The sequence below is a fragment of the Drosophila melanogaster genome, chromosome 4, assembly GCF_000001215.4.
Source record: "Drosophila melanogaster chromosome 4".
Taxonomy (NCBI): Eukaryota; Metazoa; Arthropoda; class Insecta; order Diptera; family Drosophilidae; genus Drosophila; species Drosophila melanogaster.
In genome coordinates, this window is record NC_004353.4 from 724,124 (window position 1) to 868,302 (window position 144,179).

General features: G+C 36.8%; 6 protein-coding genes, 2 long non-coding RNA genes, 1 other non-coding gene and 1 pseudogene across 20 annotated transcripts in view, besides 47 other annotated features; 4 read left to right on the forward strand and 6 right to left on the reverse strand.

The window, feature by feature from the left end:
- The first annotated feature begins 276 nt into the window (after positions 1 to 276).
- On the forward strand, positions 277 to 52,351 carry bt (bent). 5 transcript variants are annotated; one of them, NM_001169354.2, is made up of 46 exons: positions 277 to 368; positions 1,546 to 1,906; positions 2,539 to 2,560; positions 3,338 to 3,500; positions 3,981 to 4,122; positions 4,550 to 4,691; positions 4,879 to 5,079; positions 5,151 to 5,452; positions 6,654 to 6,877; positions 6,940 to 7,342; positions 7,437 to 8,110; positions 9,094 to 9,441; positions 9,797 to 9,841; positions 10,156 to 10,278; positions 10,355 to 10,414; positions 10,591 to 10,689; positions 11,392 to 11,700; positions 11,782 to 11,907; positions 12,026 to 12,064; positions 12,216 to 12,392; positions 12,696 to 12,923; positions 13,613 to 13,786; positions 14,830 to 14,865; positions 15,826 to 15,858; positions 18,280 to 18,427; positions 18,665 to 19,038; positions 21,043 to 21,168; positions 21,249 to 21,948; positions 22,353 to 22,706; positions 23,184 to 24,896; positions 26,447 to 27,346; positions 28,054 to 28,817; positions 28,902 to 29,037; positions 29,215 to 30,105; positions 30,164 to 32,836; positions 33,398 to 33,679; positions 33,742 to 34,041; positions 34,097 to 43,567; positions 43,639 to 44,617; positions 44,681 to 45,022; positions 46,430 to 47,472; positions 48,280 to 48,336; positions 49,894 to 49,994; positions 50,062 to 50,188; positions 50,254 to 50,556; positions 50,792 to 51,958. In NM_001169354.2, exons 2-46 carry the CDS (start codon positions 1,594 to 1,596, stop codon positions 51,424 to 51,426), a joined length of 26,802 nt encoding a protein of 8,933 aa, NP_001162825.1. In that variant the 5' UTR covers positions 277 to 368; positions 1,546 to 1,593; the 3' UTR covers positions 51,427 to 51,958. The 5 variants fall into 5 exon arrangements, with proteins under 5 accessions (NP_001162825.1, NP_001259072.1, NP_995598.1 ...); NM_001272143.2 differs by lacking the exons at positions 2,539 to 2,560; positions 12,216 to 12,392; positions 15,826 to 15,858 and adding an exon at positions 2,809 to 2,839 and having other exon boundaries at positions 50,792 to 52,351; NM_001297787.1 differs by lacking the exons at positions 277 to 368; positions 4,550 to 4,691; positions 4,879 to 5,079; positions 5,151 to 5,452; positions 9,094 to 9,441 and adding an exon at positions 1,233 to 1,264.
- Positions 3,715 to 3,782: a mobile genetic element.
- Positions 5,696 to 6,133: a mobile genetic element.
- Positions 25,198 to 25,519: a mobile genetic element.
- Positions 25,733 to 25,812: a mobile genetic element.
- Positions 25,849 to 26,067: a mobile genetic element.
- Positions 27,393 to 27,512: a mobile genetic element.
- Positions 33,068 to 33,340: a mobile genetic element.
- Positions 45,670 to 45,716: a mobile genetic element.
- Positions 49,085 to 49,682: a mobile genetic element.
- On the reverse strand, positions 52,352 to 53,023 carry lncRNA:CR45200 (long non-coding RNA:CR45200). The gene has a single exon (NR_123748.1). It is a non-coding gene; the product is annotated as a long non-coding RNA:CR45200 (long non-coding RNA).
- A 1,369-nt stretch (positions 53,024 to 54,392) lies between these two features.
- Positions 54,393 to 64,855, reverse strand: MED26 (Mediator complex subunit 26). 2 transcript variants are annotated; one of them, NM_166791.2, is made up of 6 exons: positions 64,772 to 64,855; positions 62,958 to 63,086; positions 62,069 to 62,903; positions 59,179 to 59,814; positions 59,051 to 59,122; positions 54,393 to 57,546 (listed from the first exon to the last, which is right to left on the reverse strand). In NM_166791.2, the coding sequence occupies exons 2-6, from the start codon at positions 63,021 to 63,023 to the stop codon at positions 54,704 to 54,706; spliced, it is 4,452 nt and encodes a 1,483-aa protein (NP_726610.1). In that variant the 5' UTR covers positions 63,024 to 63,086; positions 64,772 to 64,855; the 3' UTR covers positions 54,393 to 54,703. The 2 variants fall into 2 exon arrangements, with proteins under 2 accessions (NP_726610.1, NP_651936.1); NM_143679.4 differs by lacking the exon at positions 64,772 to 64,855 and adding an exon at positions 63,329 to 63,491.
- Positions 57,581 to 57,993: a mobile genetic element.
- Positions 58,002 to 58,433: a mobile genetic element.
- Positions 58,434 to 58,585: a mobile genetic element.
- Positions 60,034 to 61,343: a mobile genetic element.
- Positions 61,565 to 62,026: a mobile genetic element.
- Positions 64,816 to 72,669: a mobile genetic element.
- A 204-nt stretch (positions 72,670 to 72,873) lies between these two features.
- Positions 72,874 to 73,263: a mobile genetic element.
- Positions 73,264 to 74,060: 797 nt separating this feature from the next.
- Positions 74,061 to 74,173: a mobile genetic element.
- A 2,139-nt stretch (positions 74,174 to 76,312) lies between these two features.
- Positions 76,313 to 110,270, reverse strand: Sox102F. 4 transcript variants are annotated; one of them, NM_001014695.2, is made up of 5 exons: positions 109,256 to 110,270; positions 103,736 to 103,801; positions 99,378 to 99,495; positions 78,275 to 79,204; positions 76,313 to 77,987 (listed from the first exon to the last, which is right to left on the reverse strand). In NM_001014695.2, the coding sequence occupies exons 3-5, from the start codon at positions 99,474 to 99,476 to the stop codon at positions 77,160 to 77,162; spliced, it is 1,857 nt and encodes a 618-aa protein (NP_001014695.1). In that variant the 5' UTR covers positions 99,477 to 99,495; positions 103,736 to 103,801; positions 109,256 to 110,270; the 3' UTR covers positions 76,313 to 77,159. The 4 variants fall into 4 exon arrangements, with proteins under 4 accessions (NP_001014695.1, NP_001259074.1, NP_726612.1 ...); NM_001272145.1 differs by lacking the exons at positions 99,378 to 99,495; positions 103,736 to 103,801; positions 109,256 to 110,270 and adding exons at positions 82,699 to 82,833; positions 83,063 to 83,224; NM_166792.2 differs by lacking the exons at positions 99,378 to 99,495; positions 103,736 to 103,801; positions 109,256 to 110,270 and adding an exon at positions 83,063 to 83,224.
- Positions 79,377 to 79,552: a mobile genetic element.
- Positions 79,574 to 81,193: a mobile genetic element.
- Positions 85,094 to 85,254: a mobile genetic element.
- Positions 86,909 to 87,217: a mobile genetic element.
- Positions 90,898 to 92,365: a mobile genetic element.
- Positions 92,411 to 92,862: a mobile genetic element.
- Positions 95,891 to 96,073: a mobile genetic element.
- Positions 96,119 to 96,182: a mobile genetic element.
- Positions 98,588 to 99,054: a mobile genetic element.
- Positions 99,260 to 99,316: a mobile genetic element.
- Positions 104,929 to 104,987: a mobile genetic element.
- A 1,750-nt stretch (positions 110,271 to 112,020) lies between the features above and the next one.
- Positions 112,021 to 112,505: a mobile genetic element.
- Positions 112,506 to 112,553: 48 nt separating this feature from the next.
- Positions 112,554 to 112,623: a mobile genetic element.
- Positions 112,624 to 112,862: 239 nt separating this feature from the next.
- fd102C (forkhead domain 102C) lies at positions 112,863 to 120,406 on the reverse strand. Its single transcript, NM_143694.3, has 2 exons — positions 120,169 to 120,406; positions 112,863 to 114,948 (listed from the first exon to the last, which is right to left on the reverse strand). The coding sequence occupies exon 2, from the start codon at positions 114,883 to 114,885 to the stop codon at positions 113,086 to 113,088; it is 1,800 nt and encodes a 599-aa protein (NP_651951.1). The 5' UTR covers positions 114,886 to 114,948; positions 120,169 to 120,406; the 3' UTR covers positions 112,863 to 113,085.
- Positions 115,338 to 115,428: a mobile genetic element.
- Positions 115,503 to 115,792: a mobile genetic element.
- Positions 115,875 to 117,602: a mobile genetic element.
- Positions 117,619 to 118,572: a mobile genetic element.
- Positions 118,713 to 118,845: a mobile genetic element.
- CR33797 lies at positions 119,151 to 119,850 on the forward strand (annotated as a pseudogene).
- A 732-nt stretch (positions 120,407 to 121,138) lies between the features above and the next one.
- Positions 121,139 to 121,489: a mobile genetic element.
- A 1,047-nt stretch (positions 121,490 to 122,536) lies between these two features.
- Positions 122,537 to 122,825: a mobile genetic element.
- A 658-nt stretch (positions 122,826 to 123,483) lies between these two features.
- Positions 123,484 to 123,552: a mobile genetic element.
- Positions 123,553 to 124,951: a mobile genetic element.
- Positions 124,952 to 125,474: 523 nt separating this feature from the next.
- Positions 125,475 to 125,551: a mobile genetic element.
- A 1,499-nt stretch (positions 125,552 to 127,050) lies between these two features.
- On the forward strand, positions 127,051 to 127,501 carry lncRNA:CR45123 (long non-coding RNA:CR45123). Its single transcript, NR_123749.1, has one exon. It is a non-coding gene; the product is annotated as a long non-coding RNA:CR45123 (long non-coding RNA).
- A 1,932-nt stretch (positions 127,502 to 129,433) lies between these two features.
- On the reverse strand, positions 129,434 to 142,902 carry Gyf (Gigyf). 4 transcript variants are annotated; one of them, NM_001169357.4, is made up of 10 exons: positions 142,853 to 142,902; positions 141,808 to 142,171; positions 141,579 to 141,749; positions 141,225 to 141,519; positions 137,670 to 140,288; positions 136,317 to 137,264; positions 136,184 to 136,258; positions 131,563 to 131,717; positions 131,133 to 131,512; positions 129,434 to 129,644 (listed from the first exon to the last, which is right to left on the reverse strand). In NM_001169357.4, the coding sequence occupies exons 2-9, from the start codon at positions 142,141 to 142,143 to the stop codon at positions 131,387 to 131,389; spliced, it is 4,725 nt and encodes a 1,574-aa protein (NP_001162828.1). In that variant the 5' UTR covers positions 142,144 to 142,171; positions 142,853 to 142,902; the 3' UTR covers positions 129,434 to 129,644; positions 131,133 to 131,386. The 4 variants fall into 4 exon arrangements, with proteins under 4 accessions (NP_001162828.1, NP_651950.3, NP_995600.2 ...); NM_143693.4 differs by lacking the exon at positions 129,434 to 129,644 and having other exon boundaries at positions 131,277 to 131,512; positions 141,579 to 141,728; NM_205878.3 differs by lacking the exon at positions 129,434 to 129,644 and having other exon boundaries at positions 131,277 to 131,512; positions 141,579 to 141,728; positions 142,847 to 142,902.
- Positions 130,062 to 130,156: a mobile genetic element.
- Positions 132,138 to 132,448: a mobile genetic element.
- Positions 133,108 to 133,264: a mobile genetic element.
- Positions 133,265 to 135,984: a mobile genetic element.
- Positions 133,621 to 134,731: a mobile genetic element.
- Positions 135,986 to 136,126: a mobile genetic element.
- Positions 142,903 to 143,085: 183 nt separating the features above from the next.
- Positions 143,086 to 143,139: a mobile genetic element.
- Positions 143,140 to 143,700: 561 nt separating this feature from the next.
- The window catches only part of unc-13, a 44,508-nt gene continuing 44,029 nt past the window's right edge, over positions 143,701 to 144,179 (reverse strand). Inside the window, exon 23 of the mRNA NM_001258497.2 lies at positions 143,701 to 144,179. This exon is cut by the window's right edge and continues 3,352 nt beyond it. The gene's annotated coding sequence lies outside the window, so the exon portion shown is untranslated.
- asRNA:CR43425 (antisense RNA:CR43425) overlaps positions 143,701 to 144,179 on the forward strand; it is a 3,603-nt gene continuing 3,124 nt past the window's right edge. Inside the window, exons 1-2 of the transcript NR_047711.2 lie at positions 143,701 to 143,903; positions 143,979 to 144,179. The exon at positions 143,979 to 144,179 is cut by the window's right edge and continues 3,124 nt beyond it. This is a non-coding gene — a non-coding RNA (antisense RNA:CR43425). The remainder of the gene's footprint in view (positions 143,904 to 143,978) is intronic.

A 144,179-nucleotide genomic window follows, 5' to 3' on the forward strand; every position in this document is an offset into this window, starting at 1 on the left:
GCAATCAGCTGTTAGACACTCCTGCTAACGATTTTTTAAATTATGATTTTTTTAAATTAGCAATCAATTGCAAAAGGTTACAACATTGTAAAAGAAGTTTAAGCTGATTGTACTGGCCTGCCCGCAAAACCTAACAAACAGTGGCTACATAAATACTTCTTCTGTATATAGACTGTAGAAATTAGGTGTTGTTGTCAAAAACAAATCGCGCCTGCGCTGTCTGCTACAAAAGCAGTGCATATGCTTCGCTGATCAAGAGCACCTATTCTTTGGACCTGCCAGTAATAGACTAAAGCTCGTGGAGTACGCTTCGTTTTCGCAGAAGAATTAATTTCGTTCTGTGTTCAATCTGTGTTACTTGTAGCCCAGTACGTACCAAGTGAAAAAAATTTTTAAACACACCTCAAAATAAATATTTAATTAATGAATATATGTTTATATTCTACGGCTGACCACAGCTATAGTTGCAGTATTTTTTATTTAAATTCCCTTCTGTCGACCACTTTGTTATTTTAAGGGCGATGGCTCATTCTACATATGCACACTAAATATAAATGGCTACGAATAATTTAAGTTTTTATGTGTTCTTATTTCTAAAGTGAAGTGAAACTAAACCTAAAATGATAATTATTCTAGAATTGTTATAATTCCATAATTAAGAAAAAGGATATCGAAGTGTTTTACGCTTGTAGCATATTGTAAAGAAATTGAGTTCGTTTTATTCTACACAGATATTTCACATCTGTTCATGGCGTTGTGTAACACGTTGTTGTTGATAAAAATAGACTTTGAAACAACCAAAAAAACTGATATGAGAAATTCGCAAACTTAACTCAGCTCTTTAAAACTGTTGTATTTTTATTAATAGGAGGCAAGCACGTTTTAGATAATAAGCGGATATCCTCTTTGTCTGATTTTCCCTTATACCGTTTCCTTTTGTTTAAATAATCTATGTTGTATCCGGATATTTATATATTGCCACGAATCTATCTACGAATATATACATATTTGTGTGAGTTTAGTATTCGAATGTTCAGGTTTATTTCTCAGCCGGTGACTGCGAACGGCTAAAAATAGACATGCAATACATGAATTTTCGTTTATTCAGTAAAATGTTTTCCATCAACAATATCTATGCTGAATGAAGAAAAGGCGATCGAATTTCCGAATTCCAAAACTTAGTGGGTCGTGTGCAACTCTAAATACATAAATACGTGTGTATCGTTCTAGTTTATTGTGATTCGGTTTATTTTTTAGTTACATTGTTAGATAACGGAAAATAGCCAATCATAGAGTATTTAAATTTAATATATTGGGATAATTTCTAAACGCCAAAAAAACCCTTTTATTTTTAAATAAAACTTACTATGCCCTGCCCTGAACTAATAGGGCCGTTGGAGATTAAAATCCAAAGAATATTTACTTGTTTGATCTTGGTTAAAAATACACATTGAATAATCTTTACAACATGAAATTTGTATTTGTTTGTCTATTGTTCCAAAACGGTATTTCAGTGTCCTGAGCAATTTTTTCTGTTTCATTCAGCCATAGACTCACAGCCGTTGAAGACGAAGCTTAAGGAAAACCCTCAGCATGGGGGTGGCTGAAGATTTCGCTCCCAGCTTTGTTAAAAAGCCACAACTGCATCAAGAAGATGATGGCAATCGATTGATATTTGAGTGCCAGCTATTGTCATCCCCGAAACCGGACATTGAATGGTTTCGAAGTGACAATAAAGTAGTAGAAGATGTCCGAACCAAATTTAAAATTCAACCCGTCGGAGAAAATAAGTATACGGTTGTATTGGAGCTTGACGATGTAGTTGAAACGGATGCCGGACTTTATAAAGTCAAAGCAAAGAACAAGTCGGGCGAAGTCTCTGCGTCTATTAATTTAAATTTCACACGTAAGTCGGCCAGTTTTAAATACCTTTGCAAATGAATTAGTGTTCCAGAAAAAAAGATTGATAAATAGCGAAGAATTCATTTCCGGTTTTATAAAGAAACGTTCTGCTCGAACCAAATCCATTTATTAGATTGAGTTTGGTTTCTATATATATTCGGATAGCCGGTACACGTTTTTATGATTGTTGCTTAATATTAATATGAACTTAATTTAACCTTACAGAGGGTATATTGATTTTAGCCATATGCAATGCAGCCTTTTTCGATATTCGCTTCCTGCGGTTGAAAGTAGACTTTTGTGATAGTTTCATGCTGAAAGTTTTATATTTTATAGATAAATTTTAGCTGTTTGGGTATTTACATATATATCAGCGTTGCAAACTTCTGAATGAAATCAATATACCCTCTGCTATTATTTCGTGTACCTGTAATTTTTTAATTTGCAATTATTCCAAGGATATACATTTAATAGACTCGACTTGCAGAAACGAACTTCTTATTTTATTTATTTTGATGGTTAATGATTCGTTGACAATATTAGATGATTTTTAAAAATTAATATTCATAACATTTGCGTCTACAAAAATATTAAAATAATTTTAAAATTTTACTCTACCGTCGTAAAAAACTCTAGCTGCTGACGAACCAAAAGAAAAGTAAGCCATTTCTATTGCTTCACTGCTTTATTTTTAACGAAACATGAGCCTTAACAATGATATTTTTAATTGATCTTCTATTATATATCAAATGCCTAAAATAACGATATTTAGTTGCATTACGCATAAATTATTTAAGCAATTAAGCAGAGCTGCATGATAATATCGGCAATATATTTTAAAAAATTGCTTTAGTTTTTCTTTATAAACTACTCTTTTTACTAATGGGGGTTTTAAATTCAATACAGATGGTAAGTTTTCACTTCTGGAAAACGAGGGGTAAGTAAAATAATATAAATTATTATGATATTTAATGTGTTTAGTAAAGTACATACAGTCCACTTAAAAATTTATAAATGTCCTTAAAAGAGTCGGACTTCTATAGTTTTTTAAATACTCATTTGGGAAACGTTAAGTTTGTAAAAATTTTCCAGACTATCTCAACAATATTGGTATACCATAAGCTAATTTTTACATAATAATTATGTCTACTAAGCATAAATCGCGTGGTAATTGTATGGTAAACATTTTCTTTAAGTAATGGTTATATTTTTCCCCGTTTCATAACATTTTTTGTTCATTTTTTATTTTATTTTACATTTGAGTAGTTTTTGTTTGTAGCACAGGCAATAACACCATATACAATATTATATAATCATTTTTTTAACATTTTTGTGCAATGTAGAATGCTAATTTTAATGCTTGACTTCTTACGATATGATTAATGTAATAAGCTAACCAGATTAAAATATCGATTGATATATGCGTATGTTGCAGACAAATCGACGGATTCGCGCCGACATTCGCGAAAAAACCCGCCATACGACAGGAAGAAGATGGAAAACGATTATTATTCGAGTGCCGCGTTAACGCTGATCCGATACCCGCCATTATTTGGTTCCATAATGGAGCTGCTGTCAAGGAATCAGAACGCCATAAGGTATACATACTTAAATATATGAATATTCGAATGAAGGCAACGCCATAAATAACGCGTTAGTTTTTATCTAAGATTAATGGAACACTATAGCACACATTTTCATATTTTCATATCTTGTTAGGCATAATCAATCTATAAACAGTTATAAACAGTCTCTGTAAATTACCTTATTCGCTGAATATAAAATACTTACAGACCACTTGATAGTAAAGACAAGAGAGAACACCATACTCGAGTTTTTCGACTATCAAAAACCAGTTAGTCAGCTAGTGTGAGTGCGAAGAAAAAGTTTCAATGTTGCCTACTTTTCAATTTTCAATTCAATGTGTAGAAAAAGTTAGATCATTGAGATCATTCATTTAAACTGAATTGTTAGAAAAAATCTTTATCTTATAAAGATTGTAAGATTATCTTATAAACATACATTCTTTGTGTTGCCGAGAAGATGTAAAGGCTTTTTCTATATTGTCATTTTTACAGATTACTGTGGACAAAGACGTTCATTCATATTTTGCAACACTTGAAATACTAAATGTAACAGTTGAGGATGCTGGAAAATACAAAGTGAATGCAAAAAACGAATTGGGCGAAAGCAACGCTACAATAAGCCTAAACTTCGACAGTAAGTCTTAATAAGAATGCTTGATATGAACATTAATATCTCATTCGATTTTTATTAACAATCAATATTTACATTTATTGTTTTGCAAGAAAGCCGCAGAAATAACTTAATCATGTTTAATCAACAATGCTTAAAATGTGACAAACTTTGAGATCAATCAATTATGGGGTATCTATATTTTTTACGTTTTAATGTAACCGCAATGCAAATATATGACCGTATTGGTAATTTTGAGGAAGTATTTAAAATGTTTGAGTCATTAAGTGCAAAGCAAAGCACTGATTTTGTAACTTAAATCTGCCATTGATGAATTTATATAGTTATGTAGGAATAGTAAAGGTAATTTAACATATTTAACGCTCAGACCTTGTTATTGGAGCATACAGTCATTTTCAAATTGCGCTATATGGATATTTCAACTCTATAGGCGACGAAGCCCCCGTGCCGGAAAGCGCAGAAGGCATTAAGCCAACTTTTACCGAACGCCCGGTAATTCGTCAAAGCGAAGATGGTGGAAATGTAACGTTCGAGTGTAGATGCGTTGGAGATCCCACGCCAACAGTCACATGGTACGAAAATAACTTTATCGATATATACATTCAGAGAGACTCAAATAAATTCGGATATATATGGTAGCAAAAAAAAAACAGCATAAGTGACACCTTGTTGTGAATTGAGAAATAAACGGATTCGACTAAAATTTAATTTACTTCACTTCTACACTTTCTACAAATACTTTTCTTCATGTGCACAAAGGTCCCATGGCGAGACTGAACTAAACGAATCAAATCGCTACAAAATGTCTTTGACAATGGATCAAAAACTATATCACATTGCGTGTCTTGAGATTAGCAGTGTGGTATCATCTGACCAGGGTGAATATCGCGCGCAAGCGAAAAACAAGCACGGTTCTGGCGTCGCAACTATTAATCTTAATTTCGAAAGCGGCTCGAAAAAGTAAGGCAGCAAAAACGCACTAAGAGATAATAAACAATACCGAAAGTTATACCTTTTCCAACTCAATACAGAATTCCGGATGGAAAGTCGCCGCGCTTTCCGAAAAAACCAACGATCCGCCAAGAAGAAGACTTACTCATCATGGAATGCGTTTTGGAAGCGCATCCGGTTCCGGATATAGTCTGGTATTGCTCAGAAAAGGAAATCTGTAACAATCAAAGAACGAAAATGACTCGCAAGGCAATAACTAAAGACAGCTACATTCTAACTCTGGAAATCCAAAATCCCACCAAAGAAGATGGCGGAAACTATCGTTGTAACGCAATAAATATGTATGGCGAAAGTAATGCAAACATTGCGCTTAACTTTCAAGGTACTATATTTTTTCTTTCCTGTATTGTGATTTATATAATTATATTATATAAATGTAAGCCTGAAGGCAGATTCTGATTTATCAGAGGAAAAATTGAGAAAGGCAATCTGGGACGGCGCACTCTTATTGACGGGTCCTCATCGACCTCGACCTTTTTTATGCTATACGTGATTCCAAATTTGGAGTAATTTTTATTTAAGCGCATTATTATAATACCCGTTACTCGTAGAGTGAAATCTGGTATACTAGATTCGTTTAAAATTATGAAGCAGACAGAAGGAAGCGTTTCCGACCATATGATCAGGAGATCAGCTGAGTCGATCTGGCCATGTCCGTCTGTCTGTAAAGGATAGAAAGTTGTGGAAGCATTCAGTTTCCACATCGCCCACTCTAACGAGCACAAGCCGCCCAAAACTGCCACGCCCACACATTTGAAAAATGTTTCTTTTTTCTTTCTTTTTATTGCTTGACTTGCCAATTTTCCACACACCCTTCCTCCCCTCCACACCCATCCACACCACTACAAAACGTCCAAAACAGTCACGCCCAAAGAAAATTTCGTCATTTATTCCCCAATATCTTTCGATTTCCCGAAAGATTATGAAATTTCGTATTTCGACTAACTGAGTAACGGGTATCTGATAGTTGGGGAACTCGACTATAGTATTCTCTCTTGTTAAACCTTTACATTGACCATTTTATTGGGTTACCCCGTGATTTAACATATGGGTTATATACTATATGAAAATTATGCAGTTTATTTTTTATAGCTTTATTATTTTATTCAAAAGGTTACTCTGACAACTAACAGCTATACATAGGTATAGCTATACCTCTTGCGAGTTAATTATTTGGAAAACAAATATTTTTTCAAAACGATGCACTACACCAAAGCGAATGTATCGGAATTCTAGCCGTCAAATAGGTCTTCGGATATAGTATCTTTCTTAACGCTTTAATGTTTGAGCAACAATTTAGTGAGCAAACCTTTTGTTTGTATTAAGCATGCAATTATGTCGGCCGAGACGGCTTAATGTCTGCCCGATATATAAACAAACTTTTTTCAACTGCTTTGATTTTGGTCATATCTATCCGCAATACATTTCAAACCGTGTCCTAAACTAATAGACTTGCTTCCACATTTTTTCTTCGGTAGCTTTTTCAGCATTTTTCTTAACTTTGTATTTTTTTTGTTTACAAGGTGCGAGCGATGCTAACGGGTTTGCGCCGTCTTTTATCGAAAAGCCGAGAATCATCCCAAATGAATCAGGCACATTGATCACCATGAAGTGCAAGTGCAAGGCCAAGCCCGAACCCACAGTAACTTGGTACAGGGGTCAAGACTTGGTGGAGAAGAGTAAGAAGATAAAAATTAACACAACAGTTATTGCAGAAGACACGTATGAGCTGACACTTGAAATTAAGGTGAAGTGCATTGTGGATAGCATAACAGCAACCGATAATTTACTTCATTTAATCTCTTTTAGGATCCGGGAGCAACCGATGGTGGGACCTACAGATGCAATGTCAAAAACGAATACGGTGAATCAAACGCAAATCTAAACCTTAACATTGAAGCGGAACCGGAGCCCGAAGGAGAGGGGCCAACATTCATAGAAAAGCCACGCATTGTTTCTGAGAACAACGGCAAATTGGTTATAATGGAGTGCAAGGTCAAGGCAGATCCGAAACCAGATGTCATTTGGTTTCGCAACGGAGAAGTCATCAAGGAAAGTAACAAAATTAAGACGTTTATTGAACAGCGTGGCGACCAATACTACATCAAGCTGGAGCTATTAGATCCGCAACTAGAGGACTCCGGCCTTTACAAGTGTAACATTAAGAACACGCTGGGCGAACTTAATGCCAACCTTACCCTGAATATAGAGAGTGCGTATATGCCCACCGGAAGCAAACACGATCTTATGAAACTGATTATAATTAATATATATTTTTGAATTCCTCTTTTCTTGTTCTCCACCAGTCGTTCCTGTTATAAAGGATAAGCCAAAAATTATAAAGATTATAAAAAAACGTACTGTAGTCATAGAGTGCACAGTAGCATCAAAATTCGAACCCAAGTGTACCTGGTACAAGGAAACCAGCACTGTAAAAGAGAGCAAGAGACACGTTTACCAGGTAGAGCAAACAAAGGAAGGAGAGTTCGCCGTCAAGCTGGAAATCAACGATGTCGAAGAGAGTGACAAGGGCGCCTACAAGCTGGTGGCCAGTAACGAAAAAGGAGAGGCAGTATCCCAAATTGTCAACCTCGTTGACATTCCAGAGGAAGAGCGAAAGCCGTGCAAACCGGAAATCTCGAGAAAGCTAGCAGATCAGAAGGTCGCGGAGTCGAAGACCTTTGAGCTCTTAGTCAGCCTGTCCCAAACAGACCGCAAGTGTAAGGTTGAGTGGTATAAGGGAAGCACCGTTATACGTGAAACCAAGGACATAACCACCACGTTTGATGGAACAACAGCAAGATTAACTTTTAGCTCAGCAAGGACAGAACACACATCGAACTATAAGGTTATTGTGACCAATGAAGTCGGCAAGGACGAATCATCTTGCAAAATAACGGTGGAAAAGGTTGCCAAAAAGAAGGAAGAAAAGCCGAAAGAAAAGGAGAAGACCAAGAATGAAAAAGAAGTGGAGCAAAAGGTAAATAAAAAATCGAAGATAAGTAAAATCAGAAATGGTAGAAAACCCGCATTAGAAATTAGAGCCTGCATCAGCAAAAGAAGAACAGATTAATGAAGACCAGGACATTAATGCAAATCAGATTTTCGTTGAAAAAGAGAAAAAAGTACTCTAAGTGACACAATTATCGATTAATCACTAGGTTCAGAGGTTAATGAAGAAATTTCACAGAATACAACTAAGCAGTACTCTTGAATTTTACAGTTTCACATATAGTGTATAATGTTTGTATATTGATCAGGCTTATAAGTGCTAACATATAATTGATATTGCATGCCTAGTAAAACAAAAGTAGTAAAGTTTCATGTACAACTTGTAGGCCAAACCATTAAGATACTTTTTTCTAGCACGTTCCTGCACTTCTTCGGGTGCAATCAATAATTTTGTAAAATTTAGAAATGTAATGCCACAAATCACGTCGTTTTTTAAAGCAGCAACCGATAAAAAGTAATTTTTTACTATACAGAGTGGAGTCACTACATATAAATTACCGATATTTAAAAGGAGAATCGCAACGAATACTCCTCTGGACACTTCACAGTCAAATTCATCAAAGGACATATTTGGTGTAACATTAAAGCCTATTGGTCAACTTCTTAGTGAAGAGGTTTGCACTTAAATAATTGTTTACGGTTGCAAAATAAAATTTATAGTATAACTTTCCATCGAATTTCTCCAAGTCTTTCCGCTAAAATTTTCTTCTTTGACGACACTTTTATATTCTTGATCTGCTACGCACACAGGAGTGTTTTTCTTAATCCAGTTCATGTGAATTTTAGAGTTAAATAAAAGCTGTATATGAATAGTCTTTGAGTCTTTTAATAATTATATTCTTCTTCTATGTTTTAATCTGTTACTTATCTCTTAAATATCTACTAATTTTCGTTTTGGTCAATAACAATACACTTCAATACACTGCAAAACAAAACACTCACCACACAAAGGAGATGGAAGAAGATAAAAATGAATCCGGTCAATCTGTTGCACAAACAGAAGGGCGAATTAATATAGAGCAGATAAGCGAGGGCGACCCAAAAGAAGAACTCACCGTAAAGGAAGAAATTCTGGATAAAAGAGACACGCAGGAAGTAAAAGAAAGTTCGGTTGAACTGCAAGATAGCGCAGGCCATGAAGTTCCAGAGCCAAAGAAAGCTACATCTGACTCAAAGCTTGACCAATCAAACCAAAAGAACCTTGACAAAAAGCACAAGACAGATCAGTCAGAGTCTAAGACTAATAAAAATGTATCTTTGGCAGAACCTATTAAAAGCAATAAACAAGAGTCCGAAGAGGTAAATTTAAAGGCGTATCAGCTGCTCTTCCGCCAAATACCCCGCTTGCATATTTTGCCAACAACCTAAACTGATTTTTAAACAAGCACTCCAAAATCTACAGCATGTTACGAGGGTGGTCCACTTTTAAAACATTATACTCCTTTTTTTGTTGCATGTACATATGAAGAAGGCCTGCAATTGAGGGCATTTATTGTATTGCCTTAATGAGCGATTTAGAGTATATTACGTTTGTACATTTTCTTAAAATCTGGACCACACTTAAGTTCTTACTGATTTATTTTTTATTATTTGATGTATACAAATTATATTTAAATAAGGAATAATCAAACACTTTTATACATTTTTTACACAGCAACAAGCAACGGAACAAATTGGTCTCAAAAAAGTTGATCGAAAGGTAAGAAAACCATATTAAGGCTGTGTTAAAAAAGAGAATATAACAATAACATAGAAAATTAAGCTTACACTTAAGAAATCTTTTTAGAAAATCATATTGTAACAGTACATCTAGGCAATACACAACATATAACACAACATATACCATTTAGTATTATAGATTCTGATGCATTCGCATTCATATTTTATTTCTGCCTTAGCTCCTTTGGTATCAAAAATATCAAAATTATTGTTTTTGTGTGTTCTTTAAAGCTTTTATGACATTCCTTTTACATATACGTAATTTTATAGTTGTATGTTTTGTTGTTGGGTTAGGCAAGTATTGTGTCCGTTAAAGAGGAGATCTCGTCTGACGTTCGTCGCAAATCAACAATTAAGGCTAAGGAGGAAATAACGGTCGATGATAAGAAGGCATCATCTAGAAGGTCATCCCTGGCGGTAAGTCGTTTCAAGCCATTTGTTGTTCAGAGTAGCATTAACCGTGGAATATGTCAATTTTGTACTTAACCATAAGGTTGAGGAATCTAACACAGAGTCCCGAAGGTCATCTATTATAGATAAAAAGCCATTGGAGGTAAGTAGCCAAAAAGATAAATATATTTAGGCTATTCCAAAAGTGTCATGGAAGTGACGCAGACTCAAGGTGACAAACCGGATCTTGTCAATGATTTTTGGGCTCTATATAAATTAAATCCCTTAAAATCCCAATACATACACATATATGAAACCATTTCCCCATTTCCCCTGAAGCAGGTTGATAATAAACCAATTGACGCTAACAAAAATCCGCAACCATTAAAAGAAGAGATTCCCAGGCTAAAACCTGCTGAAAAACGACGAACTTCAAAGGTGAGAGGCTTAAACGAGAACCAGTTTAATCTTCTTTTCTTAATTTAATTTAATTTTATTTTCTCTTGTTCTTTTTTTAAATTTTATGTGTGAATAACTAGAAAATTGTATTACCCAAAAAATGCTTCAAATTTATTTATAATAATTTCTCTATTCGGGCATTTCCCGTTAAAAATAAACCAATGCTTATTTACATTCTCAATCTATACTGGTTTTAGTTTAAAAACAAACATTGGTATGCCTGTTATTCGGTAATAAATGGATGAATATATAATCGTTATCATAAGCTGGGAGTCGCAAATCCATTTCTAGTTTATTTAAATATTAAATACGCTCATTTCAGCGTTCATAACACAAACTGTTATTGATTTGCTAAATCACAAAGTTTTATGGAATGAAGTTTAAATTGATATGACCCCTTACTTGTAACATGTTGTATGAGTGGGCGTTTTCAAATCCTACAAGGAATATTTATTATTAATTAGGATTCCCGTCTGTCCGTCTTTATGACCTTATAGATCTAGGACACTCTTGTTTCTTTTCCATATTATCATTTGTTTTCCGAATTTCTACCGCTTCAAAAAACAAAAACATGTATTTCGAGTATAGTGGTCTCTTTTGTTGTATTTGTATGTAAGTCTATACGTCTACTACTCACGTGTTTATTTGTTACTGTATTTGTCTATTTAATGTGCGGTATAGGTCATAGAGGAGCCAAAGCCTGACGAGGGTCTGCCAAAGCTGCGCAAGGCATCGATCGCCCAAGTTAAAGAGGAGGCAAAGCCTGCGGCTCCCAAACTTAAGGCCAAAGCAAAAGCAAAACCGAAATACGAAGAGCTACCAGAAATTCCGGACTATGAACGTCCACAGCTTGAAAAGTATGAAAAATCCGATTTTACACCATCCGACTTTGCTCGTGATCTGGAAATACCAAACAAGATGGAAAAACCCATAATAGACAGCGGAAAGAAAGAACCTGCGGTTCTTGCACAGAAAAATGGAATTCCCAAAGTATGTTTTGTTTTTTCTATTTTGTTTAAAATGTACTTTAAAGTTGAAAAGCCTAATAACTGACAACATGACCGTATACAGAAGACGGACATTATTGAACAGTACGCAGACGAACCTAAGGGCTTGAAAGTCGGCAAAGGTAAACTTCCTGATGAAGGAGACGGTCGAGATGGCGCTGTGCTCAAACCAGTCATCATTGAACCCGAGGTAATTATATATTGTATTTGTAAAATATTTAACTATATACGCTGCAAAGGATTTTTTTTTACATTTTGTTAAAATTGTTTCCCCACACCAAACCAATATTTTTTGCAACAATTTTCAGAAGGAAATATTGGATCTCGGAAATAAAAAAAATAATCAGGTAAGTTAAGCTCAAAAACAAAATGATCAAACAGAAAGGATATGTTTATAATGTATAGCGGAGACTATATTTTTGAGAGAAATGTTTCCATTTTGCGTAGCATAGTTCCCTTATCCGCACTAATTGTAAAAATCCCTTGACAAATGCATAGCACGCCGACAAACCAACTGTACTAGACATTATAAAGCAGCGACGTCGATCCTCTATCAGAAATCTGATGACTAAGGAGCCAATTCAAAATGAATCATTCCTTGGGGTAGTTTTAAAGCCCGTGATAAAGGATACAAGAGAGCAAGCTGCTCCCCAGCAAGCTATACAATTAACAAAGGTAACAGCTTTGAAAACCTCCTTGCGAACAATGCTCTTCTTTAATGTCTCTATTTTATGGACAACAATATTTTCTAGTTGTCGAAATCTGTCTGTCACACTTTCAATCTTTGGGTAACTCTACGCCCCATTTTTCACTGAAAATGTTATATATATATTGGCTCACTCTCTGTTTTAGTCTGTCTCTGTATTTTTCCCTTTCAATTTCTGCCTCTCTCTCCTCTCTTTCCTTATCTGTGACTTTTTTGTCCTACTACAATAACTGTATGCAATCATCCTAACCTATACAATCCATCCACCGAAGGCAAATGCAACGGAGCAGTTCTCTCCCACAAAAGCAGTCAAGGCACAAGTCGCTGACTTGAAGAAGCCTGAAACTTTAGCAACCCTTGAGGATAACTATGAGCGGCCCGTTTTAGAAAAATATGATCCTTTTAGCATTGATAAGACCAAATCAGAGAAATCCACACCATCCATTATCACCCCGGACATTAGAGGTCCCGAAGTAAAGTTGCCTGTGCAAGAAACTAAGGTAAGCAAACACTTACAATACTCAACTTGATACGCCATTAACCAATCCTCTCCGCTGAGTGTATACGCTTTGAACAATTCCGTCTATAAAAATTTTTGTGTATGCAATTGCTTGTGAATACGCAAATAGTATATAAAACCTATACCAATACGCAATTTAGTTAGAATGTAATATATGTTTCCACACATTTAATATGTCATATATATACATATTTATTATTATACATATATAATATATACTTAGTATATAAATAGCTTATAAAATATATGTAAAATGAAATGTTATTATTTAATGTGTTGAAATATCTGTTGTCATAAATATGCAACACTCGCTCATAATCCGTTTAATGTCTGTCTGTTTTTGTCGCTGCGTATTCGCGGTTAAAAAAATTTTTAGTTTATTTAGTTTTAATTTTTAATAAAAACATTATTGCACTGCGCTCTTTTGACATCTCCTTCAAAGCGGTCCAATAGCTTTGTAATTAAAATGCCAGCCTTCAATTTTACAATTACGGTGGGTATTTTATTAGATTCGCAGTTACACACTCTATTAATGTACCAACAACACGTTATTATAAAATTACCGAAACGGCTTCTTAATGAGTTGAGCTTGCTCAGCTGACGGCTTATTAGTATAAAAAAAGCCTTCTTCCATACTCTGAACTAATAATTATTATATTGTTTCAACAGGAGGAGAAGCAAAAGGTCCCTAAAATGCAACCACCTGCTCCAGGTGACCCACCCAAGATCGAAGTGATTCGGGAGAAGCGACCATCACTGGCACCAGAGCCCCCAAGTCGCCGCGGATCTCTTATACCCCCCGCTGATACTGGTCGACGACCATCTCTGATCATCAATGATGAGGTAAGTAGTGGAGCTAAGTTCGGATCGCTCATTCTCTTTGGGATCATAGGAGAAGTTGCTCCTATTAAAAACCTAGTCGTAAAAAAAGATTCGTCAAAAGTTTATTTTGAATTTTATGCAATAAGTATTTGGGGAAATAGTTTCATAATAAATATAATTCCAAGAAAAGAAAAATTATATATTTTACCATTCATTTGTAAAAAACAATTATGCATTTATATCAATTAAAGCAAATCCTATCTTCAAAAATTAATGTTATTTCTAACATAATTTTGCTATGAACTAAAACTAATTTTTTGTATTCAAATATTTTTAAAAATTTGTAGTTTGTTAGAAATGTTGAAAACGACAAATGTTTGGTTAAAAATTATTCAAATGTGGCACGTCATGCATTCAAAGTAAACACGTTTAAAAGAAGACATTTGAACGTGGCACAATTAATTTTCTTTTCAAACTTTTTATATGTCTGCATGCCCTTACACGTGTATATTCATATCAATATAACATATTTTGTGTCCTTTTATTCATGACGCTTCAATAAAATTGTCGAAAAGCTGTCAGTTTGAAAAAGAACCGAATGTGTGTATTATTAATTAAAAATATTCAATCCTACGTTTTGAATACTTTTATACTTATGCTTAGTGGGTACCCTTAACTATTTTGTAAGTAGTTTAGTTGTCTTAATTATACAGGAGAAAAATGTATTTAATGTTATTGCTTCTTAGTCATTTACCTATGGTAATCTCTCATTAAGTTTTGCCCTGAGAAAAAGTAAATTACTGCAATGTACCTAATAAATATACGTATTTCCTGTGTTCCCTTTTATGTACCTACCTTATATGCAAAACGCCCTTCAAACTAAACAACAACCCGCCAACCAACAATCTGTCAATACTACTTCATTTTTATAACAAACCAACAAAAAATGTTCTTGAAATCTCAACAACAAAACATTAAATACTCCAACGCACACCCTTTGCATTCAACAACACCATTTGTACACCCACTCCGCAAATCCTCCACCAATCAACAACGAAAAACAGAAGAAACTTCGTCCTGGGGAAGTAATGGACACGCGGGTAAGAAATCTAATTACTTTTGGTTTCATTTGAAGTTTTGCAGTCTACTAAGAATATCCGTAAGCAGAATTTATTTTAGAGCAAAACAGTTAGCTTGCAAAGGCACTTGGGATAAACAATTTTGAAATCGGTTCGTACAGCTTTGTTGGGTCAAGAATAACCGCAGAGTTGTCTGTTACATATGTATATATGAAAAACATCTAAAAATGACATAAAATCAAAAAGTTCAAAAATAGTCTGCCTGAGCCCAGATATACGTGAAACTATTATTAGTTATTTCTTGTTGACAAACGAAACCTAAAAATATATCGAACAAGCGGCTGAACATTTTGCTAGGCTTTAAAATACATTATTTCTTCTCAGATACAGTTGATTGCTTTAAGATATCTAACCATGACTGCCAAAGAGTACATAATCATAATCGCGGCCTTTGTGAAACGGAAATTCACATGTGTTGCGATATACATACATCGTATAATATTGGATATATTTTCGAAATATTTCATAATTTTGTTCTGATTCCATTTCAATGAATGGTGGCCTCTCGAAAAGTAGTTTTAATTCGAATCGGTAATTTCAACATTAAAAACTTATTCTCAAATAAATTATTGCCAGTGCGCAGACAATACCTAGTTCTCTATACGTCAGAAACAGAGATTCGGAATAACATGAGCATTCGTTTCGGTATAATGTAACGATAAGTATTTACTCTTAATAGCGACATTTTTTTGTAGTACGTGAACTAAAAAATAGTAAATACTCTAACAATAAAAAATCACATCAAGTACACAATCTTTTCAAAATATACTCTCCCGAAAAGCTTTCAAATACCAAACAAAGCCAATATCTACACAGACTGAACAACAATTTACCCACTTACAAGTTTTAATTATATGACGTATGCTATGCTAGTGTCAAACACATTGTTCAGCATTATAATACGATTCAATAATATTACAGTTATTGAGGCCAGGCGAGGTCGGTGAAGGACAGGTGAGAGTTAGCTGCACATGGTTGTTACATAATACGTTTTGTAGTAGAAATTTTCTATAACTTGGTGATTTGCATTCCATCTCAAGACAAGAGAGCAAAGAGCCAAACCCCGGAGAAAGTAGTCCTTTGGCTTGAAACACATTTCAAACTACACTATTCATATTTAATGCCAAACCCTAACATATTTACCTGTAGAAGTGCAAGAGGTTTAATAATTTGACTACCGAAACTTAAAGAAGAATAATTTATATTTATCAAAGGCATTCACTAATCTCTTTGCACCCAATATCTTTTACTGCAATTATATATAAATCTTTGTTTGAAATTTATGAACTTGATTGCTGTAGTACTAAGCCAGCATGAATATATTCAATTTTACATAAGAAGAAAACCTTTCACTAAAAGGGAAATATATCATTTTCGCGACTTATATCAAGGCGCAAGATATCAGACCTTGGAAATAAAACTAATCCACTAACCAATACTCTCGAAAACCCTGTTAAGAAATCAGGTTATAACGGTAGTGTACAATTTCATTGAGAATAGAGCCACACCTTACATTGTTTTTACAACAAAATTAAGACCATGGGAAAGTCGAATGACCTAACTGTTTTCTCACTTTCTATTTTTTTTTTGAATACGTTAGCAAAAGCAACAACGACCAGGAGAAATGGGAGACGCGAAACAGGTCTTTGAAATTGTAGTCGAGTTTTTCGTTCATTTCTGCTATTACCTAGTGTTCGCTTGCCTTTTATTGATTATGAAAATGATTCAAAGTTATATTACATAAAAACAGTAGGAGTATGTACATATATAACAATAGGAGCAACTATGTAAATACCCATATTTTTAATTCAATCACATTCAAAAATAATGTAGAAATGTCAAAATTGATTTGGGAAATTTATTTTTATAGATTTCGGTTATCCATATGGGAAAATATGGAAGCTAGGCAGAAAGTACGGAATGCTGACTATTGTAGAATTTACATAATTGTTTACGGTTAGCACACTTAACGGACTAGGTTTCTGCAGCTTTTTTTAAATCAGTCATAGAACCAAACGAATTTTTCTCTTAGATAACTGGTAGAAGCTTAAAAACTTTTTCGAATTAAAAATCTTAAAAAAGCTTAAACTATAGCTTAGGGGTATATCACTATAACATATTTTATTAATAGGAAAGTAATAAAGATAATAAATATGATTTACCAATTCGAGTAAAGAAATTTTTGTTGGGCTGTAGTTAATAGCTTCGAGTTTTGGATAAAAATGGTAACAATCGGGCGAGTAGAAGAATGGTTATATTTTATAATGGTGAAGCGCTTTAAGCCTCCAACAATCCACTTCATCTTACGTGTATATTTCGAATTATACCGTTATTCTTAACCCATATAACTGACTTTAGCGGCTTATTGTTAGGCTAATCAATAAAATAATTTCCATCCTTTCTTATTTTATTTAAAAAAAGGTTTTTTATGTGTACGCCTTTGCGTCTCACATTTGACGTACAGCTACATACTTAGAACGATGCATCTTTGTACTTAGCACAGCTGCATACTTGAACTTTCCACTTTCTTAGAATATAGATTGATATAAACTTCTAAAATACAAAACATAGTTTTAAACTTTAAATTATAAACGGAAATGTATATTAGGGTTTTTGAAGAAATAGTATGATTTTTAGTTTTGTGATGGTCTAGTAATTTACTTCTATTAACAGAATTCATTCATACATATGTCTAACCTTCAACACATAGAATTTGATTGTAGTATTCATTAAACGGTAATTTGAAAGTTATTATACATTATTAGCGGAATGCCTTTAAGTTTTAATTTTTAAAAATTATTTTGTCTTTACTTTTTTGAATATTAACAACGGATAGATACTTCTTATTCAGGCCTTTTCCGATTCACAAAAAAAAAAAAAAAAACAGAATAGCTGGTGTTACTTTTTTTTACCCGTTACTCATAGAATAAAAGTGTTTAAAACATTATTTGAAATGTATGTAACAGGCAGAAGAAAGTTGTTACTCTAAAAAGTGATCTAGTCATGCCTGTCCGTCTATCCGTATTACGATTAAGATTAAAAAAACGACATCTATTTTACAATCTCTTTTTTCCTTTCTATACCTTTCTTGCCAATTTCTACCTACATTTTGCAATTTCTACATGACATTCCTTGTGCTGAGTAACGGGTATAGTTCGGCGAAGGAAGTCCACTAAAATTTTCTCTCTTCATTTTCCTCGGAACATGCCTGATTATTTTTTAAGCCTCATTATTTGTGATGTAATACATCTTGAATGATTTTTAGGCGTTGCAAAGAATCTTCCATTTATTAATATGCTTAATATATGTTTATCTGTTTATATTTTCCCTGTTTTTATCGCCAACTGTGTCAATGTATACGTTTGTGGTCTATAGCGGCGCAGACCGTCGATTGATGTACGCCGCCCAAGCGTGCAAGATCTAGAAGATCTTATTAACAAGCCATCCACACCCTTACGCGATGTCGGCGATGGCGGTCCTCCTTCTATCGTTGATGTCCAAGAGTCTTACTCTGTTGTGGAAGGTATGTATATGTGTTAATGAAATAATTTTTTCATAACGAAATAACATACATTTTCCAGGTATGTACCAAGTATCATAAATAACCCCATTGTTTTACGTGAATCAGTTAAAGCAACTGCGTTGGTTTTTATTTTCCTTTAAGCACATATATATGTATATGTTATATCGTAACTCAATTCTTCGGAATCTAACAAAATTGTAGTTGTTAACATGAGCATGCTTTGTACTTGTTTTCTAGACTCGACTGCTTACCTCACTGTTGGCGTCGAAGGTAGTCCAGCACCTACGTTCAAGTTCTACAAGGGAGTTAGCGAGATTCTTGAGGGCGGTCGGTTTAAGTTCCTCACAGATGGGCAAACAAACACAATTACATTGTGTATGCGTAAGTGCAAGCCCAATGATGAAAGCAAGTACAAGATAGTTGTTTCGAACATTCACGGTGAGGATTCAGCCGAAATGCAACTCTATGTATCTGATTCAAGTGGTATGGACTTCCGTGCCATGCTCAAAAAACGTCGTTATCAAAAATGGGACAAAGACGAACAGGACCCCAATTGGGGCGACCTTAAAGAAACAGAAAAACCGTTGCCGGCCCTTAAAAAAGTTGAAAGGGTAAGAACTAAGTTATTCGCTTTTATCAGACTTGCCGATGACAGGGTGGAATTCTCTATAATTTGTTGGCACTTTGATTCAGTTAAAGCTTGACTACATTTTTATTAAATGCGTGAATTTCGTTCTTAGCGTAGCCCTATACATATTTTAAAACCAAGTAAACTGCATCAATCAATAAGGCATCCAAGTGTTTGCCCCATCTTAAGTTTCATTTAGATATATCTAATAAATCCAATTTGTAAATCGCACCCGTATTGGTTAAATTTTATTTCTTTTAAGGAATTTTTAGGCAGGTTATGGTTTTAAACTTTTTAAAGAAATATTTTCCAATAAACATTTTCGATTGATATACCTGAAATTTAGGGTCCAGGATCGCGTAGACCATCTTTGGCAGAGCTGATTCCCGATTGGCCGACATTACATCCATTTCGGCGTGAGGAGGTGCGCTCCCTCTCTCTCTAAATATATATATATATATAAATATATATATATATATACATATAAAAGCATAAATAATTCATTACCGAATTAATACTCAGTATTATTACCTATACTTTTCAGTGGTGTAACCGACTATTGATTTTTGGTAATTTTGTATAGCTACTGTTCGGATATCAAATTACTTGTAGCCAAATTTGACTAATGATCTCGAATTAACTCACAAAAAGGTTTTCTACAATTATTAAGTAATTATTTTGAATTATAATTATTTGAATTTTGTTATCTGTTTCTTGAGCTATGTGTCATTTCACAAAGAGTTTTCCACTCAAAAACATCGCACATACGGCTAAATGTTTTTACCTGCATAAATTATAAGCGAAGTTTATGCAAAAAAAAGCTTGAAATAAAAGTACCAACAAAATAACAAATGAGCACATCAGATTTACTTAAAGTACACCCAGAAGAAATTCCACAATATTATGGATAATAGCTCATATGATATAGGTATACATACTTTGAAAAAATAACCCTAACCCTATAAATCAGCATAAATGGACGTTTTACCCTTTAATAATAATTTTTTCACAATACCTAAATCCTGTGAGTTATCATAGAATATTCTGGATGTTTATGTTTGCGTTTGGACTAATTATATTATATAAATGTGTGTAAGCCCTTTGATTTTCTTTTGTGGAAGTAACAAAGGCAATGCAATTTTTGACAAAGTTGGAAGTACATTTTTCATAGCTTAAACGTATACAAAATAAAAACACAATAAGCTTGTAGTTTAAATTCGATATACGATAAATAATAATAACGAGAATAAATATATAAATATAGACTGCCTCGACTATTGGTATTAGAAAGTGGTTTCTTGTTTCAAAATATTTTATTAAATAAATAAAAATTTGTCAAGATTCTATCAGCTTGATCATTATTTGTAAGTCCAATAATTTAACTCACAATTGCTCATAATCATAATCTTCAAGCTTGTTACCGGCAGACTATTAAGTCAAGAACTTTCAACCCAGAAAATAAAAAAATTAAATTTCTATATATTCTATAAGATGCGAAATCGATGGTACGGCTATCATTTGAGTATGGCCGACCGCTTGTCTGTACCTTCGGTTTACCAAGGCGATTTTTAAATGCCCTTTGAAACAAATAAGTTGTTGCCGCGCCTGTAATTGGCACATGGCATACTTAAGCAGAAAAATGATTATACCTGATTAAAGCCATTTGACTTATGCTAAAAGATTATGTGTTACGTATGTATGTACATTATTTTGTTTAAATATTAATACGTGTCAAAGAAAGGAAAGAACAACTTTGTTTTTTGGGCTCGAATCTATAATAATTAGAAATATAACAAAAGTAAACTATCTTATCAATATACATCACACATATAGATGATTTTGTATTTCATTACATCCATATATATGTGAGAACTATCTTGGTAAGATTATCTTTAAGATAATAACAAAACATTTAGTAATCGTATATCAAATTTACACACCTTTACCCATTTTTGACAACGTATCAACTTAAAATATGTGAGCACAGAAGGTTGAGTCGTTCCTCAGTCCACTTATCGATCAATTTGCAAAAGAGGGAAAGGACAAAAAGGTTGTTTTTGAAGCCAGATTCAGCAAACCCAATTGCAAGCCCAAGTGGCTGTTTCGAAAAGACGTAAGTTCCCTAATATAGCTCAACTCACTAAGAGCCTTTAAAGAAGAATTTTCCCACTTCTAATACTTAATTAAATACAGGAGGTGTTTACCGGCAGTAAATTTAAATTTAAACAAGAAAATGATACTTATCAGTTGATTATTACGACACCGAAAGTCGAGGACACCGGCAAGTACACGATTGAAATCGGCGGTGTTTCAAGTACAGCATTTTTGAATGTCGAAGAAGCCGATCCCACCTACACTTTTACGAAACCCCTTAAAAAGAAACTTGAGGGATTCACTCAGCATGAGACCACTCTTGAGTGCTCCGTCAGCAGCAGCATGGCTAATGTGCATTGGTTTAAGAATAACACCAAATTGGAGTCCGATGATCCTCGCTATCTTATCTCCAAAGATATAAACGGTAACCTCAAGCTTATTATTAAGGATTCTGTGCTCGATGATGCGGGGCTCTACAGATGTCAACTGGATAAGCAACCTGATAAGACTGAGTGTAACCTTAAGGTCACAGAGTACCCGTACAAGTTCGTCAAGGTTCTGAAATCACAACAGTGTATTGAGAAAGACACAGTGACGCTCGCCTGCGAAATCGATGATGCTATGGGTGAAGTGCAGTGGTTACGTAACGGCGAAGAAATCAAGCCCGATAAACGTATTCAAATTGTAAAAGATGGTCGAAAGCGAAAGCTAGTCATCAAGGACTGCAAGGTTACCGATGCCGGCCAATTCAAATGTACAACGAATGCCGACACCACAGAGTCGGAAATTATTATTAACTGTAAGTTTGTCTCTTCTTATGCGATCAGTGCAACGAATACTAGACTGACTGGTTGCCTTTTTTGGCATAAAATAAAGTATTTAAGCTAGCGAGATTAATTTGTTTAGTATAAACCACATTTACAATTATACAAATCGATTTATTTATAGATTTCATTTACTTGAGGTTCCCCACATAACGGGTATTTGCTCAATTTACAATATTTCGAAATATCTACTTTCATTTTATGCCAAAATAATGAAAATGTACCCGTTCATTAATTTTCCGTTCATATAATTTTAATAATTTAATATATATATATTATTATATATTATGTATAATACATAATATGTATATAAAATATATAATTTTATTTGAATAATACAATGTCGGTGGTATTCCCTTTTTAAATATATTTTTTATAGATCAAAACCGATTTAATAAAAAACTCAAGGATACTGAAGCTGTTGAGAGAGAAAAATTGATTCTGGACATCGAGCTTCAGGATCAAACAGCACCGTGTGACTGGAAATTTAACGGAGAGCCCATAGTACCGAGTGAAAGTATTGAAATCAAGAACATGGGTGGCGGCAAGCATCAACTCATATTTAGCAGCCTGGATATGTCTAATGAGGGCGAAATAACTTGCGAGTCTGGACAGCTAAGTTCGAAATGCAAGCTTTCTATTCGCAAGGGAGAAAGTAGACCAAACATAGACTGTCCTGATAAATTTTCTGGTCCTATCAGTGCCCCTGTGCTTCTAGAAGTGCCATTTAAAGGTAAAAAAAAAAAACAAAAAAAAACTGAACATACCAAGGAAAAGAAGTTGTATCGTTTTAAGAATTGTTTTAAAAAAAATAGGTAAAATATATTATTAAATTTAAATGTACCAATATTTATAATAACTCGACTTTTGTATTTTGAGATTTTTCCGTATCACAACTTATAAATTTACACTGAAGAATATTTTGTTAAAGAGGTATTACGAAATCGATCGGTACGCATCAAAAGTAATTTATGATATTATATACCATGACTTGCCAAACTGGGCTCGTTCTTCCAAACAATTTATTGGTTCATAGTTATATCAAGTGGTTGTATTCGTATTCCGTATTCTGGTCCCTTTTTATAATCTGAAAATATATGTCATGGTTGATTAAGGTATCAGACGTCTTCGTTCAATCATACACACAACAACTTCTTTTTTGATGTTCCCTATCAATGCGCAACAAAATTTTTAAACCTTGTTTATTTAGTTTCCGGTACAAAGCAAACACCAGTAGAGGCTAAACTCTTCAAGGACGGAAAGCCATTGCCCGTGAAGGATGTGGAGGTTGCAGTTACCGATGACAAGGTCACATTTAAAATAAAAAAGCCGTCAAGAGATTTATCTGGGCCATATCAAATAAAAATATCCAATGGACAAGGTGAAGATACCAAAGATGTACAGATTATTTGTCAAGATGTTCCACAGCCCCCTCAGGATGTGGACATTACAGACGTCTATCAAACATCCTGTGTAGTAAGCTTCAATCCCCCGTCTGACGATGGTGGTACACCTATAACGAAATATGTGATCGAACGGCAGGACTTAAGCAAAAAACATGGTTGGGAGTCTGTCGCTGAGGTTTTACCTAGTGAACCGTGTCTAAAAAAAATTGATGACTTAATCCCAAAAAAGCAGTACAGATTCCGCATTCGTGCTGTCAACGCAATCGGCCAATCAGATCCAGCCACATTCAAAAATACCATTCTTGCAAAAGACCCATGGGATGAGCCTGGAAAACCGAAGGCAGTCGATCTTACCGACTGGGATAAAGACCATGCAGATCTGAAGTGGGAAGCCCCCGAGACTGATGGCGGGGATCCTATAACTGCATATATTGTAGAATACAAAGAAAAGTTCTCTAACGACTGGGTTTCCGGCAAGGAAGTTGACGGCGATGCTAGAACTGCTACCGTTGACGGTCTAAAAGAGGGGCAACAGTATGAATTCCGAGTCCGTGCTGTTAATAGGGCAGGCCCAGGTGAACCCAGCGACAAGACTAAATCCATTATTGCAAAATGCCGTTTTGTTAAGCCCTTCATTGTTGGAGAAGGTCTTAAAAATGTAACCGTTAAAAAGGGGCAAACTATTCGGTTCGACATTAAATATGACGGTGAGCCAGAGCCAGCAGCAACATGGGTAAAGGGAACAGACAATTTAAAGTTTGACAACCAGCGCATTTGCTTAGACCAGTTGGAAAGGAACTCATCCATTACTATTAAAAAATCCGTGCGCAAGGACACAGGCAAATACAAATTAGTACTGTCGAACAGCTCAGGGACAATCGAGTCCGAGGCTCAAGTTGTGGTTCTTGACAGGCCACTTCCTCCTGGTGGACCATTTGAGCCGGAAGAGATTCGCGCCAGCCATATAAAAATGAAATGGAAACGTCCAGATGATGACGGTGGTTGTGAAATTAGTGGATATGCATTAGAGCGCATGGACGAAGAGACGGGCCGCTGGATTCCAGCTGGAGAAGTGGGTCCGAATGAGACTTCATTCGATTTTAAGGGACTAACCCCAAATAAGAAATACAAGTTTCGCGTCAAGGCTATTAATAAAGAGGGCGAGTCAGAGCCACTTGAGACATTCGACGCAATCGTGGCAAGAAATCCATACGATCCTCCAAGTCCTCCCAGCCAGCCAGTTATCGATGATTACGATAACAAGAGTGTCCTTTTAAAATGGAAGCGTCCTCCGTCAGATGGCGGACGCCCAATTACCCATTATATCGTTGAAATAAAAGACAAATTCGCACCTTCCTGGAGTGAGGTGGCAAAGACCGATGATCCCAACCCTGAGTGCAACGTAGAGGGTCTTAAAGAAAAAATGGTGTACCAATTCCGAGTTAGAGCCGTTAACAAAGCAGGCCCCTCCGAGCCTTCCCAACCAACTGACAATCACTTGTGCAAACACAAAAATCGTAAGTATTCACATTATCAGTTCAGTCCAGCTATAAACCTGCTTTGGCTTAACATTTAAACACATTTGGCAAACAATATTAAGATTAATTAACTAATATTGCTTTCAGATATTAATTATACGTGTTGCCTACATAACTTTTCACACACAGCACAATCAACCATATCGGACCATCCATTTTTGCTTCGTTCGCGGATTTTTTTTCGAATTTATACAAGTTACTCGTTCCTTGAAAAGTATGTAGCAGGTAGAAGAAACCGTTTTTGACCATGTAAGGTATATATATTCCTAATCATGATCACTCTGTCCGTATAAACGTCTTGATCTTATTAACTATGTAAGCTAGAAAGTTGAGATTTATTTATCTATTAGAGACATGCATATTCCAGAGACATAGACGGAGCGCAAGCTTGCTTCCAAATATTGCCACACTTTTGAAAAATGTTTTGATTTTTTTCCTTTTTGTTCTTTGACCACCCGTGACCACTCACAAGCCGCGCGCACTTTTGAAAAAATGTTAAATTTCTTTTTCATTCTATTATTGTTATTTTATCGATTAGGCAAAAAAAATCTGAAATTTCTCGTTCGCTCGTCCACTAGCTAAGTAGCGGGCATCTGATAGTCTTCTTTAAACTTATTTTTAATAAAATAACAATAATTTATTTATTTGTAATGTTTAAAAAGGTTTTATTTGACCAGAAATAGTCCAAACTTGGCTAACGAGATTTCTGTAGCCAGCACCTAAATAAAACTTCTTTTCTAAGGCTGAGGGAAGCGTTTCCGGACATATAATGTATATATACTCCCGATCAGCATCAATAGCCTAGACGATCTGACCAAAGACACTAGAATAACAAGATGCGTAACGGCCATACATTGGCTTGGCACTATGCAGCCACTTTTTTAGTGACGGCCAATTCTATTGTTCTAGTATTCTAGTGTCTTTGATCTGACCACGTCTGTCTGTCCATCTATCCGTATAAACGCCTTGATCCCAGGAACTATAAAAGCTAGAGAGTTGAAATTGAGCTTGCAGCTAGCTTGCAGAGACACTGACGCAAGTTTGTTTCCAAATTTTGCCATGTCCAAAACTGAAACGCCCAATCTTTTGGAAAATGTTTCGATATTTTTTATTTTTTTATTAGTTTTAAATTTCTATAGTTTGCCCAAAACAGTAACAGGTATCTGATATTCGGGGAACTGGACAATTCTATCTTATTTTATTCTGAAAAAAATTAATTTTGTGGTATTGGTATTTTCAAATAATCTTTTCTTTTCGCTCTACTGAGAGTCGACATTATGGTTCATTCAACAGTACACAATTTCCCTAATCGTGGATGCACGAGATATATTATAAAATAGTTTAATATAGTATATTTTAATATTATGCATGAATCATTTTGATTTACATCAGCGCTGACAGTCGGAAATTGCTTAGAAAAACTCGCATCAGCTTAACTGCCAACGCACTTACTGTGTATGTACTGCAAGACGCTTGGATCCCCAAAGAAAAAAATATAATGTTTTAATTAATGTTTATTCAACTTTTAGTTAAGCCGCAAATCGATCGGTCTACTTTTAAACGAGTAACAATAAAGAGCGGCCGAACTCACAAATGGTCGGTTGATGTCCTTGGGGAACCAATACCAGAGCTGCATTGGAGCTGGAGGGATGATATCCCATTAACCAACGGAGACAGAATAAAGATAGAAAATGTCGACTATCATACTGATTTTAGCATTACAAATGTTTTGCGTAAGGATAGTGGCTTTTATACATTAAAAGCAGAGAACCGCAATGGCATTGACCGAGAGACCGTTGAATTAGTTGTTCTAGGAAAGCCAAGCTCGCCAAAAGGACCCCTTGCTGTAAGCGATGTAACTGCAAGTGGATGCAAACTTCAATGGAAGAAGCCTGAAGATGACGGTGGAGTGCCAATAAAGGAATACGTTGTTGAAAAAATGGACACAGCAACTGGAAAATGGGTCCGAGTTGGAAGATCTCCTGGTGAAAAAGAGCCCCCTAGCTTTGACGTTACTGGCTTAAGTCTGGGATCAGAGTACATGTTCCGTGTATCTGCTGTTAACGAGGAAGGAGAGTCGGAACCTCTTACTACTTTGGTAGGGGTCGTGGCTAAAGATCCATTTGATGAGCCAAATAAACCAGGAACTCCAGAAGTTACTGATTATGATAATCAAAGTATAAGCTTAAAATGGGCTGCACCTAATAATGACGGAGGAGCCCCAATTCAAAAGTACATAATAGAAAAAAAGAATAAAAATAAGACAGAATGGGAAAAAGCTCTAGAAATACCGGGAGACCAACTGGAAGCCACAGTTGCCGGACTTCAGGAATATGGAGAATATCAATTTCGAGTAATAGCAGTAAACAAAGCCGGACTTTCGCCCCCATCAGATGCTAGTGTTCCCCAAATAGTGAAGTACAAAAAATGTAAGTGTTAAGCGCTTATGCAGGCCCTTCTCGGGCACTTATAGATTTACTAGATTATTTCAATGTAACAAGTAGAAGGAAGAGTTATATCGTTACAAAGTATTATTATATTCTTACACTATCGATAAGGATCACTAACTAAGTCGATGTAGCCCTTTCCGCCTGTGAATTAAATCAACATAAAAAGTACAATTGTGCTCTCTGAATTTATTGTCGCCTAGTTTCTGAAAGTTTTATTAAACCAAAATTCCCACACCTACCCAAACGCCCAAGACGTTTGCAAAATATTGTGATATTTGTTCATATTTTTATTAGTTTTCTTAATTACTATAGATTTGCCAAAACCACTCTTACGCCGACAAATCAAAATAAATTCCCACCCCCACACTTATTATGAAATTTCGCGTTCGCATACACACTAACTGACTACGAGTATCTAAAAATCGTATATAAAGCTTTTAATAAAATAATAATATTTAATAATTTTTTATAATTTTCCTTCCTATCGATGTCTCTAGCGAGACACCAAAAAATTGTCAAAATCCCACCAATACTTTGGGTTCTTAGTTTTAAAAGTATTTAATAAGACGTTAATTAGATTATGTTATTATATTAGACAGTAATAATTAATATAACTGCTAGGTGACTTTATCGAGTTGCAGCACAGAACTAGAGCGTTCTCTATTGTTTTTATTTGCGTTTTACAGTGAAGCCCCGTATTGACCGATCAAACTTAAAGCCGTTGCTCATTCGAGCCGGCAAGCCAATAAGGTACGATGTTAATGTTCGTGGTGAACCTGCACCCGTAATAACGTGGTATCAAAATGATAAAGAGCTCAAGCCAGAAGAACTTCCTAGCAGTAGCGAAATCAAGAACATCCCATATAATACAAAGATTTCAATCATTGAAACTGTTCGTAAGCATACTGGAATATACAAGATAATAGCTGTTAACGAACACGGGCAGGATGAAGCCACAGTTGAGGTTAATATTCTAGCTCCTCCAAGCAAACCAAGGGGTCCCTTGGATGTTAAAGATGTTACTAAAGACAGCTGTAAGCTCAAATGGAAAAAACCAGAAGATGATGGAGGAAAACCTATTTCAGCATATCAGGTTGAAAAGTTTGATAAAAAACAAGGTCGTTGGGTCCCTCTTGGTCGAACGTCTGCCAATGATACCGAATTTGATGTAAAGGGCCTCCAGGAAGGCCATGAGTATCAGTTTCGCGTCAAGGCAATTAATGAAGAGGGGGAATCCGATCCCCTGGACTCCGATGATAGCATCATAGCTAAAAATCCCTATGATGCTGCTAGTAAGCCAGGTACACCTAACATTGTGGATTATAATGAGCATATGGTAAAATTGAAGTGGGAAGCACCCAGGTCTGACGGGGGCGCCCCAATATCAGGTTACATCATTGAAAAAAAAGATAAGTTCTCTCCTATTTGGGATGAAATCCTCAGCACCAATGTAAGTATTGCGAGTTATATTCAGCTTTTATTTTTTATAAGATGTTTATCAAAGCGATTCCATTAAAAAAATTTATTTTTGAAGACATCCGTTCCCGAAGCAACCGTTGAAGGTCTTGTTGAAGGCAATATCTACCAGTTTCGTGTTCGGGCAGTTAATAAGGCCGGTTTCAGCGATCCAAGTGATGCAACAGAGCCTCATTTGGCCAAGCCAAGAAATCGTAAGACCGTATATATTTTTTATGAATTAATAAATAACAAATATTAATATAGTGGTTATATAGATTACGACATCAATTCGAGTGTTAAGCCAAAGCAAAACACGAACATATCACATTATTCAATCTATCATTAAGTTTAAAAGTATTTAATTCCCTTATTGATATTTTCAATTTTAGTAAAGCCATACATAAACAGAGACAAAATGAAGCCTATTAAGGTTCGCGCTGGTCAACCCGTTAAATTTGATGTCGATGTCAAGGGAGAACCGGCGCCTTCTTTAACATGGTTCCTAAAAGAAACCGAGTTAACGTCTACGGGTCAAGTACGTCTAGAAAACATAGATTACAATACCAAACTTACATTGCTTGATACGGATCGCAAGCAAAGTGGCCAGTATAAGTTACGTGCTGAAAATATAAATGGTGTTGACGAAGCTGTAGTTGAAGTCATTATATTAGATAAGCCTTCAAAACCTGAAGGACCGATTGAAGTCTCCGACATTCATAAAGAGGGGTGCAAGCTTAAATGGAGGAAACCTAAAGATGATGGAGGTATACCTATTACTGGCTATGTAATAGAAAAAATGGATACCGCCACTGGTAAATGGGTTCCTGCTGGTTCCGTAGATCCAGAAAAATATGATATTGAGATAAAGGGCTTGGATCCAAATCATCGCTACCAATTTAGAGTGAAGGCTGTCAACGAGGAGGGTGAATCAGAACCTCTTGAAACTGAATCGGCTATTACTGCCAAGAATCCATTCGACGTGTCTGCTCCCCCTGGTCTCCCAGAGCTTGAAGATTGGGATGAGCATCATGTCAAACTAAAATGGGAACCACCCATTCGGGATGGGGGCTCTCCTATTACCAATTATATAATCGAAGTAATGGATAAAGATTCAGGGGAATTTGTAAAGGCAGTTGAAACTGATAGTCCAGTTTGTAAGGGCGTCGTAAAGAAACTTGAAGAAGGACAGCAATACAAATTTAGAGTTCGAGCCGTAAACAAGGCTGGTCCATCGGACCCATCTGAACAAACGAATTGGCATGTGGCCAAGCCTCGATTCCGTAAGTTGCCTACAAAAATCTTTTTTAAGTTTTTAACATTAAGATATATACTTTTTAGTGAAACCTCATATTGATCGAGTCAATTTAAAACCCGTGATTGTAAAAACTGGTTTATCAATTAGCTTGGATATTAACATAAGAGGAGAGCCAGCTCCGAAAGTTGAATGGTTCTTCAATAATTCATCTGTTACAAGCGACGAACATAGTGTAAAAATTGATAATGTTGATTACAATACGAAATTCTTTGTTATGCGTGCACAGAGATCTCAAAGTGGGAAATACATTATCAAAGCAACAAACGAAGTTGGTGAAGACGAAGCAGAACTGGAAGTCACAGTTTTGGGCAAGCCAGGAAAACCAAAAGGTCCCCTGCAAGTCAATGACATAACAAAACACAGTTGCAAGCTTAAGTGGGAAAAGCCAGATGATGATGGTGGTTCACCCATCGACTACTATGAAATTGAAAAACTTGATCCTCACACGGGTCAGTGGTTACCATGTGGAAAAAGTACCGAGCCGGAGGCCAAGGTAATTGGTCTTCATGAAGGAAAGGCATATAAATTCCGAGTAAGGGCTGTAAACAAGGAAGGAGAATCTGAGGACTTGGAAACCGAAAAACCAATTATAGCGAAAAATCCATATGATGAACCAGATAGACCAGGGAAGCCTGAACCAACTAATTGGGATAAAGATTTCGTCGACTTAGCCTGGGATCCGCCGAAAAACGATGGTGGTGCACCAATTCAAAAATATGTTATTCAAATGCGAGATAAGTCTGGACGCGCATGGGTGGACTCTGCAACCGTGCCTGGGGATAAGTGTAATGGTACCGTAACTGGCGTAGAAGAGGGCCATGAATACGAGTTCCGTATTGTTGCTGTTAATAAGGCGGGACCTAGTGATCCAAGCGATGTTTCAAAATCAGTGATAGCGAAACCTCGTTTTCTTAAACCTCACATTGACCGCAAGAACCTACAAAAGAAAATTATGCGCAGCGGTCAAATGCTTCATATTGACGCTTTAATAAAGGCGGAACCTCCAGCTAAAGTAACATGGACCTACAATAAAACAGAAATTAAAACTTCAGATCACATAAAAATTGAAAACGAGGACTATAAAACGACATTCATTATGCCGAAAGTGAAACGCGCTGATCGAGGCATTTACATCGTCACTGCCAAAAACGACTCAGGTTCCGACACCGTAGAAGTTGAGCTGGAAGTACTGTGCAAGCCAAGTAAACCGAAAGGGCCTCTAGCTGTTTCTAACGTAACAGCCGAAACCTTACACCTAAAATGGGAAAAGCCCGAAGATGATGGCGGTGACCCTATTGAACAATATTTAGTCGAACGCATGGATACGGAAACAGGTCGATGGGTACCTGTACTTACAACTAAAACACCGGAAGCCGATGTTACAGGTCTTACGGAAGGAAAGGAATATCTGTTTAGAGTAAAAGCAGTCAATTCCGAAGGCGAATCAGAGCCTTTGGTGACCGATATTCCAACAAAGGCCAAAAATCCTTTCGATGCGGCCGACACCCCAGGTAAGCCGCAAATTGTTGATTGGTCAGGTAACCACTGTGATCTAAAGTGGAGGGCACCCGAAGACGATGGGGGGGCATCCATCACTGGCTATATTGTAGAAAGAAAGGATCCCAATACAGGAAAGTGGCAAAAGGCACTTGAAACAAGTACACCTGACTGTAAGGCACGCGTAAATGACTTAATCGCAGGAAACAAATATCAGTTCAGAATAATGGCTGTCAACAAGGCAGGAAAGAGCAAGCCATCCGAGCCGTCCGACCAGATGACCGCAAAGGACCGATTTGCTCCACCCAAAATTGATAGAACAAACATTAAGGACATAACCATCAAGGCTGGACAACACATTCGTTTCGACATTAAGGTCTCTGGAGAGCCCCCGGCTACAAAAGTTTGGCTTCACAACAAAGCCCGACTTGAAAATGACGATAGTAACTACAATATTGATATGGAATCATATCGCACAAAACTGACCGTGCCAATTTCAAAGCGATTCCATTCAGGAAAATATACTCTTAAGGCAGAGAATGAATCTGGACGGGATGAGGCTTCATTTGAAGTCATAGTCTTAGACAAACCGGGCCCCCCAGAGGGTCCCTTACGAGTCACAGATGTGCACAAAGAAGGGTGCAAGCTGAAATGGAACGCTCCCTTGGACGATGGAGGTTTGCCAATCGACCATTACATTATTGAGAAAATGGACGTTGAGAGTGGGCGTTGGTTGCCATCTGGTCGCTTTAAGGAATCTTTCGCAGAGTTGAATAATTTGGAGCCTAGTCATGAGTACAAATTCCGAGTGCTTGCCGTAAATACTGAAGGTGAATCTGAACCATTAACTGGAGAACAGTCTGTTATTGCCAAGAATCCTTTTGATGAGCCCGGAAAGCCCGGAACTCCGGAAGCAGTGGACTGGGATAAAGATCATGTCGATTTGGTTTGGAGGCCACCAATTAACGATGGTGGATCGCCTATCACTGGCTATGTAGTTGAAAAACGTGAGAAAGGTACTGACAAGTGGATAAAGGGAACAGAAATTACTATCCCGTGCCTTGGCGAAGAGTGCAAAGCTACTGTGCCAACCCTAAATGAAAATTGTGAATACGAATTCCGAGTCAAAGCAATTAATGCTGCTGGGCCTGGTGAACCATCTGACGCAAGCAAGCCTATCATTACAAAGCCAAGAAAGTGTAAGTAACCATGTCCGCCATCTTTTTCGCGATTCCTTTTTAGACGCATGAATGTTTTTTGTTTCCCCAGTAGTAAAACAATAGGCGTATGTCATAAAATCACTGGAAAACTCACTATAAAACATATATATTAAAATTAAGTAATAACAATGTAAAACTTATAAGAATCGGTCAACTTATGACAAAGTTTAGTTTGGAGATTATACCTGTTACTCGTAGAGTAAACGGATATACTAGAATTGTTGAAATGTATGCAACAGGTAGAAGGACCGTTTCCGACCATTTAAAGTATCAGGATCCTGATCAGGATTAATAGCTAGTCGATTTGGCCCTGTCCTTCTGTCAGTCCGTCCGTATGAACATCTCTCTCAGGAACTATAAGAACTAGAAGTTTGAGATTCTACAGACATTGACGTAGCGAGAGTTTGTTGACCCATGTTGCCACGCCCATTCTTACGCCCACAAAACACAAAAAACGGCCACGCCCACACTTTTGAAAAATGTTTTCATATTTGACCATAATAAATAATGTTTTTATTTTTAACTTTCATAATAAAATAGTGGCCCCCAAAATTGACCGCAAAAATATTCGTACCTATAACTTCAAGTCTGGAGAGCCGATATTTTTGGACATCAATATTAGTGGAGAGCCCGCACCGGATGTTACTTGGAATCAAAACAACAAGTCTGTTCAAACCACATCATTTAGTCATATTGAGAACCTTCCGTATAACACCAAATACATAAATAACAACCCCGAACGGAAAGATACGGGACTCTACAAGATCTCAGCTCATAACTTTTACGGGCAGGATCAAGTCGAGTTTCAAATTAATATTATTAGTAAGTTAACAATTATTGTAATATTTAGAAAAACAAGATCCATTTCCCATTTGTTTAATTAGCGAAACCAGGCAAGCCTGAAGGTCCATTAGAAGTATCAGAAGTACACAAGGATGGTTGTAAGCTGAAATGGAAAAAACCCAAGGACGATGGAGGTGAACCTGTTGAAAGCTATTTGGTTGAGAAATTCGACCCAGATACGGGTATTTGGTTACCTGTTGGCAGGTCTGACGGACCTGAGTACAACGTTGATGGCTTAGTCCCAGGTCATGATTACAAGTTCCGGGTAAAAGCTGTAAACAAGGAAGGGGAATCGGAGCCACTGGAAACGTTGGGTTCAATAATTGCCAAGGATCCATTTAGTAAGTTCAAAAATTCTAGAAATATAAAACTTTATACATCATTACATTTGCTTAGGCGTTCCAACAAAGCCTGGAGTTCCAGAACCTACCGATTGGACTGCAAATAAGGTAGAACTTGCTTGGCCAGAACCAGCAAGTGATGGTGGATCTCCGATACAAGGCTATATAGTTGAGGTAAAAGACAAATACAGCCCTCTTTGGGAAAAGGCTTTGGAAACCAATTCCCCAACTCCAACTGCAACGGTTCAAGGTCTCATTGAAGGAAATGAATACCAGTTCCGAGTAGTTGCCTTGAATAAGGGTGGCCTATCGGAGCCTTCAGACCCAAGCAAAATATTTACAGCTAAGCCGCGCTATCTTGCCCCCAAGATAGACCGTAGAAATCTACGTAATATTACTCTGTCGTCCGGAACCGCTCTGAAATTAGATGCAAATATAACAGGTGAACCCGCTCCAAAAGTAGAGTGGAAACTTTCCAATTACCATTTGCAATCAGGGAAAAATGTTACAATCGAAACTCCTGACTACTATACAAAATTAGTTATTAGACCAACGCAGCGAAGTGATTCTGGAGAATATTTGGTCACGGCGACTAACACTTCTGGAAAAGATAGTGTGCTTGTAAATGTAGTTATCACAGATAAACCCTCACCTCCTAACGGACCACTTCAAATATCAGATGTGCATAAAGAGGGTTGCCACCTTAAATGGAAACGTCCGAGCGATGATGGGGGAACGCCAATTGAGTATTTCCAAATTGACAAATTAGAGCCCGAAACTGGTTGCTGGATTCCTTCTTGTCGATCTACAGAACCCCAAGTTGATGTTACAGGTCTTTCTCCGGGAAATGAATATAAGTTCCGAGTATCAGCTGTGAATGCCGAAGGTGAATCACAGCCCTTGGTAGGCGATGAATCTATAGTTGCAAGAAATCCTTTCGATGAACCTGGTAAGCCCGAGAACCTTAAAGCAACTGATTGGGATAAGGATCACGTGGACTTGGCGTGGACCCCACCTCTAATTGATGGCGGATCACCAATTTCTTGCTATATTATCGAAAAGCAGGATAAATATGGAAAGTGGGAGCGGGCCCTTGACGTCCCTGCTGATCAATGCAAAGCGACTATTCCAGATCTTGTTGAGGGCCAAACCTACAAATTCCGAGTTTCCGCGGTCAACGCAGCTGGGACTGGAGAGCCATCTGATTCTACTCCGCCAATAATTGCGAAGGCTCGCAATAAACCACCCATTATAGATAGATCCAGCCTAGTAGAAGTGCGTATTAAAGCTGGACAGTCCTTTACATTTGATTGTAAGGTATCTGGGGAGCCAGCGCCTCAGACAAAATGGCTACTTAAGAAAAAGGAAGTTTATTCAAAGGACAACGTTAAGGTAACTAATGTTGACTACAATACCAAACTAAAAGTAAATAGTGCAACCAGATCTGATTCCGGTATATACACAGTGTTTGCAGAAAACGCAAACGGAGAAGACAGTGCAGATGTTAAGGTAACTGTCATTGACAAACCTGCACCGCCAAACGGACCGCTTAAGGTTGATGAAATAAATTCCGAGTCTTGTACTCTGCACTGGAATCCACCAGACGACGATGGAGGACAACCAATAGATAATTATGTCGTTGAAAAATTAGATGAAACAACAGGACGTTGGATACCTGCCGGGGAAACTGACGGGCCAGTCACCGCACTTAAAGTCGGTGGCCTTACCCCTGGCCATAAATACAAATTCCGAGTACGTGCCAAAAATCGTCAGGGAACTTCAGAACCACTTACAACAGCACAAGCCATTATTGCGAAAAATCCATTCGATGTACCTACAAAACCAGGAACACCAACCATAAAAGACTTTGACAAAGAATTTGTTGATCTGGAATGGACTAGACCAGAGGCTGATGGTGGATCTCCAATAACCGGGTATGTAGTTGAGAAGCGGGACAAATTTTCTCCTGATTGGGAAAAATGCGCTGAAATCAGTGATGACATCACCAATGCTCACGTTCCTGACTTGATTGAAGGCCTTAAATATGAATTCCGTGTCAGAGCAGTAAACAAAGCCGGTCCAGGCTCACCAAGTGATGCAACTGAAACACATGTGGCTCGCCCCAAAAACACACCCCCAAAAATAGATCGAAACTTCATGTCCGATATTAAAATTAAAGCTGGAAATGTATTTGAATTTGATGTACCAGTAACTGGGGAGCCTTTGCCAAGCAAAGATTGGACCCACGAAGGCAATATGATCATAAACACAGACCGAGTAAAAATTTCCAATTTTGATGACCGCACTAAGATAAGAATACTTGATGCGAAGCGATCCGACACAGGCGTCTATACATTAACAGCACGTAACATAAACGGTACAGATAGGCACAATGTAAAAGTAACAATCCTGGATGCTCCAAGTGTGCCGGAAGGCCCATTACGTAATGGCGATGTTAGCAAAAACTCTATAGTACTTCGATGGAGGCCACCCAAGGATGATGGTGGCTCGGAGATTACTCATTATGTTGTGGAAAAAATGGATAATGAGGCCATGCGCTGGGTTCCCGTTGGTGATTGCACTGATACTGAAATCAGAGCGGACAATCTAATTGAAAATCATGATTATAGTTTTAGGGTAAGGGCTGTTAATAAGCAAGGACAATCACAACCACTCACAACTTCTCAGCCTATAACAGCAAAAGATCCTTATTCACATCCAGATAAGCCTGGCCAACCGCAAGCTACAGATTGGGGTAAACATTTTGTGGACTTGGAGTGGTCCACTCCAAAGAGAGATGGAGGAGCACCCATTTCTTCGTATATTATAGAAAAAAGACCAAAGTTTGGTCAATGGGAACGAGCTGCTGTTGTGCTAGGTGATAATTGTAAGGCTCATGTACCGGAACTTACAAATGGTGGAGAATACGAGTTTCGGGTGATCGCCGTCAATCGGGGAGGTCCTAGCGATCCATCTGATCCGTCTAGCACCATTATATGCAAGCCACGTTTCCTTGCTCCATTCTTTGACAAGTCACTTCTAAACGACATCACGGTCCATGCTGGAAAGCGATTAGGGTGGACATTACCAATCGAGGCGTCTCCAAGACCATTAATCACTTGGCTATATAATGGAAAAGAAATCGGTTCAAATTCACGAGGCGAGTCCGGTCTTTTCCAAAACGAACTAACATTTGAAATTGTATCCTCACTTAGAAGCGACGAAGGTCGTTATACTTTAATATTAAAGAATGAGCATGGATCATTTGATGCGTCTGCTCATGCAACTGTATTAGATCGACCATCGCCACCCAAAGGTCCTCTGGATATAACAAAGATAACAAGGGATGGCTGCCACCTAACCTGGAATGTTCCGGATGATGACGGTGGTTCGCCTATATTGCATTATATTATCGAAAAAATGGATTTATCTCGAAGCACATGGTCCGATGCTGGCATGAGCACACATATAGTCCACGATGTCACTCGTCTTGTCCACCGCAAGGAGTACTTGTTCCGTGTTAAAGCAGTCAATGCAATTGGGGAATCCGATCCCTTAGAAGCAGTAAATACTATAATTGCTAAAAACGAATTTGACGAGCCTGATGCGCCTGGAAAACCAATTATTACTGATTGGGATCGTGACCATATAGACTTGCAATGGGCTGTCCCAAAAAGTGACGGGGGAGCTCCAATTAGTGAATACATCATACAGAAAAAGGAAAAGGGCAGCCCTTACTGGACTAATGTACGACATGTTCCATCAAATAAGAACACAACCACAATTCCAGAACTAACTGAGGGTCAAGAGTATGAATTTAGAGTTATTGCTGTTAATCAAGCAGGCCAATCTGAACCTTCAGAGCCGTCTGATATGATTATGGCAAAGCCGCGCTACCTGCCACCAAAAATAATAACTCCACTAAATGAAGTGCGCATTAAATGCGGGCTCATATTTCACACAGATATACATTTTATCGGTGAGCCAGCACCAGAAGCGACGTGGACACTTAATAGCAATCCACTATTGTCGAATGACAGATCAACAATTACATCAATCGGTCACCACTCTGTAGTACATACTGTTAACTGTCAAAGGTCTGACTCCGGAATCTACCACCTATTACTTCGTAATAGTTCTGGAATCGATGAAGGCAGCTTCGAACTTGTAGTACTCGACCGCCCGGGGCCGCCAGAGGGTCCAATGGAATATGAAGAAATAACTGCGAACTCTGTGACTATATCATGGAAACCACCAAAAGATAATGGAGGATCTGAAATATCTTCTTATGTTATAGAAAAGCGTGATCTTACCCATGGCGGTGGGTGGGTACCAGCAGTAAATTATGTAAGTGCAAAATACAACCATGCCGTGGTTCCCAGACTGCTGGAAGGAACAATGTACGAGCTTAGAGTTATGGCCGAAAACCTACAAGGGCGCTCCGATCCACTTACTTCCGACCAACCGGTTGTTGCAAAATCTCAGTACACGGTGCCAGGAGCTCCTGGAAAGCCAGAACTAACTGATAGCGACAAGAATCATATTACAATTAAATGGAAGCAACCAATTAGTAATGGAGGATCCCCCATTATTGGTTACGACATTGAACGTCGCGACGTAAACACAGGACGATGGATAAAGATAAATGGACAACCAGTACCTACTGCTGAATATCAAGACGACAGAGTAACATCGAACCATCAATATCAATACAGAATATCGGCGGTTAATGCTGCCGGCAACGGGAAGACTTCCGAACCTTCGGCCATATTCAATGCTCGACCACTGCGTGAAAAGCCAAGATTTTATTTTGATGGCTTAATAGGAAAGCGCATTAAAGTTCGTGCAGGTGAACCAGTAAATTTAAATATTCCCATATCTGGGGCACCTACTCCGACAATTGAATGGAAGCGAGGGGATCTCAAATTAGAGGAAGGCAAGCGAATATCTTATGAGACTAACTCGGAGCGTACTCTATTTCGCATTGATGATTCAAACAGACGGGACTCTGGAAAATACACTGTTACCGCTGCTAATGAGTTTGGTAAGGATACCGCTGACATTGAAGTTATTGTCGTAGATAAGCCATCGCCACCTGAAGGACCTTTGAGTTATACGGAGACAGCACCAGATCACATTTCTTTGCATTGGTATTCCCCCAAGGACGATGGTGGCAGCGACATTACGGGGTACATAATCGAGTTCACTGAGTTTGGTGTAGATGATTGGAAGCCAGTGCCAGGCACTTGTCCCAACACCAACTTTACAGTAAAGAATCTAGTAGAGGGAAAAAAATATGTTTTTCGTATTAGAGCTGAAAATATCTACGGAGCTTCCGAAGCTCTCGAGGGTAAGCCGGTGTTGGCTAAGTCGCCTTTTGATCCACCCGGTGCACCATCTCAGCCAACAATTTCTGCATATACACCAAACTCTGCTAATTTGGAGTGGCATCCTCCAGACGATTGTGGTGGTAAGCCTATTACGGGGTACATCGTAGAGCGACGCGAACGCGGGGGTGAGTGGATTAAGTGCAACAATTACCCAACACCGAATACATCCTATACAGTATCCAATCTTCGGGATGGAGCTCGTTATGAGTTCCGGGTCCTCGCAGTAAATGAGGCTGGGCCTGGCCACCCGTCAAAGCCTTCTGATCCAATGACTGCTGAACATCAGCGCTATCGTCCAGATCCGCCGGAGCCACCAAAACCGGATCGTATTACTAGGAATGGTGTCACATTATCTTGGCGTCCGCCTCGGACGGATGGCAAGTCCAGAATAAAAGGGTATTATGTCGAAATGCGTCCCAAAAACGGGAAGGATTGGAAAACTGTTAACGATATACCTATTAATTCCACTGTATACACAGTACCAAGTCTTAAGGAAGGAGAAGAGTACTCATTCCGTGTTGTTGCTGAAAACGAAGTTGGTCGTTCAGATCCATCTAAGCCATCGCAGCCCATTACAATTGAGGAGCAACCAAATAAGCCTTGCATGGAACTCGGAAAGGTCCGAGATATAGTGTGTAGGGCTGGTGATGATTTTAGCATTCACGTACCCTACCTAGCTTTCCCCAAGCCCAACGCATTTTGGTATTCTAATGACAATATGCTGGATGACAATAACCGTGTGCACAAACATTTGACTGATGATGCAGCATCTGTTGTGGTAAAAAACTCGAAACGTGCAGACTCAGGTCAATATAGACTCCAATTAAAGAATACGTCAGGATTCGATACGGCCACCATTAATGTTAGGGTTCTGGATAGACCATCTCCACCGACACGCCTACGTGCTGATGAGTTTTCTGGAGATTCTCTAACATTGTATTGGAATCCACCAAACGATGACGGTGGTTCCGCTATTCAAAATTATATTATTGAAAAAAAAGAAGCTCGTTCGTCCACATGGTCTAAGGTCAGCAGCTTTTGCACAGTTCCTTTTGTTAGAATTCGAAACCTTGTACTCAATAAAGAGTACGATTTCCGTGTGATAGCTGAAAATAAATATGGTCAATCCGATCCGGCCAATACATCTGAGCCTATACTTGCAAGACATCCCTTTGATATCCCCAATACTCCCGGTATTCCCCATGGTATTGACTCGACAGAAGATAGTATAACAATAGCATGGACGAAGCCTAAACATGATGGTGGATCTCCCATAACTGGATATATTATTGAAAAACGATTATTGAGTGATGACAAATGGACCAAGGCAGTTCATGCACTTTGTCCAGACCTTTCTTGTAAAATTCCAAATCTTATTGAAAATGCTGAATACGAATTTAGGGTGGCCGCAGTAAATGCAGCCGGACAGTCGGCCTATAGCGGTTCCAGCGATCTCATCTTTTGCCGCCGACCACCTCATGCGCCAAAGATTACTTCAGATTTGTCAATTCGGGATATGACAGTAATTGCAGGAGATGAATTCCGTATAACAGTACCTTATCACGCCAGTCCTCGCCCAACTGCATCATGGAGTTTAAATGGCTTAGAAGTAATTCCCGGCGAGCGTATTAAATTTGATTCTAACGATTATGCTTCAATGTATTACAACAAATCAGCTAAACGAGATGAAACTGGATCGTACACCATTACACTTACCAATAACAAAGGTTCAGATACTGCTTCATGTCACGTCACGGTGGTAGATAGGCCATTACCACCTCAGGGTCCATTGAATGCCTACGACATTACCCCCGACACTTGCACCTTGGCCTGGAAGACGCCTTTGGATGATGGAGGTTCACCGATTACAAATTATGTCGTTGAAAAATTAGATAACAGTGGTTCATGGGTAAAGATTAGCAGTTTTGTTCGTAACACTCACTACGATGTCATGGGCCTGGAACCTCACTACAAATATAACTTCCGCGTAAGAGCAGAAAACCAATATGGTTTGTCTGATCCTTTGGATATTATTGAACCTATTGTTGCCAAACATCAATTTACAGTCCCAGATGAGCCTGGTCAGCCAAAGGTTATTGACTGGGACTCTGGAAATGTAACTTTGATTTGGACCCGACCATTAAGTGATGGAGGGTCCCGCATACAAGGCTATCAAATTGAATATCGGGATATTTTAAACGATTCGTCTTGGAATGCGTATGACTACATTATAAAGGACACTAAGTATCAACTTTACAACTTAATTAACGGCAGTGAATACGAATTCCGTATAAAGGCCAAGAACGCTGCAGGCTTAAGTAAGCCATCTTCACCATCACTTAGATTTAAGCTGAAAGGAAAATTCACCGTGCCATCACCTCCTGGAGCCCCACAAGTAACCAGAGTCGGCAAAAACTATGTCGACCTAAAGTGGGAGAAACCCTTAAGAGATGGTGGCTCCCGCATTACGGGTTACATTATTGAAAGAAGGGACATCGGTGGAGCCGTATGGGTAAAGTGTAATGATTACAATGTTTTGGATACTGAATACACCGTTATGAACCTCATCGAGATGGGTGATTACGAATTTCGAGTATTTGCTGTCAATTCCGCTGGACGTTCAGAACCAAGCTTATGTACTATGCCAATCAAGGTTTGCGAGGTACTAGGTGGAAAGAAGCCTGATTGGATTACACGACTGCAAGACAAGGTAGCACCCTTTGGCAAGGATTATACTTTACAATGCGCCGCCTCGGGTAAGCCAAGTCCAACCGCAAGGTGGCTTCGCAATGGAAAAGAAATTCAAATGAATGGGGGCCGAATGACATGCGACAGTAAAGATGGGGTCTTCCGACTGCACATATCTAACGTGCAAACTGGAGACGATGGTGACTACACATGTGAGGCAATGAATTCTCTCGGATTTGTTAACACATCAGGTTATCTAAAAATTGGATCACCACCAATTATTAACAGGTGCCCAAGCGAACTAAAATTACCAGAAGGAGACAATTCGAAGATCAAGATTTTCTACTCTGGCGACCAGCCACTAACTGTGATATTAAAGAAAAATAATGAAGTCATATGTGACAGTAATGATGATACGCATGTTAAGGTAAACATATTTGACGACTATGTAGCGATTTACATTCGTAATATCGTAAAAAGTGATGGTGGTCCATATCAAATAGAATTCACGAATGAATCTGGTAGTGCCACAGGGGAGTTTTATGTACACATCACTGGCATGCCTTCAGCACCCACTGGACCTATGGGTATCTCTTACATTAACAAAAACTCCTGTATGTTAAACTGGCGTCCCCCTTCTTACGATGGTGGTCTTAAAGTTAGTCACTACGTCATCGAGAGAAAAGATGTGTCATCTCCACACTGGATAACTGTTTCTAGTACCTGCAAAGATACCGCCTTCAATGTACAAGGTCTTATTGAAAACCAAGAATACATTTTCCGAGTGATGGCTGTAAATGAGAACGGAATGGGTCCACCACTAGAGGGGTTAAATCCAATTCGAGCTAAAGACCCAATTGACCCACCATCGCCACCGGGCAGTCCTCAAATCACTGAGATCGGAGGAGACTTTGTGCATTTGGAATGGGAAAAACCGGAATCGGATGGCGGTGCTCACATTCAAGGCTATTGGATCGATAAGCGTGAAGTAGGCAGCAACACATGGCAGCGTGTAAACGCTACCATCTGTGCTGCCAATCAAATAAACTGTATCAATCTCATTGAAGGTCGACAGTACGAGTTTCGAATTTTTGCTCAGAATGTAGCAGGCCTTTCAACAGAATCGTCCGCTTCACAAGCAGTCAAGATAATAGATCCACAGGCGGCTTCGCCTCCATTGATTGTGAAACCGCTACGCGATGCCAATTGCATTCAAAACCACAATGCCCAATTCACATGCACCATAAATGGCGTTCCTAAACCAACGATATCTTGGTATAAAGGAGCTCGCGAAATTAGTAATGGCGCCCGGTATCACATGTACTCAGAAGGTGACAATCACTTCCTAAATATTAATGACGTATTCGGCGAAGACGCTGATGAATATGTTTGTCGCGCTGTAAACAAGGCTGGAGCAAAATCAACACGCGCCACTCTGGCCATTATGAGTAAGTAAATATATATACATATTGTGCGTTTTTGGTATAATAAATATTTTGAATTTTTGAAAAATTCTTAGCTGCTCCAAAATTAAACGTTCCTCCAAGATTTAGAGACACTGCTTACTTCGATAAGGGTGAAAATGTTGTAATCAAAATTCCCTTCACTGGCTTCCCAAAACCACGTATACACTGGGTTAGGGACGGTGAGAATATTGAATCCGGTGGTCATTACACTGTTGAGGTTAAAGAAAGACATGCCGTTCTTATCATTCGTGATGGATCGCACTTGGACTCGGGACCTTATAGGATAACAGCGGAGAATGAACTTGGTTCGGATACAGCTATAATACAAGTGCAAATTAGTGATCGTCCAGATCCCCCACGATTCCCTTTAATAGAAAGTATTGGCACAGAGTCATTGTCTCTTAGTTGGAAAGCACCTGTATGGGACGGTTGCAGCGACATAACGAATTACTACGTAGAGCGGCGGGAGCACCCATTATCTTCGTGGATACGAGTCGGAAATACTAGGTTTACGTCTATGGCAGTCAGCGGCTTGACTCCAGGAAAGGAGTACGATTTCCGCATATTTGCTGATAATGTATATGGACGGTCTGATGCTTCAGACACAAGTACTCTAATCAAGACTAAGGAGTCTGTTAAAAAGAAACCAATTGAACGTAAATGGGAAATTGATGCAAATGGACGAAAACTGCGCGGAAAAGCAGATGGACCAGTTAAAGACTACGATTCATATGTGTTTGATATTTACTCCAAGTTCGTTCCGCAACCCGTGGAAATATCCCAGCAAAGTGTATATGATAGGTATGATATCCTTGAGGAAATCGGAACAGGGGCATTTGGAGTAGTACATCGCTGTCGTGAGAGAAGCACAGGAAATATTTTTGCTGCCAAGTTCATTCCAGTATCACACTCAGTTGAGAAAGACTTGATACGTCGTGAAATAGATATAATGAATCAACTGCATCATCAGAAGCTTATCAACTTACACGATGCTTTCGAAGACGACGATGAAATGATCCTAATACTGGAATTGTAAGCAACAACCAAAATATACTTCTAATATTCTTATTATTGTTACTTGATTTTTTATTTTAGTTTATCTGGTGGTGAATTATTTGAACGCATTACTGCTGAAGGTTACGTAATGACGGAAGCTGAAGTTATAAACTATATGAGGCAAATTTGCGAGGGCATCAGACACATGCACGAACAAAATATTATCCATTTGGACATAAAACCAGAGAATATAATGTGTCAAACTCGTTCTAGCACAAATGTTAAACTTATCGACTTTGGACTAGCGACGCGCCTCGATCCAAATGAAGTTGTTAAAATAACAACAGGCACGGCTGAGTTCGCTGCACCAGAGATCGTCAACAGAGAGCCAGTCGGCTTTTACACTGATATGTGGGCTACTGGAGTACTCTCCTATGTTCTGTAAGTTTTTATATGTTTCCTTTTTATTAATTTACTTTATGCAATATACATGCCAGGTATCTATGTGCTTCAGGCTATTTTATTTTAATCTTGGTAAAAAATATATATTTGCAAGCAAACGTGCGCTGCGTTTATGTCTCTGGATGTCTAATCTCAACTTACGGACAGGGAAATATAGCCAGATAGATCCTAATCAAGAATACATATAATTTACACACATCCTTTCAACAAATCTAGTATATCCTTCTAGTCTACGAGTAAAGGGCATTGTTCTTTTTTCGTATACTTCTTTGCTTAGCGGAAAAATCGGCAAAATTTGAGATTTAACAGCATAGAGGACGACCTTAGCAATTATACTTTAGATATCGCAAATAACAAGTACAAGTAACGTCAAACACGTTCTAGTTAACTGTCCTCTCCTTTCCCTACAGTTCCCTTTCAATCAATCAACCTAACCCAACGAACGATAACATCAAGAAAACTATAACCTTTTTTCTAAAGTCCAACCTAATTCATAAGTTTATCATGTAGAACTATATTTTTTCTCCCTCCGTATAAACCATCGTCACCCTAGAGGAGCCTTATTATTTTATACTTTATGTTAGTTTTAAATAAATAAATAAGTCCAAACGTCTTTCAAAAGTGTGGACGTGCCTTCCTTCTACTTGTTACATAATTTTCAACGAATCTAGTATACCCTTTTTCTCTACAAGGGTTTATAATTATTATATTATATATAATATCATTCTCCTGTTCTTTAAAATAGATCTAAAATGCCTCTATGGCAGCTGCAGAATATAGACAATTTTTTGGATGTAATTTGTACGCCCGCATACCCAACACTCGTGAAGTAAATGGGTTTTTTAGATTTGTTATAAATTCCTATCAGGGAAAGGTAGAAATTTCTTCCGATATATACCGTTTATATATTCTAGATCAGAACGACCACCAGAGTCACTAGAACCATTTTCGTATGTCTGTCAGTCCGTATGAACTCTTAGACCTCGTAAACTATATGACCTAAGACTATAAGTGATGCCTGCGCAAGTTTGATCACATTTCCAAGCACACTAGTACCCCCATACCCTCTGTTTAGCTTGGTGTCTCTGTCTAGCATGGTGTATTAAAAACCTATAAAACTAATAGTTCTTTGGAAAATGGATGCTTAAGCATTTAATGTCACTTGCTTTGCTGCCTGCGGAATACCATATTTCATGTACTTTCATTTGCTAAGTTCCGGGTACATAAGAGTCCCGCGACTCCCGCGACATCAACTACAGCGTTTTCCTGATCTTCGGAACTGAGAAATGTTTTACGAACTCTAACCAGTATCCAAGCATAGTTATTTTACCACTTGCTGGTTCGAGCAAGTTTAATACAACAAAATTAAAAAATCTTTTTTTTTAGGTTAAGCGGATTATCGCCCTTTGCTGGTGATAATGATGTTCAAACTCTCAAAAACGTAAAGGCTTGCGATTGGGACTTCGACGTAGAATCCTTTAAATACATTTCTGAAGAAGCTAAAGATTTTATAAGAAAATTGCTCGTTAGAAACAAAGAAAAGCGTATGACGGCTCACGAATGTCTTCTGCATCCTTGGCTGACTGGAGACCATAGTGCTATGAAACAGGAAATCAACCGTGATCGTTATCTAGCCTATCGAGAAAAATTGAGAAGAAAATATGAAGACTTCGAGAGGTTCCTGCTGCCGATTGGCCGGCTTTCTGAATACTCATCCTTAAGAAAATTGCTGATGGAGAAATATAAGATCCATGATGCTGTTTTCGATAGGCGTCAAGCAGCGCCACGTTTTGTAATTCGACCATCTTCACAATTTTGCTATGAGGGCCAAAGCGTAAAGTTCTACTGCAGATGCATTGCAATAGCCACACCTACTCTCACTTGGTCACATAATAATATCGAGTTGCGACAGAGTGTCAAGTTTATGAAACGATACGTTGGAGATGATTACTACTTCATCATTAACCGAGTTAAGTTGGACGATCGAGGAGAATATATTATACGCGCAGAAAATCACTATGGCTCTAGAGAAGAAGTCGTTTTCCTAAATGTTCAGCCCTTACCAAAAGAACAGCCGAGGTACCGAACGGAATCAACTCCGGTGCGCAGACGTGAACCCTTGCCGTACACATTCTGGCAGGAAGAGTCAGAGACGGCGCCCAGTTTCACATTCCTTTTGCGGCCACGCGTCATGCAAGCCCGCGATACATGCAAACTACTGTGTTGCTTAAGTGGCAAGCCAGTACCTAATGTAAGGTGGTACAAGGACGGCCGAGAACTTAGCAAATACGAGTATGCGATGACTCACTCAGATGGAGTTGTCACCATGGAAATAATTGACTGCAAGCCATCCGATTCAGGAAAATACAGCTGTAAGGCAACAAACTGTCACGGAACAGACGAAACAGATTGTGTTGTGATTGTTGAAGGTAAACTAAAAGAACACTAGCTTTGTAAGTTCTAAAAAACCCGAAAATGCAGAGAAAGGTTTAGTGAAAGAATAAATTTATTTTTCAGATAGGTAAATGATTAAATTTATTTTATTTAGCAAATTACATATCTTCAGACTTATAATGCTTATAGTAGTAGTAGTAGATGGACTTAATATTTATTTATTTTTAATCGGATATATAAAAAACGCATTAAAGACTATTTGTATAATGCCTGACTATATAAAATGTTAGTATTTAACATATTAATCAGTAAATTAATTATCTTCAGAATTCAGCTTTTGCTGAAAAAGGCTCAATTTCCATTTATTTATTCACCAATTTAAAAAAAGACAAAAACTCTTACTGTACTGCATGCAGCAGAGTATTTAGTAAATTTCTTATCTTCTAAATGTTGTCTTGTATGCATTACTGGTAGAGGGGTTGAACTTTCATTTATTTTTACTCCGACGTATGTAGTAATGGAATTTAAGATACTTGTGGATTATGCTTTTCTAATATATCATGTTTTTAATTATCGCTTGGATTTAATTAGAAATATATTTTCATTTTCTTTATTTGTTGTGAGGACTTTAAGTTGCGTTTTAGGATTAAAGATTAATTACGAGTATAAAATCATTACTCATTATGGTTAAAAGATTTAACCATTTTTTGAATAAAATCTGGAATCGACTTAAGATTAAATTTTAAGGCGTATGAATATTATAAACAGGCGTGTCTGTCTACATGTATATTGATGGGTTCGTACTATTTGCTATAATACATTTTTAAATTCAATTTTCCCAGGAGAATGGGTTACGCCTGAGCAGGCTCAACTCGCCCACAATTTTCTTTACTCAGGAGGTAAATGCTAATAATGAATCAAATCCAAACTAGAAATACACATTTATCGTCAGCATGCTTCTTTATATACTTAAAATATATACTTACTCAATCAAACGTTCTAAAACAGTGAAAGTGATTAAGTCGACGACAAAAATTGTATAGCCGTTACAATTATCTTTGATTTTGCGATGATGTTCACGGCTTCACATCCTGTTATACCAAAATTATACTGTAATATAAAAGAATAACATTGGAGGTTCCGAAAAAATTTAGTTCATTGCGACGCTCAAAATACAAATCCGGTCACAAATTGAACATGTTTGAACGCCAACAAAAAACATTTTAGCTAATAAATAAATAATTATGTGCAGAAAAGAGGCATATACTATATGTGCATATATGGACATATCGTTTCATGTGTGTATCCAAAAAATACTAAAATGTTAAATAAGTTGAAAACACGTCTTTGCAAAAAGTTTCACATGCCAAAGGCCTTTATTTAGTATTGGCAGATAATACTTTCGCATGATAATACCTAAAATGGCATTAAACTACAATTTTTAAATCCAAGAACCAAGAAATTTTCTATAGAAGTTTATACCCCGCAACCAAGCACATTTTTTTTTGACCCATCAATGTAATTTAATAAAGGTCTTACTTTGTAACACAGATATATTAGTGATTTTAAACGACTCCCAAACGTATTGTTTGACCACGATTTAAACCAAATTTGAACGTGATGCTATTTTGGTATTGCATTTATATATATAGCTGCGGTTAAAATAATAGCACTACTGCAGGTGGAAAGTTGATTTTCTAAAAAAAATTATTAAATGTTTATATTTTTTAAAGTCAGATTGCATGAATAATAAATACCATATGTTGGCTCTCTGAGCAAGCAAGCCAAACCCATAAATAACGATGATCTTTGGGGTCTGGTCAAGGATCCATGGAGCAAAATTCCTCAATAACGGTGCCAGGACTTGGTGGACTCCATGCCAGGACGATGCGCGGCTGTCATTGCCAACAAAGGTCACGCAACCAAATATTAAGATTCTTTAAACATAGTTCTTAAGATATAATCCGTTTGATGAATTATTTTTTTATTTTTTTGGTTAGTTTTAGCAAACTACGAGAAACAGTGCTATTTTTGTTACCGCCTAAATTTGAAGTTTTTTATTTTTGTTTTACCAATTATTTTTAAAATATCCATTAGATCTGTTACTATTTTTTTTATTTCGATTGAAAATCATTGTAGTATTTAAGTTTAGTGAGTAAAATGATGAAAAAGTGTCAGAAAATAGAGAAACGCTGGGACAAACACAAAATGTGCTTATGGTGCTATTATTGTTACCGCAACTGTATATATTTAGACTCTCAATGAAGTGACATTTCATTGTCGTTCGAGTCAAGAGTAGGTGTTACACGGAACTATACATATTGTTTATTATAAAAATACGCTCGACTTAACGAAATATTAACACACCGTTTTCTCAAATCATGAAAACTGTAGTTACAGTTCATCCTTTTAAACATTTAAATTTTGAAATGAATTGTCTCTACTTAACTAAACAGATAGGAAATACATAGAGCAGCCAATTAAGCCAGCTCCCCTCCCAATAGTGACATCCCGGCAGTATACATCATCTTCAGTCCAAAACACATCTGAACCACAGGTAAGTAAAAAATTTAAATTTTAAATTTAAAAAAATTTTATGATATTTTTTTATTATTCTGTTATAGGGTGACAAAGTAAATGTGTCCAACTCAAACTCATCAGGCATTTCAAACAAGAAGAAGTATGCATCAAATAGTTTACAGGCCCCAGGAAGCCCGTCAAGATCACGAAGCGCTACCAAAGAGCTTATACGTACGTATTTATTAAATATTTGTCGATAAAAGATTTCGTATTCATATATATGTATGTCGTCTTAGTTCCACCAGATGATTCATTAATGTGCAAACCGGAATTTACGAAGCCCCTTCACGATTTAACAATTCACGATGGAGAACAGTTAATATTAACTTGCTATGTAAAAGGAGATCCAGAGCCTCAAATCTCTTGGTCGAAAAATGGAAAGTCCCTATCATCTTCTGATATTTTGGACTTAAGGTATAAAAATGGTATTGCAACTTTAACCATCAACGAAGTGTTTCCTGAAGACGAGGGAGTTATCACTTGCACGGCCACAAATTCTGTTGGAGCCGTGGAAACTAAATGCAAACTAACAATACAGCGTAAGTAGATAATAATTAAATAAATAAATACTTTGCCAAGTAATCCGGGAATGTAAATCCGTTACCTGATTTACCTTCTTTGTTCACCCTCGTTTGCTAACGATTATACTGATTAAGTAAATACTTTTGTTTTGTATATTTGATAAATTTCGTTTTCATTATCTAAAATTTTACTTTACTTTTTAAATTTCTATGTTTTCTAAACATTTAAATAACAATTAATTTTCTTTTCAAGCCCTGGATAAAAACATAAACAAGCGAAAAGTAAATGCCGGCGACAACGCGCCGAAAATAGTTAGCCACTTGGAGTCCAGATTTGTTAGGGATGGCGATGCAGTGAATCTGGCTTGTCGCATAATTGGAGCTCAACATTTCGATGTCGTATGGCTGCATAATAACAAAGAGATAAAGCCGAGCAAGGATTTCCAATACACCAACGAGGCCAATATATATCGATTACAAATTGCAGAGATATTTCCCGAAGATGGCGGCACCTACACTTGCGAGGCCTTCAATGATATAGGCGAATCATTCAGTACCTGCACAATAAATGTAACAGTGCCAGGAGACGAGACTAAGCAGCCTTCCTTTGTAAAGTTTCCCACGTCAGTTTCTGTACTTGAGGGAGAGGGTACCACATTTGAATGCGAAATAGATTCTGAGCTCCTAAATTTGGTTTGGCTGAAAGATGGGAAACCCATTGACGAAACTCTTCCACGTTACTCATTTACAAAGGATGGCCATCGATACTCTTTTGCAGTGGCAAAATGTAATATGGACGATGTCGGTCAATACCAAGCTAAAGCGGTATCTGGGAAGGCCGAAAGTATTTGTGCGTTCTCGATGAACGTTCACACAGCGGAATCCTAAGCTACTTCGGATAGACAAATTACATTGTTAGACAAAAGATAAATCAGCACATATATATATGTCAAAATTTGACTGCTCATCAAAAGTCACATTCATCATTCAAATATCTATACATATATGTACATAGGCGTTTATGTATATAAGTATATGTAAAGTTTATGCATTTCAACCAAATCGTCCATAATTGGGCAACATTACATGTTTACATGTTTACTTACAAATCATAATTCACGCATTATACGTAGAAATACTATTAATCAAAAATTAATATGTAAGAAAAATTTATTGTAATAGAAAAACTTCATATTTTGATGAACTCACAGGTACTGATCGAAAATAACGAGATCTTCGCTACTTGAGTGACTTCTGGCATCCTCAACAATAAGATCTAAACCTCATTAGCCATTCAAGTAGTTGCAAACTCTACTTCTCGGACAGAATTCTGTATAACTTACGAAACATAAAGACAAATATGTAGTGCGCGGGCTCTATTTGACATAAAAATAAATGTAAAATTTATTATAAAAGTTTTAAATGAAATGAAATTATTCATTTAGTTTCCAACTTGTAGATTGTATATTTATAAATTATTGAGTTCCTTACCTGCGTTGGAAATAACGTGGCCAAATTAACTGGGCTATCTTGCTTATTAATATATTTCACAACATGGCCCTGGTAGAAAATTTGACACATTTCCATCTGATAAACGGAAGTAATAAGAACACAAAGACGTTTTCTATCTACAGCAATGGGACCGAATCCTGGTCGCGCTATACGGTTTTTGTAAAGGCATTAAATTTTCTTTATTGTAACACAGACATTTATTAAAACGCACATTAACCAACTTAATGCTAAAATACGTTGAGTTAAAGAAATGGGAGAGGATATCGTGAATACATAACAGGACAAAGAAAACAATTTTTATAAATAGTATAAAAACAATTACTGCTTCAGAACTTAAGAGTTATTTGGTCTTCTTGTCCACAGACCTCCAAGGTGTTTTTGTTTAAGCCATCGGGTCATCGGGTTAAGGTGGTTGATGTGAGCTGTGGAGGCGTTCTTTATACCGGCTTGAGTGACGGTTGATCCGTTCTCTGCAGTGCGAATATGGAGGTCATTTGCGAGGGCGTCGTTGGGCTTCCTAGATTAGCACGACATGTGTTTGCTTTTTTGATGTGTGCTACGTCCAGGTGAGTGTCTTGCCCAGGATCAAACGCTGACACTGCACCAGGGAAAATTGTGCGATAGGGGCTTTTCGAAGCTCAACTCTATGGTGTGTCCTTTCAATGAAAAGTTCCAGGGTCGCGACCCTTTTCCCTTTTTAGGCAAATCCTTGGCAATTATTGTCCATAACTTCAAATTTCAAAAGAGCTTGTGCGAGATTTTTCCCGCAGCGACGTTAAATTTTATGATCAGAAAACAAAGTCAATGGTTGTTTGTGTTCTTTGGCTGTATAGATAATACATGGGGGCCTTCCTGTAGAAAGGACCTGGAAACTTTAACAGACATCAGTCTGCGAGTGCTCTTCCGAGGGTGGTTAGAGACCCACACGGACAATGGTAAGCATTCCAATACCCAGAAGAAGAACTTTGTCACCAAGTCGTCGAAGAGCTTCTCGAAGTCTTCAGCAGAATTGAAAATATGGTGAACAACAGATAAGATAAGATAATAGTTTGTAGTACGACCTAGACCAAGTGTTGGTTGGGCTACGTAAATAATTATAATAATTTTGAGACAAGGCGTGTTATCGACTCCATCATTTGGAATGGCATGTCAATCTGAGAAACTAGTAGTCTTTCCTTGGATTGGTCATTGAACAATTGATGCGAGCTGCATGGCTGTGATGTTAGATGCTGCTGTTGATCTGGCTGCTGTTGTTGGTGTGATAGCTGCTGCTGAGACTGTACTTTTGGTTGTTTTTCGACGCATCTAACTTTGCTTCCTATTGTTGCTGCACAGGGGGTAAACTGTTCACTCTGAGCGCGGATCCACCAAGCTTGGTCGCATATAAGGCCTATTTGTATGACGGGGATCGCTGCTGATATGGAATGTGACACTATCGACTTGCAATATGCAAAAAAAGGGACAAAACCTTAATAGGTGGCTGTGTGGTTTCCGCAACAGTTAACGCATTAAACATCCCCTTTTTCAGACCACATCTGACGCATTAGGGAATATTTTGGCAATAATAATTGATTGGCACCGATATGATCGTTGCCGACAAAGTGTTTCAATAACGTGGACTTCCTTGTTATTAGCTGACGGTAACCATTTTAACAAGTACTAGGTTAGCGAACTTGGTTTTGTGGAAGCGGCTTCTAGACCTCTATTAACAAATTGAACCGTCTGGCCATTCAAGGTAAGAATCTTCCTTATTCCTAATCTAGGGGCTTCCGCCCCCTTAACTGCAATAGAAATGAAAAAGGTGAATTCAATAATTTATATGTATGTATATTGACTCAGAATATAAGCCGAAGTTAATGTGCCTAATCACAGCGAGGAATTGGCGATATTTTAAACTAATTAATTGATATTTAATTTCTAGCCGATTAATAGGCCGTCGCTCTCATTCGGCGAGCGCATAGGCATCGTAAGAAATATTAAATTTGGAAGGCACAACGGAACATGCAAAGACAAATTATGTTGGTAAAAGAGACGGGGACGAGCAAAGGGCGAGAAAAACAACAATAAGAGAAAGAAATTGATTAACGGATTACGTTTCTAAAAAAAAACACAACCTTTATCGCGGATTCACTTGCGATTAGAAGAGAAGCAGACGCGATTTTTATTGAGTGCCAATTTTTAAGAACATTTTAATTATTTTCGAATTAAATTCAATATGGATTCATTTTATAAACAACATTTATGCTAGAAGAGCTACCCCCACCATGTGGACCAGTAAGTCTTTTTTTAAAATAAAATTTATTGGGAAACTAGAAGGGTTAGTTTATATACAATTATACATTACGTGGTGCTATTTTTATTTATAAATTTAAATAAATTTCTCAAAGTTAAAAAATTTTAATTTTTTAAAAACTAGAGAGTAACGAAAATTCTTATTGCGAACCAAATTTTTTCTTTTTTATTATATTTTAATCCAGTTAGATATAGAATTAACCAACCGTGCTGTGATCTGTTCAAAATGTACTAAGTGTATACTAAACAAGATTAAATGTAAGTTAAAATATTTATTAACGTATTTTATTTTACTACACGCCTTCTCATGTTTTTTTTTGTTTCGGAAATGTTATCACACAGCGTGAAAGAAACGTCAAATTTATTCAAGCAAAACGTAAGGCAAAACAATTAAGGGCTCGTTGTTGTACGATCTCAACTGAAGAACTTGATGCCATTCTTTGAATTGTTGAATCCTAGTTAATTTTTTTTCAGCAATATTCGTAGAGGCCATGTCTGAAGATGTTTTAATACCAGTACAGTGCTCAATGCCAAGTGATGGCAGCTTCATTGTTGAATCAAACGATTTCAGCGGTTTCGCACTAATGTTACTGAGCTCATTGGATAAGTTTACACCCAAGTTGTTATTGTTACAATATCTTGTGATAGCATCCGCATTCTCAGGTTTTAATGATTCCAGCGATGTAATATGCGCAGATGATCCCATATTGTCAGATGCATTTTTTGTGTTCGTCCGTAGACTGTCAACAAATATTGAATTAAAAGATTCTAGCATTTTGTTGTTTTGAAAATCATTGCAATAATCAACCTTATCGTTTATTACTTGTATTTCATCCTGAATATCTATATCACTATCGCCTAATGATGTTAATATTGAGTCTTCATCACTTTCGAATTTGAACTCAGAAATCGCAGTGGCGGCACAGGTTTCAGTCTCAGTTTTTAAATTACGGTTATTGGAAGCTGAAAATTTGTTTACATTAGCTTTCTTCAGAAAAGAAGTATTTTCAACTTCGCTATCATCATCATAACTCGAGCTGCTGCTACTGCTATAATTTATTAATCTTTCTCTTATGCCTGAAGTATTATCCCTAGACAATTCGTGAGGAAAAAATAGTTTGTTGTGTAGCTTAGCATTGGCCGATATACATGGTGAATTTGCTTTCAAATGAAATAAATGTTTTAAATCCAGATCAATAAATTTAGTTTGACTTTTGTCCGGTTTTCGAAATATTCTGCGATAGGCAGAAGATCGAGACTGATGGACAATCCTGTCCGTTTTTGACAAATCCTTTTTTTGTGGAATTTCTGTTATACTTTGTGATATATTTGTATCTTCCAGACGCAAGTCTAGAATCGATTTTTGCAAATTTGCTCCATCTGATGTAGATGGAGGAGAAAATGCAGTCATAGAGTTTGCTGGAGAATTAATTTTACTTGGAGTTTTTTTTATTGTCAATACGATGTGATTGCTGCAATTTTCCCCATCACCTGCTGGACGTTGAACAATAGCGTATTCTTCATTATTACTGTTTCCGTATTCATTTTTATAATCATTTTTCATTCCATTTTCGCTGTCAATGCTGTATAAGTTTCTATGCAGATTTGAAAAAGTTCTGTTTACAGCAGTCTTTATTCGTTTTCGATAATGTTTCTTCTTTTTTGAATCATTCTCTAAATATATTCTTTTTCTTCGCTTCATATCTGATTTTCTACTGTTTAATTGAATGTTTTTATTTTGCAGATTTTTAGTTATAATGTGTTGATCTTCCTTTCTACCGGAGTAGCTACTACTGCTAGAACTGCTATAGGGACTGTTACCTTGACAACCGGTATTACTGCTTTTATCGCTAATTCCGTCATGACACACTTTATCATCGGCCAGCTTCAGTAAATTATAACTGATGGCATTACTGGAGAACGATTGCGACGGCGGTAATTGTTCGACGTTGGTATTGACTTGCATTGGCACGTGGTTTTCATTATGGCTGTAAATCGCAGAAGTTGTACCATCGATTTTAACATTTAACGGGTTGCAGTTTTTAAAGGAAGTTTTCATATTTTCGAGGCTTTCGAAATTGTTAGATATTTTATCATTCGCCGTGGACGAGTTAACAAAATTTTTAAACCTTCGTCTAGCTCTTCGACACGTTGGTAAGCACTTTGCAACACCAAGAAACGGTGAAATTAAAGATGTAAAATTTTTAACCCTATAAGGCTTTATACTTTTTAATGAACTTAGATCTTTTCTTATTCGATCTGATGTTAGAAGTCCATATTTAGGAACAACATCAGCTCCATTAGTCACCGTGTACGATTCCATGGTATCCATAATTGTGTGCTCAGATTGAAAACTTGTAAATGATTCCACACTGTCCCAATTACCATTTATGTTTGGTATATAATAGTTGTGCAACGCATTAATGTGAAAGCTGGTCACTTTGTTGGTTTGTATATAAAACCTTTGCCTTGCTAAGCAATCGGGATCTTCGTGAACTGTAAAAGCAGGAATAGCATTTTGTGTTTCATTTTTTCCTCTTTCTTGATTCGAATTATCTTGTTGAGCATCATCGTTGAAATGTATGATATTCAACGAAGCATTTTGTGCAGATGCACCAAAATTTATGTTTTTGGTATCTGATTTATTATTTTTTAACTCATCAGCTCTAGCAATAGGCTTTTGAATTTCATCCATAATAAAATATAAAGGATCGTCGTTATCATCAAAATCTAAATCAAATATGGACTTTACCAATTTTGGCTGAGTGTCAATTACTTCACCATTAACAGAGCGTTGCGATGTAGAATAATTATCTTGATTGTGACAAGAAAGGTTATCTTTAGAATTTAAACTTATTTTTGCATTGTACGACTGCTCATCTAAAGTGGAATTATTCGATTCTCCTAATGTTCCTTGAACCCCTTCGATAACTATACAAGTACATGGTATTATTTTTTCTTGGTACACCCTCTCAATTTCAATTTCACTCAGCGGACTGTTTAAGCTGTGAATTAGATGCATTAGTTGAGTGGTGATATCATTAACATTTGTAGGAATCAAGTTTTCCCGATTATTTGCTAACGGTAAGCTCTGAATTGAATTGCTATTGCTATCTAACGAGGTACATTCCTTTATCTCTTGTGATTTATTACTATCGTGTGATGGATCTGAAGTGACGGTATCACTATCAGTGTTTCCCAGATCTGTAAAAAGAGAAATGTTTATATTAAACAAAATAGAATGCTGTATATATAGTTCCCCGACTATTAGATACCCATTACTTAGCTAGTATGAATGCGAACGCGAAATTTCATAATTTTTCTGCGATATCGATATATATTTTGGAATAAAATGAGAAAAAATGTGAAAGTGGTTCGAAAGTGTGAGCGTGGCCCGTTTGGCGGCTTTAGGGCGTTAGATAGGGCGTGGCAACATGGGTCAATAAACTTCTTTCGCATCTGTGTCTCTAGAATCTGTATGCCGAATCGCAACTTTTAAGCTTTTATAGTTCCTGAGATCTCGACGTTCATACGGACAGACGGACATGGGTAGATCGACTCGTCTATTGATCCTAATCAATAATGTGAATACTTTATATAGGGGAAACGCTTCCTTCTGCCTGTTACATAATTTTCAACGAATATAGTAACCCTTTTACCAAAGACACTAGAATAACAAGATGCGTAACGGCCATACATTGGTTTTACACTATGCAGCCACTTTTTTGGTGACAGCCAAAATTGCCCTCTGTCCTCTGGCTTACGCTGAGAGCGTAAGAAATCTAAAAATCTTGTTTGTGTGAGTAAACACAATAGACTAGAACGTGTATGTGTATTTACACAAATAATAAAAGCAAATACAAAAGAAATTATAACTACTGTAATTTAAATTATAAATTTTCTAAAAAGAAGTCATTACATTGAGAAAAAAATATTTTGCAAGCTTAACACCCTAATGACAAATATTATAAAGTAATTTTTAAAATTTATTTTGTTATTATGTTTACATACATACATATGTACATACATAGATTCGCTTGTTACTATTTCTAAGCTATATTTAAATAATAATTACGTTTTTTTTTGCTTTTTTTTGGCAAATTTACAATGCATGAGCATTCGAGTGCACACATACAGTTGTCGACTGTCACTGTATGCGTGTAAACGAGCTGTTCGCTGTAGAGCTCTCCGCTCTCTCGCTCTTGAACAAAAATTCGAGAGCCTGGTGCACCTCTAGAGCCACATCATATGGTGTTACGAATCTTGTTTTTCTAGTGTCTTCGCTTTTAAAAATCTGATTATTTTTGTTCCTATTTTTGGGTTGTTCAAAAGTTTTGACATGGCTAAAGATTGTAATAAGCGTGCATCTGCATTTTAAGTCAAGACTCTCCACTTTTATAGGACCATGGCTCATGCTCAAAATTATTTGTTCATATCTGGCAAACTTCTTACTCGTAGAGTAAAATCATATACTAGTGAAGGGAATAATAAACATATTACTCAATAGATATATACGCATATATGAGCAAGTAAAAATATATATGTATAATAGGGTTGTTCAAAAACCGGGAAAATATTTTTTTCGGATACAGAGTAAGCCACGGCATCTTGGTTACATTTATTTACTTTTGTGACAAAATTGTAAACATTCTTCTATCATTCAGGTCTAATCTTCTTAATTGATTTTCCAACAATTATTTGCTCTTACCGTCTATTTTACTTGCGAAGATAGCACTGCCAGATAAAGTTTCCAATATATGTGGAGAATTCATTGAAGTGTCTGAAAAGATTGTGGTACAATTTAATTGCGAAAATTTAGCATTTACAAAAAACAACCTGAGCAAGAAGAAGTTTGTCTCGGAAATGTGGTATGCGAAGGCAGATCTCGATTTGTTGACGAATTTGAAAGATTACTCGCAGATGATTGCATAGAAACACTCAATTTTCTGCTCTGAATTTCATTAAAAAGTTCCTTTGTAGTCTTAACTTTTTTAACAGTAGAGCCACCAAAAAATATTTGTTGAGACAGGCTTGATGATTCCTTTGCAATAAGTGCGTCTACTCCTTTTGATCCTTTTTTCCTACCACGTCGCTTTGGGATCTGGGAAGGCGAATCGCTTTCCAAATACTCATGTCTAGTATTCGACTCATAGCCGATGCTGACAGCGGACATAGGTATCTGATTTGCGGTTGTATTAGTTAACTGAGCATCAAATAAATGTTCAGCTTTCTTTACTTCGTCTACAGTTGAAGGCGATAGACGACTACATGATGCGTTTGAGTCGTAAGCACTATATTCATCAATTTTGTGTTTCCCTGACTCGGTGCTTCGAAACAAATGATCAACAGCCTTAAACCGACCGGTAAAGGTCAATTCGTTTGAGTTTAGTCGAGATTTATTCTGCGAATAACTCGATGTAGCATCTCCAGATACAATTGAGCTCATAGAACTGTTTGAAAGGGAAAATATTTCTGAAAATATAAATAAATTTTTTTTAATATTTGTATTAAATCACTTTTACATTTACTCAAATTACGGAAATTGGAGAAAATATAGGGTTACAATGTATAAAGAAATCAAAAAACAAATTATGTTGCTTAAAATGTGTCTAAACAAACCCAATGGCCCGCAGCTATGGAAAAAATCTCATTACAATGTTTGTATCAAAATGTTACTGAGAGAGATATATGTACAGTTGCGGTAACAATAATAGCACCATAAGCACATTCCGTGTTTGTACCAGCGTTTCTGTATTTTCTGACACTTATTAATAATTTTACTCACTAAACTTAAATACTACAATGATTTTCAATCGAAATAACAAAATTAGTAACAGATCTAATGTATATTTTAAAAACAATTGGTAAAACAAATAAAAACCTTTAAATTTAGGCGGTAACAAAAATAGCACTGTTTCTCGTAGTTTGCTAAAACTAAATTTAAAAAAATTCGACAAATGGATTATATCTTAAGAACTATGTTTAAAGAATCTTAATATTTGTATTTAATAGTGACTGAGCAAGCCATTTTATTACTCGGTTCGATTTCTGCTCAAACCACTTTCGAGCTTTCTTGCTAGTGTGTTTTGGATCGTTATCCTGTTGAAATGTCCAAACCAACGGCATTTCATCCTCGGCATATGGCAGCATCACATTTTTCAGGACATCTGTGTAAATGTGCTGATCCATGATGCCTTGAATCCAATGGATCGGACCTACCCCATAGTATGAAAAGCACGCCCATACCATGATGTTTGATCCCCCGTGCTTTACCGTCTTAAAGGTGAAGCGATGATTATATTCAGTTCGTGGTGGGCGCCGAACATCATCTGACCACAAAATGTTGCTTCAGTTCTCCACAGGCCAGTCCTTGTGTATACTCAAAAGCTGGACTTTTCTGTGGACTGCACGCATTAAGGTTGTTTTGTCTTAAGCATTTGCGAAGTGCTTTGCCGAACCAAGCGCTTGATCTCCACGTTGGACATTGAGGGCTTTCTTCCACGTGTTTCGTCCTTTTCGACAAACAGCAGTGCGTTGCGGATTATTTTGTTTGAACAACCAACAATGCGACCAATTTCAGCGTAGGTTTTACCTTTAATCAAATTTCTTTTTTCGACGGTACAATGCTTTCCACGACCCATGACTAGAGAATTGTTGGTCTTCGTTTGGAACAAATTCAATTAAAACCTTTAATGCAACTCCTTTTTTTTTAAATATGTCGAAAAAAGCCCAAAGCAATCACTCCCATTCATTTTATTCAGCAAATACTTGGTCAGTGCTATTTTTGTTACCGCCTCATTTCGCGCGCTTTTGCAGCAAGTGCCCAAAAACAAAAGGCACTTGCCTCTCTCATGGAGAGAGTAAAAATTTCTTGATTAGACAGACAAAAACATATAGTCCTTATTATTCATGCAATCTGACTTTAAAAAAATAAACATTCAATATTTTTTTTTAGGAAATCAACTTTCCACCTGCAGTAGTGCTATTATTTTAACCGCAGCATACATACAAACATGAGTAACTGTTTTGGTGAGTTTGTAGGTGCGTAAGCAAGTGTTTTCTGTATAGCAATAGACATTGGGAAGACAAAAAATGAAACAAAGAAAATACAAAACATTTTTGAAAAGTGTGGCAATTTGTGGGCGTTAGAGAAGCGTTGGAGATGAGAAAATCCAATTGCGTTATAAACACCCTCTGCACTGAGCTCAAAAAAGCTGGAAGCTGAAAATATTCATTTTAAAGAGGTGGGCTAAAGAAATTGGTTATTTAAGTTATTGGTTTTTTAAGTGCGGGCAATCGAAAAAAAAAATTTGTCAAAGGTTTTCTTAAGGGTGGGAAAACGATAAAAACTAATAATAATGGTTGGGCAAACGTTTTTTATTGATAATATTTAGTTTTAAGAGATGGTCAAACGCTCTATTCTCTGAATAGACCGAGATTAACTTGAATGTCTTATATTTTCTAAAGTATACGTTTTTTCAAAATTCAAAAGTGTTGGCAAACGATGTTATTGCAATTTAAAATATAAAATTTTTGAAAAAGTACACTTTTTGATTATCGAACTTTTTTGAAAATTCAGATCTCAAAGACTGGACGTGGACAAAAAAAAACTAATTGGTGGGCACACGATTCCAGCTTTCAAATTTCGAAAATTCCATTTTTCCGAACCCAGCTTCTTTGAGCTTCTGCAAGGATAGACACAAAGACAAATACAATTGAATCATACCCGAATCTGTTGTCAGAGCGGCCTGTTGAAACCCGTCGCTGGCTTTTGCACCAAATCTTGTATTTGTTGCGACCTGTCCTTCTCTTTCCTTACTTCTTTTTTCCTTTTTTAATTTGCGTTGCCGTGAGCTTGGTGTAGATGGTATTGGAAGTGGCGCAGGAACAATTGAGTTTAATTTTTTTGGATTTAACGAACCGTTATTGTCATTCTCATCGGAATCCGAAGCTATGTCAATAACAACTGAAGCTTCGTTTATCTTCACGGTGCTGTCATCGGTCAAGTTAATCACGGAATTTACCGAATGATCTATGACGATGGGCTGAGGAGAGGCCACGTGGCAACTTCGGATGGAATGCGAATGTCGCCGATCCTTGTGAGTATGCAATGTCGTTATAGCGATGTTTTCGTGGCGATCGCTATCTTTTATACTATTTACAAGGTTGGAGAAGTTCGGATGAAGTAGGGTATGTTCACCCGAAAGCGGAGGCTCCGCAGAGTCGATATTTGAATGCAAATCTGAAACTATTTGCTGCGAAGGAGCAATTGGTTCTGTAATAAAGCTGGTGATAGGGGACTTAACCAAATCTAATGCTGGTTGTGAAGATGAAATTTGACTGGGATGTGCCAAATTTTCAGTGGCTGTTTGCTGAATTCCTACCATTTCCCGCCACTTTTTCAGCAAGGATTTTGCACGTCGAGCCAAATGTTCATTCTTAGTCCTTCTTCTGAGCTGATTTATGTACTTAGCCAATCTGGTGGCCTCCAACTGCTCCTTGGTGATAGTTGTACCCTCCAATGCACATATGACACAGAGAACTGCGTCCATATTGACGACCTGAAAAGATCTTTACATTAACTGATTTGTTGATAAGGTAATACGTTTTCTTACATCGTAGTTTTGATCAAGTGCCTGGGATAGGTGAGTAGTAAGTTCCTGTATTTCGATTTGGTTCATTTATATCTTGCGGTGCGTAAATATTGCCCTGATCCAGATTCAAGGGACGGCGAAATGCAAATACTGTCCAAGTTAGAAAAATAAGGAAAGTAATAGAAAAGTAAGTAGTAGGTAGAAAGTAAAAAGTTATAGTGTATTCACTTCACGTTGTTGCAAAATAAATACTATTATAAATAGCCGTAAAATTGCTATTAAGTAAAGTTTAAAGACCCAGAAGTTCAAAAATTTTAATACCCGAGTTAGTAGCGTGTCTGTGAAACACTCATACCAATACAAAACGTGTATTGCTCAATCGTTATGCTTACAAATATGCACACTTCGAATGTAAAGTCTGTGCTTCCTGAGCGCACTTCCTTGAATATGAAAATTTGTATTTGTCCAAAATAAGGAAAATTAATAATTTATGGTTGACTTCCCGACTTTATTACAATTCGCCATTTTTACCAATGACAGCTGCACTTCAAGGGTGGCAGAAAATCGATAAGTATTTAACAATTATTATCGATATACTTTCACGTGAATTTCTTTTAACAGGAAGGCCTGATCATACTGCTATCAAACAGAATTGAAGAGGAATTGTATTATATGTGACATGAAAACCTATAGGAGTATTATATAAAGTAAACGTCCATTTTTGGGCTAAATGCGTGAATCTCAAAATGAAAAAAGGGTCAAATATACCAGACCAGAAAATGAAGGTTTTGTTGCTTTGTGGTTTGGATATTTTCCCGTTGTCCTATATATTTTGTAAAATATAAAACGATTTCGTAGATTCTCCGTCCAGTTACCCGCTTTACTTAATATGGAGAATATTAAAATATTGTTTGTTTTTTTACCCTTAACTTATTTTATTCGGACTAGCAATGCCGTTTTTTTTTTGTTAAGGATATATAAAGATTCTTAAACTCTTTCATTTCAATGCGAAATATTTGAAAAAAGTGTGTATATATAGGATTTGTACAAAACAAATGCTCTCGGTGTTCTTCAAAAACAAAAAACAAACAAATGGCTTACAATTACCAAACCCCATAACTTGGGTTAAGGGATCATCTCACAATTGAAAAAAAGTAAACTATAGTACTATCCTTCAGCACCAAAATCGAGTATATATTTTTTTCTTATTGCAAAACCTTTGGAAGCCTTTTGTATATAAGAATATATTTTACATTTAATAAGCAACAGAAAAAGAATATGTTTAATTTTTTATATTCACATTTTACCACAGCGGCTTTTTTTTTAATATGTTCTATAATATTATTCTTATTCTGAACCTCGAGCAGAAGAGATTTTATTGACCTTCCCGTCTAAGAACTGAGCTACCCCATGCTTATACTGTGTTTCCGTGTTTGACAAAAACCAAAACTGACTGTGTCCATATATATAGTGTAATTGGAATATAAACGGTTAGTAGTACTAAATTAGGAAGAATGCTTGTCCGATCCGTTCACACTGGTAACGTTAGAATACCGGAGAAAAACTATTATTACTTAAAATGCTAATTAAGTTTAAAAAACATTTTTGTATTTCAGTACAATAATAAAAAATTTAATCATCTCCGCTAGTGAGCAAAATTCAAATATAACGACAGTGACTCTTCTGCATATAAACTTGAGATTTGCAAAAATATAGATGCATCAACTTCATAAATTCACACTTGGCTGGTTTGTCGCTCTTACCGAAATATCCTGATATATTCCTTTTGCACATACATAAATATACTTATATTATATGTCGTTTTTAATACATACCCCCACATTAATCACACTGCACATGGTCTATTCAAAGCCATATAAATAACAAGATGCGTAACGGCCATACCAAAGACACTAGAATAACAAGATGCGTAACGGCCATACATTGGTTTGGCACTATGCAGCCACTTTTTTGGTGACGGCCAAAATTGCTCTCTTTCCGCTCGCTCACGCTGAGAACATAAGAAATCTAAAAATAGAATTTGCTTGCTTGTGTGAGTAAAAACAAGAGACGGGAACGCGTATATGTGTGGGTGTTGTGCTAGAAGACGATTTTCGGGCCGAAATCAATTCTGATCAAAGAAATGAATTTACATTGTACATATTAGGGTAGTTTTTTGCCAATTTCGTAGCAATATGATGAAATAAAATAATTTTTAAAAATTCGCGCCCTTCTTATTATAATTTTAAAATTTTAATTTTAATTTTAAAATTTTTTAATTTTAAAGCTTTTTAAATTCGTTTGTTAAAATCGCCGCTCGAATTAGCTACCGTTTACATATTTATATTTATGTTGATAATTATTTATGTGTAATATGTGTAATAGTCGGTACCCAGGGAACACTACGGGGAGGCCATTACAATTGTAATGGGGTCTTATATTTACGTATATGACCTTCGAGTCGACTTGAAATATTTTAATGTTTAACATTAAAACATTTCCATATTCCCCAATTAAGTTATTTTTCTAACTATTGTTTTTTATTATATATTGCTCGATTTTTCAGTCGTCAGTTATTTAAATAACGCTCATTTTTTTTATTCATGAGATAGAATGCTGAGCTTAGCTTGCTTTTTTTGTCTATCAGCTATCACAGTCCACTTACAATGCTTAAAAAGCAAAACTTTTATAAGTTTGTTTAAAAGATCTGTTCTATGTGCATAACATTCATTATTTTCATAAAACCATAATGGGAAGGCACTACTTTCATTTGTGCACTTAATGCATTGCTCAACAATAAATTTTTTTATACACATTTGTTTTTTATTATTTTTAAAAATATTTTCGAAAGCTTTAATGTGTATTTTGTAAATATTAAAAAATAAATCAGATGGTGCCCTTAATTTCCCGAAGTCCGATTCTATTGAGTAGTTTTTCTCATGTATAAAAAGCTCTGATGGAGCTGTTAAATGCTCGGTTTCTTTTAAAATTACCGATCTGCATTTATCGCAACTGGATCCCTTAGCAATATATCCAACAAAATATCTACTGGAAGTTAATTCAATGGGTACATCATTGCACAAAAAGTTATCTATATTTTGGTCAAAGTACCTCTCATTGTCTTGCACGATTTTGGAAAATGATACAGAGTATTCTTGTTGCTGTATTTCTTTTTTTTCAACGAAAGGCTGATATATTATCGAATCGAACTCTATTGGCAACATAACATCATCATCTGATTCGCAATTCGACTTTTGTGAAAATTTAAAAATGTGTAGAGATATGAGCTTGGCAATTATTATATTAAATTCGTTAACTGAAGGATTTCTGCAGTTACCACCTTTTGCTCGAACGCACGCAAATATATTTTCAAGGGGATCCTGGTTAACTCTACTAGTTAAAAAGAAAAAGTGGTCTGTGTGATCCTTAAAGAGATCTTCGACGAGTCCAAATATAGCTTCAGTAGTTTGGATCAAGCCATCAACACAATATATTTTATTCCCGTGATATTTAACGCTCTTTAGGTATTCCTGCATTTCCTTTAGTTTGTTCCAAACTCCATTGTTAACTTGGAGCGCGCATTTCATGGGGTTTTTGTCAGTTAATACTCTGCTATTCAGGCAATCAAAGTAATCATTATCTTTTTGGACAAATGCAGCCGTAGAAGCTGCAACTTCGGAACTATTTCGATGTAATTGCTTGTTTTGGTTACAAGTCTTAATTGCCGCTGCAACAGTGTGGCTAAGTGTTTGAGTTGCCAAACATACGCGCATTAGCTCAAATCTGGTTGGATTAACGTGACTCCTTGTTAATTTAGTCATTCTCGTTACTGATCCATGATCTAATTCGTAAACCTCTCGAATGACATCAAAGTCAACTAGTCCGTCAGGGGTTTCAAAATTAGCTCTTAGAAAATTATTCCTTACAGACTTGAAAAGATGCGGAATGTCATAAAACATATATTTTTTATTATTTAAGGTAAAGTAAGGTTTCTCATTGGTGACTTCAAGTAGTGAGGTACATTTTCTATTGTTACCTCCTTGATCATACACAACACCCCTTACTTTGAACCCAATTGTTTCAGCAATAATAATATTTTTATAAATAAGACTTTTTAAGCAATCGCCTTTTATATTCGTTTCGGCCACAAAATAGTTTAAAATAAATTTCCATTTTTTTAAAATACCCCGAAGAACAAATACGCAAATATGGCTTCCGATTTTATTAGAGCGATCAAGTAAATGCTCTATTCCATCTATTATATCAACTGACACATTGTAAGTTAGGTTTTTTTTTATTGCTACTTCATCACAAGCCAATATGCACTCTTTATCAGATGCATTCATTTCTTTTATAGCTTCTTTAAGGGCTGAGTACAAACATTCGTTGTCTCCTGGCTGTAACTTTTTTATGCTGTTCCACTTTTGCAAAGATGATGGACTTGGAAAATTTAATTTCAGCGAGTCTCTTAAGAACGTATATGTCGAAGTGGACCTGTAATATATGCTCTGAGCAAACAATTTTTCGCAATCATTCCATCTTGTATTTGTGCCCTTTTTTCCTTAAGAAGCATTTTCGTTAATATTTTTTCATTTCCCGTTAAATTAATTTTATCTATTTCAGAATATATGTTTTTTTCGGTCTTAGATTCTAACCTAACTAATTTTCTTTTTAGGTTTGAGTTTTCTTTCCTCAGCATTTTAATTTTAATTTGTCTCTCATCTGACAATTTTTTAAAAGCGATACATTTTTTTTGAAACACTTTTAATGTTTTCGCATTTTTATGGCACTGCCGACAAACTTCAACAGGGGACTGTGAGCGGTGTCTTTTTCGTGGAGGCGATCCTACAGCATTTAAATTAATATCGGCATTGTTGCAACTTTTATAATTTATAAGATTGCGATCTGGAATTGCCCCTTTCTTCAAATATTTAACCCCAATATCATATGGGGAGAAATGGTCTTGGCATAAAAACAGTGATGAAGTGCTCGCCACAAAATCTTCTGTAAATTGGCATTTTTCCGCCCATCTTATTAGCATTGTTGGATCCCTTTCAGGAAATCTAAACAATTTAAGAGCGGGGAAATCGCGCCTAGATTTCCGACAGTGGGATAAGCTGCACTTCTTCCCACTTATGTATCTTCTTTTTTTCTTGGCCATATCCATAAGATTATTCAAATGGGCCATTAAAATGTTTTTTTTTCACTTACAATTTATAAATTTCAACTCAAACCTTTGTCGAAAAGCAGCAGCACGTTATATTAGCGCGTCAAATTACGAAAATACGTAAACACTATTCACTATTCACTATTTATCGCAATTACTATTTGCGCTTATATTTCCGTACTTTACTTTTGCAACAAAACGACTTTAGTTCAATATAAATTCGATTATATAGCGAAAATATCAAAAAATTGAGGAGCTCTGCGTATAGCCAACTTTAAGCAAACGGGCTAAGATAAATTAAAAGGAAAAACAGAAAAATTGGTGCGCTTTTCTTCCCACCCGAAATGGCGCGGTATAAATTCTGGAGCTGCAGGTGCAGGACTCGGCGGTTTAGGTGGCTGCGAAATCTGTTGGTCAGTCGGTAGATCCTCGTGGTGGTCTTCGCAAGCGTCAGCTTCAGCTAAGAAGGCAGGCTTGAGGAGATCGACTGATATGGCCTTCTCTTGTCCATGAATGCTGATGATGTAGAACTTGTCATCAACCCGGCGTATTACCCGATGAGGTCCCGTGTAAGGCGGCTCGAGTGGTTTCTTAACAGATGCCACTCGCTTGAAGACGTGCGTACAAGTTCTCAGGTCCTTACAAATGAAAACAGGTGGTTTAGCATGATGCGCTGCAGGAGTAGGTCGGGCTGCCCTGATATGTTGACGTAGTTGCTCGGTTAGTCGGTGATCCTTGCTGAAGGCGGTTGGAGTGTGCGATTTAAAAAATTCGTTGGGGATACGAATAGTGGTGCCAAAAAGCATTTCGGCTGGCGATGACTGGAGGTCCGCCTTAAACGCCGAGCGCAGCCCCAACAGAACTGTAGGTAGGAGATCCGGCCATGCTATGTGAGACTTACACATCAGGGCGGCCTTGAGGGTTCGGTGCCATCTCTCCACGATGCCATTTGACTGAGGGTGATATGCGGTTGTACGAATCCTTTCGGCTCCAATTAATTTAGCCAGCTCAGCAAACAATGAGGATTCAAATTGAGTTCCCTGGTCCGTTGTTATAGTGAGTGGGCAGCCAAACATGCAGATCCACTGTGTATACAGAGCTGTCACGACAGTCTCCGCGGTGATATTGGATAGTGGAATAGCTGCAGGCCATCTGCTGAAGCGGTCGATGATGGTAAGACAGTAGCGTAAGTTACGGATTGTGGGAAGTTCAATCAGATCGACGTGAATGTGCTCGAAACGATTGTCAGGAACATCGATCTTCTCCATCGGGCTGCGTGTGTGGCGATGGATTTTGGCCCGCTGGCAAGGAACGCATTGTCGAGACCAGAGGGTGGCATCACGGTTAATTGCTGGCCAGACAAACCGCTGTTTAAGTAATTTTGCAGTTGTACGGCCGCTGGGATGCGCCAATCCATGTACTGCATCAAAAGCTTGGCGTCTCAGACTTTTGGGTAAATATGGCCGCTCGCGTCCACCCGAGATGTCACACCAGATGTCTAGGTTGTCGATGTTCCTAACTTGTAAACCCAGGGACGTGGTTTGAGAGAGCTCAGCCATTTCATCGTCGGTTTGTTGGGCCTCGAATATCGCTTGAGCACTGAAGCTAGACGGCATGCTTATGGTGTTGATGCGTGAGAGGGCGTCTGCCACTGCGTTGTTTTCCCCGGGATTGTACACTATCTCCGTTGAGAATTGGGAGATAAAATCCAATTGGCGGAGTTGTCGAGGCGATGCTTTGCTTGCTTTCTGCCTGAAAGCGTATTGCAATGGTTTATGGTCGGTTTGGATGATGAATGGACGACCCTCTAGAATGTGCTTGAAATGGATGATACCAGCGAAAATAGCCAGGAGCTCGCGATCATACGTGCTGTAGCCTTGCTCTGCCGGAGATAGTTTCCTCGAGAAAAACCCGATGGGACGCCAAATGTTGCCGACTAGTTGTTCGAGAGCAGCACCGATCGCTGTATCGGAGGCGTCCGTTTTAAGGGCGAGGTGAGCCGATGGGGAAAGGAACGAAGAGCACGTGGCACGTAAAATTCCTTGCTTGCAGGCCTGGAATGCACTCTCCGCAGGGCCGGTCCAGGCTATTTCGCGCTTGTCATTTTTGGTTGCGCCTTTTAGGTAGTCTGTGAGCGGGATTTGAGCCTGAGCTGCGTTTGGGATGAGATGTCGGTAATAGTTGACCATTCCCAAAAACCGGCGCAATTCCATGATAGTTTGAGGCTTGGGAAAATTGTTGATTGCTTGCGTGCGCTCAACAGGGGGCTTGAATCCGCTCGCGTTGACTTGGAACCCTCAGAAAATAACCTCACTTTTACCAAATTGGCACTTTTTAGGGTTAATTTGGAGGTGGTTCCTCTGCAAAATCTCAAAGATTGTCTGGAGGTGCTTCAAATGCTCCTCATCCTACGAATGGAATGCCACGAAGCAGGTTGTCCATGTGGCGCTGGAAGGTTTGCGCCTCATTGCGGAGTCCGGGTGGCATGCCGACAAACTCGAAAAGGCCGAACGGTGTAGTGACGGCTGTTTTCGGAATATCATCTGGAGCGACTGGGATCTGGTGGTAGGCACGCACCAAATCGATTGTGGAGAAAACCGAGCATCCATGCAGACGTTGAAGAATGTCTTCCCCATGGGGAATCGGATAACGATCTGGAATAGTGGACGCATTAAGTTTGCGATAATCCCCAGTAGTACGCCATTCGTTGCTCCCCTTGGGGACCAAATGAATAGGACTGGCCCATTGACTGCTGGAGGGACGAATCACTCCTTGCTGGAGTAGGAGATCGAAATCTCGGCGTGCCGCTTTTAATTTTTCGCCTGTAAGCCGTCTTGGCTTGTCGAAAACAGGTGGGCCAGTTGTTTGAATGCAATGCGCAACCTCGTTATGAATGCGGGTTGCTAAAGGCACATTAGGACGTGTGATCTGCACAAAGCGACTAAGAAGATTGGAGTACGGGCGATCTATTCCACTGGAACTTTGCACGTTGATTGTAGAAACGTTGTAGAGTTTTGCTTCTGCAACTTCTCCTTTGGTCGAAACAGCTTTTGAGGGATCCATAAGGCGTTTACCCTTGAGGTCGAGGATGAGGCCGTGGTGCGTGAGGAAATCTGCTCCGATGATTGCTGATTGGACGTTCGCAACGACGAACGACCAGGTGAAGTTACGCCGTAAGTTGAGACCAAAAGTTAGATTTAGCGTGCCGTAGGTATCAATTATAGACGTGTTGGCCGCGTAGAGTTTGAAGTCGTCTTTGCGACGATGCGATCCCTTGATTTTCGAAACAGGTATAAGTGAGATGACTGATCCGGAGTCGATAAGGAATTTTATGTGGGTATTACGATCGATTATGTGAAGTCGGTACTCCTTTGAGAGGCGAGTGCTTGGAGGTCTGCTGTCACCAGTCGCCTGAACAGGTGACAGCTTCTTTAGTTTCCCTGCTGTGGCACCCAGGCACAGGGCGAGGAGCATTTTCGTGCATTAGGTCCGAATTTGGCATGATAAAAGCAGACACGTGGTGCTCGGAGTTGCTGCTGGTTGCGATCGGCTGAGCGAGGCTGGGAGGCTGCATGTTCTGCAGAAGAGTTAAAGAGGCCTTGATGGCAGCGATGTCGCGTTTCAAGTCGTCCACGACACTTGTGCCAGCAGCCGGCGCGTATTCGCGGGTGTTACCTCTGAATTGTGCCGAGGAGGACCCAGCAGCCATGACAAAAGAACCCGATTCCTCTTCCATGAGATCGTCAGCGAGTGCAGTTTGCTCTTCCAAAGTTGCTGAGCGTAGGAGCTTCAAGCCCCGTTGTACGTGCTGCGGTAGCTGAGAGAGCCAGCGGACTCGCAAGGCGTCTGCAGACGCGCGACCATCAGCAAGTGTTGTCATTTGCCGAAGGAGCTGCGAGGGCTTCTTGTCCCCAAGGTCAAGCTCCAGTAAAGCGCGCTGCAACTGTCTGTCCGGCGATTCCGTAAATCGCTTGATAATAATCTCCTTCAGGTGCTCGTATTTGTTTACTTCCGAGGGTTGCGCCAGAACATCAGATACTTCAGTCATTATATCAGCATCCAAAGCACTGATTAAATGGTAGTAGCGCGTGTTATCTGAAGAAATGCGGCTGCATTGAAATTGCGCTTCGATCTGCACAAACCATAACCGCACATTTTGCTTCCAAAATGGCGGTAGCTTGATGGTGGCAACCGACTCGACGACAGGAATAACGGTGCCTGCGCTGTTGCCGCGTTGAATTTCACCAGAGTCAGGCGAAGTGGGCGGTGCAGGCAAACAATCTCCGGTGTTCTGCATTTTGCTTATTGCGGGGTCACCAATATAGTAACTTATGTAGTTACCGCTTTATTTAATTACTAAGTACAATATCTTGTTGTTTTATGCCGTAAGCTTGTTGCGCGCGGAGCTGAAGTTTTTAGTGTGTCCAGTCTGACGATATCAGAAGATATCGTCCTCCAGGAAAGGTCTTGGCGTTAGTACCTGTTTTCGCCGTGATGCCAGACCGGGCTTCAGTCTGGGCGCCACAAAGTGAAGGGCATATTTTTTCAAATTTCCAATGCATGAGCCTTCCGACCTAGTCGGAAGTTCGGGCCGTTTCAAGGGAAAGAACTTTTACGAAGTGCTTCTTTTTCCACCGAACAACGAAACATTTTTTTCCACATTGAAGAAGCTCGGTAAAAGCATTCAACGGGAGGCTTCCTTAAATTGATTCCACTATAAGGCATTTTTAAATAAGTTAATAATAAGAAAACAGAAGAGAATGAGAAATCCCCGACTACTAGATACCCGTTACTCATCTAGTGTGAATGCCAACGCGAAATTTCATCATATTTTTGGAATATCGATAGACATTGGGGAATGAAATGAGAAAGAATTTGAAAATGGTTCAAAAGTGTGGGCGTGACCGTTTTGGCGGCCTTCGGGCGTTAGGGTAAATCGATAGAAGTTTACACGATTAATAAAATTACGAAAAAATATTCAACAATTTTTAACATAATGTGGTTGTAGCAAATTTGGGCGGCTTAAGGGCGTTAGAGTGGGAGTGGTAAAAAGTTTTTTGGCAAATCGATAGAAATTTACAAGACTAATAAAATTATGACAAATTATCAAAAAATGTGGGCGTGGCAGTCTTGTGCGGTTTGTGGGCGTGGCAGCATGGCCCAACAAACTCGACTTGGTGTCTGTGACTCTAGATTTTGTATTATATTATTATTATATTATATTATTATATTATTATATTATTATATTATTATATTATTATATTATTATATTATTATATTATTATATTATTATATTATTATATTATTATATTATTATATTATTATATTATTATATTATTATATTATTATATTATTATATTATTATATTATTATATTATTATATTATTATATTATTATATTATTATATTATTATATTATTATATTATTATATTATTATATTATTATATTATTATATTATTATATTATTATATTATTATATTATTATATTATTATATTATTATATTATTATATTATTATATTATTATATTATTATATTATTATATTATTATATTATTATATTATTATATTATTATATTATTATATTATTATATTATTATATTATTATATTATTATATTATTATATTATTATATTATTATATTATTATATTATTATATTATTATATTATTATATTATTATATTATTATATTATTATATTATTATATTATTATATTATTATATTATTATATTATTATATTATTATATTATTATATTATTATATTATTATATTATTATATTATTATATTATTATATTATTACATTATTAAAGTATTGTATTATTGTATTAATATATATTATTATATTTTATACTGTTATATTTGTATATTATTATAATATATTACTTTTACAATGTCCTCATTTTAAAATGGTGAATACGAAGATGCTATTCCTGTTACTTGTAGAGTAAAGTGAAAAAATCTTTTATATTTATCTATCGATATCTCAGAAAAATTATGAAATTTCGCGTTCTCATTCACACTAGCTGAGTAACGGGTATGTGATAGTCGAGGAACTCGTTTACAGCATTCTCTCATGTCTTATGTTGCTACTCTTACTCTTATTAATTATTCACAATACAGTTTTAGATATATTGTCTTGCAAAACATAAACATAATAAATCAACACTGATTATGACAATTACTACTGACACTGAAATTTATAGACTTGTAATTAAATAAAATAAAAGATTAAATATTTTTTGAACCGGGTCTTTTTTATATATTTTGGGAACATATCAGGGAATTATTAATTATAGTCTCACGGCCGGCAAGAAGGTATGGTAACTTACCTATGTGGCAGCACTTCCACTCGACAAAGAATTATTCCGAAAGGACTTCCGGAGTACTTCCACTTTCGACTGGGATAGTGTGCACACATACTGTGTTTGGCTGTTATTCTATGCGTACAAGAGAGCTGCTCCGATCTCTACGCACTTTGCGACCTCTTCTAGGAGCCAGGTGCTCCCAGACATAGAATGAAAGTTCAAAAACTAAAGCGTATTGGCATCTGGTTAAGCGGCTTTACTTAGACAAGGGTCTTCTCGTGGTTACGACCAAAACGGCGGATGCCGCCTTAGTGGTGCAGCGCCCTCTTATAGAAGAAGGCTTATTCAGCACCCATAACTCCACCACTGGTGGACATTTCGGAATCGAAAAGACAGTGGCTACGCTTAAGAGATCCTACTTTCGGATCAGGCAAACCGCTGATGTGATGCAGTGTTAGAAAAGGACTTACCCAATGTACCGTTAGCCAACTACAGCCCACAGTTCTATGTGCTCCGTTTGAAAGACTTGCGATTGACATATTGGGTCTTTTGCCTACTACAGTGCTCGGGAACCGAAATGTAGCTTTGTTACTTCGTCAAATGACCGATGTGTATAGCTCTGCCTCACCGAACAGCTCGTCTACTCGGATCAAGGCCGTAACTTTCAGTCAGTAGTATTTCAAGCTTGTCTCCGCCTGCTCAACGTAAAAATGACGACGCCGCTACACCCCCAATCAGATGGAATGGTTAAGATCGCTGTTGATGCTGGGACAAGAACTCCGACTCACAAGCAAGCTTGCTCCCGGCCGAACTTTCCTCGTATCCAAATGCCTGCTGGATACGATGGGTAAGATCTTTAAAAAGGTGATTGCGGCGAGGCTCGACGAAGCAAAAGCGGCTGCAGGGGTACTTTCTCCAAACCGGATTTCGGAAAGGATTGTCGACGCTGGACGCGATCTCCACGGTTACCAACACTGCTGCCAGAGCCATTTCAGGTTCCAAGTGGAAGGGTGGTACGAAGAAGTAACGCCTGGTGGTAAGGATGGACATCTGTAACGCGTTCAACGCGGTTGACTGGGCAAGGACGCTGGAGTCACTAAGGGCCTTTAAAGGCATCTACCTCAGCACTCGCGTGCTTGTCATCGAATCGTCATTGGGCTCCAGAGAGGTCACGGGACCGATGTTCTGGAACACCACGTACAATAGTGTTCTAAGCCTTGCTCTTCCGGAAAGCACAAAGATCGTGGGCCTCGCAAACACAGCTATCAAGGATGTCGAAGCATGTCTAGCTGTGGCCGGCCTGGAGTTGGCCTCTCAAAAAACGGTAGCTGTCCTCATCTCGAGCAGGAAGCTGGTGGAGGCAGCACGCATCCAAGTTGGGAGTACCACAGTGACATGAATTAAAAATTTTAAATGAATTTAAAATATTAACACAAAACAAAATATAAAGCCTACATTTATAATACCACCTAATAAAACTAATTGAAGCAGCTCTAAGACTCCCGATGCTAAAAATAAATACATAACGGTGGAAGACCAATTTGGCTGGCCGAAGGTTTACGAAGATTCCACTGTTTTCGGTCGGGTCTGAAATAAAAATACCAAAAGTTTTCCAAGTGTGCTCCAAAAGAAAGCGGTCTTTTAGTGTACATCACTGTCGCCTAGCTGCAACTCAAATTGAAATTGTTGTAATTCTTAATTTCAATAACCGATGCCTGTTGTTAACTTAATTTAATCGATACAAATGTGAAAATAATTCAAAAAACTAATTCATAATATAATTTTACTTCACGAGTAACGGTTTTCAAAACACTGATTTGTAGTGATCTAACAATTCCGAACGGGAACGGGATAGGGATGGATGAGCTGTCGAAATATTTTTCAAGGAAAAAAAGAAATCATTCATTGAACTTTCAAAAAGATATATTTCGCGTTCTTGTTTAATTGGTTCCAAGCCATTATTCTAGTATTCTATTTCTTGCTGTTAATATACAATTGCTTGGAAAGCCATTTTAAAAATGTATATGATTTATGAGCTTTTTGATTCGATTGCATTGTATATGTTAAAAATTAATTATGTTAGAGTGAAATAATAATTTGAATGTACACTTAGACATGTTCATCATATACACAACGTGTGCATTAGATTTCCTAAATTTGCATTTAGATTGCCAGCATATTATAATACCAGGATTATGAAAAAGCGGCTTACCGCCGGAATAGGAATACTATAATGTTATTATAACAACATTGTAATTTGTTTACTAAGTATGCACACAAGCCAATCTTTATAATAAACTTTAAAGTAGTTATGAAAATTTACAACTAATTAAATATATGTATTTATTTAAGTGGATGCTATTAAACTAGATTTGAGTATTTGGACGCATACAAATTTGACATGTACATAATTGTATATTTTGTATTTTTATTAATCGATACTAACTACCTATTTGTTTACGGCTAATCTGGGGTATGTTATTATGGCATTGGTGCGTAAATGGCACAAAAATTGCAAGGTTCCCAAGACCGAATGCCCTGTAAACTATGGATTCACAAATAACTTATATATGTATGCATGTGTATATATGTACGTTAATGGCACTTGAACTGAAACTTACTTCAAATAATGACTATCCTATTTTTTTGTATTTACAAACAGATTTTAATTGTATTTTTCATTTATCTTCTGATAACTGGCACCGTTTGCCAGAATTGTCATTATTCCGGATTTGGCTTTCGGTAATCACCATCCTAGTCGTCTAGCTCGCGCTGAGATGCAAGTTCCACTTCATCGGAAGAAAAACCAGAAGGCGATAAGCTTTCTGGGGGATAGAAGAACTGCTGAGGGGGTGTATGTCCACAGTCATGCCCATGAGCGGTGGAAGCTGCTGAAGATGCCATATCCTGCAAGTGATACACAGCTGCAGCGGCTGCAACCGCGACCTGAGAATTAGAACCGCCGGATCCCTTTGGACAGGCATCTGCGCAGAGACTTCCTGAGCCACCACTGACCCCGCCTGTGCGACACCATAGCTGTCTCATCTCAGCCCTCCGGTTTCGCATCAGGACCTTATATTCGGAAATACGCATCTTTTTACCATCCACAATACAGGTGCGCTTGGGTCGAGGTCTATAGCGATAGTCCGGATGCTGCTCCATGTGAAGTTTCGAGAGCCTTGACTGTTCTTCGTAATACGGCTGTTTGTCGGCATTGGACATAGCTTTCCAACGAGCACCAAGAATTTTTGATATATTCGAATTATGCATGTCTGGACAAGCCTTGAGTATCTTTCTACGCTCATCTTTTGCCCACACCATGAACGCATTCATTGGCCTCTTTATGTGTGGCTTGCTGTGCACGTGGCCGTGGTTGCCTCCGTGTCCATGACCATTTCCTTGTCTCAGTGGCTGCGATGATGGCGATGCAGGTACAGGGCCTAGTTGACCTGAATTCAAACTTTCTGGGTCCAACGCAGCCGATCGCTCTGAATTCGTACCACAACTATTTACTGAGTCACGACTCACTCGCGTTGCCCGTGATCCTCCAGAACATGCAACAGCTGAGTTCCACACTCTCCCCTAGAACAAATTAAAGAAACCCGCTTTAATAAACTAGACAGTATATTCCTTTTCAAAAGAAACACGACCAAGTGCTGTGTTTGAAAAAATGCGGTCGACATTACGTTATATAGATAACACATGTGCAAGCAAGATTCAGATAGGCAACAGGGACTACATAAATGTCAAGAAAAAGGTTTGCATTTTGCGTAGTAAGCTAAGATAAGCTTACCTTGACTTATAAGTGCTTTTAAATAAAATAAATTAAGCCGATTTTAAAAATAATCTGCAAAACTAATTTTACTTACATGACTTTTTAGAAGGGGCAACTCTATCTCCGCATAATGTGGTTGCCCCTGGTGCCAACTGAGGGGAGGACTGGACACAACAGGAGTAAGGTTTTCGCAGTGATCCCTTTGGGAAGAGCTGTTCGGTGATGAACTTGGTGATCCCTTTGGCTTGCTGAGATTAAGTGGAGCATCCATTTCCGAGTCTTGGGCTTCAGACACGCTCGCAATGCTGAGATTGTCTGTCGGGGATGGTGAAAAGTTTTTTGAACAATCAGCTGTTCGACCATGTGGAGATTCTGGAGGTGTGTTATGGCTGTATGAGAGGATTTCGTAAGGTGGATTCTCGTACGTTGGGGACTCTGGCCTTGATCTGCAGGACCCCCCATTGCCGCCCCTTCTCGTTTCTCCGATTTCCATTTGGGGATCAGAATCTGTGTTCAGTAGCTCATTACCTCTGGTGGCTAAACCGACTATATTAGTGTTGTTCGAAAAATGGCTGCTATTTTTGTTATTGTTGGCAGCTGCTACTGCCGCAGCCGCCAGAGCTGCTTGAATGTGCGCAGCTGCCACAGCCGCAGTGGACCACATAGGAGCTAGTGCCATTTTGTGTGTGCTGAATGCTTCACTTTGCGGGTGACTGTGGTGATGAGTTGGGACAGATTGGGCATTCTCATGACCGGGAATGAGCTGCAGGAGCTGTTGAGCATTGGGCATTGGCGGCTGTAGGAAGGCCGGAAGGAACGGCATCAAGTTTCCGGAAGATACGGAAACTGCCTGTTGATTTTGATGTTGGGGGTTTGCTGCAGTAAAGCGAACTGCCCCGTACTGGCTGCTCAGATGATTGTGCAATTCCTGAAGGCAGCTTTCGTGCTGCAGTCTCTGCACGTTCTGAAGTTGTTGTTGCTGTTGAGCACTCGCATCAATGTCGGTCATGCTATCGTAATGAGCCTGAAAAAAGACAACAAGAGGTACGTAAACTCAAAAAGTCTGAAGATATCATTTGACCGTCCATAAAACCAAAATGAAGTCGTCTAACTATTTCGTCGTATATTGCACACAAAGTAAATGAGACATTTGCAATCCACATTTTTATACCCGTTACTCGTGGAGAAAATCAATATACTAGATTCGTTGAAAAGTATGTAACAGGTAGAAGAAAGATTACATTTCAAATATATGTATGTATATATTCTTGATCTGAATCAATAGCCGAGTCGATATAGCCATGTCAGTCCGTCTGTCTTTCCGTCCGTATGAACTTCTAAATCTCGGCAAATTAAAGCTAGACTTTAGATTATTTCTCGAACTTAGGAACTACACTAGTGGGCATAAGTATTTAGACACCATTAGCTTGCAACTGCCGGGCTATGCTTTTCATAGTACAGTCAAATAAATAAGTAAACTATTGATGATAAAACAAAGAGTGCAATTACAGTTACACGCGAGAGGTATGTTTTGCTTTTTACCTTTTCAATTTTCCTTCTGCTGATAAGAAAGTTAGACAGACAACGATTTGGGCGGTGACAAAAGTATTTAGACATCACATTTAATTAGTTCGCATTGATCTGTTGTTCGATGAATATCAAATTTTTGACTTTTTTAGATCATTTGAACATTTGTTCTTGATAACGTGTTACTACCTACTTTTATTTCATTCATAAATTTGTTAAACATGGGGAAAACAAAGGAACTGAGCGAATTTATAAAAAATGAAATAATAATTAAGTATAATTCTGGTATTTCGGTACAAAATATCATTGATTTATACAAAATTCCACGGGCAACGGTGTATTACCAAATAAATAAATATAAAAAAACACACACAACCAAAAAACGTTGCGCGTAGTGGCCGACCACGTAAAACCACTCAAAAGGACGGTGGGTATATTGTACGGATGTTTAAGCAAAATATTCTACAAACTCCCCGATCGGTTGCCAAAGAACTAAAAGAAGGAGCAGAAATCGATATCAGTGAAAGAACGGTTCGCAGACGTCTTAAGGAAGCCGATTTTGGAACATATGTTAGCAAAGTTATACCACTAATAACTCCACGAAATAAGTTAAAGCGCCTCGACTTTGCCAAAAAATATGTTGGTCAGCCTGCATCATTCTGGAAAAATGTTTTGTGGAGCGATGAAAGCTCTTTTGAGTTTCATTGCTCAAAAAAAAAATTTTGTTAGATTACCGAAACAATATCGGAAAAAAGTGGCACCAGTATGTCAGAGAGTAAATCATCAGATGCGTAGCCTTCACTGGCTTGGGAGATTCGGTTCCTGTTGATGGAACCATGAATCAAGGAAAATATTTAGATGTCCTTAATAATCATGCATTCCCCTCTGGTGATAAATTGATTGGAGAGTCCTTCATACTCCAGCAGGATAATGCTCCCTGTCATAAGGCCAAACTGATTACGAAGTTACTGAAAGATGTTGGTGTAAACACATTGGATTGGCCACCTCAAAGTCCAGACCTCAACATAATAGAAAACCTCTGGTCATATTTAAAAAGAAAAAGGAGTGCAAACTTATCTAGAAGTCGCGAAGAAACGATTTTGGAAATTCAAACCTTATGGAAGGATATTTCAATAGATTATATCCACAGCTTGGTACAGTCTGTACCAAAACGTCTGCAAAAGGTGATAGACGCTAAGGGAGGGTATATTTTTTATTAATTTGTCATAATTTTGTAGTTGACTTTTTTTTTTCAATTTATAACATTTAAATAATTTGTCCAAATACTTATGACACTGCTAATTTGTAAGAAAGTAATTTTTGTTAAATCAACAATGAAGTTATCCATATGTTTATGTTACCTAATTTAACTACGATAGTCTACCTATTTACTAAAATTATTAAGCAATTTTGCTTTAAGTAAACAATGAGTTACAAACAAATATATTGAAAATATTTCTTGTCCAAATACTTATGCCCACTAATGTATATAAGTTACATATGTAGTAGGTTAAGATAAGACATACATATGTACATTAATGCAGCTCAAGTTTCTTTCCAAATGGAAAACTGGACTTATAATAATACCCCTATACAATACATTATAATAGTTTTGGGCTCAAATCTTTTAAATCTGATAAGCAAATTTTTATTTATTTACTTCGAATGTTTTATTTTGATTTTTTTTACTTGTTTAAATTTAATATATCATTTCGATACTTCAGTAGTATCATATAATAATTATACTAAATTTCTTCAAAGCAATGTATACAATTAGTATAAAACTTGTTTTTTGAATATTTTTTTTTAAAATATCGTATACTCTCTGGCATAAAATTTATAATTTCGCATATATTTCCTAAAGGTAAATTTAATAAGCATTTATTTAAGAAATTTTTAATACTTGAAAGTATAGAATTCATATAGCAATAGTATAGATGCCAATATGAATGATGTGAGATAAAGAAAAATAATTTTAAGAAGATATACCCAGCCGAAAGCCACTGCAGCTTTTAGCTTAGTTTAAGCATAAGCCAGTCTGGTCTTGTCCGTATGAATGCCGACACCTCGGACATAAATATTCAGCATCTGATTCTCCAAATTTGTTTCAAAGATACAACTTTTCAATTTGAAAAGTCTTCTTTCTTTATAATCTTTAAAACGGCGAATTGAAGATCACACAAGACGTCTTCCTGGAAAAATTCCTTAATTTGAACGGACTCGGACGATGATGACAAAAAGTCGGCTCTCGAGTTCTCTCGACGAGCTACCCTTGACCCTGGCAACGATAATTCGCAACGCGGTAACAAACAAGTCAAAATAAAGGAAAAGCATGCGCTTTCGTATTGTAAGCATTAGATTCCTCGTCGTATGACATTTGAGGTAATCTTTTATTTGTAAACTGCGCACACTTTATACCCGTGTAGTAAAACTGCCACACCCACACTTTTAAAAATGTTTTTTGTCTTATAATTTATTATTTCTCTAGCCAATTTCTATCGGTATGCCAAAAACACTGGCCATGCCCCTCCTTACACCTACAAAACGGGCACGCCCACACTTTTGAAACATTTTAAAATTTTATTTCCCAGTACCGATCGATACTTCAGAAAAAATATGAAATTTCTTGCTTCGAACTCGGGGAACTCGACTATAACATTCTATGTGGTTTTAATTTGTATTAATTTGCCAAACACATTTTTTCCACTCTAACGCCTACAAACCAGAACAAACTGACGCGACCTCACTTTTAAAATTAAAATTTTATTTTTTTTTGATGAAAAATAAATCTTCTTGAATACAATGGTAAACAAATCTGGTAATGGATCACATTATTAATATGTGTACAAAATATAAACTTATCTCATTAACCACTTTAAAAAATTAAAAATTTGCTCCGAATATTTTGCTAGCGTTCGTAAGTAGAAATTTATCACGATTAGTTTGTGGGGCTTTTTATCAATAATTTATACTACTTGCAGTTTCACTTGCATTAACACAGGTTTAATGTTGTTTTTCTTGCTTTGGACTCTCCTCACACTAGCCATGAGCTTTCGTTAATTTATCAGGTGGTTCACCTCGCGCATCCAGAGAAGTTGTGCCATTACAGCTGTCAATCCAATCGAGCTGTTAAAAATTTCAATAGGGAGGATGGTCAGAAACGTCTGCGCCTGATTGGCTAGGGCAATGCGACACAATGGCAAATCGGAATGTGACCTGTATCACTATCGGTATCAGTGCCCGTAAACGTCACTGCACAGCAACACTGTCCCTCTAACGCCACCGACCAAATATTTTTTTGTTCGGTGTTCGTTGCTTAGTGCTCAGTTCTGCGGGCAGCGTTTTGTATACATACGCTGTGAAATCAGGCAGAGGGTGTCCAAACAACTGTTCCGCTCTGACCCTCGGGGCTCTAGCTTCCGAATCAACTTGCCGTTCTTTGCGCACTTAGGGTAGCCCTCGTCTTCGCAGACGCCTTGGCATCTACTTCTCCGGTCGAGCCATCGCGGGAAACTGACGACGCTGGAACATCCTACTACAGCTGAGGGTGCTGATGTGATGTCAGAGTTTTACAATGGACTCTTCGAGACGCTTAGAAATCAGCAGCTGCGCATAGTGGGTGCACACATTTTGTAGCGACTGGGACTACTACTCATTGCTTTGACATATAAATGGTCAAATATTGAAAAATAAAAAAAATGCATTACTGGAAAATAAGTTTCGCATTGCAACACGTTTACAATTGAAGTTTAGGCATTAACCAAATATATAAGAATTTTTGGGACATTAGAATTGGGGCTAATAAATTTAAGCCCTCACCAACAGGAGGGAATTTAAGATTTTACGACCGATTTGCAATAGTTATAGGCACTCTATTACACAAAAATATAAAGATTAACTACATCTTTTTTTTTGACCGAGAGCGACATCTTCCTTAGTTTGTCCGGCAGTTCCGCCCACTGTGCAGCTTACAGTTTACTCTTTATGCGCTCTTCGCATCTCTTTATGCTGCTATTCGCTTTCCATAAGCACTCCCCCATTTAGGTCACGAAACAGCTCGCCGAGTGGTTGGCTGGGGATCGAAGTGAATGTGTGTGGGCGTGGATTCAATTGTTCTGTACATACATATGTATTGTTGCACGAATTACGAGAATTGTCTCTTTCGCTCCTTGTATTTAAAGCCACCGTTTTCTATCTCTCTCTTACTCGGCCCCATCCCCCTTCCCCATAGAACTGCTTTTGTCTCTGTCTAGGCTGTACGCGAGTATGCGTGTCTCTGCCGAGTGAATACATGAATGCAGAGAAACAAAAACCTTTTTGTTTCTACTCGACTCCAAAATCGATAGAAAGAAAGCCAAGGAGGGCATTGTCCAACACAATCGTACCTATGTACAGTGAAACTCCGCCCCTTTTCGTACAGCTACGTCACGAGTAGTGGTGGTTACTGCTCCGCTTGTCTCAGCCAATTGTCTCGTCAATTATTTGCTATTGTACTGCAGTATTGCGTTTCGGTTGGCGGACGAATAGCGGGAAGCTGGTATATTTATAAGAAACACATGCCTATGTGGACTCGCCCTTGCAACACGTACATGTGAATGATTATTTACCTGCCCATTGGCCTTTAAATTTTGGCCATGTACGCATGGGCGTAGCCAGGAAACTCTCTAAGGCCAGTTTCAGCACAAATCATATTTTGTAGAAAAAATACACAAACACTTATTAAAGTGCATATGTATTTTTGGAAAAAAAATAGGTAATAACCTAACTCCTCAACATCCACACAGTTAGAGAACAGATCAATCGCCGCCATCCATGTCGATACAACGATCGGCTTCACGCTCAAACCAACCACATATCGGCTTAACTAGCTAACCCGACGACCAGGAGAAGACTAAAGACTCGTCACCCATTAGACCTTCACACAAGAGGGAGGCAAAGAGTGCTTCAAAACTAGCCAACACTATTAGCTATTCTAAATTATTATTCAAAATTATAATTCATCATTGCTGTTATGTTTCAATGTTATGTTCGTTGCCTCTGTTAGTTCATACTTTTTAAAGCCATTCAATTGCTTGCATAACGTAAAATAAATTTATATTATATACAAAAAATGGAAAATAATAGGAAATAACTTAACTCGTCAATGAATTGATTTTGAGCTATGAGTGTCTGCATTTGTTACATATGTACATATGTCTTACACTTACACGCATGATTGCTGGCATAGTTTTATATAAAAACTTATAGAAATAGAAACGGGAGTTACCGATTGTCAGACAGCCGTTACTATAAGATAGTAAATGACAAATATTGGCCAACTGGAAAATCGAGCGCTAACAGTTTTCTGGTATTGGGGAATAAAATGAGAAAGAATTTATACATTTTTTTTTTGGCGTTAGAGTGGACCATATGGGTCAACAAACTTGTATCTGTGTCTCTAGAATCTGTATGCTTTATCTCAACATTTTAGCTTTTATAGTTTCTGAGATCTCGACGTTCATACGGACGGAAAGACAGACAGGGCGAGATTGGATATTGATCCTGATCGTTTATACTGTTAAACGAATATAGTATGCCCTTTTACTCTACGAGTAACGATTATAATAATTCTGTTGGTTTGGAACCATTAAAATAATGAACTATATATTGGACACATAAAATTTTAGAACTAAAAATAGCTTAAAGTCATAAGTCATAAGAATATCTGACACTAGAGACTTATCTATTTGACAAAGAATTTCCATTTCAAGAAAGTAGATTTTCAAGTGCGATGCTTCGTTTGAGTGATTTTTGCAAAACAAGATTTTGGTGGTCTTTTCAAAAGCAAGAAAATACATCTCTGAATGAAGTAAAAAAAACTACCGAAGAATGATGACTTTGCATTTGCTAAATAAATACTCCTCTTATTAATTTACCCCACCGAAAAGTTTTAAGGTGACCGACCACACAGATTTAGAAGAAGTCAAAGAAGCCCCGCCCGAATCATTAGATGCGTCAACCGGGCTTGACTATATGACCTTAAGCATTCCTGAATGAATACTTGTCTATGAAAGACTTTAAGGAGTTCAGTGCGGGGTTAAAGATATTGTTTGGTGGTAAACAAAAAATTTTAACAACAAATTCCATCCCCAAAATCCACTTCCTCATTCACCCACGGAACTGTTCCGATGAGCTGGGCTAGAAGTGTATACTTGAGAGCTTGACAATGTGTCGAGTTCGTTTCGCGGCGTTAATGAGGTACCGGAGTCCGGGTGTGCGGTTTCTCTTAGAATGGAAGCCAGAGTGTTCATATTCATATTGTTGGTGCAGATTGGAGGTCCTGGGAGCTCAAAACTCTTGCGCTTTAATTAAAGCAGATGCTTTATCCTTATTTTATTTTGTGTAACTAGTGTGTGGACAATCTCAAATTGCAAAAACCCACCACCCAATGTTCGGAACTGCAAGCGAAAATTGAAAACATCAATTTGGATATATTATCAAACCAACACTCATCAATTAATTAATCGGCATTAAATCGAAAAGCTTTTGTATTCACATTTTTGGGGCACAACAAAGACTTCTGTAATACCAAAACGATAAATAAGATAAAACAAAACGGAATATACAAATGAAGTACAATTTAATAATGAAAATAAACAAATAAATAAAAAAGTCTGACCGTGGTGGGTGGCTGTCAATAAAGTAAGCGGATGGCCAAGGGTATTTGAAACTGACTGACGCTGAATGTCAAAGTAAACGAATCGAATAAATAAGTAAAGACAACATACGCCCAAACATCAACAATAAAACCGAAGCTACATATACACAACAGCTCAAAACGAAACGGAACGCAAACAAAATAAAATAACGGAATAAAACAATCAGGAAATTGTCCTTTGATCTTTTTCCACCGACCCACCTTCAACCCATCCCTAGGAAAGCGTAATTTTCGAATGGCTCATAGATGCTTTTGAAGGCAATGTCAAAAGTAACGAGATAGACAAATGAAATCGCAAATACAAATTGCTTAAGTTAGTTTCGATTATGGTTCTGTTGAAAGTTAAACAAGAATTTTCCTAAACGTGGAATTTTAGTTTTATAGACTGGGTTGCCATATGGTGAAACCATTTTTCTAAAAACTTGATATATAAAACTAATATATTTTCCTTTCTGATTTCTATCGTTATGCCGACACAATGGCGTTTTATATGCCTTATGTTATATGCAATAGTCGACTTTCCCGACTATCAGATACCTGTTACTCATCCAGTGGAAATGCAAACGCGTAGTTCCATAATTTTTCAGGGATATCGATAGATATTGGTGAATAATATGGGAAAAAATTTAAAAATTGTTCAAAAGTGTGGGCGCTTCAGTTTTGGGCGGTTTATTGGCGTAAGAGTGGTCGTGGAAAAAGTTTTTTGATAGAAACTTAGAAGGCTAATAAAAATATGACAAAATATCAAAAGATTTTGCAAACGTATGGGCGCGGCAGTTTTTGGCGGTTTGTGTGCGAAAGAGTGGGCGTGGCAACATCAGCCAACGCTCAACTTTCTAGCTTCTATACTCGGCTATTGTGATTCTTCCTCATAAGGTTGGAAATGCGTTTTTTACTCAGTTGCGAAGTTCAAACTTAAATTCTAAAACTTTTTATCTGGGTATTAAAATGTGACTTTGTACCATCTATTCAGGATCAGTCTCTGCAAACATTTAACAAAAATGTAGTGAACCCTTAAGCCGGAAAAATATACGTACATAAGAAAGTACCACATATATATGGTAATATAAACTTCACATATGCATGTTCAAATGTTGCTTGTGCTTGGATGTGTTTTTATCATTCGGCGTATTCCCTTACACATATCTCAAAGTTGGGACAAACCTCTCAATATTCTAGCGGGGATGTACTTTTCTTTTATTTTCGTTATTTATTCATCATTTTGGGGAAGGCGTCAGCAATAATAAAAACACAAAAGGATTGTCTGACACAACTTGGGTCTTAAAAACACCAGTGACAGAAAATACGTATTTACCCCTTTCTGATGTTGTCTGGACCATATCCCAAAGCATTGCATGGTATATCTTTTTCGGAAGACGAATATAGATAACTTAATAAAGTTAAATTAATATTTAATCTCGGTTTTAATTTTTTCAAAGTAAGAAGACTATATCATATATACATATGACCCATAGGAACAGTTGAAAAATAAATTAATATTAGACAGGAAACAATAGTTTCGTTGGTATACACTAATTTAATAAAGTGACAGCTAACTTTCGGGCTAGATTTCAAATTGATTAACTAACTAACGGGTAATTATAATCGAATCAGTCGATTAGGCGTAGAAATTCAAATACACTATAAAGTTTAAATTGAAAAACTTTACCAGCAATGTAAAAAAATGTCTTACATTATCATTACGGACTAAATGGATGAACAAGTGATATGCAAATGTGCAGAAAGAAACCGGCAGGAAAATATAAAAGGGGACTATGATTTTAAGTACACACTACCTTTTTGGGGATTGAGTTAAGTTTAAATGCAAGAGGGTATAATGTGGGGTGCCAATCGTGCTAGTCGAGTTAACGTTTTAAGCATGTCCAATGCTTTATTTATTTGACGTAAATTGTTGGGTTGAGTGTGTTGGTTATGGATGAAGATTGATGACGTCGATTGATGATCGTTAGTATACATATTATTGGAGGGGTTGCTGCTGTTCTTGGAATTGTGTCGCGTGATACCGTATTGCTCATCTACTCTTATTGCCCATATCCTTGGTAAAAGTCGCCGTCCTGGATTTTGGATCTACGTCACATCCGAAGGCTACAGCTTGAGTGAATACACCCAAGCTCTTCATTTGTGACCCCATTGTCTGGCAGGAACAATGGGCCTTGAATATCCCAATACATTGAATGTGGCGCTACTTTGGCAACAAAACATTGACAATGAGCATCTAATTTGAATTCTATTTTGTCTTTTGTTGTCAGAGATTTAATCATATCCTTCTGGCCGGGTCTGTAGCTGCCTGGCATTTTCCATCATTAGAGCTGCCATTGTTTTCGGTATTAAATAAGCGCTTTATTCGGAGGGCGAGTGATGGGTGGTCAAAAGATTGGAGCAGCTGACTTACACATGTGAATTTTATAGTAGCACTTTTAAAATTGAGATGGGATGCGGTTGCTAACAGCTTCTAATACTTTGTATCGGACTGCCTGAAACTTGGTGTTGGGCGAAGCACTTGAAACCCGGCTTTCAATTTTTTCGCATACTGTTTTCAATTCAAATTTCAATTTCCCCAATATACTTCTGAATTTCCTGGTTAACGGCAACAGAGATGCGAGCTGTGGACGATATGTGGAAGATTCATGCGTATACTGTTTGCAGTGCGAACGTTAAATAATTCGTAATTGAGTTGACGCCGACCCAGGATGCAGGATTCAGTTTGTATGTGGGCGTCGAAGGGCAGGGACAAAGTTGCAAATCGTCGTGCAAAGAAAGAAAAAACAATTACCCAGCAAACGATGGGCGGTCCAAGATGAAATACGGTTCTATAAAAGAAGTGAATGCTGTTTCCTGGCCCACGGGCCCCTCCATCTCGTTCCTCATATGCCGCGACCTTTGCTTTGACCAAGACATTTGCACTTGACATTAGCTGCGCGGGTGGGCCGAGGGTGGTTTTTACAGCGGCTTGTATTCATAATTAGAATAAAGCCAGAAGTTGAGTGGCGGTTTTTGCAGCAGCCACACCGCCTTTGCCACTTCTACTCATAGTCATCCCCATGAAAATACAAATCAGTTATTTGTATTCTCAAACAATTCAATGACCCGCACGTGCAGTTGCATCACCCTGCTTACAGTACGTTCCCTTTTCTATATGGTATTTTAAGGGTCCATCAAGACAAGCGTTCAAGTTATATTCGCTTGCCTTTTTTTAAATGCTATCGACAAAAACGTTGAAGAATCTCAGGTGTGTTCCCACAGAGGAGAGGATATGCTACCTCTGGTGAGATAAGCCCGGGGGGTTCACCCAAAAAAAAGAATGTGAGAGCAACAACGAACTGTAGCCAAGGTAAGGAATGTTTGTTGTAATCGTGAATTATCGATTTGTTGATTTAAGAACATGCCTAATTATCGATATTATTTTACAAATATTTAACACTCGGCACTTACTGTACTACTTTGTATAACAACCAGCACCAACAAAATTGTAGACTAACGTCAGCAATAAAACAGAATACTTTTATTATGATAATTGAGTTTCATTTAATTTGAATTTCACGGCATTTTGGTGGCGAAGAAAAAAATAATATGAATCAGAATAATTACTTTTGCATTACATTTTAATATTTCATATCGCTCGTATCGCAGTTCATCCAATGCCTGTGAACCCGGAACCATTATTATTAATTCTGTAAGGAAGTTAAAATATTTAAAATAAGGCTAGTCAGCCACGCGTTGTGTCTAATTTGTTTTCCCGTGGGGTTTGCTTTTAAATATTTATTTTTATCTTATTCTATCAATGGATCTAGGATGGCTCCTTTTTACAAGAGAACGGTATTGATTTTCTGTTAGTGCCATCTGAGAAAGAAATGGTCTCGAGAAACCATCCAAAAGCAGTTGTACAACCTTCCCATCAACAACAATACCGCAAGATGTGTACGACAATGCGAAATTATTCAATAAGAAAGGCTCAAGGCGAAAGAAACTTTTTTCAGAGTCATCCTTCAGAACTAAGGAGTCAGTCAATGAAGCGATGACACAGCGTGTCATCTGTGTAATTTGCAGCTCTAATACCCCCGCATTCGTCCACTGTCACTACTGTTCGTATACCTTGTGTTATTGGAATATTAACGGTTTTCGTTACAGCTTTCGGGGACAGGAACAGCCGCTTGGGAATTCCGATTCGACAACTACGCGGCTGAATGTCTCAGCTGGTGATTGCGGGATTGTGGTTGCTTCAATTCTTATCAGATTAAGCTTAGTTGGCAGACGACGCACGGAGCGTGCCAATGAATTTTAATAGTAATAGCCACCGCCATAGCAATGTCATTACCAATCTAAGAAAACATTGCATTCCGCAGGAGTTGACAACTTGATAGTTCGGAACTTATGGATTGTACTCAAATAGTGTCAGAAAATTATATCAAAGGGAATTTTGATTATGATTATATCCGTTACTTGTAGTGTAAAATGGTATTCTAGATTCGTTCGCGTTTCCGACTATATAAAGTATATATATTCTTGAACAGGATCATTAGCCGAGTGGATCTAGCCATGTCCGTCCGTCCCTATGAACGTCGAGTTCTCAGTAACTATAAAAGCTAGAAGGTTGAGGTTGATGATTACAGACTCAGACTCGCCCACACTTTTGAACCATTTTTCGAAATTTTTTTCATAATTTTATAAGTCTTGTAAATTTTCTATTGAATTTCCAAAAAACTTTTTGTCTCGCCCTATCTAACGCGCGTATTTACACCATAGATAATTGTCATAAATAATAAGTGTGAATTTAAAATTCCTTTGCTCGTAAATATGTATGCTTTAAATCAATTTTCCAGCTTTTATAGTTCCTGATATCGATATTTTTATATCCAGATCAATAATTTATATAATTTATAGGGTCTGGCATAATAATCACGAAATAACGAATTTGTCTAGCCTGAAGCCCCTAAACATTAGGCGTTGGATACTCTTACTTTCCTCTTACCTTATGTATGGCTTTCATAAATATTTCCAAGTCACTGCCAACTATCATACTTTAAAAGTGGGCCTAAAAACGGATTAACACTATATTTTATTTGTACTTAAATGTAATTACGTAGCTAATTTTGTAAGCTGGTGAAAAGTTTTCTTTATGTGACTACTACTGCTTCTTAATGTCCTGCACACGTGCAAACCACACTTACCGGACACAATGTTTTAACTAATTGTGTACCACAAACACGCACTTTGTCACAGATTTATTTACTATTTCAGGAGTCATTAGCTTCGTAAACGGAGAGGAAGTTAGCCCTATTTCAAGCACTCTCTTGCCTTATTAGAAGAAAGGGGCTTTCTAAGGGATTAAATAGGGATAATGCAAACGACTTTTGGGGAATGGTGGTTGTTGGATGTTGGAAAAGTCATTTCCAATAACTGATATGATAACAATCCAAATTCTTATAATCATCCAAGTTCTTATGACTTTTCCAAATAAACTTCACTTCTTTATATAGGACATGATATGGGCTTAGGTCGCCTAATGAGTTTCGGATGTTACTAACTCTAAGAACTATTTCCATTTCATTTTTATTTTTACAGTTGTAAATGACGTTGGCCTGGAAAAAAAATGTCTTAATATATTAATTCGGCACACTTCAATAGAAAATGAATAAAGGGCAAACCAATATTTTGATAAAGCGTGCCAAATAAATACATTTTTTTATTATTGGTTGAATAAAAAGTATTACTATTATACTACGGTTACATTGTGTACTTTACCTCCACAAAATTTTTGGAAAATACATACATACATACGCCCACACTTTAAAACAATTTTTAAATTTTTTCGCATTTTATTGCCCAATATCTATCGATATCCCAGAAAAATGTAGATTTTTTTAAATTTGGTTTGTTCGCATTTCCACTAGCTGAGTAACGAGTAGTCGGGGAAACTCGGCTATAGCGTTCTCTCTTTTTTTATACCCGTTACCCGTTGAATAAACGGATATACTAGATTCGTTGAAACTATATAAAGTATATGATTATATAAAGTATATATATTCTTGATCAGGATCAATGGCCTATGTCGATCTAGCCATGTACGTCTCTCCGTATGAACGTCGAGATCCCAGAAACTATAAAATATAGAACGTTGAGATTCAGCATTCAGATTCTAGAGACAAAGACACAGCGCAAATTTGTTGACCCATGTTGCCACGCCCACTCTAACGCCCACAAAACTCCCACGCCCACACTTTTGAAAAATGTGTGTTATTTTTTTTAACATTTTTATTAGTCTTGGAAATTTCAATCGATTTCCCAAAAAATTGTTGACACGCCCACTCGAACGCCCTAAAACCGACCAAAACTGACACGCCTACATTTTTTAACAATTTTGAATGCATTCACACTAGCTAAGGAAGGGGTATCTGATAGTTGGGGAACTCGAGTTTAGCATTCTTTTTTTTTAAGATACATTTGATTATGACATGGAAATGTTAGGATTAGGATATCAGTGTATAGTTATCATATTGTATGTGTTTATTATTATTATAATAAAAAAATAAATGAATGTGTATATTAAGACATTGTATTTCAGAACACGTTTTTGTTTCGCAAAATTAGCCCTATTCGAAGAAGAGTACCTGCTGCTTCCTGTTTTTGCCTATAGCAAATAAAATTTCCACCTCCAAATTTTTTATGCCAAAAATTCACTCTGGGATGTCACCAAAAATTCGCTTTGTTTGGGGAGAAAGCGCCTGACCGGGAACCCTGACCGCACGAGGTTAGCCGAATACACAGCGATTGTTTGGATTCTTAAAGTTACAGGTACGGAGAGCGTATTTACCGTAAAAATGATGAACAAATTCAAACAAAAAGAGAACTTGACCATTTTACACACACTGCAAGCTAGCAATTATCTTAAGAAATGACATGTCGAGACTCGAAAGTACTTGGCTTATGTTGAGTCATGTACAGGTAACCGAAAAGTTGTTGTTTGTTTTTAGATTGTGACTCGAATCTAAATTAATAAATACCATTTAATGTATATTACAAAAATTATAATAATAATAATTTCATTAATTTTTTCTGTTAAAAAAGAACGACTAATTTCTTTCCCATTTATATTAAAATTATTTGTTCCGCCTACACAGGACAGGTTACATGCCCTGTCCCATTACCTTTGCATTTAATGTTGTCTTGTTCATCGGACTGAAGTCCATTTAAGAGATGGATTATGGTTTTTCGAAGTTCAAGTTACAAAAATCAATAACAGTTTTTAAATTTTGTCTAAGAGTTCATTTTGGCTGACTGAGGGATTGTTTTTTTCTGTTTGTAGGATTTCGAATCACACCGGAAATATGTTTGCAAAATCTCTGAAAATATTTCAACATTAATCAAGAAGTGCTAACCTTGCAAGACAACATCATCGCTGCATAAGAAGAAAGATATGTACATATCTATATGCATATCTATGTATGTATGTATGTGTATGAAGTAGTATGCAAGCGTAAGTCTGGGAGCGGTACTACGAGGGAATAGAAATAGGAAGGAAAGACAGATCTATTTTTAAAAGCAAAACTTATGAATGAATACAGAAACAGATTTTACGGCAGAAAAACGAACACATTTGGACGTTGTATAAAAAATATACCAATTCTTATTTGAATACACATACATACATATGCACGTGGATTTTCCTATTGCGTTATCTAAAGTGAAATCTAAAGAAAAAGCCTTAAAAAAGGTAGAATAAAATATAATTCTGTTTTATGTCTTTTTTCAACAGTCATAGTTAAAATAAAATAGAAAATAAATGCTTAGCCACAACTTAATTTGATCACGTCAAAACCTGTTCCAAGCTAGCAAGTGACAACAAATGAACAAGCTTCGGCAAGTCGAAACGTATACACCCTTGCAGAAAATATGTAGTAACGAAACTATGATAATTTGGTAATTTTTCGGACTAGCTTAAAAATGAGAGGCTAGTTTGTCTAGAAAAATATCGATCAGATAACTAACGGACATGGTTATATTGGACTCTGCTGTTGATACTGTTTCAGATTATATATATTAACATACAATACATATGTATAATACATGCTCCTGACTGAAAGAAACATATGTATATCTTCTGCAAAGGTTATTAAAATTATCTACAAAAACATGTAGTACCGTTGCTGGTACTCTCTATATACATACATGTATACTTACTGTGTTATCTTATATGCATTATAATAAACGATTCATAGGTGTGCCTGCCATAAATATAAGCACTTGCAATCAACACATATAAATATAGAAATCTCAAAAAACAAAAAAACAATATAATGTTCCAATGCTGCATATATGTATGTATGTAGATCATTGCACGACCAAATCTACATGCATATATGTATACATCTTATTTATGTACACAACTCGTGAGTGAGAGAGCCTGCGTTACCATACATTTACAATTTTCATCTCCATTGCTGTTCAATCTATGAGCCAATTTATAGAGTGTGCTAAGAAAAGTCAAAACATTTCAGCCTATAATTTATACACATGACAACACCAAAATTCTGGAATCATCCATAAATGTCACAAAATCCATAATTGTTGCTGTAAAATGTGCGCTTCTTCACTGAAATGATTTAGACTAACCCACATCTTGAAATACTTGCGTGGGATATTCTTATTATATCGATCGATTTACAGATGCGAATATATAGATATAAATACACAAAAAATCTTCTTTTACCAAATTAACGTGAATGCCTTCTAACTTTCTTAATTTTTTATCCCTGCTGTAGCTTGCTGGAACCATCCACACTGAGCTAAAAAAGGAACTTTTATTTTAAAACTTGCTTAGTTACGATGTGCATATTCCGATATAGTCCCTCATTTTGCGAAGGGCAAAACCGTTAGCTTTCAAAGCATTATAGTCAATTTCGGCATATTTTTTAAACAGATAATTCATATGCATCTGCGTCAAGGATATATGCACGAAATTGTATGTACATATACGTAATTTATTGGAATTTGTACATGCGTTTTAAACATTGATCTAACTAAATTTATATTGTGACTAAAGCTATAGCTTTGCAGTGTACAAAATCCAATTTAAAATAAAATACAAATGCTATAAATTTATATGAAAATGTACTGTTCAGCAGTAAGTTCAGTTTTTAGTTGCTAGTATTCGCGGTGCCATAATGTGATATGCATGGTATATGTTGAATATTAGTATTGAATGGATATTCGAAATATGTAGAATGCTATTCTTATAAAATCTTGTAAATCAAATCGCTAAAGCCAAATCCATATGAGCGTTATACCGTTTCTAAATTGTATTGTGAATTGTGAAATTGTATCAAAAGTCTTTTTTATATTACTATATATGGCCTGTTCCGATGGCCATACCAAAATAATACTGCCACTTTGCACCGTGGCCGCGAATCGCCAGAAAGGAAACATAAGCATATAAACAACAAAAACATATTTGCGGAATTCTTTAAAAATCGACTTCCCCGACTTTTAGATACCCATTACTCAGCTTGTGGGACCGCAAAAGCATTGCACCATTTTTTGGGATATCGATAGATTTTGGGGAATGTAATGAGAAAAATTTTTTAAAAGTGTGGGCGTGACCGTTTTGGCTGTTTTTTAAGTGAAAGGAGGGGCGTGGCCACAGTGTTTTTGGTATACAGATTGACACGACAAACAATAAAACGAAGAGAAATCTAAACATTTTTCTAAAGTGTGTGCTTGACAGTTTTCGGCAGTTTTAGAGCGTTAGAGTGGGCGTTGCAAAAAGTGTTTTGGCAAATAGATAGAAATATACAAGACTAATAAAATTATGAAAAGATATCCAAAAATGTTTCAAAAATGTGTGGCTGTTTTGTGCGGTTTGTGGGTGTTATCCGTTATATGCTTTCTTCTACCCGTTTATACATACCTTTTAACGAATCTGGTAAACCCTTTTACTTCACGACTAACTGGTATAAAAAGTTGATGTCAAAAATTTTCTATGTTGTTCGTTAGAGATGTTTTGGTTTGATATATGTTATTACTGTAAGGTATAGTAATAGTAATGCTGAAAATGTTACGATTTTTTTTTGGCAATATTTTACTTGGCAAATTTTTATTATTATGAAAACAAGATTTTGAAAACCCTAGCTAGCACTGCCACTATCTGATTAACGAGTCGATTATAGCGTTCTCTCATATTATTGCTTGCTATTGCATTAGATATAGAGTATATATACACATTCATTGTGATTAAATTACATAATTTTAATACTTAGCAAAACAAGGCATGGTTATATATAATACTTTTAAGATTATTAAGATATTATCTGCGTTGGGACTATGTTTGCGGCGGTTATGATTGCTTACTTTTTAATATATACGGGTGGCAACTACCCCAAAAAACGCAAATTTGAACAGAAACAGTGAGATTTCATTAGATCTTTTGTGCATTGACAATAATAATCAGTGGCCATCATCATCGTCATCATCCCCCTTTTTTTTTAGCTAAGTATTGCACAGATAAACATCACATTAGCGTGATTCCAAGCCGATTAGCTTAGCTAAGCCAGAGTATGAATCCGAACTGCATAGGATGTGCTTATTCATTGACGGCTTCAGCTTAAAATTTGCTACCTCACCGTTACTTAATGCCCCGAATAACTCCCCGGTGAATAATAGGTACACTTAAATTGGGTGGTGGTAAAAATAATAAGGATAATGTGTCGAAATATACTTTACTTTATACTTTTATCTTGTAAAACATTGTATAATTTTGTATTCACAGATAGCAGATAGATAGATAGTATTATAGCTCGGTAAGGCAGGTGTCGTCCTAAAGTCGTCATAAATGCATACATATAGTTAAACCAATTTAACCAAATTTAATCGGTTTAAAATCAAATGCCACTAAACAATTAAAAATCTATAGAAATTAGCGAATAAATTAAAGCATTTTTTATACATCCTGAAACTAATTTGCACTAATTCGACGCCCAACACTCTGCTTACCTAATATCAATCTTCTATTTCTTATAGATCCCGAGATCTATACGTTTTTAGGGCTAGATTGACATGCAGCAGTTATCCTAATTGAGACATTTGAACATTCTTTGTATTTTTCTTAGTTTTGTAAATTTCCTTCGACTTGCCAAAAAACTTTTGGCATGTCCACTCCAACACCCATAGACCGTCCAAAACTGCCACGCCAAAACTTTTAAAAAATGTTTTAATATATTTTCATATTTTTATTATTCTTGTAATTTTTTATCGATTTGCAAGAAAAAAACTTGTTGCCACCCGTTAGAGTAAACGCCCACAAGCCGGCCAAAATCACGCCCACACTTTTGAAATTTTTTAAAATCTTAATAAAAAAAGAAGACTAATAAAAATATCATAACAGTTAAGTTTTAAGCAGTTTGTGGGCGTGGCAACATGGATCAACAAACTTTCGCTGCGCCGATGTCTCTGAAATCTGTATGTTTAATCTCAACCTTATAGCTCTTGTATATTCTGATATCTGGAATTTCAGACGGACTGACTTGGCTATTAATCCCGATTATGAATAGATATACATTATAAGGTCGGAAACGCTCCTACGCATATAGACCGTCCAAAACTGCCACGACCAAAACATTCGAAAAATGATTTGATATGTTTTCATATTTTTATTAGACCTGTACAGACGTTTCTATCGACTCAACGACTCAAATCTAGTATACCCTTTTACTCTACTACTAACGGGCATAATTTTCTGATTTTTTTTGATAAAATATATATGTACCTAATTACTGCTAGGGTAGACATGACATACATAGATCGATATAGGAATCTGGCACCGGCTCAAAGTCATTCATAAACTAATAATAGACGGCGCCCACATGTATAGATGTACTTCCTTCCACCGTCTGTAAATGTGGATGAACCACGGCTGTGAATACAGCTTCGTGGCGGGCACATGATGAAGAAGGACCAAATGGAATGGAAAGTACAACACAGGGAAAAGAAAAGCTTATTGTTAGAATTCTGAATAGGCGAAACAATACAATGGTTATTCAAACCTGTGCAAATGATGAAAGAAACTGAAAGCAACAAATAGGTCTTACACACAAAGCGGCGAAGAGGCAAGTAAAAGAAATACTTTTTCAGTCACAGGGTAAATCAAATAAAAATGAAATTAAATATAACAAGAGAGAATGCTATTTTCGAGTTCCCGTTACTCAGCTAGTAGGAATGCGAATGCGAACGGAAAATGTCATCATTTTTCTGGGATATCGATAGATATTGGGGAATACAATGAGAAAAAATTTAAAAATTGTTTAAAAGTGTGTGCGTTGTGTAGGAGAAAGGAGAGGCATGTCCACAGTGTTTTTGGTATACCGATACAAATTCGCAAGACAAACAATAAAACGAAGAAAAATCAAACATTGCATGGCAACATAGGTCAACAAACCTCAGCGTATTTGTCTCTAAAATCTGTATGCTTAATATCAACCTTCTAACTTATATAGTTACTGAGATCTTGAAGTTCATACGGAAGGACGGATATGGCCAGATCGACTCGGCTTTTGACCCTGATCAAGAATATATGTATATACTTTATATAGTCGGAAACTCTTTTTTCTGCCGTTACATACTTTCAACGAATCTAGTAAACCCCTTTACTATACGTGCCATGTCTCCTCTAACGCCTACAAACCGATTTTAAATGATTTAATTTTTTTTTTTTTGGATTAAATCAGTTGTTTTGCCAATGTCTATCGATATACCGAAAACATATTGTCCACGCCCACCCTGACCCATAAAACCACTTTAGTCCACCAATTTCTACATATGTTGAAAATTCTCGGTCCCACTTGGACCACCTGAGTAACGGGTATCTGATAGTCGGGGAACTCGACTATAGCGGTCTCCTTTATTTTAATCTTGTTCTCAGCTAAATACCGGAACATTTTTATATAAATGGGTTTGGACGCACCTGACTGAGTATTCGATTACGTATTAATTGAAGTTGTTTTATCATCCCTAAGTCGGAATGCTCCTTCTCATTCGTTTGATCTTCTCCAGGAGGCTTCATATCGGCATTTCGGCAAACTCTGTAAAATGTTTGTTAAACGAATTTTAAAATGAAAACAATTCTTAATTTACAAGTGTTCTTTCTTAACATTTATTTAAAAAAATAAAATCTAACCTCGCAATCAAAAGTAATATACACTGTGGACTTTACTTTAAAACGTTTATTGATTGTTATATAAGTCTTACAAATTTATGCCACCCTGTGTTACGTCCAAAAACACTTCCAATTTTTTAGAAAAGGTTTAGTTTTCTTTTAGTTTTAACTATTTGCCAGTTTTTAACGGTATACCAAAAACATTTTTGCTACGCCCCTCTTCTAACGACCGCAAGACGCCCAGAACTCTCCAAACGTCACTTTTGTAAATGTAGTTTATTTCATGTTTATATTTTTCTAATAAAAAATATTTTTCTTTGGCCATTGTCTCTTAATATACATATGTATATACACAACATGAAAATACATCTTGCCTAGACAAATCTGCAGATACTTAAGCCAAAGTTTATATTAAGAAGGCGAAGTTCTGTCCAATGCAATATATGCCTACCGTGCCATTCCACAACAAATGATTGTTTGCCCGATTCGCTTTGAACTAAACATTTTATTTATAATGATGACTTCCGTTCAGTGCGACTCCATCCGCACGAGTTATATTGCTTATGCTGTATTCCTCTATGTAAGCGCATAGAGGGTTGCACATAAGCCCGTCCATGTGGATGTGGATTCTTATACAGTTGTAGAGACAAATATTGACTTGTACACTTACAAATAGCTTCCGCAAATTTGCTTCAATGGTTTTTTCCTTTCAGGCTGTTTTTGCTCTTGTATTAAAATGTCAATATTTATAGACACCTACATATACGTAGACGCGTGTAAGTTAAAAAATTACATCCTGTATATTTTAGAAGACATGTAAAGGGCTAGTAATGGAAACCGAAAATAAATAAATAACAAATTAGTTACGGCAAGCCAGTAGGATTACCATCAGAGGGTTAAGGGAGTTATTGGAAACGCTTTGTTACAAAGTACATACTTTGCAAATTACAGCAGCACACTTTAATCCCCGATTTAAACACATTTTCGATATTTCGAGGCTAATACAAGTTTTTTTTCCAAACAAAAAGCTACATTTCAATTTGTATGTATATATAATATAAAGTGAGAATACAATTGAAATTTATGAAAACAGTATTGTATTTCGTTTGATGCCCGAACTATTTATACCTGCTAGATTCGATGAAAAGTATGTAACAGGTAGAATTTTTTACATTCAGGATAACTAAGCGACTGACTGTCCTACAGTCTGCTCATCCGCCTGTTTCTCTGTATGACGTTCGATTATAAAAGCTAAAAAACTGAGATTAGGCATGCAGATAATAGCTTGCTTATGACATGATATAATATTATGATATAGTACTTCCCTGTTAGTAATAACAATGCTAACCTTATAGTTTGTATGAGGTTCATTTTACAGTTACAATGGTTACAAAAAATTAGGTCAATGTGTGCACTTCTCTTATTGCCAAACAGTTATTGAACCACTCGTTTCATTTTAAAGGTATTCTTGGGCGATCTCTTTCCAAAATCGCTAGGTAGGCACGTGGTTTATTGGTGTGGGCTCTAAGGTGCATACAATAAATATTAGTTCCCCCTCTTTTGAGAGCCGCAAAAAACATCCTAAGCACATAAAAAATCCTTTTGGTGCATTAATGAATTTTCAATTGAGGTCATAACCTTCCCATGACTTTTGGTCTGTTCTATTGATTGTGGCGAGCATTGTTTACGAGCATTGGTAGTAGACCTAATGCGGCTGCTCAAACACGTGCTGGCATTAAAAATGAATACGGTTCTAAGGGGAAAAGGCAAAGAGCGTCCTTTGGTGAAACTTGCTGGCATTTTGAAAGGAACCGTTTGCTACTTTGCAAATTGAAGAAACACAAACATGTAATTCCATCAAACAGCTTCAACTGTATTTAAGGCAATCAAATATACAAAATGTTTTTTAAAAACGAACTTTTTCGTAAATCACAGATCTTATCAACCCGGAAAGAAGAATAGACGAGAAGCTTTTTATAGATTTGTATAATCAAATTTTAATATAGTACTTCGGACTCGTATATGTCAAAAGCAACAATGCGAATGTATCTAGCCAATATTTTCTTAATTTTTTTCATAATTTTTCACATAGCACTGTAATGTAATAAAACTTTTTTGTCGTAATAGATTATATGATTCAAGGGTTTTTTTTTAAATACTAACTGTATTGCCCTTAAAAGTTTTTTCATCGATGTAAAGGTCTTTTTAATTTTAAGGCACCCCTCCTTAACTTTATTTGTCTAAACAAAAATTTGACAAGTGTTGACCGAACGGATTATTTACGTGGTATACTTATAACTAGTGGAGTAAATGGGTATGCTATATTCGTTGAAAAGTAAAACAGGTAAAAGGAAGCGTTGCCGAACATATAAAATATAAATATTCCTGATCAGTAACACTAGACCAGCCAACCTGGCCTATGAGTAACGGGTGTAAATCCGTCCGTCTGTCAGATCGCCGCTTGTCTGTTCGCCAGAACAAGAGTGTGCCAAAAAATTGTATTCACCTTCATTTACTTTATTGTCAGATGTCGCTGCTTACTAAGACTATGATGCACTTTATGACCATTTTAATATCATGAATATATGAAAACCACGGAGAGTTGTAAAATCCTTTTTACTCAAGGCAGTGAATGGGGATCGAGGCGCTCATACAAATCGGAGTTCAAAGAGTGGTTTGCTTTGTTTAAGACTGTTTTGTTACTGAATGCGCTTTGTGTGTGTATTGTTTGTTTGTTGATGGTGCACTTGTTTGGTCAAAAAGGCGCAAACAAAAGGCTGACTGGACCTCGCATAGCTTACAAAGGACTAAATTTTCTGCTCCGTTTATCCGGCTGTCGAGACTTCCATCCGCCGACAGGTCCATGTATTATTTATGTAGGCTTATGTTTGTGCATTTCTATCTAGCAGCAGCCTTCCGAAACAAGGACTGGAAGTTTTCCTATCATAAGTAAATATATACTTACTTATAGGCAAGACTCTGCTTAACATTGTAGGCATAACTTGACACTGGTTGGATTCATATATGCTCGTTTGCAGATCAGTGCTTGAGGATAAGTTTAACCATTTTTTGTTGTTTAAATTGATAACTATTATATGACTGCTAAAATTAAAACTGCGCTGTTTGAATATTGTTGAACGGCATTCCTTTTTCCACCCTTATACATTACTTTACAGACTCGAATTGAGCAGTAACATACATACGTTCAATATGTATATTCTACCCGATTTCAGTGTTGATAGGCACTTTCGTATAATTTTTGAATACCCCAAGAGCATCATTATGTTAAGTCAAGAATAAGCTAAAATTGCACTACAGGAAGCATTTCCAAACCCATAAAGTACACTTTTTGGTATATATGTACATATATGTTAACCTGAGCAATATCCTGTCGGTCCGAAAGGTTTAATTTTCAGAGCACTTTTGTTTATGTGACACTTTTACCACTGCACGACACGCACCAACATTTATTGATAAATATACTATTGTTTTGTGAGGACTAAAGAAAGATCTCAAAAGATTAAAGACTTCGTTTGAATGACTGCGAATCAATATGGTATTAAAAAAAGTTTCATCCCCTTTCAAGGTCTTCATGGCTACTGTTAAAATGTGGTAAGAAAACCGTCCAGAATAATAAGCCGACAAATGTCTTTGCATTTACGTGCAGACAAGGGGGATTTCATATACTAAGTATAGGACAGATGACGGTTTCTGAAAACAAAGTAATCAGCAGGGTGAACGAATAACACCATGGCTAAACCCAATGGGGTGCGACAAGTGTAATAAGCATGAAATGTGTCTCTCGGGTTGACCCTGAAAGGATGTTTAACTTGGTTTGATTTAGTTTGGCGTAGATTCTAGCCTTCATTTAGGAGAATTTTTTTAAAATGAACATTTTCTAAAACACAGGTTCTACAGCAACAACATTGTATAGTTTCCACACCCATTTGAAAGTTATGAGGCAACAAAAACATCCGCTTTCACCCATTTGGAACACTAATACTATACTTTAATTTTGATAAATATACGTTAAGATGACATGGCTTTTTTAATTTGTCTTAGTCGATCGCACCTCACACATAAAGAAGTTATGATAAAAGCAATTACACTTCCCATTATAAATTGCAAGTTTGACAAGCTTTTAGAGGTGCACTTTTTCTACTTACCCTTTTCACACAATCGATGCCAAGCTTTTTACAAAAATTACTAATCCATTTCTCAAGATATGATATCTGGAACAAAACGTAAAATCGTCTAAATAAGAAAATATTAAGGTTTGCAAGATTATTGATTTTTGGCTGTGTGGAGTTTAATCTTAGAATCATCAAAACTGTAAGAAAACTTTCTATCTCGGTTCTCCAACGCTTGCTTTCCTTTCAATCGTTGCTAATAATGTATGAAGTTTCAAGCAGAATGTACTTACGATAAAATTCATAACGCAATCTTTTTCCATATGGTGTCTCCATAAAAAGACCAGATAGGGACCTACTTATATTATTGCTATTGAATTACTTGAAATGTGACTATTCGGACATTCAATAGATTGAGTATTCATGGTTTCATTTAAAACTGTCGATGGCAGTAGCAGCTGTGCGCCAATCCTTTTGGTCTTGCATGAGAATAGAAAATAGAATGGAATAGTCCTTGATCATGAGGAACTTAATTATGCAAAAACACGACATTATGTATGAAAGTGATAGTAATTCGGTTACACATTTGCAACGGAGCAAAAGAGGCTTTGACTGTTTTAGCAGAATCTCTTACAAACCATAAATGAAGAAGAAATGTTTTAAAACTCGTTTTCCCTGTAGTGCAAAAACTAAAGACTTTTAACCGATTGACAGTGAGATGATTGCTTATAAACCACATCTGAGCTACATCTGCTCTGCATATGCAACCAACTCCTTTTGTATGCATGTACTAACAAAAACGTATAAATACATTCAAATCGCCCTCCTAACCAATCCCCTCTATACCCACTCCGCAAATGTGCAGTTTTAAAGTTATTTTTAGTATTGAGTATCGCCAGGTAAAATGAGTCACTTTAAAGTTAAAACGGTAAATATATGAGTTAATTTTAGACTTGGTGTTCATATCTGTCCTTATAACAGATGAGATGACACAAATATAATTAAAAATTAGCTTTTCTATTCTATTCGATTTTATAGAGACACATAGAGACAGAGACTAGTTATATAGTTATAAAGGCTCAGCTGTTGATACTGATCAAGGATATATAAACCTTCATTGCGTTCTGACTGATATAATTGTCCCTATGCAAAGGTATAAGAAGCGGTTCTCATTTTATGCATCTCTCTTCCACATCCTTATGCTAATTCAAGTTTGAAGTTTAAATAAATAAATAACGGGTATCTGATAGTCGGGAAACTCGACTACAGCGTTCCCTCTTGTTGCAATCTTTGGTGTTTAAACAAAATTCGTTAAATTGATAATGCATGTTTATATTTAAAGAACGAATATAAAACAAAAGAAAACGGTATAGTCGGGTTATTCGCCTATTCCGTTACTATTCTGTTATTATTCCGTTACTCAGCTATTGCTACAACAATTAAACGCGTGGCGGCTTTGTACGGTTTGGGTCATAAGAGTGGGCGTGGCCAAAATACCGATAGAAGTTGGGCAGAGTGCGGATGACAGTTTGTGGTCGTTAGATGGGCGTGGCAAAATAAATGTTTGAGAACCCGATAGACAAGACAAATAAAAAAAATCAAAACATTTTCAACTTTCAATTTCAACTTTCTAGCTTTTATAGTTCCTAACGCATACAGCCAGGCTAGAGATCCTGATTGAGATTCTGTATTGTTTATATGGTTGGTAGCGAGTACCAATATATTGTTTCACCCAACGAGTAACCGGTATAAAAACTATGGCGGTCACTGTTATCGGTCCCGTTATGCTAACTTTTCGCCCATGATCAATCTAATTGGTAATGTCTTCCCCTAATAAAATATCTGCCTTTCACATTCAGCCTTATGAACTAGCATTGCTAAAGGCATTACGTAAAAGGCTTGTCCATGTCGTTGAAAAGGGTATCACTTCGTTTTATAGTTTTGGCTTTATATTTGAGTACACTCGCACGAAAACGTGTTGTACTGTTTAAGAAAGCGAGTGACGATCGGCAACTAGATTGAAACTGCGTGTAAGACGAAGAAGCAAAATACAGCGAAGTGGTTTGGTTTGGTCCCTTACGTTTCCCCGCATCGATGAGATATCAGCAATGCATCATTTTGCGTTGGGCGAAGCCTCAGATGCAGTCACAGTACCGCATCTGCAATGGTCACAGAGTCGTTGACTTGAACTCTTTCTGTTTTTCTTGTTATCTTTGTTTTTTAATTTTTTTTTTTTTTTTTTTTTTTTGATGCGAAGCGCGGTGATGTTTGTTTTTCATTTATTTTACTCTTAAGGCCTTGAGCAAGAAGAGAAAATTGTACAAGCATACATATGTACGTTTGTTACAAAAGAAAATAAAAAAAATCAACTGGCCAAGCTGAAGTGAAGTGCCTCGACTATCCGATATTCCATACAGAACGAGAGCAATGGAAAACTGTCTATATTTGCCCGGCTAGTATTACAAAAAGTGTATAAAACGCTTAATTGTGCCTGTTCTCAACGAACGTAATAGACTCGTTTTCTTTAAAAGCAACAGCTAATGTTTTTACGCGTTTCGCGAATATAAAACAAAAATATAAACTTCGACTATACATTTGACAATCTAAAAGTTTTGATCAAATTGTATTGTTTCAAAGAAACTCACTCTGCGGCGATGTTATTGCACTCGAGAATACGAAAACAGACGCATCGTCTGTTGATTAAAATCAGAGTGGGTGGGGGAGTGTAAATCATATAGGACAAACAAAACAACTTTTGTATGCAATTGTCGTATTGACTTGATTCTCCTCACTCAAAGATTTTACCGTTGACATCATCTGGTCAAGTAAAAAATGTAACTCCGATATTCTTGACCATCAGATGCTCAGTAAATTCAAATCTATTACCTAGTAAGTGATAATACCTTAGGAATATTATTTGTCAATAAAGTTTTTCAAAGCCTTTGCAATCCCAGAAATTTTTTTTGTTCACAAACGGCTTCGAAAATGTAGAAGTGGTAGAGCGGCTATTTTAGACACCAGCCTTTTCTGCATATTTCTGATGAGAAGCTCTTTTATTTGTATTGCATTTTGTTAGTGGTTGTACATTAAACTCCACTTTATTTAATAAAAATATAATATAGGTTATAATATATGTATATGTGTAACAATAATTTCAATCATGAAATAACCCACGCGGAAGCCTTTCCTGTGTGTCTGTCTCATAGTGTGCGATACTCATCTATGTATTTTGTAACCAATTATAACCGAAGAAACGAAATTTAAACATTTTTTGAAATTTGTTACGTTACCACATGCAATTTAAAATTTTTAATTTTGTATTTCCACAAATTTAAGACCAGCGCTTAAAGTCTAAATCATATCAATCATATGGACAGATGGACGGACATTTCCAGATCAACACTGCTTGTCTTGATAAATTTATATGTTTATTATACTATACGATTAACGTATATACTTGTAACCACCCCTATGTGTAATATGGAGTATGTTTAAGGTAAGGTACAAATAGTTTATTAGATTAATACATTTCTGAATTGTTTTTTGTTTAACAATAATATTTAAACAACTAAAGCTGGACGGGCTGTTGTGGTTTAGTTACTAGCTTGCCAAAAGGCTACCTTCGCATCGTCGATCCGCAGATATTTCCTGTTTTATTTTTATTGATTTCTTGGATACGCATTCACCTGTTGATATTTCGACTCGGTTGCTTTTTTTTTTGTACATTGCCGTAAAAAACAACAGCATTAGCGTCAACTATACAACTAGTTTTCATGCAGCATTCCCGCCAACTGTCGTCTTATGTCCTCCCGGCGGATCGACGCTATTTGCAGCATGGCTATGTGGATTCGGGCTTTATCTATATAACCCAAAACATGTTTTTCACTGCAGTTTGCAAGATCTAGACGCTTGCGTAAAAGCATGTTTGCAGGGATGGAAATTAGTTGTAAGCTTTTATGAACCTACTTTTCAAATTAGATCCTATGGAAACGCAGAGTTATGTTGTTAAAGAAACAACATTATTTGAAACACTTTTCAACATTTAAATATGCACTCACTTAATAGGTAGTTAAACTTTAACAAGATCTATTAAAGAGACGAATAGTTATTTTCTATTTTTAATAACTTTCTAATTAAATTATGCACTTAGCAGATATAAAATATTTTCCTAGTATACTTTGTCCCAAATACGATGATCAATTGCGTAATATTTAATCCAATTATTATGAAAGGATGCCTATACGAGCGAAACTGACTCCAAGTGTATTTCAAGCTTCGGTCCCGAAAGCAAACTATTTTCTTGCTTAGTTCGTTGTTGCTAATTTTTCTGTGGGCCAGTTTTGCCAGATCTCTCAGGCAGAACTGGATAAACAACCTGTCATGTTGCCCCCGTACGTACTCCTCAAGTTAAAGTTAATGATCGTGCGTGCAAATGGGTAAGCGCTGTGGATCTTTTAAAAGTGCATGAAGTATTTCTGCTCAAAAATAACTATTCCATATACCTCCGCAATTGATAACAAGTATACTATTGTAAAGTGTAAGCTACAAACCGTACAAAGCTCAAGAAGACATCATTAAGGAATTGAACGATATATTCGATGCTTCACCATCTCCTAAACCATCATTCATTTATCTGAACTCTCAGAAAAAGATGTTACAGTTCTATAATCATCGTTGCGCTTCTTACAATAGATTGGGATAGATTTGCCCGAACCACAGCATTAAAGGTGATGCCTAAAAGACGGTGGTGCTTTAATCATTGTTTTGCATTTGATTGTCTATTTGATGTAACCGAGGAGCCTGCTAAAAACGATGCGCAACACGGCCTTTTGTTCTTATGGGCTCCAGAATTTATGGCGATCCAGAGTGACACCACGGGACAACGAGTAAACAATTCCAGTAGACAGTCGGAAAGCGGCAACAAAAGCAATAGCTCGACAAGTACAATTGTGTAAGATGTTCAATGCCCATATCATTAGTGCCAAATGAAAACTAGATATCGCGATCGAATTCGAGCGAATCAAAATCAAACTGGAGTCTTACTTTAAAGAACATAAATGTAGAATTCCAATTATTAGTATGTACAGGATTTGGAAATCCGCAATAAAATACATTAATATATCTACGACTTCGTTTCTGTCCCCATTCGGCCACGGATACACAAGCACATGCGACCTCAAAAACCAGTCCACTCTGAGCCATTTCGTATACGATCTCCAACTTCTTCGAGCCAGCTACTCATGAAGCATTCCTTCCATCCTCCAACCCATCTGCGACCAGCCCGAATTTCGATTCCAGTTCCGATCGTTGCCTCAGACCTCCCTCCCCTTCCCGAAAGATATTCTCGCGTGGCAATGCACCTGTCGCGACCAATGCTTGTTTAGAGCAGCAACCGGCATAACAAACCGCGATGATTCGGGAAAACTGACCGAACCGCGGGCCTAAGATCTCAGCTTTTGGAAGAACAATGCCAAAAGTTGTGGTAGGGGAAATCTTTTACGACTGTCGTATGGGGAATTTGAATAGTGTCATTGCGGGGAAGCATAGTATACTCACCTTTTCTTACGGAACCCGGTTGATATTATATATATTTTAGTTGTACTCATTTGACTAGGTGCATCAAGGATTGTATTATCGGCCGTGGGCAAGTTATAGATATTTATAGGACAAATATATATAAATGTGATGCGTATATTTATGTATATTATCTTATGGCACTTTGAAAATTCACTTTATTTTTCTGCTTCACATTTACAGCGCCCGATTATTTTCCGTTTGTTTGCCTAACGACACGTCGATAAACGTTTTGATACTTTGGATCATGGCACATATTCGGGAATTTCTGGGCCGTACAAAAACTGCCTAGTCGCTCTCACCCCTCGAGCTATAAGCTTAAAGATATACATTTTCCCATTTGGTTTGGATTTCCAGACAACCCATTGCTAGTTCCTAATACGCGTTTTGTGTAAAGACACTACTTGTGTTCATCTTCGTATCTAATCAAAATTCCGTTGGCTCTACCAATGATGCATCGCGTTAGTCCCCTCGCTCACGGAGCTTGCAAGAGTAATTTTTGATTCGCACAAAAACCGTTTTGCACTGTTCAGCGTGTTTGAGCTTAATTGATGTTTCTTGGCGTTGACTTTGGTCCGTGCTAGGGAAAATGTGAACTACATGGAACGGTATACTGCGAAAATATAAAATACACATACATCGCTCTGAGTCATCACTAGGCTCAGTGGACATTTGTAGTGAAATGATTTGTAGCTAACACTTAACACAAATGCACAACACAGAGTACACGGCAGATGCAGATGCACGTGCACCGCATTCACATGCAAAGTGTGTTGGGTCCTATAGTGGTGTGAGTGCACGATCTTAAGGCAGAACACCCTGAGAATCCATTGTGTACAACTTGTGTGTGCAACCAAATCTTTGCAATCGGTGCATTGCAGGCTTTGAGTCAAAAGTCATTCTGTTCCGACTCAAAGTCGTGTGGTCTTATGCAGCATAGGTTAGCCCGCGCACGTGGAATGTTACCACCACTGTGTAGCGATGTTCACTGGTCACTGATTCCAATTCCACTTCCATTGCTGTTGCCTGTTAACTGCATGTTAATCATATGTTAAGTTTTTACATTAAGAGAAATTTTTTGGACATGTTTGGTTTCTCTTTCTGAACGGAATTTTCTCTTTTTTTGCAGAGAAGCAAATAATGTTAAAGAGGCGTGGTTATTCAATTTGAAATTTGGTTTTGTGACTTGTTATCCAATCGCGGCTCTGCGTTCTGTCTGAAGTTTGGTATTCTTGCGCACGTCCAGTTATACAGCAGATACTTTGCAAATTTTACGCTTCGTTCTCCGTCTCCATATATTTTTGAATTGCAATTCCACGACTGTTTTCGTTGAGATATCGTAACGCAGGTTGAGATCGCTAACAAGATTTACTTTAAGTGTATAAAATACTTACTATACGATCAAGCGGAAACGTAATGATTATATGATTATATTGGAATATATATGATTTTGTCATAATCCGCATTTTGGGTATGTCCAAAATATTTTTGGTATATCAATAAAAATTGTACAGACAAATCAAATGGAAAAATATTAATAAATATTAATATTAATAAAATTTCGGACGGTTAGAGTGGCCATGACAATATTTTGAGATCTGCTTGTATTAAACTCAGCCCTGCATTCCGATTACAATCAAATCGATTATTCATTTATTGAATTTTTGAAAATTGGTAGGTGTGATCGCTTAATTCGATAGATGTCTCGGATTGGTTTAACACTGTGCTATGTTCAGTAATTTAGGATTTGGTAAAAAACGTATAAGTTCGTCTTACAGTAAATAACTATTTTAAAGAGTTTTTAGGAAGCTCTTTTTGATTTATAATAAGAAGTGGAAGATTAAAAAACATGTTATAATACATAAAAAATTTCCTGACGTCTTTATGTTCATTTGAGTATTTTAAAATAAAAATGTTTATAGCGGTATTCTTATAAGGCATTTAATTTATTATTGTATTGTACCCTTAAACATTTAAAACTTTGTCCTTGAACTACAAAAAAACACAATAACGTTTTAAACGGAGAATACTAATAATAATAATTTTTGTAGCACAGGCCCATTGTATAAATTTCGTCTTATATATATGAACCAAAACTTTTGCTTCCAACGTCGCAGTTTGAACTTTTGTTACCATCCCTATTATACATGTATATTTTATTCAAATCAAGTACTCAGTTTTCGATAAAGTTGAAACTCGGCGTGCGAGGGTTGTCCTTGAACCAAACCAATAATGTTTTAAAAAGAAGCAGAGGCAACACCCAATGTATAAATTTCGTCTTGTATATATACACAAGATGTTTTACATATTATTATATAAAAACCACAAGACATAATAGTAGCTAATAGTCCTGAGCTTACACCATGCGCTACTCAAGCCTGTTGGAATGCCTCTCCTCGGGATTTCTAACGCTGTACAGGTCAACATATGTAAGTTATTAGTAGAGATACTTTCTCAGAAATCGCCGGTATTTTTTCAGTTTTTCCAAAAATGCTATCCTGATTTGCGAGGACGATTGGCGTTGCCATCCCAAAATTTACGAACCGCTGCAATCAGAAATGAGAATGGCAGCCCTTTACTAGTGTAGAAAGCAGGTTGGCAGCGCATATAAACTGGTGAATTTACTTTAGGTATAGATAATTACCAACAGATGGCACTTTTGCTACTGCAATTATGACGGACACTAGAATATTATTCTAGTGTCTTTGGTGAAACAGTATTATTCTTGTCTCTTTGTTAAAACGGTATACTAGATTTGCTGAAAAAGAATATAACAGGTAGAGCCCTAAAAAGGATATATTTATAATCAGGATAAATAGCCGAGTTGAACTGGGCATATCCTAAAAGCGAGAAAGAATTTCTTTCCTGGTGTTGCCACGCCCAATATAACGTTGAAAACCTTGACTTTGAAAATTGTGCTGATATTTTAATTTTCATTAGTCTTCTAAATTTATATCCACTTGCAAAAAAACTAATTGCCACGCTCACACTTTTGAAATATAATTTCATAATTTTTTCGTTATATTATGTGCATTAGCATTTCAACCAAGTCCATTCAGCATCCACAAGCCGCTCAAACTGTCATTTTATACATTTTGGGTTTTTTAGATGAATTATTTTTATGCCAATTTCTGTCGATGTCCAAAAATGTTGAAATGTTATGTTTATCAAACCCACTAGCTGAGTAACGGGTATTTGATGGTCTAGGATCTCGACTATATCGTTATCCCTTATACTCGTAGAGTACGACTAAGAAGGAAGCGTTTCCAACCATATTGTTGACCCATGTTGCCACCCCCACTCTAACGCCCACAAACCGCCGAAAACGGTCACGCCCACACACTTTTAAACGATTTCAAATTTGTTTCTCATTTTATTCTCCTTAGTAGCCCAAAGTATCTGAGACCCATGCATTTTTGATAATTGTTATTTATTAATAAACAGAAAGATATAATTAAAATAAAGTCTTGAGTACTCATTTTTCTTGGTCAGACCCGGCATTTTGTGTGCTAAAGATTTGTAATGACTAGAACTGGAACCGTGCTGAAAATGTAACCTTTTTAATATCAAGATGACAGAAATTTGAATTGTTTTGTTCACTAAATTTATTTTGAAATCTATGAAGTTTAACAATATTTTAACATTTGTTATGCACGTTTAAATATTAGTCTACATTGAAAGAACTCTATTTAATAAATATAAATTTATGGTATGAAATTTTGTGGGTGGGTGGTCAGTTTTTAATATTGTTTGTTATATAACTTTAGACAATTAGTTCTTTTATTGTAGTTTCTTGCCAATGAAATTATCTTTTACTTTTGCGAGAGAATTTCTATTTTTGGAGGCGGCGTAATAGAGGAAGTGCGCGAAGTATTTGATGCATCTATACTTGCTCGTCGTGCAGCTGCGGCAATATACGACCCGTAGTACCTACTAAGCATGTGTTGATCAACCTGGTTCAGTTCAAGATACGCATCTGAAATGGGAACTGACAGGGTTGATGTTTTCGCAGTAGCCATTGACGATATGAGTGCAGTTTGGGGCGCGACAATGCACTCTTGTATAGGACATTCCTCAAGTGAGCTTGACTCCTCGTGTTGGCTACTACTGCTACCCAAGGACCTGGCTGCGGAGCTGGCAATTGAAAAGTTGTGCTGTTCAAGGTCTTCTGGATCGTGGTCGGGGTCATGATCGGGATCGGCATCAAATGAAGATAGCCTGCCATCGATTAGGTACGAGTTATTGTCCTCAATGGAAAATATTTGCTTCAAAGTGCCCCTTGTTTTTTTCCTGTCTTCCCCATCCGTATAAGAATCAGTATCAGGAATAATGCTATCGTCTACCACGTCGACATTAACTTCTACATCAATATCAGCGTCTATGTCTGCATCTTGCACAGGTTTTTCTAATCCCAACACAACTTCGCGGTGTATTGTTTGCTTGGTAATGACAGTATGATGAGTTTGAGTTGTTGTCCTCGCCGAAGTGGTTGGCGTAACTGACGACTCCTGGTCTTCAGAGACAATATCAACGATTTGGACATCGGGTGCCAGTAGCGAAGCCACGTCAAACTGGCGCTTCCGCGTCTGCGAAAACATATTCGCGATTGTTGTTGTCGTGGTGGAGTTGATATAGGCAAAGTGCTGATGATGGGAATGTGGCTGCTGGAGCTGAGTTGGTTGGATTGTCTGATCTAGGTTATTCGCCTCTTGTCGTTGCATTAACAAGGCTGGATCTGGTGGGGAATAATGCGTCATACCAGGTGCTGAGCTCCTGTTAAAGAATTGGCCGATATAGTGCTGGTGGTATGGATAACCCAGGGCAGATAGTTGCAGAGCAGACTGGGAACTCGGTGGGGGTGGAGTTGTAAGATCCAAAGGCGGCGGGCTGGGCGAGTCAGTGCTGGCGTCATCCACCGATAGACCCATATGCTTTCGGACCTTACGCTGCGCCTTGCGACGTCTAAAATCCCCTTTGCGAAAATCCTCCATGTTGGCTGGATGTATTGCCCAGTAGTGCCCTTTGCCATTTGCACTTCGTCCAGATTTGATAAAGCAATCATTTAGAGAGAGATTGTGCCTGATGGAGTTTCTCCATCCCGGCCCCCGACTTCTAAAGTAAGGATAATTATCCAAAATATATTGATAAATGTCTGAGAGAACCAACTTCATATCAGTTGAGCTCAATATGGCCATGGCAATCAAACCAATATAGCTGTGTTGCGGTTTAGGCTCCTCAGGTTGAAAAATGCGTTGCGTTTGTGGGAAGAGGGAAATTGTTGAAAGAGCGGCCATTCGATTAACTGATGGAAGACTGCCTGAGCCATGGTGTCCGTAGGGGCTTAAATGCAACCAAGGAGCACTAGCTCCACTGCCACCCGTCCCACCATATTGGGGGCAGCGTAGTCGTTCAATATTGAGTGCATAGTTATACAGCTGGAGGCGGTATTGTTCCAAAGTCATCGTCGTTGATTGAGCTTGTGAAGTTCTTGTCGTTCCAAGTGGGTAGATGTTGGGCAAAGACGGCTTGGGAACATTGCTGTCCCTTGAAGACGTTCCCTGATCCTGGTCAGCAGTGGTCGTCTGTAAAGCACATATGTCAGAGTGCGCCATTTCCTACTTAACATTCACACTAAAACGACATTGGTGACACTATCGAAGACCATCCAATTCGACCTGTTTAAAATAAAATAAGTTTATTATATTTACATAGGCAACCATATAAAAAAGAAAATGATACATATATACGAAATCGTCGGCATGGGAGCCTTCGCCGTTTGTGGACGAGACTAAATATTTGCAGCCTATGGATGGAAACTGTTAAGACTTATATAAAAATGAGGAAAAAAAAGTATTTTTCAAAACTGTTGGTGTGGCAGCCTTGGGCAGTTTGTAGTAAAATTTTCGAAACAAACTTGAATCATAGGTCTCTAGAATATGCATGGTGAATCTCAACTTTCTAGTTTCATGTTATTGCGCGTAACTTCATAATTTTTCTGTGATTTAGATGTTGTGAATAAAATAAGAAAACATTTTTTGTTTGTGTTACTTGTTGGCGTTAGAGTGGGCGTGGCAAAAAGTTTTAGGCAAATCGATAAAAATTAACATGACTAAAAAAATATTTAAAAAATCAGCACATTTTTCAATAGTATGGGCAAAGATTCTACTACAATATTCTAGTGTCTTTGGTATTGGCGTGTCCGTTTTGGTCGGTAAGTGGTCGTTAGAGTGGGCTTGGCAAAAAGTTTTTTGGCAAATCGATAGAAATTTACAAAACTAATAAAAAATTTGAAAAAATATTAAAACATTTTTCAAAAGTGACAGTTCTGGTCGGTTTGTGGGCGTTAGAGTGGACGTGGCAGCATGCTTATCAGTTTAACAAACTTGAGTTGCGTCTATGTCTCTAGAATCTAGCTACTACAGTTCTAGCTCTTAGCTTTTTACAGTTCCTGAGATCTCGATGTCCATACGGACGGACAGACGCACAGGGTCAGATCGACACGGCTATTGATCCTGATCATGTTACATACTTTTCAACGAATCTAGTATACCCTTCTACTCTACGAGTAACAGCTGACTCGGCAATTGAAGTAAAGGTACATACAGTCATGGTCAAAATTATTTTCACAAAGTGCATTTTTGTGCATGGGTCACAAACAGTTGCTTGTGCAGCAAGTGGGGGGAGGTGAAATGCAAAAAAACTTTTGCTTTTGCAAATTCAAACCTATGCAGAGTCAGATGAAAGAAGAATTGAAAAAATAACTGTTCCTATGCGCAAGGAAGAGGCAAATGAAGAGATCTTTATCAGTTGTCAGAAGTATTTGCACACGGTTTCGTCGCATCACAATTATTTTCACAACGCAATTTCTTCTTCAGTGATTGGTTTAGAGTGACAAGTGCCGGTTTGTTTGCTTAAATACATTTAAATTATTGAATAAAAATTAGATTTAATCATTTTCCTATTACAGTTATTAAATAAAATGCCCAAAACAAAAGAGTTAACAGTTGAGGCCCGGGCTGGTATTGTTGCTAGGTTTAAAGCCGGTACACCTGCGGCCAAAATAGCTGAAATATATCAAATTTCGCGTAGAACTGTCTACTACTTAATAAAAAAGTTTGATACAGTTGGCACATTAAAAAATAAAAAAAGATCAGGCCGAAAACCTGTGCTGGACCAAAGGCAATGCAGGCAAATACTTGGAGTTGTGGCGAAGAATCCTAGTGCCAGTCCGGTAAAAATTGCCTTAGAATCAAAAAATACAATTGGCAAACAAGTTAGTAGTTCTACAATTCGTCGCAGGCTAAAAGAAGCTGATTTTAAGACATACTTTGTTCGCAAAACGATTGAGATCACACCAACCAACAAAACAAAACGTCTTCGATTTGCGTTGGAATATGTTAAGAAGCCTCTTGACTTTTGGTTTAATATTTTATGGACTGATGAGTCTGCATTTCAGTACCAGGGGTCATACAGCAAGCATTTTATGCATTTGAAAAATAATCAAAAGCATTTGGCAGCCCAGCCAACCAATAGATTTGGTGGGGGCACAGTCATGTTTTGGGGATGTCTTTCCTATTATGGATTCGGAGACTTGGTACCGATAGAAGGTACTTTAAATCAGAACGGATACCTTCTTATCTTAAACAACCATGCTTTTACGTCTGGAAATAGACTTTTTCCAACTACTGAATGGATTCTTCAGCAGGACAATGCTCCATGCCATAAGGGTAGGATACCAACAAAATTTTTAAACGACCTTAATCTGGCGGTTCTTCCGTGGCCCCCCCAAAGCCCAGACCTTAATATCATTGAAAACGTTTGGGCTTTTATTAAAAACCAACGAACTATTGATAAAAATAGAAAACGAGAGGGAGCCATCATTGAAATAGCGGAGATTTGGTCCAAATTGACATTAGAATTTGCACAAACTTTGGTAAGGTCAATACCAAAAAGACTTCAAGCAGTTATTGATGCCAAAGGTGGTGTTACAAAATATTAGTATTGTATTTATATAAAATAAAGAAATTCTTATGTTGAAATTAGATGTTAAGCTGAAATTTACTAAATTAAGTTGAGTGAAAATACTTTTGAAGCGCAATAAACATGTGAAAATACTATTGACAACTTGCATGCATATTTTCTTTTGCTTTAAGCTTTGTACTATGAACCGTTATCTTTCGTATTTCTTTTCGACTACCTTCTGCATAGATCAAGCTAAGCGATAAGAACTATTTCAGGCAAATCGGACAACAACAAGAAGAAATATAACAAAAAGAAGTTGAAGTTTGCAAATATTGTGCGTTGTGAAAATACTTTTGACCACCTCTGTATACACAGTTTTATGTATGTACAGCTGTGTTAATTGAAGCAGTGCTTGGGACCTACGAGTTTAAGATACAAAATCCTTTGATACAGTTCTAATGGGCAGATCCTGGCAACGTTTGGGGTTTTTTGACCATCCATCCTGTAAAACTTGCCAAAGCTGAGCCTTACACGTCGGGGAGTTCTTCTACTCATATTGTTTAATGTCCCCCACAGGTTTTCAATCGGGTTTAAATCGGAAGATGGTGCTGGCCACGGCATTACCTCTATTCTATTTTAGGTGAACCAATTCTTAGCCGATTTGCTTGTGTGTTTCGGATCATTATCCTGTTGGAATGTCAATGTTAAGGGCATATTCCATTCAGAGCATGACAGTAAGACATTACTTAGTATATTTACATATGTATGCGTTTTGGTGTATAATACCATAAATCAAATGTTTTGGACTCATACCATTGTAAAAAAAAAGCCTACACCAGGATTTTAGGTCCACCATGTTTTAAAGTCTTGAGTGGGTGTTTTGGATGGTACTCCGTGTTTGGCGATCGTCGGACATACTGTCGTGAACCAGTTCCACCAAATAGCACTATTTTTGACCCATCAGTCCAAAGGATATTACTCCATTTGGAGACTGGCCAGTTTAGGTAGGTTTTAGCGAAGCTTAACCTTGCCTTAATATGCCTTGGGCTAAGTGGGAACCTTTCGTGAACTCCTCGCACTACAATTTTGATTTAGTAGTCGTCTCCGAATTGTAAAAGAGCTGATTCTCAAGTTCGGCTCAGACTTTTTGACCCTAGAGGATGCAAAAGGATTGACATTGCTGTGACGAACTATGCGTCGATCCTCTATATCTGTGGATGGACGTATGTCACTACGGGTTTTGGGCTTTCATTCATATTTAATGGCATCGGATACCATTTTGGCAGAACATTCACGGGTTTTTTGAATGTCCTTATATGTTTTGCCTTCCTTTTTAAAACTGCCTCCCACATTTTTGAAAAATTGATCGATAGATCTTTCTATAGATTCATTAGTCGTGTAAATTTCTATAGATTTGCCAAAAACGTTTTTGAAGCCGCCGAACCGTTCACTCCCACAATATGGAACAATTTTTAAATTTTTTCTCATTTTACTTCCCAATATCTATCGATATCCCAGAAAAATTATGAAATTTCGAGTTTGCATTCACACTAGCTGAGTAACGGGTATCTGATAGTCGAGGAACTCGACTATAGCACTCTCTCTTGTTGTATTTTGGTTTGATTATGATGTGACTTGGTTGATCAGTTCCTCAGCTAATGCAAGAGGGTCTTATTACGACCATCTGTTTACCTTGCTGTGAGGTTCTGTAAAGTTTTTAATCATATGTTAATGTTATATTATAATGTTATAAAGAGGTGTTCAAAAGTATTTACACAAAAAAAGTATTTAAATACTTTTGACCACCTCTGTATGTTACTCCTCCACTACAGCCACTTTTGCTTTGGATGATCTTATCCAATGAAATGTTAAATTCAATTTGAACGGATCGTATTTAGAAATCAAAATTATAAAACGCGGTCCACAAAATAGTAACAAAATAAATATTAAAAATTTGTTTGAACTAGCAAAAATTTAAGAGGTTGACACGATCTTCCTGTGGGGCTGATTATCTGATATTGTCGTCCGATTTGAGTAGTCATACCAAAGTTGAAGATGGCCATTAGTTTCTGTAAATCGATGCCAACACCAAGCGGGTGGCCATTGCAATTGAAAGTCCTTTGCAGGGCCAAACATGTCAGGAAAATCGCGGTAAACATAATAAAATTGATGCCTGTTCGCCAGTAGAATGGGAATATTGCACAATTTGGCCGATTTGATAAAGATTAAAAAGGATAAGATGACGATTCTAGTGCTGCGACTGGACAACAGCGGAAAGTCCTCGATAATCAATCATTTCAAAAAGTCCAGCGACCAGAGATCCATTGTGCAGGGCACGGTTGGTTTAATGGTCAAACAGTTTTCCATTAAGTGGCTGTGGAATTATCTTCGCATCAACTCTGTCTGTATTTTCCTTTGGAGCATTTTTCGGCCGTTTAAAGTATAAACATATATATTCATATTCTTGATTAGTCACTCGATCGAGCCATGTCCGTCCGTCAATCCGCCTGTTCTTGCAATTAAGTATACAGCTGTGCAAGTTAGTTCTAAAACAATTTTGTCGTCATCGCATTACTGGCCACAAATTAAAGGCTTGGTAACGCCTTTTTGGCACTATTTTTATTTCTATAGGTAAGTACATACACTTGTGAAAAATACTTGTTTTTTAATTTTATCGGGAGGAACTGGACTATTTTAATTTCGTTTTTAAGAATCTGTCGGTAAATACTCAGCTTGCCAGTGGTTCATTTAACGTAAACTCTTCTTTAATTCTTCAATTCTTTGATTAAAACAAGGTGATTATAGTAAATTACTCCGGGATAGATGACACTTTTTATTATATAATGGATATTTATAAATAGTATATGTATAAAAATAAATATTTGTTTTTTAGTGCTCCTGTATTTTATAACATATTTACCGTCTAAACTTACGATTTATCTGCATATAATTGTATAATTAAAGCATGACTCCAATAATTACTTCCGACAAAAACTGCTTAACACTGTCAATAAATGGGAAACTATAACTATTCATAAAAACACGATTATAGCACAAATATAAATACGAATATACACTGGCTTTAATGTGACTTTCTTTAAAGTTTCATCAATCGAGATTTTTGTGAAAAACAGGAACGTGCGGTCGACGCGGTGCTCAAACTATGTCTGAGTCGGGCGAAAATGGCTGAGGGCTTGCCCATTAGGGTGCAAGTAGCACGAACGCGGTTTAGGCCACGCCCTGTCTTACCCAGCGCTTTCCATTGGTCGAAAACATCACGGGCTCTCAGGGTGACATTCAAATATTCGATGCTGTGTGGCCTGTCCTCTTCAGGCCATTGATGGTATTAGCGCTGTCTCTGTTGGGCCTCTTAAAAGTTAAAAGGGGCTCGACCAATTACACCTACACCCATCTTGTTTTAGCACTTGATCCGATATATGAAAATCGCAGAGTGGACTTTTACTCTTTTTGTAGAACGCGCGGTGTATACATACATCTCCAAAATACATAATAGAAAGTTTATTTAATGTTTGTTTATATATTTGGATATAAAGTATACCGAATCTGCATCGTGTGTAATCTATAAGAGCACCATAAGATTGCTCATTTACAGATTTATATTTTATAATAGAACTAAAATAAATATAGTGCAAATGCAGAACCCGTTTTCCATAAATTTTTACGACATCTTAACATGGATTTATATCAGTTCTTAAAGTGCTCTATAAAAACAAAAAAAAAGAATAGCGCTAGAATACCCAGCTTAGCTAGTCGATTTATATATGTAGACGGTGTAAAATTGTCAATTCCTCTTTTGTCGGCAAGGCAACAACTCTTTTGTAATAGTATTATTAAACGCCTGTAGTCCTTTTTATACCCACTACTCGTTGGGAAAAAGGATAAACTAGATTAGTTGACATGTATGTAACAGACAGAAGTAAGTGTTTCTGACCATGTTTATATCTTCTGGATCAGGATAGCCAAGTTGATCGGGCCAAAGACACTAGAATAATAATAATATAACTTTAAAAGAGAAAAGGTAGATAAAGAATACAGATTCTTTAGACAAAGACGCATCGCAAGTTTGTTGATCCATGTTGTTGCTTATCTGAAAACCGCCCAAAACTGCCACGCCCACATTTTTGAAAAAATGTTCGATATTTTCTTATATTTTTCTTAGTTATCCTAATTTCTATCGATTTTCAAAATTATTTTTTCCACGCCCAGTCCAACGCCCACAAACCGCCCAAAACTGCTTATTTGCTTTTATTGTTTGTCATGCCAATTCCTTTCGGTATACCAAAAATACTATGGTCACGCCTAAAACAGTCACGCCCACACTTTTAAAAATTGTTAAATTTTTTCTCATTTTATTCCTCAATATCTCAGAAAATTAATTATAATTAGAAAATTAAAATTGTATACCGATTTTCCTTTATTTATATTACTATTTCCCGGATCCACTATTAAATAAATTATTTAAAAATAAGCTATAGTTTATCATTAGGCAACCCCAAAATTTTTCGTTAAAAAACTTATATTATACGATTTTTACATACAGAACTCTTATAACCTTTTCATTGTTGGCAAGTGCAATAAACTTGGGTTCAACGTAGGAAAGCATTAAACCGAAGCATTTGACAACAAATTTGAATTAAATTAAGAAAGGAAGCTGGAATAAAACTAGGTAAGACGTACCACAATTTTTATATAGTCTAACGCGTTTATTTTTATATTTATATTTATAATTTTCGAATTTTATTGTTTTGTAAACGTTAAACACATTCGCGGAAAAGACCAGTAACTCCAGAAACGTACATATATACTTGTACTGGGTTTTAAAGATAGTTTTGTTGCAAATCTACCTAACTCTGGTTGATGCGCTGTAAGCCTGTATGCTCATTGTTAAAATCCTAATCTTGTCGACTCCTAGTAACCTTGCCACCTTTCTGGGATTGCTGGTCGCACAACCACTTTAAAGGTTGCCAGCAATATGATTAAGATTTGCCAAATAATCCCTCTTTGTCATTCAACACTTACATATCATCTTTCGAAGTCTGTCAGAACCCATAAGTAAACAATTTGGCCGTATCATTGTTATTATTTGTATTCGACACTCTTTTTCTGAAATCGGGAAGATTTCAATGGCATCTATTATGAGACTGACTATAGTTTCTTAGAATACCAGCCTAATGGAAACCACTTAACATTGTTCTTTGGTAAACGGTAGTCTAAACAGCTGATATTAATTCCTTATAAAGGACGTTATTTCGTTTAGAAATTTTAGAACTAATCATAAATAACGCTATAGTCGAGTTTCTTGACTATCAGATACCCGTTTGTGGACGTTATTAAGGGCGTAGCAACACCAGAACACAAAATTTCTATGCATCTGTCTTTGGAATCTGCATGTTTCAACTTTCTATATTTTTAAATTCCTGCCTCGCTAGCCGCTTATACGGACAGACCAAAGACATAAGAATAAAATATTCTAGTGTCTTTGCACAGACATACGGACATGGCCACGTCGACTCCGACCATTAATCCTGATTTGGAATATACATACTATATAAATTCGGAAACGCTTTCTGTTTACTATTGTTGTAATTATTTTCAAATATATTATTAATGATTTAACTTGCCGAAACTAGCTTCTATTTTGTTTATTATTAATTGCGCAATTTTATTCTATATTCAGAAGAATTAGAACAATTTATGAACCAAAACAACAGATATACATTTTTTTGGATAATTTTAAATATGATATTGCCGTTCTGACTTTTAAACTACATTCAATAGTAAGATGAATTTTGTGAACAGTAATGCAAATACATAGGTGAGATACTAGTGTGTACTATACTATATTCAGCTGTTATACTGTTAAAATATGATACATGTAGTATGCACTATTAATTAATGGAGTTGATTTTTACAAGCCCAAAAGTACTCAACACGCTTTCAATAACAACGGCTTTTATGTTATAAGTATAGTTTCTTTACTTATATCAAAAAAATTTTTGTTGATATAAAATTGTAATTTTAATTTTATTTTATTAAAAAATGTACATAATTGAACAATTAAGATTTCCATAGTTTCCAAAATTTGTAATCAATCATTATAAATCTTCATTTTGTAATGTCGATGGAAATATTGGTTGTATGAAAAAAAAATATAAGAGACAATGAAAACATTGCAAAATTTAATTTTGTTCTTTTGATTGAAAGATTTTTAAAAAAAAACTTATATTTATACCCGTTACTCGTAGAGTAAAACGGTATGTAACAGACAGAAGGAAGCGTTTCCGACCATATAAAGTATATACAGCTGTGTTCATAAAAATAGCAGTGCGAGGGAAACAAAGTAATACAAAGGTTTTTTTCCTTCTCCCTTTTCGGAGTCGACTTTTAATTCCACTTATTTTTGTTAAATAGAATGTGTAGATAGGGAAAAAAGAAAATCCCGTTAGTTTTTCATGTTATCCTTTGTTTTATTTAGATTCTTGAGCAAATTCACAACTTTTAGGCTGTTCATAAGAATAGCAGTGTCTGGTTTTGACCAACGTAAAATCCCGAAATTATCAATATTTGTGTTTGGTTTAGTCAATTCGTATATTTAAATTCGTATATTTAAATTAAAAAAAAAAATTATATTTTAGTGGGTTAGCACTGCTCCCAGGAGAAAAGAAAGTTAATTCTTAAGCTAAGAAAGAACGGAAAAACATATAAGGATATTCAAAAAATCCTTGAATGTTCTGCCAAAATGAAATGAATGAATGCCCGAAAATTGAGGTACCATACGTAAAACCACAGATATAGAGGGTAGATGCATTTTTTTTTTCAGCAAAGTCTATCATTTTGCATCCTTTAGAGGCGTAAAGTCTGAGCTGAACTTGGTAATCAGCGATGTTACTATTCGGAGACGTCAGTAGTCGTCAAAATTTCAGTGCGAGGAGTCCATGAAAGGTTCCCCTACTTAGCCCAAGGCATATTAAGGTAAGCTTAAGCTTCGCTAAAACCTACCTAAACTGGCCAGTCTCCAAATGGCGTAATGTCCTTTGGACTGATGGGACAAAAATAGTGTTATTTGGTGGAACAGGTTCACTACAGTATATCTGACGACCTCCACACACGGAGTACCACCCAAAACACCCAGTGAAGAGTTTCAATCACTGTGGACCTAAAATCCTGGTATGGGCTTGGTTTTTACAATGGTATGAGTCCATAACATATGATTTATAATATTATAGACCAAAACTGTAAAAATGTAAATATACTTAGTGATGTCTTACTGTCATATTCTAAGCCATCTTCCGATTTAAACCCGATTGAAAACCTGTGGGGGACATTAAACAATATGTGTCGAAGAAGTCCCCGACGTCTAAGGCTCAGATTTGCCAAGTTGTGCAGGATACATGGGCAAAAATTCCTCCCAAACGTTGCCAGGACCTGGTGGACTCCATGCCGCGTGGGTGTAAGGCTGTGCTGGCTAACAAAGGCTATCCAACCAAGTATTAGACCCTAATTAACGTAGTAAAAAGAATTTTGTTACTATTTTTTCATAGCACTGCTATTTCATTGAACACCAGAATTTCTGCCTATTATGTTGTTTTATATTTTCTATATTTTCGAAACTATTGAAGAAATAAAAGTGAAACATTTGTTGAATTGTTTGAAATTAAATACCTAATGATATTATAAAATTATAAAAAAATGTCCGATGATATATAAAAATATATATATATATATAAATATATATATAAATATATATATAAAACATATACGTTGTTTTGCCATATAAATAAAATTCAAGAAATTTCCAGTGAAGGCAAACTATTACAATACATATATATATATATATTACTACATGTTTATGTTTTTAAAATATGATATGATGATGATATATAAAAATATATATATATATATAAATATATATATAAATATATATATAAAACATATACGTTGTTTTGCCATATAAATAAAATTCAAGAAATTTCCAGTGAAGGCAAACTATTACAATACATATATATATATATATTACTACATGTTTATGTTTTTATATTTTTTTAAATAGACAAAATTTTACTTTCCCATCTTCGATTAGGAGTTCAGGACTTAAGAACGAATTGTGTTCAGAGCATCATTGTAAATCAAGATGAATCGCTATCAGGTACCCGTTACTTAATTAACAAATTTAACAAGAGACAACGCGAGAGCCGAGGGGCTGTTAGAGAAAAATAAGATAGTCAAGTTTCCCGACTATCTGATACCCATTTCTCAGATAATGTAAGTGGGAACGAGAAATTTCCACCTTTTCTGAATTACCGGCTTTGGAAAATAATTATAAAATTGTAACTACACTTTGTAGTAACCAAATCATCCTACGGGTAACGGGTATAAAAATGCGAAAATTAAAGATATTTAAGGAGCAGTGCGAGTGCGGCTTTTATTGTTTCCATGATCTTTATATGGGCCTATCAACAATTCGATTTAAACAATTACCATTTAGTCATTAGCGAATATTTTAATTTGGGCGCATGTTTTGATTTGAATTACTAGAATCTTCACGTCGATTTAACCGTATTGTAATCATAGCTACCAGTACATACATATATAAATATGTAGGTTTTTTTATTTGATTTTACATAGTTGCACTAAATGCCATGTTGGCAAGTATAATATATTTCTTATCAAAAATATAACTTCAATTGTTTTATTCTTATTTCTTTCTTTCTTATTCTTATGTCTTTGGTTATGTTATCGACTTACATACTGGCGCTAAAGATAAGATCTGGACTTTTATATACTGAATGCTATAGTAACAGTTAAACATTTACAAAAAATCCTTATATCCGTTTTTTTTTTAATAAATCAAGACGAGGGCTTTGTTAGAAAACAATTAATGGAAAAGTAATCCCTGGAATACATACTGAGTTGTATATGTTATTAAAATTTATTTCTGAATCAGGTGTTAAATGATGTTTTCGTATATTTACCTATCTACTAAACTCATTGATGGTAATTCGACATTTCCTAGTCAAGTATTATACCGTAATGCGTGCAAATTGTTTGATAATCAGTAGTCCCGAAGGAGTTAACGTATTAGGTCTAATCCAACAAGAGAATATGCATATACATACATATATAAAACCGTGACAGCAAACGAAATCAGAAACAGGGGTAGTTACCTACACTCGCAAAAAAAATTTTACCTAGTGCGTTGCGTACATTGAAGGGAGTAAGTTATAAAAATGTAATTTTTGGTAGATTATAATATAATTCCGCATTTAATTTAATTGTGAAATAACTAAGATATGTTTTATTTATTACATTACATTACGTACATTTCGAGTATATTCCAAAACAGCTGAACAATTCACAATAACTTATACTGTTTATTATGTTAAATAATAATAAAATTAACAATAATAATAATAATTAAACTTATAATAATATTAATTCTTATAATAATGATCATAATAAAAATAATAATAATAACAATAAAAAGAATAATAATAATAATAATAATACAACGATTTATATAGTATAAAATATATACTATAATAGTATATAGCTATAATACTATTTAAGAACTCGTTGAATGGGTATTTTTATGCGTTTATCGTTCTTTAACTGTTTTCAGTAAAAGCAATGTAATAAATAAGAGTTTCGACCCAATGACTAATGTAAAATAAGTATGTGACATAATAAGCATTTGAATTAAAATATAGATTGCCTCCGAGAGCTTCATACCAATATTAAAAGTGGCCAAAAAAAACCTCGCACTTTCAAAAACTAGTACATTTTTATGAGTGCATTTTTCTTGCTTATTTCCTATTAGCTGAAAGGCAAGAACAAGATTGGCACTGCTCGCCGACGGGAAATCGTTAAACGGTTTTTAAACAACTAGAGAACCAGGTCTGGGACAAGGACAAAGGCCAGCTAATCCCAAGACGCACGCACAGCAGGAAGCAACCACAAAAATGTGTAATTTTAACAGTAACGGAGCAACAGCGACATCAGTCATGCAAGGATAACACCAACAATAAGGCGTATCAGAGATGTGAAGAAGAGGAACAGGACACTAATGAAATAAATGAAACGGCGCTGCTGAATATAATTGAGGATGGGTCAGGGCGACTTTAAATGTGGACAAGTGATGTAGGCAGTGGGTGGTGGCTGCTGACTGATGGCTGGTGACTACCAAAACAATTATTCTTATCTAGGGTATTTGGCTGCCATTGGAGCTGAGCAAGATCTTCCGAAGCCAGTGTATAAGTACTCTGAGCTTACAATCCGTTTACAACCAATAAACTCCATTGGGAAATGGAAGCCATGAAACTTGGTGGGCAATATGAGCATCCCCCATTACATTGATGTATATGACTCGTGCATTGGCATACTCACGGATAATTTAGGGTCCCAAGTCCCTAACTCCCCTCGTGTAAAACTAATTCTGATTCCAAAAAAAGGAGAAGAGAAAAACGCCTATAAATTCTCTACTTCCAAGCTCCAGGTTTTTCTCAATTTCACTTTTTTATGGAACTGTAATAAGTGAGAGTTTCCAACTCTATATTTTTGATAGTATATCCTATTACTCTACGAAGAACGGGTATAAATATATATACATATCTTTAAATTTATACAGTTCGGAATGTGGCTTTGTACTTTGTTTTACTGTTTTTACGTGTTATTTTGCGTCATGACGTCGGAGCGTGAATTTTTACGGAAAAAAGACTACTTTTTAAGATAGATATATATTTCAATTAAATAACCGACACAAAGATGGTATTCTTGCATTCTAGAATTTTTATTATTTTTGGTGGGTATGTCCCCAGTATCAATTTCAAAAATTTTAAATTTTACACTTCAAAGCTATTCTTCTAAACCTTTCGATTGCTGTATATTTCTTCATTTGATCGTGTATATAAAGCTTCTGATGCTCTTCGACGCTACCATACTAGCATACTACCATAATATACCTTTTATTCCTCTAATCTTTTTTTTAACTTTTATTTAATGCGAATGGCCATATAAACAAAATATAAAACTTTTTTTAAGATAAATGAAATACCAAAGGCGGAGGCGCGATTTCATCGTTTGGAAAAAGACTGCTCTAATTGAGTTATATGAGCTTCAAATTTGTGTTGTAATTCGTCGGTTGCGACAGATGTTGGAACTTCACAATTGAAACCAGATACCTGTTTATTATCTGATAAAACTGGTTACGCTCGTAAATTGGGGGTGCGTAGAATTTTATTCATGGTGGTGCTTCTTGATATGCCTATTTGACGGCCCTAATTTTCGCACTTGAGAGCAAACACTTTATTATTTAATTAATAGAAGTTATAAGGAGAAATACAAATGTTTGAATTATGGTACATCGGCTTTTCGGCAATATTTGATTTCGAATATAATTTGGTTAACCTGTATCATATTATAAATGTACATATCTGCCGAAGGAAGAGTTGGAAAATGACAAACTAATTAACACATATGATTATCGGAATACATTATTACTCGTAGAATAACGGTCATACTTTGATTTTGCACTATGTTACTATTTAAATGATACATAGGATTCAAATTAAAGCATACAAATAAATATAAAATTCCAGCTGTCTTGTTGTCCTTCGGTGTTAGGTCAACTTTCTTTATAGTTGAGTTGGAGTATGGGTCTACATTTTCGACTAGCCTTATAGTAGTAGTATAGTATAATATATTTTATATAATAATATATATAATATATATTAGTATATATACTTAAATGTATTACGAAAAATGTATCTTAAATGATGTTGCGAGTAGTAGGTGTTGTTACTTGTAAAATGAATTCATTGCCTGGAATTACCTGGATTAATGAATTAATACTTATCTAATAAATAAAATACTTATCTTTTTCTTAAACAATAGCACTCAATTAAAATCGCGTCTAAACCCCACAAAAATCTAGTCGCAACTCATTCGCGAATCAGGGATTGCGCTTTTTAGACACGGAATCTGTTAATCAATTTCTTTCTTGTATTGTTCTTTCCCTATTCCTCGTCCCCGTCCCTTTTACCAACATACATATTTTGTCTTTGCAGGTTGCGATGCGTATCACAAATATAAAGTTTCTTACGATGCATGCGCTCGGCGACTGAGAGCGTCGGCTTAGCAGTCGGCGAAAAATCAAATAGAAATGATTTTTTTTTATATATCATCGTTTATTCACAGCAATTTTTAAGCATACATTTTTGGGAAAAAGATCGCGCGCGAGGGAGTCGGTGAGATAGTCAGCTGTTCAGCCGAACCAGTTAGCTCTGCTGGCGTAGGAGATGATTTGATGATGTTTTTAAGAGCGATGAATTGTGGAACTGCTGGGTGTGTTCTTGAGCTAGAAAACGAATTTCAGGTCGACGTCAGTTTTGATCTAGGAAACGAACTTACATATTTAGTTTTTGTCAATTTTGTTCCAAAATGATCTACCGAAATATTATATAAAAAATGAACGCCTTGACTATTATTTAAATTTTTTAAGTATTTAATTATAATTATTTAAAGTTTTGTTCAAATAATTAACTGTTTACATAGTTATATTTATAATTCATATGGTAAAAATGGTATTGACGACAAACTTTAAATGGGGAATGTGAGCAGTATCTTTAGTTTCGATATTGAATTGTTATTATAACTTTCGATTACGAAAATTATTAAAACATAAATATACCAAATCAGAATATAGAGAAAAAATTTTTTTCATAAAAATAATACAAACATAGATAGTTAAAAATTAATATTTATAAAATATATAAAAATATATGACCTGTTTATTGCAAAATGATTGATTTCTTAAGGCACGACGTGCGGGCGGCATAAGCACCTAAAAATCGTAGTCTTCAACTTTTCACACGTTGCAAGATGAATACTCTAATGACAATTATTAATTAAATTTGTTTCATTGTATCATTTTCTGACCCCAAAGTCCTATAGATGTGCCAAGTGAATGTTGAATTTTTAATATCGGCTAGGGTATATAAGCGTACGATTACCGAATCTGGCTCCAATTCTTGTTTTTTATCTACTTGCTATTTTTAATCGATATGACAGTTGCAGAACGGGTCGAGAAATCGGCTAATATTATTAACTATCACACCTTTAATATATACTTTATATATATTAATATATATATATCAACTTTTGTAGAGGAAAACAATTGGAAATGGTATGTAAATTACCCATACGGCAAAGCTAGAATACAATTACATTTAATTAATGATTTAATACCCGTTGTTCTTTTTGCACTTCTTGGTGGTTCACATTGCTTCTTGAAAATATACATATACGCTTTCTTGTTATAAATTAAATACAATTGCCAAAGCAAACAATCCTTTTTTGAAATTTAAAACATTAGTTTAATTATGAATAATTATAGAAACAAACCAACATATGAATATGTCAAAGTCAAAGTGGGATAGTGGGAGTCCATATGGGATACTTTCCCTTATTTCATAAAATTCTTGTTTAGTTAATTATAAAGGTATGGTAACATTGACTCTCAGGACCGATCAGCGTTGACTGAAAAAAATTAGCTATTTTATTTTAGTTGGCGCAATGAAAACTTCCAGCACGAACCAATTGCAGCTTGTTTTTATCCTGCACATAAAATAACAAATGTATTAAAAGAAATAAAAGAAATTAAACAACAGAAGAATTTGAAAACTTTACTATTTTCTATTATTTTGCGCTCAAGTGGAAAAAGACAAAAGTCGTTAATTTCTTTGATTTCGCAATGTATACCTTTTTGAGTGCACAAATTTTATACAACAACGAACAAATATTAAAACCAATGACAAAGCCGGGAAAGGCGGAAATGGAACCAACAGGATGGTGCAACAAATGTGTATTTCTTAGTACTCACCCTTGTGCTGTTGTTTTTTGCCGGAGGGTTCCAATGCAACCCTGACGAGTATGATAGATATTGCTTCGACTGCTAAGTTAGAATGATTGAGTTCAAGTAATTTGTATGTATATCATATATACATATATATTTATTTAGGTATATCAGAGTTTAACGCACATAATCTTGTGACCTAAGTTTATTTCAATTCTGCAGTTCATAACATTTTAAATTTTATAGAAAATTATAAGGTTTTGATCGCATTTTCGGAGTGGTTATGGTCCTTCGACGTAGTCTCGAATGCCAACATTTATGCGACCCTCGGCAGCAGTTACTGAAAACCCAAGAATGCGGGCGTCCATCTTAGTCATCTTATTCTTTTTAATCTTTTTTTGTTTGTTCTTAAAAATGGTTTAATTAATACGATGTTAAAAAAATATTCTGAAAGTACCTTGCTGTCGGCATAGTCATTCGCAGATGGCGTAATGGCAGGAGCTGGTTTGCACATATCGTCATTGTGTGCCTTTTGGGCACGTTGCAAGCTTTTGTATTTGCTACGTCGCTCCAAAAACTGCTTTGCGAAATCCAAAGAATCTTTTCCATCGCCTAAAAGAATATACTCTTATTATTAAAGGCCAATACATAGTATTATATAGTATTAGGCTAAAAATAATTTTCTATTTTGTATAACGTAACTTTTTTAACATTTCCTTTGAATTCGGTTACTCTCGTAAGCTACATATTTTTTGGAAAGACAATTGACATTTAATCAATATACTTGTTTACTGAACAAACATTTAATTGTAGGCTTAAAGGGGGGCGTTGCCAAAATGATTTTGGCATTGAGAAAACAAATAATCGGGCATGCTCCGATAATCGAATTCGTAAGAATTTAACGATTTCGACTTGAAACCGCAAAATCGGTGATTCCGTTTTCGAATTCGTAAGAATTTTTCGAGCGGGCACTTTTGTCTGCTCGAAATGACAAGTAAATGCCTTTTTATACCCGTTACTCGTAAAAGGGTATACTAGATTCGTTGAAAAGTATGTAACAGGCAGAAGGAAGAGTTTGAAACTATATAAAGTATTTATATTCTTGATCAGGGTCAATAACCGAGTCGATCTAGCCACGTCCATGTATGAACGTCGGGATTTCTTTTGTCCACGCCCACTATAACGCCTAAGGCCGCCAAACCGGTCACGCCCACGCTTTTAAACAATCTTAAAATGTTTTCTCATTTTTTCCCCAATATCTATAAATATCCCCGAAAAATTATTAAATTTCGCGTTCGCATTTACACTAGCTGAGTAACGGGTACTAACTAGCATTCTCTCTTGTTTTATATCATATCAGATAACTAAGGCGAAAATAGGCGAAATATTGGTCGATTGATGTTTATTCCACATCACCACAAGATTATTCTGTCACTTAGTTATTTTATCAAAAATGTATTTCTGAGCCCAACTCAGATTTAACCATAAAAATTTTGCCGTCGGCAACAAAAAGATTCAATTTGGCAAGGGGTCGATAAGTACATTGCCAAAAGTTATCACCACACTGTTGGTGAGACGAAACAGGCAGGTACAAATACCTTTAAAATATTAAAGAAAAAATTGTGATTACCGGAGCATGCCTGAATAAAATAAAAAATATCAAAACGTTGTTTTTATGTACGGGCGTGAGTGGGCGTGAAAACCTTTCGAAGCCAACTTCACTAGAATCTGCATGCTCAATACCACCATTTCGCCGGACGCAGGAAAAATTTCTAAATCGACTAGCCTAGTAATCCGAAGCAAGGACTTGACATTCCTTACATTTGCACAAATCTAGTTTACCATCTATCTAGATTTAAAAAATGACCGTACTATACTTAAAATGTTAGAAACCCCTTCTGAAAATAACAATTCCTTTTTTAATACTTGTATTAACCAAGATAATATTAAAAATATGAAAACAGTTTTGTAAAAATGTGGGCGTGGTACGTGGCGTGGTTACAAAACTAATATAAATATGAAATTGTATCAAAACATTTTGCAGAAGTGTGGATGTGGCAGTTTTGGACGGTTTGTGGGCGTGGCAACATGGATCAACAAACTTCTGCTGCGTCTGTTCCTAGAATCTGTATGCGTAATCTCAGCCTTCTAGCTATAATTCCCTGGCTTTGTGGTCAGATTCTGTGCGGAAGCCTTGTGCAAACCTCTACTGAAACTGTTTACCTTATCTCTGGAATCTTCACAATTTCCTCATATATGGAAGGAGTCCTTTGTGATCTTCATAAAAAAGGTAGCAAACTGGATGCAAGCAATTACAGAGGAACCTCTAAATTGTCGGCTATCCCAAAACTTTTTGAAAATGTTATCACTCCTCATTTGCAGCACCTTTGTAGATCAATCATATCACCGTGCCAACACCACTAACCTCTTGGAGCTAACTTCTTTCGTAATACAGGGTTTCAAAAATAATCTTCAAACAGATGTCATCTACACTGATTTTAGTAAAGCATTTGACCAAAGACCCTAGAATAACAAGATGCGTAACGCCGTACGATTTTTTGGCACACGATTTTTTCGCCGTGGCTCTAGAGGTGGCTCCAGGCTCTCTCGAATTTTTGTTAGAGAGCGAGAGAGCGGAGAGCGCTACAGCATACAACTCTTTTCAACGCATAAAGTGATAGCAGACAACTGTATGTGTACACACGTATGCTCATGCATTGTAAATTTGACAAAATATGCCCTTCACCTTAGAAGTTCTTTGACTTTAAATCTATATTATTTTTGATCAATTGGCACCATGCGATTCTTCTATTGGCACCATGCGATTCTTGTTTTGTATTGCCTTAACGTTATTATTATTTGAAAATAGATTAGAAATAGCCAAATCTATTTACATATTATCACAAAAATAAATTTCAAAAATGACTTTATATAAGAATATTTGTCAATAGAGTATTCATCTTGCGGCGTGTGAAAAATTAATAAGGCAATGATTGTTGAGTGCTTGTGTCCGTACTTCGTGCTTCAAGATATGAACAAAGCAAAGACACTAGAATAATTCTAGTGTCTTTGATATGACTTTTGCAATAAACAGTTATCATATTTAATTATTTAGTATATTTATTAAGTCATTTGACTTAATATGATGTAACATTAACATTAAAAGTGTTTCAAAAAAAATATTTCGCTTTTAAAAAATTTTCAGATGAGAGAAAAATTAGAATTAAACATAAATATAAATGTGTAAACGGTAGCTAATTCGAGCGGCAAATTTAAAAAGCTTTAAAATTATAATAGTCAGGGCGCGAATTTTTAAAAATTATTTTATTTTATCATATTGCTACGAAATTGGCAAAAACTACCCTAATATGTACAATGTAAATTCATTTCTTCGATCAGAATTGATTTCGGCCCCGAAAATCGTCTTCTAGCACAACACGCACACATATACGCGTTCTCGTCTCTTGTTTTTACTCACACAAGCAAGCAAATTCTATTTTTAGATTTCTTATGCTCTCAGCGGGAGCGAGCGGAAAGAGAGCAATTTTGGCCGTCACTAAAAAATTGGCTGCATAGTGCCAAACCAATGTATGGCCGTTACGCATCTTGTTATTCTAGTGTCTTTGATTTGACTCTGTTAATCAGTACCTTCTAATAAGAAAACTTGATCTTTTAGGATTCCCTGTTGATCTTCTTAATTGGATTTCAAGCTATCTGAATGGCAGGACACAACAAGTCCTCTTTAAAAATTCTTTATCTTGTATTCTCCGAGTCACATCCGGTGGCCCACAAGGGAGCCATCTTGTTCCGCTTCTTTTTACCTTATTCATTAACGACCTCCCCTTAATAATAAAACATTCGCGTGTAATTATGTACGCAGACGATGTTATATTATGCCTCCAGCACAAGGACAGTGCGTGCCATTTGGACTTACAATCCGATCTAGACCGATTTCAAATATGGTGCCGTGATAACGTATTAGACTTAAATGGCTCGAAGTGTAAAGTTATGACCTTTTGTCGTGCCAACCCAATACGCACGACTTACACTCTAAGTGGGTGCTCTTTGGACAGAATAACACGGGTTGATTATCTTGGTGTTCTTCTGAACCCTAAACTAAAATTTTCTGACCATATTTCGTCTATTTTCAATAAGACCAGGGGTGTGCTTGGTTTTATAAAAAGGTGGTCTAAGGAATTTGCTGATCCTTACTTGACTAAAACCTTATTTATTTCGTTAGTCCGTCCGATTCTTGAGTACGGATCACCTGTTTGGAGTCCACAATACGCAGTCCACTCGGACCGCATTGAATCGGTCCAAAAAAACTTCATACTTTTTGCCTTGCGGCGCCTAAATTGGGATGCAAACCGTATATTACCTCCTTATTCCAGTAGACTACTTTTAATTAATTTACCGTCCCTAGTTAACCGTAGAACTATGCTTGGAACAGTCTTTATTTGTAAGCTTATTCGTGGGGATGTTGAGAGTCCCGACTTGATTAGTCGGCTTAACTCCCGGTTCCAAGTAGATTCACTAGAAACTATATACCCCTTATTTTAAATCATTGTACATCTAACTATGAGTTGCATGACCCTTACAGAGTTTTATGTTCTGTTTATAATAGACTTTATCCTATTATCTGTAATCTTGGCTCTCTGCCGCTCTTAAAGCAATCGATTTCAACTTTTTTATTACATAATTAGATCCTACTAACAGTAATATTTAATATAGTTATTTTACATTATATTCATTTCCTCGTTCCTGTTCTCTTTTTTATATCGCGTCTATATCTTCTCGCGAATCGAGCCGTACGATACACGGCAGCGCCCCTCGGTCGGTTAGGCGGGAGGTGTGGCCGTGGGACCCGTACGAAAAAAAAAATAGTTCCTAAGAACTTGACGTTCATACAGACGGATATGGCTAGATCGACTCGACTATTGATCCTGATCAAGAATATTTATACTTTATATGGTCGGGAACGCTTCCCTTTGTCTGTGATATTCTTTTTAGGGAATCTTGTATACCCTAATTACCCTATACGAGTAAAGGGTATAATTATGGTATTTTTTATTACTTACCAAGGTATATTCGGACATAGTCCTTTACCTCATATGGCGCTTCCAAGTCCTGCAAGAATGCAACGAACGTGGGTACTAAAAATGTAATGAAAATGAATACAGTTAAATATATAACAATTATGCAAATATTTACCATCAACTTTGGCGGACATATTATCTAGGCTCTTTATGCACCAGCTAGTGAACTCGTTTTCATACTCATTAACCTTGCTAATGGCTTGGTCGGTGCTGCTTTGCTGGCTTTTTGCATTCAATTTTCTTTCTCTATCCTTCTCTTCAATTGAGACAGCGGCACCCTTTGAACGAGTTTGAGCCAACTTTTGTTTTTCTGGCCGTTGACCTGGTCCATTTTTATTTGACTTTTCTGGGTTACTAAGGGCTGGCAATGTTTGACTCTTGCGCAAATTTCGAGGCGATGCAAATAAAGCCGACGACTTATTTTGAGCTTGCAGAGTGGATTTATTAGCTGAGTTTAATCCTCCTGCCAAGACTGCCGCCGCAGTTACGGATGAGGTACCGCTTGTTCCAGATCCATTAGAACCTAATGGATTCGGTTCGTCCCACAGACCAGTTCCAGAACTTGTTTTTAACGAAAGTGATTGAGCAGCGGACGAACTCCATGCTTTATTGGCGTTACCCCAGATGTTGGAAGTTGCACTCGTAACCAAAACCGCTGATGACAAAGGAGCTTGTTGGTGATGTTCCAGTTCTCGTCGACGCTGCCGATCCACAAGGTCATTGGCCAACCGCCTTGCCTCTTCTGCTTGAATTTCGGCGAGACTCATTACGGGCGCCGACGCTGGTGTTGACTGCCATTTAAGCAAAGCATCGTTGGCTTCAGCCGCAGCTGCGGCATTGGCACGCAATTGCTTGTCTAATAGCTCTTGATGTCGCTGTTGGTCTGCGCGACGCTCTCGACGTTCTGCCTTTTGTATTTCTGCCAGACCAGGCGCCGATCTCATAGAATTTTGCAACTGAAAAGACCAAGGCGCTACGGATGTAGACGGCAAGCGCGAGGATACTTGGGGTTCTGCTGTTTTGGCATCGTCGTTCTTCTTGCTTTGTGCAGACGCTAATGTTCCTATAAATAAAGCATCGATTCAGTGTCAATAAGAGTTCAAAATCTTACGTTTTAAAAATAAATACCAAGCATCTTCGCTTGCAAAAAGACCAAAATTTAAATATACCTCACCGTAAACGTTTTTGTATAAACGAGTTCTTTATAAAACTTTAAGCTTTACTTTTTTTTCGTCAATTAAAACTCATTGGCATTGGTTTGTTTGTCCTTTTTTAAATTTCTTTCGCAAAAAGAACTGTTCTTAAATTAAAACCAATATATAAAATTTATCAATTTAAAACCGCTTGTTTAAAGTCGAATAATAGTTTAAATTCTAGTCTTTCTATGTCATATTAAATGGTGGTTATAAATTACATATATATGTAAATTTTTAAATTTGTAAATTTAAATTTTTTTTCAAGTACTAACCTGACATCCCATTTTGAACTGATAGAGAATGGACATTGCCCAACAATGCCTTTCGACGTTGGGCTTGTATTTGCTGTTGCCTTTCCTTTTCCTCTTGAATTTGGCGGGTCTGTTCTTCAGATTCATTCAACGCCCGACGTTTATCATCTTCCAATTGCTGGCGCTTGCGTTCCTCTCTTTGCCTTTTTTTTTCTTCTGTCTGTTCTCGTTTGCGATCATTTTCGTTATTAATTGGCTTTAGGGCTGACTGTGCCGCATTCTGTTTTGTATTCAGATTCTGCTTGTTAGCCTGCTTTACCTGGTGTTGATGTGAATTTAGTTCCTCATTATGATTCTGTTGAATATCGGAAACAAGGGATTTGACTATTTTTTGATTATGTGAACCTTTTAAATTTTGAGGGGACTGATCTAATTCCTCTAATGCGGTGTGGTTAACAACATTTCCTGATTGAACTTGAAATAATTGGGCAATTTTGACATCTTTTTCTGTATCTGCGAAGCACGCTTCAGAAGACTTTTGTATTAATAGTTGCTGATCTTCATTTCGCTCTTCATTTAAGTTGGCCGTTTCCCATAATGATGCATCCGCATTAGACATTTCAGCCCACTGTTGGTCGGTTTCTTGTTGCTTATTATTATTAGGGGGTAACCAGATTGGAATCATCAAGTTTTGCCGCTCTAACAATTGTGTTTCAGTTAAAAAATCAACTCCAGGGAGATTTTCGGTAGCTGAGTTCGTCAGCGCAGGTGGTTGCTGTTGAGTACTTGTTGGTTGGCCACGCAACAGCATCCGTAAGTTATATTCATTAATTAAGTCTAACTCATTCCTCGGTATTTCATTCGGCTTATTTAGGTCAGCTGCAGTTCCACCTTGCATAATACAATCCACGGATGATACCAAGGGACCTACCTCTTGCTGCGATTGCTGAATCATTATTTGGGCATTTAGAATGAAATTATTAGCATCCAGTAAATTTCCCACTGAACGTTGCTGCTCGGTGTTTGCAAAAATATGTTGTTGATCCTTCTTGGCGTGCTCAACCACTGCCCTGTACAACTGTCTACCGGCAACGGGGTTCAGTACGGACAAAGAATTGCTTAATCCGTTTAAGCTGATCAAATACTCAGGAAGACCCAGCAATTGAACTTTCCGACGAACAACTGTTTCTTGCTCGACAGCCGAAAGACGTTGAAAGCATTCATTTTTGGATAGCTCAGCTAGTATTTGGTATTCCTGGTGCTGTATGTACTGATCCTGTAGCATTTGAAACCGCATTGTAAGCAAATGAGACGTATTACCAATGCTATTTCCGCCAAAACTTCCTTTTATTGCAGCACGTAGAGCTTCAGCTGTTGCTGTAACATTTGCCTTTAGTTGCTCATCTCTTTGTTGCTGCAACTGCTGTTCAACAACAGAAAGTGCGATAGGAATCGGTGATGGCTTATGGGGTGTAATTGAAAGTGACGCCGTTAGAGGGGCTGGTATTTGACCAACAGGAATGTTCTCTAGTTCTATCGGAGATGGAAGTAGGTGACTGTGCGTAAATGGCATGTTACCATGACAAAATTTTATAAGCTCTCCCAGCGGTCTAAACCTATTATCAGAGTACCGGCGTACAAACAGGTTCTCATTAAAGTAGCCAGCGCGATACCATTCCGTCATCTCAACGGCACTAAATGGCCCCTGAACATTTGCCTGCGGATCCCGGTAAAACCACAATTCGTTTAGATTTGGAGTGATGATATGCGGTGTAGGAATCATTGGAAATTGTGGCAGGTGGTGCATGTTATGGTGTTGCATTGTCTCATGATCCGAAAACGACACAACTGCATGGGATGGTGGAGCGACATCTGTAATTGTAGGGGTAATTTGTATAGGCATGGTGGAAGGTGCTTGCCGATGCACTGCTGTAACACTCGGTTTTACGTTTATCTCAATGTCTGCCATTCTTGGAAGTGCAGCTGTAAACCCGTCATGATTTTGATGTTGGCTTTGATTCGAAGAGATTTTATGATCATCATCCATTATAAGTTTTTCTACTTCATCGGCGACCTCTTTAATCCGATCTGAAATATCTCCATGGATCACTTCCTTTGTCGTTGTAGAGCTTATTGGAGATAAACTGCTTTCAACTTCTTCTTGCACAGCTGTTGTATTGGTATCTTTCGTTAATGAGGTTTCTGGAGTTATATCGTTTCCACTATCTGGATCAGACAGGTCTTTACTTTTCGGTCTTTTTACATCGTCATAGGAGTCTAAGCTTTTGGTTTTTAAAGTATTATGCGAACTTTTGATAGGTTTTAGATCAGTATCTCCATGAAAGGCTCCACTAGCATCAAAACTGCCACCCAATTTCGATGGATTTTCAATTGCCCATTCGGGTAGATTTTCGTCGGCATCAACACCGGCTGCATTATTAACAGTCCATAATTGAGATATTTTAGAACTCGACAACCGTGGGTGCGATATGCTCCCTACTCCCTCTGCAGCTCCGATTCCAGATCCTTTATTGTTTCCAGTCCGATCTGTACTTAAAGTCGCAACTGTTGAAATTGAGCGTTGTAAACTAGCTGCATTGTCGACGCTAGGATCTTCATCACGCCAGCTTGTAGATCTTCCTAAAAAAAATTTTTTTTTAAGTTCTATACTGTTGTTCAATAACTTGGACTATTTAAATTTTAACTTGGTTCATCTTCTTAGCAAATATAGCAAACTTACTAAACAGAAAACCGCTATAGTCGAGCTATTGCAAAACTGTTACCCATTTAGTTAGATACTAGAAATGCAAGCGATATTCAGATATACAAGTAGGAAAGCAAATATGTCAGTGATTGTACACCTGATCCACATAGCGGCAGAACACTAACTCTTAATCACTAAGCACGACAAAAATTTTATAAATACATTATATATACAATTTATTATAGTATCCAAACTTCGATAGAAGATTACCGGGTGAAGAAGTACATTTTAATAAAGCGTAAAGCGTATCAAAGTGTAAAAAGTATATTTGGTTACGTTGTTATGTATAGGCAAGCCCATATTTGAATAGTTTGAACTGTTAGTTAGTTGGACTTTGATACATAACACTTAAAATGGGCTCGCGTTTTTTTATTTTTCAATTTTGATAAATCAAGTCTATTCTGGAAAAAAAAAGATCATTATTTGAAAACGTACTAAAGCTACCAGCGATGTACTTTAGGAATGAAATAAAAACAAGGCCTGATGCATTGCATAGAAATTACCATAGGGATTTCAGCTGGTCTATTAGCATTTTTGTTTAAATATTCTCATATAAAATACTTCATTAACTAAAACATTTAATCTTAATTTTAATATATTTATGAAAAGGTTTTTTAGAATACGTTTTAAAGAAACACAAACTTTACAACAGATTGTAGCATGAATGGTATCGAATGAATAGCCAACTATATAGGCTGGGGAAAGTTTTGGAAAGTCAAATTTACATGATAGAGATAGCAGTACATGTATTATTGTGCTCATATGTGTAGGAGTAAAAATGAAAAATAATAATATAAAGGTAATTGACTGACCCCACCGATGGCTATTGGTACCAAAACCTGCGTTTGTACTTCCACCGACGACACCGCTCCGCCAACCAGCAATATCGGGTCCGCTCATGGAACCGCTGGAGGATGGACCATCACCGGATCCATCTTCGTTACGTGTTCGTCGCCAGTTTTCCAAGTTGCGATGATTATTAGAATAATCTTTTCGAGGACTTGAGCTTGGAGTTCCATTCCAATCTAGAGCACCAGAGCCACTAGTGGAGGTGGTGGTTGCCGCAGAATCTCCAGTTCCGTTGCGGTCGCTCCATGTGCGTTCGGCCTGGCAGAAAAAATCAACAACTAATCGTACTTCCTTATTTAGTTCGTATTTGCAATTACCTTTGATATAACCGATAAGCTTTCATCATATAGACCGCTTGGGCGTTGGTATATCGGATGATAGGCCGATTTTCCGCGCATCCGTCCCCGGTCAACGGTTCCACCACGTCCAGAGCCTCGGGAGGCACTACCAAATCCACTGGGCGAGCGCTGCAACCAGGCAGGACGAGACTAGTTTCAAAGAAAAGTAAATTATGTTCTAAAACTCATGTCAAATTACTTCACATACGTTATTGCCAAGTGAGTTTTGGTTGATGTCCTCCTCGGAGCTCGGTGTCAGTGCAAGAGGGCACTGAACCTTTTCCACGAAGAGCTTTTTGAACGATGGCAGGATCTGCGGCAGTAGGCAGTTCCGATCGAACAAGGACAGCATTTCCTCGCGTCCGTACCGGTATTCTGGAAATAGATTACGGGAAGCGGATGCCGCCGTGTTGTTTCCCAGGTTGTGCCCTCCAATCGAATTGTTTTGAGCTGCATTACCAACGTTGTAGGTACTGGGAGAGCCCGAAGGCTCGGCTGACATATTGCGCAACCATTCCGGGCCAAATTTCATTGAATCTGTCATTTTTATTTGCCTCTTGTTTAATGTTATGCTGACAATAAGTTCAAAAAAGTTTTTGGTTGATTTATTTGTAAGAAAGGCAATGAAATCAAATTTTCAGTGTTTTTGTTAAACTCCTAATGGCTTTATGATTCTGTGCACAATTGTTTATTTTTCAAACAGTTCAAGTTCTATAAATAAAGCAAACAGCTTCAAGTCTTTTTCAAAGCAAACAGTACAACAAAGGATTTATTTTAAAGCTTAGTTAAGAACTAGTGATAAAAAAAAACTTACCAGAGCTTTACAGAATGGATAGTAAAAGTAAAATAATATAATATAAAAGCAACACAGAAACCTAACCTAAAATATCAAACTGATTGTCACACACGAACGCGAAATACACATGCACCCTCATCACACATTAAAATTAACATGTTTATAGAATTGAAATGTCTGATTCGAGCTTTCATGTTTGAAATATAGAACTAATAGAACTAATATAGATCTAAAAGGTAAAAAAAATTCGTAAGTATCTGGACGCATACAGACACACAGTGATGTATGTACAAATTTTTGATTTGTGTGACTTTATCACACTGGGCGGGTGTGTTTTATTTTAAAGATTGTTTAGTTAATTCTTCTGGTAATCTTAATAAAATCAAGCCACTATAACTGCACATCCTAAAAAAATTTTTTAAATTGAATTTCGTAAAAATATTCAACTTACACGTACCACCGAGATATCTTAAAATACCAACGCCAACATAAGATAGAGCAAGGCCAGCGTGGCCGTCTTGCGATATGTCAAGCTTCCAATTTAATTTAGCACAGGGGTATTCTTGCCACTTTTGCTTCTTATACACTAGCTCCACTACTACTAGTTGACAGATACATCACCCTTGTCTTCACATTGCAACATCAAGCACCGGGATTTAGAGAATGCATAAGTGTCAATCTTTAAATCAACCAATCCGTCTGTCTGTAAGAACGTCTCGCTTTCAGGAACTATAAGAACTAGAACTTAAAGCATGCTGATTCTATAGATATAGACGCAGACGATGTTTCCACGACCACTAACTATGTGTTGATTTTTTTCTTTAAGTTGAGTAACGGGAATTCTTGCTTTAATATTATTATTTAATTATTATCACTGCCAAAGCTAGATTCCTACCTTGTTGTTAGCTTTGTATTGAAACTTAGTCTTTCGGAATTGTTAATAATTTTATATTTAACAAGCAGTCGATTTTCATTTCAAGTTCAAGTTTTTCAGTATTATAACATAACAGTAGAAATAGTAAAGTGTAAGTAAACGATGTATTAGTTTATTTTGAATAAATATATAAATACAAATGTATATATTTAAATATATATATATATATATATATATAGTAGTGGATATATATATTTATATATATATATATAAATTTTAATATGGTTACATTATTTTCATAACCGTTTTCATAACCACGTTTGTCTGGTTTGATCCAAAATGAATACCTGGTTTGTGATTATTTTGGTCTTTTTACATAAGTCATGAAGTGAGGGGTATGTGTCAAAAATTTGCTGCGATGTATACGCACCCCTTTTGTCTTTTGTATAACTGTCTGTTCGTACGTATGAACGCCCAGATATTGGAAACGAAAATCGCCAATGGTGCATGTGATTTGTCTGAAAACGATATGACGCCCATAACGCTGATGCCCATGTTCTGAAGGATTTTCGGATACCTTAATCGTATAACAGCGAAGCTCGAGCGATCTTAATCTTTACCACGTTTCGAGGCAGTGAGTACATCTGAAATTTTGGCACTGTTCCCAGATCGGGCGCTTAACGCATCGCTTATAATGCTTTTAATTTAGCGTAAGGGTCATTTCAAAATGTAAACCAAAAACGCAGACTTCGTAACGAGACCTAAAGTCAGTTGCACCCGTTCTGAGCGTTCCTGCGTGTGGGGGAAAAAATATCATTGCAACAGCAGGATCTCAGCCTGCTCCAAGTTAGGAGTATGAGAAGGAATGGCGAGCAGTAGGCGAGGCTTCTCGTTATCTCGGCAAGGATGA

Bases quoted from the DNA above. Each gene is read 5' to 3' on its own strand.
- MED26 (NM_166791.2), bottom strand. From the start codon at position 63,023: ATGAACCAAATCGAAATACAGGAACTTACTACTCACCTATCCCAGGCA. The intron at 62,904-62,957 runs GTAAGAAAACGT...AGATCTTTTCAG, and splicing joins CACTTGATCAAAACTACGAT to GTCGTCAATATGGACGCAGT. The intron at 57,547-59,050 runs GTAAGAGCAAAT...CTCTTTTTACAG, and splicing joins CTTCGCAAGTAAAATAGACG to ATCTGGGAAACACTGATAGT.
- Gyf (NM_001169357.4), bottom strand. From the start codon at position 142,143: ATGACAGATTCAATGAAATTTGGCCCGGAATGGTTGCGCAATATGTCA. The intron at 141,520-141,578 runs GTAATTGCAAAT...TTTTTCTGCCAG, and splicing joins GCTTATCGGTTATATCAAAG to GCCGAACGCACATGGAGCGA. The intron at 137,265-137,669 runs GTTAGTACTTGA...CTTTATTTATAG, and splicing joins AGTTCAAAATGGGATGTCAG to GAACATTAGCGTCTGCACAA.
- fd102C (NM_143694.3), bottom strand. From the start codon at position 114,885: ATGGCGCACTCTGACATATGTGCTTTACAGACGACCACTGCTGACCAG.
- Sox102F (NM_001014695.2), bottom strand. From the start codon at position 99,476: ATGAAGCCTCCTGGAGAAGATCAAACGAATGAGAAGGAGCATTCCGAC. The intron at 79,205-99,377 runs GTGCGTCCAAAC...GTCTTTTTTCAG, and splicing joins GTAATCGAATACTCAGTCAG to GCTCATTACGATAGCATGAC. The intron at 77,988-78,274 runs GTAAGTAAAATT...AATTTGTTCTAG, and splicing joins TGCCCCTTCTAAAAAGTCAT to GGGAGAGTGTGGAACTCAGC.
- bt (NM_001169354.2), top strand. From the start codon at position 1,594: ATGGGGGTGGCTGAAGATTTCGCTCCCAGCTTTGTTAAAAAGCCACAA. The intron at 5,080-5,150 runs GTAAGGCAGCAA...AACTCAATACAG, and splicing joins TTCGAAAGCGGCTCGAAAAA to AATTCCGGATGGAAAGTCGC. The intron at 9,442-9,796 runs GTAAATTTAAAG...TTTTTTACACAG, and splicing joins ATAAACAAGAGTCCGAAGAG to CAACAAGCAACGGAACAAAT.